Raw genomic sequence first — 101533 nt, forward strand, 5'->3', positions numbered from 1 at the left:
GAAAGTTGTCTATCATCGTAACCGTACTTTGGTTCTTGAATCCAATCACAAACGTATTTGCTACAGGGGTAAAGTCTTTCGATCTTGAATTTGTCTAAAATGCGCTTTGGATTGCTTGACTCCTCGTCGAGGCTAAGATTTGACGAGTCACACTTATTATTGGATTTGAAAAATCGTTTTGCAGGAGTACTTGGAACTTTACTAATATCTGGTATACCTAAAACATCGTAATTATCATTGAATTTCGATTTCTCCCACGATTGATAATTATTAAAATCTGATACTGTATTTTTATTGTGGGCTATATACTTGTCATCTTCTTTAGATGCAGGAATGACTTTAACATTATGAGTGTGACCAACAGTCTGTTTATCTTTGAAATTTAGTTTTATCACCTTAGATGAAATCGATTTATTGTTAACCATGGGGTTATGAGACAATGTAGTTTTAGATATCCGTTTCGCATAATGATGGTTATATTCTATGCTTTTTGATGAGTTTGACGATAAACGTTTAGTTTTATCTTCAGATTGCATGTTTCTATTGTTACTTTTTGGTCGATTCACGCCTGGAATTTGATTTTTAATCTTATTTTTTGTTTTTAGGTTGATAAGTTCCTTCCTATTTTTTACTCGCTTGTCTTTATCAATCATAGATTCGGTTGAATCGGAAGAACTGGGAACGAATAAATTAGTTACTTCGCGTTTAAACGATTCTCTTAAAGAATTAAATGTAGGGAATTGTAAGAAATTCTTTTGTTTGTTATTGATAGCCTTGCTTAGTTGAATCGGCTTTTGAGTTTGCGTATTTTTTTTTGAGTCAACTATAACAGTGGCTGATTTTTCTTGTTGATTTCTTATTGTACTAACTTTAGAGTCCGTTACCACTGTCGTTTGATTGTTCGTAAAACGAGATTGACTAATATTCGATGTTTGTTCCGCTGAGCGTGAGGTATTCTTTGATTGACTCGAAAGAAATGGTTTTAAATTCAAGGCTGTAACCTTTTTATCTAGATAAACAGGTTTTACTTTGACAACTTCTTTATTTTCAGGTTTGATATTTGACTTTATGATCGAAGGCTCATTATACAAACTGCTATTCTTATCAGAACTGTTACCATGAGTAGAATACGCTGATGCAATCTTTGATTTTTCATTATTTTGAGCTTTTAAAGATAAAGACGTCGGGTCATTCTCTTTTAATGGTTGCATCACTGCATTAATAATAGGTAAAGTTGGACTAGTTGTCTTTTTCTCTAATTCTTCAATATGTGAATCATCAGTTTGTGGGTTTGTTTCATTTGCTTGGTTAGACTTTGTTTTGTTTTGTTTCTGCGTATCGGGTTCCAATTGAGTAGATAAACTTAATTGTTCAGTTTTTTTAACTTTAGGAATAGAAACATTATTATCGGCCAACTTTCGATAAATTTGAGTTTTTAAAGACCCTAAGTTTCGTTTTATGGTAATTGCCTTATTTTGCTTTTTATTGAAATAGTTAAGTTTATTGTTTTGGTTTACCTTAGTAAAAGATGAATCTTGGTCGGTTCTTCTACCTGAAATTATACCTTGGATGTTTTTTTCTTGAGCTTGGGAATTTGAGTTTAAAATTATACCGTCAGCACTACTATTTGAATGGGAACTGATAGTTTCAAAACTGAATGAAGATTTTTGTCGCAAAGGTTTTGTTGAGAAAGAATAAATATTGACTTTTCGGTTATCATTGCTAGGTGATTGCTGACTGACAAGATCATCAGATGATTTTTCTTCGTATATGATACGAGAAGGATCCATGTTAGACTTCATACTTTTTAAAATATTCTTTGTCAACTGTTCGTTAAAGTTATTGATTTCTTCTACTTTAGTGTTTTGTTTTGAACATTGGTAATCTTGCACATTACAATTATTAGTAGTAGTGTGAGATTCAATTCCAGGAGTCGAGTGACTTGTGGATGAATCAGTGATTGATGAAGATACTACTAATTTAACAGCGTTATTGTCTGTTATACTAGAATGCTGTTGGTAGTTGAATTTAGTATTCGCGCGTTTTATTTTACCAGTGCTAAATTTTGGCAACGCAAATTCGAGGTTCTCATTCCAAATATTTAGTTCATCCATTTTTTTTAAACTGCTGTCATCGGAAAGCTGATCAGAAAATGAACTCTCAGCATTATCGCCTTTGGATTGATAATTTTTAGAATAATCATTTAACGGCGGTTTTGGTTGAGTTTCAGCCAGCTTTGGGCTGATCAAAAATTTACTCGTTGGTTTTTTAGTTGAAATGCTTGAATTTGACAGTTTGACTGAAACGTCAGTTTTGTTGTTGAATAGCTGTGCTTCGATTTGAGGGAAGTTTTCTATATTGATAATAGAAGTTTTCCGTTTGGTATGTTGCTAAAAAATTTATACATTGTGACTTACCAGTGGAATTCCCGGACTTCTTACTGTTGGCTCCTTACTCAATTTTAAAAATTTCGACGATTTTTTTGTATACCCTGTTAGTGGTAATTTGATATTATATCCTAAGAAATCGTCATTGAGAGTAACTTTTTGTTGTTCATGGCTAAGTGTTTTATTAGCAAGCATTGCATCATTGGATTTGATATCATTATTTTTATGAGATTTTGTTGTTGAGTTTTGACGAATAGGCGTATACAAGCTTTTTCGAGTGATTATTTTCGTGTTTTGGTTGTGGTTCGAACTTACTTATAAGTTTTGTAATTTGAAACTTACTATATGGACTTAGGGAAGGAATGTTTGCTGCAATATTAACTTTGTTTCGAGTGATGCGATTCGACTTGTTTAATGCCTTATTTAAAAGTTGATCTACGTCTGGCAGTTTCATTATGCAAACCCAGTCTTCTCACTTGTCATTAATTTTCTGTGCACCAAAAAGCAATCTAACAATTTTTTAAGTTCTGTTCTCGAAGATACAATTGTTCCCAGCGAAATGCGTCAGCTCTGCCCCTATCATAAAGATCGATTATTACTTCTGGGTGTGGAGAAGGTAACAAAGAGTACTGCAACAACTTTTTAACGGATAAGGAACTAGTAGGAAGCAGTAGTTCGTTTATAACGCGTTCTTCTTCTACTACATTCTCTAATATATCTTTTTGATTTCTTTGAGATATGACGCTTTTTTGAATGTATCTAAGCCACTCTAGTCCTATATTTTTCATTTTTTTAAGATCAGTTTCAACGTTAGAGAAGTAATTAAATACAGACAGTGTTTTATTTTTAGCTTCGTTTTTGAGCTCACGCTCAGATTCTGAGTTGAAATTTGGAATTATAATGTCATTATTCATATCGTAGTCAAGTATTTCTTGTTTTTCCGTGAGATTTTCAATGAAAAATTGGCTGCCATATTTTCTAAGTTTTTCAGACTTTGAATCAATGATGTCGCTGCTCAAGCTTATTATATCAGTTTCGTTCGAAAAATCTAAGTCTTTGCTTACGGAAATGATAGAGTCAGATTGCGTAAACCCGTATTGTTCTGGTTCGCTCAGTTGTTGCGACGAATATGATTCCAAATCGTTGTGTTTTTGCAAACCATCGCATGTTTCTACTGGTAACGGTTCTGGAAATTTCGTGAAAAATTTCGTTTGAAAATCCGACTTGAAGTTTTGATTCACGTGTATCTGAGACACTCGTTTTCGTTTATCAATTTCATTTTTGCAACTTGCATATTCTCCAACGTCTAAAGGGGTCGGAGCAGGATTTTTTTCTAAGTATTGATAGAATTCTTTTATTTCGGATTCGCCTATCAGCCAGTCATATTTAATCAGGTGAGGCGATATAATGTTCGTAGTTGAGTATTTGGACGGATTGAAACTTATCGGATAAGGATACACTCTAACGTGTTGTTCAACATTCTTTATGTTTGGACACCCTATAGTACGCGTATCGCTGAAAAAACCGTCTACAGCTTTGTGACCTCGAACATCCACAAAAATGTTTGACGAAGAAAAAAGCGGAATGTTACAGGATGCAATTACACAATCAACTAAGTCTTTATTATTTTTGAAAGTAGATACCGAGCGAGATCTTAGCCCTTTCAACATAGAGAAAGTAGCGAAGTTAATTTTAACAGGTGCTTTTCTTGTGTTTAACAAAGCATAGTCGTCTTCGCGGAGCATTCCCCCTAATGTTTCTCTCAAAATCGTATTTAAATTTCCCCTAATGCCTAATTCTTTACATTTGCGTTCTAATTGATAAATTGCCTTAAAAACTAAGGTTACAGGGTAATCAAGTGCCGATGATATGATTGCCAAACATCCTGCACTACTGCCACTAAGAGGCACATTGTCATCAATAAAATTTTTATCTGATAAATATTTAATTACACCGTATTGGTAAGGGAACATAAGTCCAGCTGGTGAAAAGGTAAAACCTAATTTTGGGATAGTTTTGTATGATCGTTTTATAGTTTTCTGTTTTCTTGGCATGATCAGGCTGTAAATGTGCTTTTAACGTATTAATAATGTTTTTTGGTCTTCTAAACATTACAGAACTTTATCAGCCCTTCAGTTCACCTTTGAAAATAATTGGTTCTGCATGCATTGAAATTTTAGGTATGATTATATAGTTAAAATTAAGAAATTAGATAATATTGATTTCAATTAAAAATACATAATTACTAACAATGAAGAAATTTACGCAATGGAATGGAATTTGGGAAATCCGTTTGATTAATAATATACTTAAATTAAATAGATGGAGATCGTAGGATCAGCTTTAATATCTCTGAGTTCAGATAATATAGATTACGATGCCGTCAAAGCTTATTTATCGATATCCGCATCTACTTCTAAAGCTACGATCGGTGGGCTTTGGACGCTGAATAATCCTATTATTCGTATGTCGTTTGAGAATTGTCGAAAACAAAAGTTAGTGATGCCTTGTTGGTTGCCACTTGATCGAATCAACAAAGAAGATTCACTCATGAACATTTGTCATAGAGGATTTTACTTAGGTGACGATGGGCTATTTCTAGATTTTGCATTTTTGGACGTAGAAAAAATCACGCATTATGATGACTCTATTATGGAAGAAATCATGCAAAAAGACTTTACCAACTTTATCAATCTTGATCGTAAATCTTTAGACTGCAGCACTGCATATTTTTTTTTGTGTGATGTTGTAGTTGGTTTTCCATTGTACGTTGAAACGCGTTTAGAAGCTCAGTTTATGAAACGTAGTGCACTGCCGTTAGAATATGACTCGATTATCGTAGTACGCAACGTTATGACAAATGAAACGATGAACCTAAAGTTTACTCAAAACAAATTTGATTCTGTCACAAACGTAGATTTTCAGCCTGGTAACAAAATTTTTCCTACTACAGACCATATGATAGAGTTTAAAATTTTTGAATCAAACCACATCTACCCGCGGTTTCTCGTTAAGGTAGACATAAATAGCAACTCCAAAGAATTGTTTATGGCGCCAATTTGTGCAGATTGTAATAAAAACGCAGCTACCGTGTATTGTACTTCTGATAAGGTTAAGTTATGTGATCAGTGTGACGAAAAACTTCACACTGGTAACGCGATTTTAAAAAAGCACAATAGAATGCCGTTATATAAAACATTTGCTAAGACACTTGGAACATGTGAAACACACAAGACCGAAGAATTTACATACTTCTGCGTTATCTGTAGTTTACCGTTATGCACACTGTGTAAAGTTTCACATTCGCATGATACTAACGTTGATGAATGTTTAATACCTTTAATGGTTGCTTATCCTGTTTTCATAGAAGAAATGAAAACTGAGTATAACGACAACGAAATGAATTCGTCTAGTCTAATTCTAGATTCAGTGGCCAGATCAATTTTATTGGACCGCAAATCTATTATAATTAATAAACTTAAAGAAATATCTGACTTGGTTGATCTTTTCCAAGGTAAAGTAAATCAGGCGCAAAACGTTTGTACAAACATAATTCAGGGTGGAGCAGACCAATTGATGTTTTGGTGTGAAAGAAATTTATCTTCTGCATTGAGTGAAAAACTTCACTGTATTCGACAATTAGACGACATTAAACGCGTCACTAGCTTCATTAATCAGTTAAGTACAACGATACCTGCGCCAGATTTTCTTAGAATTTGGTTGAATTTTAAACGATATGTACAGTAAGTTTAATCGCTTGTAAATGAAATTTCAGAAATGTCATAAAAAATGTGCCAAATTCAAACGAAACTATCTTGACGATGCCAAAACTAGAAGGATCAGTTACGATTAATTTAGAATAAAGTTGGTAACTGAGTAATAAAAAAGTCTTTGTAATTTTCAACTATATTATTCTATACCACGGTAGAGTTGAATACTATTTTGACTTATTGTCGTGGAGACCTTTTATATCGTATTTAAATTTGTTATTCACATAGAATCTTCGCTATTTAGTATAAAGATCTGATCTTCTGGTTTATTGTTGGTAAAAATATCCTTCGATTCTGGAAATCGCTTTGGGCTTGTACGTGTATGTTTTTTTAAAACTAATTTGTTATCCAATTTAAGTGAAGTGTTGCTTTTTGTAGTTGAAGCTTCACTATTTAATTCGAAAATATTAAAACTATCAACGTTATAATTGTCATCTTTTAATAGTTTGTAGTTTGCAAAGCTGTCAGATTTAATCAAATTCTGGGTTTCAGGCGACGAATATAAAAAATTGTGAAACTGTGCTTCATTGTCAAATGATTTCCGTATTTCAAAGCCAGATTTATCGGTTGAAGATTCAGAATTCAAGTTGTTCGTATATTGATACGCGTAACGGAATAGATGATTTCTAAATTTTATTAATTCGTCAACATGCTCAGGTAATCTATTAAAGAAGGATTTATATATTTGTCGTAAGATATACATGTTTTGGGCTTGTAATAGTTCTAACGGCTGTGCCATGGTTCGAGCAATAAATTCATTATTGAGAAGCTTTGGAAATAAACCTAAAGATTCCAATATGTATCGATCAATCAGCAGCTCGCGAATTGAAGAAAATTCTAATACTTGCAATTCTTCATATATTTCATATTTTTGACACAGTTCCAAGTATTTATAAAACGAAGCTAAATTGAAAATAAACCGTGGCAATGTTGAAAGGGAATTAATTCTATCTTTATATGGATAATCATAAAACTCTAATTGTTTTAATATATTGGAATATTTGTCAAAATAGTTCAGTTCATACTCTAGTATTGTAGCAGAGTGATAATCCACTAAATCTGATTTATTAGTAATTATTTTGAAAACGTTCAAACAGTAATCAATTGATTTATTAACGTTAGGCAAAATTAAAGAGTAATTTTTCCATTTTTCAGCTAATGTTTCTAGTTTTTGAATTTCTTCCTGTGGCAGTCTGTTGATGTCGTGAATTGAAACAAATTCATAAGCAGCGTATGCGTCAACAAAAACTTTGTAGCTATTGTTACTTTGATCATTTGCTGGGATGTAGTGATGTGGATGAAAATTAATTGTTGGAATTAATCTTTGCGTATAGAAGCCTAGAAGTAACCTTTTTTCTAATGTGCTTTGCGTCTCCATGTTAAAAAAAATGGTACAACTATTTATATCAAATAGTGATTGAAAATGTAAAGGTTCTAGTTTGGTCACATATTGTTTGATTTTTTGATTATTGAAATAAACTTCTAATTTTTTCGTGATATATGTGGAGAAAAGCGTTATTAACGCTGTATTAACTAGACTGATACTAAGTAAGAAACATAAGTTCACAAGAATGATTCCATAAATCACCGACTGTTCATTAATTGAACATTTTCCTATACTAGCTAGATAATTTTCTTTAAAAATCTCTTTAGCAGAAGACGTTTCATTTTTCTTTTCTTCCAAGACTAATATTGTGTGGTTAAATTTAACTTTTTTTGAAGATACTATTCTGTTTTGTATCTTTAAAATCAAATTTTCGTTATCTTCTGTTATAATAGCTGGATAATGTAAAATGCTGTTCAAGGGTAAATTAGGAATATTATGATAATTTTGAGCTTGATAAAACGCATTTGATGAGTTTTCTGGTTTTGAGTTTCGCCATAAACTCTTATAATTTGAAGTAGGTTCATCAAATAACATGATATCGAATGTAATAAACTTTTGATTATGATAAAACCAATTATTAATTTTGATATTGTAAAAGCAACTTGAAAAACTGAGCGCCCGAATGTCATTATTACACTGAATTATCCTTACTTCATCTACTTGTGGAAAATTATGATTGATCGCGGTATCGTAATTATTTCTATAAAGTTCGTTTAACATTGAAGTCTCAGTCCTTGTTATATTACTAGGTTTCAGAATATAACTATGATTATTTGTTTTTTTTTTTCTAAGCTTACTGTTTAGCGAGAGCATAAAACTAACAACTGCAGTTTCAATAAAAGTTGATTTTTTAGATCGGTAAGCCTGATATGAATGTCGCTTGCATAATTTCACTAAACTGAAAAATGCTAATATACTTCCTGTACTAATCATTAAAGGAATATTAGGCAATAAAAAAGGTGAACAAATAAGTGCTAATTTGCATATATTCTTTGGTAATTTTCTACATCTTACATATCGCCGTGTATATGATCTAACAGCTTGCGACCTATTTATTTTTAATGTAGGAGCAATTTTTTTGCAATAAAGAGCTGGGCTAACTAAACTTTTTTTATTAATTAGAATAATTGAATCTGTTTTTCTTGCATATCCGTAAACGTTTAAATTTTTAACTTTTTGATCCTGTGCCCGTTTTTCTAAAAACTGAAATGAGGAATTTTTATTTACTTTAATTGGAGCCTCTCTAATCGTATATTTAGAAAATCTTAATTGATCAGTGGAAAGCTTTGATGCAGTGTTTTTAATTTCGTTAATATGTAGTTTTAACCGAGGGTTATCTTGAGAGACCTTTAATAAGTTATCAATTTTTGCTTGAAATTCAGCAATATCTGTAGGTGATTTTTCAAAAATTGATTTTTTTTTATACAAGCAAACTTTAGATAGTCTGATAGTAAATTTTTTCACATTTTTAAAAGAACTCTTAATATTATTTTTTGCTATAACGGTTGAATATCTAAGTAGAAAAAATAAGAAATTAACGTCTTTTGTGAGCTGTGAACTCATATGTTAAACTTATAAGTTGCAGTTGATAACTTTATTGTATGAACTTAATTACCAAATTGTGTGTGGCAACTGCATTTAAGTTTTTCAATTTATGAAAATTAATGTTGAATCCTAAACTAAAATAACGAAGCATACGTAGCTAATATAGTTGTAGAATTTATTTATTTTAATGATGAATACAAGATGTAAAAAACTTCGCTATTTGTTAACTTACTCATCGTCAGGCATACAATTTTCATCATGTATATGTTTGGATGTTAAGTAAAACCGAACAGCTTCTTTTAAAAATTTTTTATACTCTTTTTTCATGCTAACTGGTATGTGATTATACCTTGTTCGCAATAAACTTAGTTGTTTCGAATATTTCTGAGCTTTTTTTTGGTATGCTTCAAGATCAATCGAATTTTTTAAATACTTGTCTTTATAAAAGTTAACTTCTTCTGAATTATTTCCAACGGAGTTATTAATACTTTGATTGAGAGCTCGCATAGACTCAAACAAACTTCGTTGTCCTTCTGCGATTAATCGTAAAATGTCTTTTATGTCCATAAAAGAGTCGAAAGTTTCGGCAGTTTTACTTGAAATGGATTTTAGCGTTTCTGTATTGTGTAAAAATAGTTCTTGGCTTTTAGTTGCTTGACTAGTAGTCGTTGACATTATTTTCTCTATAGTTTGAGAAATAGTTCGATTAATCTCCTTTACGAAAATTTGCAAGTGCTGATTTTGCATTAAGTAACATTCAGAAAGATCCTTAAAATAGACCTCAAATCGTTCTAAAATATCTTTTGAGCTCATGAACGTTTTCGGATTATTAATTTTCTTTATCTCGTTACTCAATTCGAGAACCATATTTTCAAGTTTTTCCAATTGATTTGGCTCCTGTGAATTTTGATTTAAGTTGTTTGTATTCTGGTTGGGCAGAATTTCGGTGTTGTTATTGGAGTTTTTCAGTTTCGTGAACTCTAATTTTAAATCATTTAATTCCTGTTTATTTTGCTCCAGAGCTGTTACAAGTGAGTCAATTTCTTGACTATATTTTTTCTGGATTTCTTCAACTTCGTTCTGATGATCGTTTTTTTCAACAGCCAGCTGTTTTTTTAGATTGTCAACACGAGTCATCCAATAATCTAAACTAATCGTTTCTGGACACTGGCCGGCCAACGCAAAAAGTTCATCTTCAAGCTGCTTGGAGTATGCTTCAATAAGATTGCATCGCTCTTTCGTGACGATTAGCTGTTTAGTAACTTCAATGGCACTTGTACCAGAATCTACATCTGTTGAAGGGGCTGTGGAATCCATTAAATAATTATTAATAATTTAAGTGAGGCAAGTTCTTTGTAGTAACAAAAAAAATTACTGAAGCTTAAATTTGTCTACAGAGTTTTTTCATAAAATAAATATTCGGAATTTTTTGGAACCAAAAATAAACAAATGGGCGACACAATAAATAATTTATAATTCACCTGCTGAAAAGTGTTATATGTTCCAATTATTAGACGAAATCAAATTTTGAGCATCTACAAAACTTTTCTTACTCGCTGTGGTCATCAAATCATTGATTGATTCTTCAAAATTTTCATTTTTTATCTGACATTGAAGGTGGTGGTAATCCTTTATGATTTTGCAGGCGTCTTTGAGTTCTTGTTCGAATGCTCGAGCGGATTCATCAATTTTCAGCTCGGTTGACAGTTTAGAATCTGCTCCAAAAAGTAGTTTGCCAAACCCACTAGACATCCCCATTTTCATGTTTTGAATGCTTTTTATCAGTATGTCTAATGTAATTTCACTATTCGATCCATAAAAATACATAATATCTGGCCGAAACAACTGCAGACCCAAATATCTTTCAACATATTTTTTCGGATCTTTTGGATCTTGCAGCAGCTGGCAAGTGTAGTCTAGAATTAAACTGCCAAAGTGATCAAAACATTTCAAAAGGCCTACGAAAAACGAATTATCGTTTGTATGAACAATTATTGGTCGCGTAATTACAAACATTAACTATATTTGAAATCAATAAAGACTGATGTTTTTGGTGTCTTCGAGGTTTAACATAACAAATTTTGTTAGTACATAAAATATATATTCAAAATAAAAATAATATTGGTTATATATATTTAAAGAACAAAAGTCACGACATTTCAACGACGATAAAACTTGTCTGTTAAGTATTTTGCAAAATGAATTATTTTTTGGCAGAACAGCAAAGCAAGTCATTAAATTTATAGTATATTAATTCCAAGTATGGTTCAGCAAACCTGTGCAAATTTGCAAAATAATACTTTGCAACAGGGTGAATTAAAAAAGACAAGTTTAGTAAAACCCAAATAAGCTTGACTAAATTAACGTAAGCTAATAATACTACCAAGAAAGAACTAAGGATGCAGAATCTTGTACTGCAGAATTTACGCTCCCATTTAACTATTGAGATAAGGCGTTTGTAAGAAGCCTCTAGAATTGTGGAACATGCTTTGGTGAAATCTTTAAATTCGTCTTCCATTAAATACTTTTTTAAGTCGAATATTGAGATATTCAAGTAACTAATTAAAAAGTAGTTGATTACAACCATAGTAATTAAACATTTTAACATACTCCTGACTGGATCGTTTGCGACAATATTAAGAATGTAACAAGCAACATTCATGTAGAGAAAATACTTGCTGCTAACAGCAGAGTTTTTCCAACAAAAAATGTTTCTTAAAGGTTCAGGAACTGCTTGACAACAATCTATTCTGCACGACATGATTATTCCTCGAGTATTGCAAAAATAAAAAAAAATTAATTTCTTAACTCTCTTTTATTATTTATTTTGGCTCGAAATATAATTTTTTCAAGATAATTTTATTAGATGTGAAAACATTAATGTGTTTTTGAAATGAATAGTGGTAATGTACATAAGTTTATATTTGATAAAAATGAAAAACTAATCAACGTCACCGTAGTAAGATTTCCAAATTTTGTAAAAACAGAACTTGAGCAAAGAGAAATCGGAACAGTGGTAGGTTTTTGCGACGACGATATGAATTTTTCAACTGTGATAAACAACTGTCCCGTTACTCTAAAGGGCTCAACTATAGATTTGAAAAATTCGGAAATTTGCTGCAGCAAGTTTGAAAATAATTCGCTGCTAGATGATGTTTACTGGGTGGGGCGGGCTACGCAAAGCATCACGTACATAAAAGATTATGTCGACTATCCTACTATTAACAAAAAATTGAGATTGAGCGAGTCTGCTGGCATGCCTACTTCTCAAATATTGAACCGGCAAATATCAAACCAACCACAGTTATTTCAGTATTTCAAAGACAACCAAGCGCTTGGCGGAAACATTCACATCAGTAAGGAAGCCATCACAGAGCAGTTATTTTTGTTGTTTCGCAAAAACAACAATCTGGTCTCCTTACAAGAAATTAGAAAAGAGATACGAGCTCCTTATCATTTAATTAAATCAATATTAAACGAAATCGCGATGCTAAAAAATGTTCTGTCAGAACACAATGTCTACGAATTGAAACCACATTATAAATCTTAATGTATTATTATTAGTTACACATCGTAACTACTAATCTGCTGTTTTAAGTTAGCAAACGTTGCGTCGAGAGCCAAACACGCATTCTGGAAAGCATGAAACGGAGTTGTTTCTGGGTCCGCTTGAATACGTAGTAAAACACGAGATTCTAACGGATGTGGTACGTTATATGCCGCAAAAACAAGATCTGGATCATTTATTAACTGACTAAACCATTTTATAAGTGTTAACTTACATTGCGAGAAGTGCGCCCAAGGTGTGACCCTCTTTTTTAATTTCTAATACCACGCAGTTTCGGACTTTTTTCTCTATAGAAATTTCAACTTTAGTTTCGTTCGGTTGCAAGAAAGCTTCGTTAAAAGGGTCGGGTCGACTTGGCGCAGTGGTGCCGCTTGCCATTATTTAAGTCCTGTTTGGGTATAACAGTTAATATTCTAAAAATAAAATAAAAAGGATTAAACATAATAATAACACAAAAAGAGCATTGATAAAGAAGAGATACACATAATTTTATAATTTATTTATCATTGGGCCCAATCACTTTGTCTTCTCCGCAAGAAGAGAGAACAGTGACAGTAGGTGTGTTTCCTTCAGCTAATTGTTTTTTCCATTCTTCAAGTACTTTGTCGTCACGTCCGACTGGCCAAGTAAGGTCCATTCTGACGGCTCCAGAACTGTCTAACAAATGCAAAACGTCATCTTCCCAGTGAATGATTACGTATTGAGTTCTTGTTACAATTGGTTCTTCCATGTTGTGAGAAGTTGGAAAATTACCGTCGTATTTTTTACCAGTAAATATATCTATACCAACTATTGACGCTTTAGCGTGACCATGTTTTCCGGTTTTCGAAGTGCTGATATCGACAACTTTGCATGGTCGGCCCTTAAGCATCGCAAAAGAACCTTTTTTCACGCTACCAGCCTGAATAGGTCGAACGTAAGACGATACATTACCTCCACTTTGAAATTCGTCAGACATTTTTAATTTTAATTAGTTACTTTCGACAAATATAATTTCACCGTTACGTCTTGATGTAATTCTCCCGTCAAAATTAATATTATACGAGATTATTCAAAATTCACTTTTTTATTGTTTTCCATGTACAAATCTAAAACTCTACCATTCCAAATTGAATGATTTAAATTTTTAATAGCTTCAAGTGCATCACTTCTCTGTTCATAAATAACCCGAATTTTGTCTAATTGTTGATATTTTTGAGCACCGCGAATTCTGTTTTTCGACACAACAATGTCGTAAACACGTCCAAATGATTCTAAAATATTTGTTAACTGATTAAAGTTTCTATTGCCGGCTTGAAAATTATTTATTAACACTTCTGTAGGCATTGGGAAAAACTAATTTTTATTTTTTATGCTAAAAATAATGATCAGATGGAGCTAGAAAAACCAACGCAGCAAGTTATTGCGTCATATGAATTTCATAAGTATGTTATAAAAAAATATTCTGAATTAGTGCAACAACGAGCAAAATCAAACCTACAGCAAGCTCTAGCATTGCTTTGATCTGGGGACAAAACGAAGTATTCAGGTACGATACTTCAAACCAACCAAATGAGCATGTTTCAAAACATAAGGTTATTGTTAACAACAATGTTATCAAAGATAAGTTTAATTTTCACGAAAATCTGAGCAAACAATTTTCCAGGTTTATGCCGATTTATAAAACTATTGACTGTGTGAACATCAAGAAAATTGAATGCAGCAAAAATGCAATATACGTATTGACAAGTCACGGAGTTTTATACAGTTTTGGACGAGAACTGTTTGGAGAGTTGGGTCAAGGATATAACTGTGGTCTGCTTAGAGAATTTAAGCCAGTAAATTTTTTCAAGCCGGTTCTCGATATAGTTGCCGGAGATCACCATTGTCTAGCACTTTGTGAAAGTGTAAGTTATTTTAGCTATATTTTTTAGGGTATTGTATACGGTTTAGGAAATGGGGCCTGTCTTGGTTTATCGAAAACGAATGTAGTTTACGAACCTGTAAAACTAAACCAATACATTGGCAATCAGAGCGTTATAGCCATTGGCGCCAGGGATAATAGAACCGTACTTGTAACAAACAGTGGAGGGCTATATTTAACAGGCGAATGGCCGCGAGTTCCGGTAATTATCAATTATGTGTTAATTGCAATATGCGAATACCAATATTGCATTTTAACCAATGTGAAATTGTGCTTAACACAGAAAGGAGGGTATCTACTTATGAATTTTACAAATGAAAACGACGAGTTTTCATGGATATATAAATTTGGTTCTCCAGAATATGTAACAGGATCGCCTTTGAAAGACGGGTATTCAAAAACATGTGGAATTTTCAACAATGTTTTATACGATAAAAAAATCATAATTTCGCCGTTGGCGGATTCGATACTAGCTAACATAGATTTGAAACGAAATTCAATCAATGACATAGTCTGTGGGGATGAGCATTTATTAGTGTTATTGTCAAACGGAAAACTATACGCATTTGGCAACAATTTCTGGGGACAATGCGGTGTTGATTCAACAGCTGAAACAATTACAGCTGCAAAAAGAGTCAATGTTCCATTGAATCCAACAAAAATTTACGCCGCTGCCAATTCAAGTATTTGTTTAGTCGATGGTGATGTTTATGTCTGGGGTTCGCCACAAAAGTTTAATTTTAAAACCCTGCTACATGATTTTCTGGTGTACAACCTATTGGAAAACATTGACGGGAAAGGCGTAGGGATATCATATATTCAAGGTTTGGAAGATAAAATAATAAAACCCGAGAAGGCTTCAGCTATCAGTAATATGTACGTGATTGCGATTGGAATGTTCAGAGATTATCTAGTAAATATTGCTTTGCAACCTTAATTAATGACGTTTTGTTTTTTCAAATATCTTGATCGGATTTTTTTTTGTGACGTTAGTCTGAAATAATTGAATAGGTCTGGCGGGATTAAATATAAAGCAAACAATTCAATCAATTTATGACTCCAGTACGGCGTGATAATGGGTCTGAAGAAATTATAAAAGTGTTTATTACTAGCGTATCTAATGCAAGAAATAGCGGATTTGACGTATTTCTCAGTCGAAGGAACCAATAAACTGGGTTTTTTTATTTTAGACATTTTAGTAGTAACTATGAAAGGCGTGTGACACTGAAAAACAAAGTTTTTCTGGAAGTAACTCGCGCTCAACAGTTCGGTAAATGTTGCGAGGCTGGCTTTTGTAGCTACATATACAGCTAGTAAAGGTTCGCAAATTGTAGCTGCAGCGCTTCCGCAGTATAAAACCGTTGACTCCTTGTTAGTAACATTGTTTAGTTGTTGATTTGTCAATAGCAACGGCATAAGAAAGTTGACATTGATCATATCGTTTATCAACTCGTCGCTAATCTCGTGCAAATACAATGCACTAGGATATGATAAACCTGAACAGTGAATGTATAAGTCGATTGGCGGAAGTTTTTGAATTTCTGGCGTTAACGTACCGGCTGAAAAATCACAAACAATGGTATCAACTTTGATATTGTTATTTAATTTGATGATTTCCGTTTTTGTGTTGCTTAATTTGGTCTCGTTACGACTAATAAGGATTAATTGAATATTTTCTTTTGCTTTTGCAAAATATTTAGCGAAAGCCAAACCAATTCCGTCAGTACTTCCAGTAATGACAATTCGATCATTGTCCTTGGGAATTTTTTTTGCTTTTCTTAACAACAAGAGAGATTTAAGACTATATAGAAGTATAATGTTGATAAATCTGCAAGCTAGTCCAAAAACTGCTATAATAATAACTATGTCCCAGTTCATTTATACTTTTTACAAAGATCAAAATTAAGAATTATTTTCTATAATCCATGTGTGGCAACCATTATGATATAAAATTTTTACATATTTTATTTTTATATTGATTAACAACTGACAAATGCGGTAAGTCCATGTAAGATGAAATCAAATTATTTTTAAATAGCGTCACATAATACGAGTAGCTCTGATCTTTCGATTTTGAAACGGTTTCACTTTTGGAAGAAACCGATTTTTTTATTTTAATTAAGTCTAAAATAGCTTTTTTTACCTCGTCAACGTCGTTTTCAACAACTCTTTTGTTGCATAAACTTGAGACATTGAATATTGATTCGAAATTATCATGTTCCGTAAAAGCAAAACTTCTATTGGTTATTTGATAAACTTTTTGCTTATTAAGCAATGATCTGTAGTATGGATTTATGTAAACAGAATCGATAATCGGCTGGAGAGATAAGCAATCTTTAGAAAGAGGGAATAAGATAGCAAAAAACTGTATATTGATTGTCGTCAGTCTCACTAGACACACGCCAATGAGTTTATTTATTAGCATTAAATCAACAATAGACTCGAACAAATTTAAATTGGATTTTGCAATGTTATTTGTTTTAATGTACCAAATCTCTCCTCCCGTCGTAAACTTATTGTATTTGCTTTTATACAGCAATTTTATCAACCGGACAGCATCTTCATTTGTGCCGGTTTGAAAGCTATTTTTAAGAATATTCTCGTGATTGGAATATTCAGTTTTACATCGTTTACATATATATGAAAAAAGCGAAGATATTTTCGACGACTTAAAAGGACTTTTAATGTAACTTTCGTCTTCATCAACTGCGCCGCACTCGGAAAGTATGTCTGATAAAACAACGTCGCAGTGTTTTAAAAAGTCTTTATGGTACACAGATGTTCCCAAGTACAAATCAACCGAGCTAACGCCACGGAGAGGTTTTACACAAATGAAATTAATATTCCTTAATGTAGGAACTTCCTTGTGATACAACAAAGACAAGACCTTTGTAACGTTGAAAGATTTAAGTAAATAAATCAAATCTGATTTTCTTATGCTAATAAAATTAAACGGAATAGTGGTAGCACATTTTTTGTTTAGTTTGCAGAGAAGTTCGTTCGGAGGAATGATCCCATAATAAACCACTTTTTTAATATTATAAGTCTTAGTGATAGTTAAAATTAAATCGATCGAATCGTTTATTATCATACTAGTAAAAAAAAATCGTGGTACGATTTCATTATCTCTAAGCCTATTTATGACATAATTCAAGTTTTTGTCGCATATAGTTTCAGCATATTTATAAAACATTTGATTGCAGTATCTTTTCTTTCCAATCACAAGCAAAAAAAATCGTTTGATGTCTTTGCAAATTGTCTCACGTAATAAAAAGGCAATTAGCAATTTGTGCGTATCATGATCGTCTCCAACAATTAACATGTCATTAAGCTGTTATATACTATAGAACAAGCAATTTCATTTTTAAAAACTACTCATCGCTTTTGAATTAATTTTGCGGGTATTATTATCAATTTATCCAATAATAAAACCGAATTTTTAACTTAAATTAATTTGTTTTATATAAATCATCGATGAGTTGGCATAAAAATAATATGCTATGCGCATGGCAATGTTGTAAATAGTCTTAAATCACATAAAATGTTTACAAACTTAGTTACTAAACAGAATTTTGATTTATTCACTTTTTCAACTACAATTTTTGCAATATCATTTATATTTGCAATGAAATTTGTGCTTCTGGATTACATTTACGAAACTAAAAAACTATCAGTATCAATCGTGACATATATTGAAATACTTATCATAGTGTCAGTTTTATTTATTCGCTATAATAAAATAAAATTTTTAAACAAGCAAACAACAGCGAACAAAAAAATTCTTGACCAGATCATTCATGTGTTTATTTTAATCAACACAGCTCTATGTGTTGTACCGATTTACGCTTTCATTTGGTCTCACTATCAGCAAAAACTGTATTATTTTTTTATCAGAAACAGCCCTTACGCTTCAATAATTAGCACAGTAATCACAGAAAGTGTAACAATAATAAAATATTTATATTTGCTTAGCAAATATATACAATCGGGCGTTTTCAAAACAATCGGATTTGACAAAAAGCTGATCGGCTCCAGTCCACGAGAGATGCTAACTTCGTTTATTTTGACTTGTAATCGAAAGCAAACAATAGCAAAAAATAAGTTGAAAAAATCGGGTTTAGGAGTTAACCTCAAAGAAATTTGCGCAAGAATATGGATTCTTCACAAACAGATCTTCTATAAACCATTTACTAATTTAGTTGCTCAAACATCTCCTATGTTTTTAGCTAATAACTTATTACTCGTATATTTGCTGCGGAAACCGCTGAAAACATCGCTTGGAAAAATAGATATACTAAAGAAACACAAATTAACTAAATCAGATTTCATACTATTAATGCTAAATATTACTTATTTAGGCTGGTCTATTTATTCTTTTACTGACCAGGTCATTCAATTGATCGAAATGCACAATAACGCAAAGGATTTAATTTATAACGAATTCTACTTCAGTTCCATTTATCGTAATTCAGGAAAAAAACTTTTGCAGTCCGGCCTAATACTACTATCTTTTTGCAATATTTTAGCACTTTTAAGAACATAAAATGCTCACCATTCGTATGTAGGTGTGTCGTTGTACACGTATTTTTTCGTAATTCGCTTCAACAATTTCAAAGTTTGGCCTTCTTGGACAGATATTATGATCGGCTCATTGCTAATGTCTACTATTTCTGGAGTATAAATCAAATTGTCAATTTTCAGCTCTTTAGTTTTTTTATCTAGTAAGTACGCTATACTTCCTAGATAAATGTTAATGATTTGCTCGCATCTCATTTTTTGCTGGTCTGTTTCTTCAAATGGGCGCGGTTCGTCGCAAATGTTAAACTCAAGACTAAGGTTTCCAAACTCAATGATCAGCCAATCTTCAATATCGTCATAAAATTTTTCTCCAACGACAATGTTTAAATATTCTTTTCTAACATCCATTTTTAAAAGTTTAAATCATACTCATGAGCTTTTAAATATTTTAGAAAACTAGGCAAAAAAAAATTTTGAAAATAAAATTACTGATTATACCACAATAAATAACCTGGGCGTATGGCCAAAAATGAGTGTATAAATGAGAACATTAATGTCTTGATTGATAAAAAAAACAAAACGGTTGTTTGCAAAGACGATAGAACCTCCACCTTAGTTGAGTTTGATTTTTTGGACTTAAGTTGTTTTTTTCCAGGCTCGAAATACCAATCTTCGTTCATCAACAGCGATACTATAGTGTTGGGTATAATGAAGCTTCCGAGAGACGCTGACTTAACAAACCTTATTATACAGGCTTTAGAGAAACTCAACAAGTCTGGTACTATGTTTCTATACGCGTCTAACTTGTCTTTAGACGAATTATTCGCTTTTTACAAAGCCAAGTTAGCTCCGATCGTAATTAAAAAAAACCTTAATGACAATAAACCTGTGCTGTTGTTTACACCAGACAGAAACTGCAGAGAAGTGGTTTTTTTTCGTTCTAACTTCTTGTCTATCATTGAACAGTATTTTTGCCATTTGGAAACAAAAGTTGTCGCTTTACTTTACAGGATAGTATTTAACGGTTGCGGCGATACAAATGCGATATCTTTAAAGACCTTGAACTTATTGCTCCCCCCTTCTGCAATCGAACGGTTAAACTTATACATTGACCCAGGTTTGAACGAGGAAACAATAATGGATTTGTGCATCGTGGCCACCCATTTATATTTATCGCAAAAATTCTGCGAAACCACGGTTAATGACTTGCTTGTAAATGGTGTCGAACTTCTTCCTTTTCAGCACGCTGTGCTGATCGGCGTAGCCATTCAAAAAAAGAACTTCCAAACGCTTGCAGACGAATATAGAGTTGAAGTAGAACAAGTCAAGATACATTTCAAAAAATCAATAAAATCTATAGTTACATACATCAATGAATATAAGTACAAAACTTTAACTAAAGCGGCCGAAAGCATCTTAAAAAACAATTTAGACTAATTAAGGCTATTGTTGTAACAAATTGCTAGTAGAGTGATCCCTAATGTGATGCAAGTCCAGAAGAAAATCTTTCCATAAATTGATCCTTTGAAGTACTTCACTGTGAGCGAAAGCGGGATTTGTGACAGGGTGAGCAGCGAAATGTAGAAATTAAAGGACCCAAAAAGTACGAACAAGAACAGCTCATGCAATATTCCACTTACTGTAAGTGTTAACAAAACAGACAATATTTTGTTGTGTTTTTTGAAATAGCCCAAACTGGCCTTATAAATGTACACATGAAGCCATCTGTACACAGGGGTATTCCAGTCTCTCGAAAACTCGATAAACGTTGTGGAATTCCACCAGAATCCATAAAATTGTCTATCTGGAAATCTTGTTGCTTCTGCCAACAAATTTAATATTCCATCAAACATGAAAAGAAAAATTAATATAACGGACTCAATCAAAATTGAGCAGTAGGAAGTAATAAGTGTGATCAAGTGATTTTGAGACTGTGCACGCATCAGGTCTGGATATTTATAGTAAATCAGGTAGATGTAAATGTTGAAGACAGTAATTGTGGAGATTAATTTTAAGAAGAAGTACTTTTTTCTAAACTTGCCTGTGCTCCGTGGGAAGTCAATTTCGTATACCAAAGTTGGAATATAAATGAAACGCACGAGTCTGGAAAACGTTTGAAGCTTATTAAGTTTCGACGTCTGTTTCGGAAAGTAGTTTTTGAGTTTTATAACTGAATAAACATAAGCGTGGCTTTTCATCAGGTAAATAAAATACATAATGCACAAAAACTTAGCAACTGTGAAATCATAATTTCTAAGACGTAAATATTTAACTAGACAAATATAATAAACTACTTCTGCGAATTTGTTTGTCCATAACAGCGTTCTAGATGAAAACGATTTTTTGTTGAGGTAAAGCTTGACTAAGCCAAAATCCACGATCAGCAGCGACTTTATCAGGAACGAAAGCACAATGCACGGTATTAAGTTTTCTTTTAGCTTTGCTAAAAAAATAAATTCGCTAAACCCATTTTTCAGCAAGATAATATCAATGCAGGACGCCAGCCACCACATGCCTCCCAAGACATTTAAAAGCACCAAATACCCATCAATATTTTGTCTGCAGCAAAAACTGGCATCGTCCAAATAATCAAAAAGAGACGCGACTGTTTGCCACTTGTGAAACCTGAAATTCTCAAGCTCGGTGTCAGTTACCTCGTTACCGTTGTTTTTTTGTTCAACAGCTTCACTATTATGAACTTTTTCCCGGGATTTCATCGAACCTGTGATCAAACTCGCTACTCTCGCGTTTTGACTTACCTAACAATATTGTTTCCATCTAATATTTTATTAATTTATTTCAAAATAAATAATTAAATTGAATATCAGAATCTCGATTTATGATAAAGTTATTATATTTATTAAAATTTTTTTTCAAAACGACCCCAAGAAGTAGAACCAAGCATAAAATGCTACTTAGAAAATGAATTAGTCTAAACAATTTGTAGGTTTGTTCGCTTTGTCGTTCGAACTCCAAAAACTGTCTGCTCGCGATCCACAGCGTTTTGATTATGCCAAAACCCGTGTAGAGCAACATGATATTACCAAAAAGTCCGTTCAAACCGGTAAAATACAAAAATACAATGTTTGGCAGTTGAGACTTTATGGGCGAAATTGCCAGCTCCAACGCTTGGGAATGGTAAAAGGTCTGGGCATCTACGTTTTTCTCATTTAAATTGGGTAAAGTGTCTGGAGCTCCATTATATTGTTTGTACAAATCTTCAAGCCGAGTGTTTAAATAAGTAGCCATCTGTTTGTCTTATCGTCAATCTTGACCGTATATAAGAAAATAATTTTTAAAATATTTTTTAATAGTTTTTATGATGAAATTTACAAGTATTTGTCTGTTGAGAATTGAACAAGGTAGGAGAAAAAAAAGAAATTTTTAGATTTAACGGATTTAAATGATTTAACTTGGTGTTCGTACACACGCACAGCAAATCCTTATCAGATACAATTTACCATTCAACTCGATAAAGGTAGGTACTAGCGTATATATAAGTGTTTAGGCCCGTTTCGCCAAAAAAAAGTTCATTTCAATGTTGAGTTTCACGAAAACTATCCTATCGTAAGCCCGAGAGTGATTTTATTGAACAAGATTTTTCACCCTAATGTTTCGGACAACGGCATTGTTTGTTTAAAGATTCTGCGGATGGGCTGGTCGCCCGTTATGGATCTGTTAACACTGATGTTTAATATCAAACACAACTTAGAGTTTCCAGACTGTAGTGATCCGCTAAACTTGGAGGCAGCTGCAATGCTGAAAAATAGTCCTGCGTTGTATTTGCAAACAGCGAATGAACGCTTTAAATAATATTATTTTTTGATAAATAAATAAACCAATCAAATTAAATAATATTGGCTTTCGTACATCTCAAAGTCGATTTATTACGTCAACACATCACATTGAGACAGGTATACACGTTTTGTGTAAATAAAATGCAGAATTAGTTATGATATGTTTAAAAAATCAGATAGTAAACAAAGAGATTTGCTTGTTTTGAGCTCGAGCGAAAGCAACTTTCTTCTTTCCTCGTCTCTAAATGTCGAGGAAAGTTCTACATTAACTCAAAACGTTTTTACGTCTCATGTAACTAAATTCTGTAATACAGAAAAGCTCAATTCTAGATTAAACTATCAAGAGCAGATTAGCAGATCGAGTTCACCGAATCTAAGTTTTGAAGAGAGTTTTAAAATTCATAGCTTTAATATCGCCAATAAATTAAACCCTTACACTCGGCACTACGAAGCCAGCGAATTGAGAGAAAAACTGTATCTTGTTTTTGATTCTGTAAACAGCATGGTCGACGAAAAAGCTAGAACTGCTTTTTTGGAACAATACCACAACACGCAAACACTTGAACACGTATTTCCTTTTTACTGTTTATGCGGTCTAGATTTTGGCTATTATAATATTGAAGTATCTTCCAGCCAAATTTCACTGAAAACCTGTTCAAAATTTGTAACTTTCCAAGACCAATCAGCCTTTACGAAACGTGAAATTCAGAAAATTGGCTTTTGTCCGTTTTTATCGTCTGAAGGTATTTCCACGGCCATGAAAATAAGTTGGTTTTTTTATAAATTGCTTAGAGAACTTTCATTTGTACCTATACTGACCCAATTAATCGCATTTTTATTATTATTTTTAGAGGAAGAACGCATTGTAGTTTTTCTAGCATATTTGTTTGATACTGAAGCAAAATTATTTACACATAATGACAGATCCAAGTTTTTCGTAATACAAACTATCACGGAGCATGGCAATGTACTAAAGGAAGCAACCCTTTATCTCAAAAAAAATCAGAGAACACTTGTAAAACATCTAGACAAAATAGGTTTTGAGGCCCATAAATGGCTGTCAGAGGCGATAGCTGTCGCTTTAATTCACGAATTGCCTACGTTGATTTCATTGAATTTATATTTTTTATTTTGTACCAACGGTTCTTACGGTTTGTTAAGATTTTTTCTTGCTTGGCTAACACTTAAAAAAGATTTATTGTTGCTGTGTAAACATCCAGCTCATGTTAAGCTAATTCTTAACGTGCCAGAAGATCACCACGGACAAGTAAGGTTTTTGTATCAGGTCTACAAAATTTACGACGATTTGCAATGCCAAACAAGTCTTTTTGATTATTTCAAAAACAAAACTATTTCGGGTTACCAGTTGTTACGAAGTAAATCGGTTAATTCGCCTTTGAGGAACAACTCGTTTAATTTTGATGAACTTGATGCAGTAACAACAACAGAATCAGAAACTTCTGAGTTTCACTATTCATCATACTGTTTACACAAAGTTTCCAACACTGTTAGTATATTCAAACTCATAGGAAAGAACCGAAATTATAACCTGAAGAGCCAGTTACTTTCTTACGAGGATTTTTTTTATTTGCAAGTCAGCTTGCCCGATAACCTCATAGGCAAAGATTTTTCACTCCGGTACACAACTAATAAAAACGGTTTGAACTGTCGGAGACTTTTTGATTGTCTATCTACAAACTACCTCATAGTCTTTTCTTGTCAAGACAGTATTATTTACAGTCTTTTACTTAACAACACGACTAAAAATTATTCAGGAACGCCTGCTATTTTGTACACCAACAACAGAACTTCTGATAAATATTTTTTTTCTATGACTAACATTATAGTAAACAACCAAAAGGCAACTAACACAAATTATGGAATTTATTTCTGCAACCCGTAAGTTTTAAAATTAAAAAAGTGTTCAGATCGATATTGTCCATTGACAAATCACTCTCAATATTATCTTTAGAGTACATTGTGGATGAGGACTACAAAACGTCGAAAAACAACACAAAGTCTATAAAAGGTATTGAAATATGGGAGATTAATTAATAACAAAAATGTAACTTATCTACCAGCTACCATAAAAATTTATATTGAAATTATATGAAAGTTTTTACATATACAGATTTTCTCATTACATCCTTTTTGAAGAAAAAAATAAAAACGAAAAACTTTATTATGCAGTCAGCATTACATAATGAGAAAATACTGTTTTAAAAACTTATTGGGGGCTTCTTACTCTGGTGGAAATATTTTGTTTTCTTCGGAAAAAGACATCTTGTTTTCAGCTATAGGCAACAGAATTCACTTTCAGAATGTAATATTCGGAGACCACCACGTATTTAGTACAGAAGTCAATTTTGACATTATATGGGTTCTGCCTGCCAAAGACAATATTACTTATTGCATCGATGCTTCTAATCGGCTGTACATGATAAACACTCAAAGAAACACGATAATTCACTCCGTTGTTTTGTTCAAATCTGAAATTACAGCCGTGACAATAAGTCCGGATTTTCACTACGTTTGTGCTGCCGCAGACAATGAAATAGGACTTTGGAAATTACCATGTGCTGGATCGTCGTGGTTATTCGAATTAATATGGAAATTGCGAGGACACGAAAAAAAATGTACCTGCATTAAATTTATTAAAGATGACTACATTCTTAGTTGTGGATATGATATGCAAGTTAAAGTTTGGTCTGTTCATAAGTGGCAGGTTCCTCTCAGTTTTTTAGATTGCAAACAAGAACTTTTATTCTGTTATCAAAGTGAGTGCGGTAAATACATTGTTACCGGTGGTAAAGCCGGCTACATTTGCATTTGGAAGTGGTATGAAGAATCTGAGCATGTAAACCATGCTAAAGATGTTAGACCGTCTAAGTTTAGAAAACAGAACAAAGAAAAACTCTTACAGCAGCAAGAGTCTTATTACCTTACAGTTGAAAAAGAACTTTCTGGAATTAAAAATACATCAGAACATTTTGATAACGAAGGCACTTTAACTATTTCAAATGAACAAACCTCACGAGACACAATGGATGATTATCCTGAAAAGTTCGAATCAGTTCTCTTAAAAGACATTCATTCTACTTCAAACAAACAAGACATATGGAACACCGGTAAATGGGTTTTTCACGTTCGAGCATTTGTTAATCTCGATTCTATGAATGTGTCTACTGCAATTGCTAATTCTCAAACCCACACGCTATATTACGCTTCTACCAATGGACGAATTTTGATAGCAAGAATCGATTTCAAAAGTGACTCTTTTTTCGAAGAAGATCTTCAAAGCAGACCAGAAACTATAGTTGAAGTAGCAAAAACCGATAAGATTTCAAACCATTGTCACATAACCCATTTATGTATTAATCCTACATCTACACTTGTGGCGTTCGCATCTAATATAAACTATGAAATTGGGATTTGGCAGTGGCAGTCTGACACCATCCTTTTCCATGAAAAAAACCTAAACGATACTTCAAGTTGTCTTGCTGTTCTACCTTCAGCTTACAATAAAGTAAAATTGGCGTCCGAAGCATTGCTAAGCTCTCACATAGTAGCGACCGGTAATACAGAAGGTACTGTTCGTTTGTGGGACGCGAATCAAGGTCATATAATAAAATCGTTTAGTAATCATTCAGCGCGAGTTTCTGGCTTATTATTTACGTTACAACGTAACTTACTTATTTCTTCTAGTTACGATGGAACTCTTTGTTTTTATGATTTATACAAGAAAAAGTGTTTTAGACAAACAAAACCTATATATTACAATAACGAAGTATGTTTATTAAAAGGTTTAGTCGTTGATTATGGATGCGAAATACTCGCTGCTTATTGTAATGGCAGACGCTCTTGTGTTTATATTATAGATATTCAGACTGGCAAAACACTTGATGAATTTGGACTCACCGACACATCGGTTAACTTCATTGCTTTTTCTCCTCATCTTGCAAATCATGGGCATCTTGCAATAGCTTGTAACAACGGTTCGATAATAATATGGGACGTTTTTGGCAGAGAAAATAAAGGTGGAAAGCCCATAATATTATCTGCCACAACGCGACCTGCTTTAACTTTAACATTTAATCCTTCCAGTGACGGAGCTAATGAAATTATTGTAAGTCACGTAGGAGCCACTTTGTATCATTGGAATTACGTTGACGAAACGATCATTTCAGAAATTGAAGGTGCCCGTGACATTTATGTTGGTCGGGAATCAGACCAAGAGTTTACAGCAAACAACGACAAATTTAAAGAAAAAAACCAGGATAGTACATTAAAGTATAACAAGGGTTACGATCCAACTCTTTGTTTTCATTTCATTGACATCACTTTAGACGGGCGATACGTTGTCGCGGCTAATAAAAAAAGCCCTAAAATATGCATTTACGATCTCAAAGAAAAAGGCTTAGCGTCATCATTTTATTTGTCAAAAAATAGGTCGGTTGACAACTTAATGCGAAAGTTAAACAGCAAAAAATTATTGGAAGGCGTTCCACTGTGTGAATACAATTTGGATGACTCTAACTTAGGCACAGAAGAATTGCTAACGAAACACGCTCTAGAAAGAAATAAGCTTGCGGGCATTGATTCTGGAAAACACGCTTCCATAAGTAATAAGCTGCAGCTATACGCACTTGTCTTATCTTCCAATTCGTCATACATGTACGTTGGAACAAAGAACGCTTTATATATCTTTGCAAAAATTGAAAGTGTGAGTGAAAATACGAGTTTAGCGTATCAAAATTCTCACTATTTTTTAAACAAGCCGGAAACGTCGTTACTTTCGACTTCGTTTTCTCAAGCTGATTATGAAAAATTGATTAAAGAAAAAAACTATTCGGAAGCGTTACAAGTTGCTTTAGCCTTCAACAACGTCAAATACATTGAAGCATGTCTGAGAAATATTGATGAAACAGACATTCTAACTTTAGTCATTAATTTGTCTACCCATGAGTTGGTGAAGCTACTTCATTTTTTTGCGAACAACCTAGAAAACAACTACATGTCGTTTAGATCTGCAACTAGACCTTACTATTCCTGGTTGGAAAATATATTTTTATGCATAAACAGCTCTCAAGACAAAGAGCTATATAAAGAATGCAAAGAAGCGTTACTTTCTGTGCTGGATATATGCATTAACATGCGCAGTTTTGTTTCAAATATTGCCGAGCACAACGAACATGTTCTAGCTTTTTTAGCAATGCGAACTGAATTATAAATTTAACAATCCTAATAGCTAGCCAAATTTTTTTTTAAAATAATTTTTAATTTATATAAAATTATATATTCATTGCTTACTTCAATTCCGTCGATCAAGGCAAGATAGTTTAATGCGTTAAACTTTAGTTTTACGTCTAAGATTGTGTCTCCTAAAGATAAAAATAATACATAATATTTAAAATCTTTTGTTACAATTATATAATTAGTTTTCAGGTGAGATATTTTATTAGAATATTTTGTTGCTTTTTCCCAGTACATCAATTTGTCTTCGTTCAAAACCCGATTCATGTGTTGCTGTGTTATTTCATTTTTGGAAATTTTACATTGTTTCAAAACTTCGTCTGCAAATGCAGAATCAAATTCATAAACATCGTTCAAAATAAAACTTAATATATCTTCTTTAGCATCATCAAAACTAATGTCCGGTTTAAGACCATTAATAGACTGAACTTTAGGACATAGAAAAACACACAGTTTTTTAAAAAGCTGGTTGAAGTCACATTTTTTATTTTCTTCGAGAGTAATATTCGCAATTCTGATCGATAGAATATTAGGTAAAGATCTCAATAAATTGCACAGAAATCTACTATAGTCTTTCTCAATAATATTTAATTCACAAAACGAAACAGATAAAAATTCAATGCTTAGAACTTTTATTACGTTTTTCAGAAATAATTTAGCATTAATGTTATTGTTTGTTATTGTTAATTTTTTAAATATACTTGATGTAGCTATATATTTAAAGAAAGTGTATAAGTTCAAATTAGCACAATCAGATATAATGAGACTAGGAAACAAATTACATTTTGAGAATAAATTTAGCAGTTGGGAAAATTGAACAAGAGAATTTTGTAAGCTGACTTCTGAAGGATTGAATCTATTTATTAATTTTGCTATATTATCAACCGTTATATTTTTATCTTTCAGACGATTCAACACGAGATTTTTCAATTTTATTCTATTTGCATCGTTGTCATCAAAACGAATTTTTTCCAGGTTTATTTCCTGAATATCACTACAGTCAAGTTCTAATAAATTTGGAAAACACATTATAATTTTGTTTAGGAATTCCTCATTTAATACGATGTTATTATTAGAGATATCGAGTTTCGTAATTTTACTGAACGTGTATGTATCAATACCAAAACTACTGATAAGTTTAGATGACAAATAAATTTCTCGATGAATAGAATTAATTACATGAGGATAAATGGTAAAAAAATCTAAATCATCATCTTGATCAAGTATTTCATCGAATTCAGCTATATCGCAACAGTACTTTAAAAATAAACTTTTTATCAGCGAAAATCCGCGATAATATTGAAACTTTTTAAGAGAAGAAATATCTGTTACAAACGAAAAGATGCTTGGATTATGTTGATCAGGCTTACCAAGAAGATAATTTTGACCAGCATTCCAAACAATTAAAACTTGATCTGAATTCTCTATCGGTTTTGCTTTGCCAATTGAAATTAACCTCGCATTTTCGAAATAGAAGTCATAAACTAATTGCTTTTGCAATAAGACATACTTTGGTTTAGTTATACTTATCTTGTTAAAGTAAGAAATGAATAAATTAGTAGATTCTAAACAGTCTTTATTTGGCCTTCCTCGTTGTTGTCGACAATGATCGTCAACTTTCGAGTTACACATCAACTTTTTTTCACCAATACTATTTCAAGTACAACTTCAACTTGTCTCAAAAAGGTTAAACGTACAAAAGTCGTAAGCCATGCTTAAAAATAAAGATTATACGATAAATAATATTTTTTATTTTTTATAATTATAAATTATTATGTTTATTAAATATAAAATTTCAGATAAAAAAATTAATAATGAGCAACGTAGACTTAGCAATAACACTTAAAAATCAAGGTAACGAAGCTTACAAGGCTAGGAACTTTGAAGAGGCTGAAAAGCTTTACAAACAGGCTTATGAACAAGACGAAACTAATTTAATGATACTTTTCAATCTAGCAGCAGTGTACATGGAACAAAAACGATACGATGAGGGTATTGAAGTTATTAACAAGGCTTTAGAAAAGCGTCTCGAAGTAAGATTACCATATACTCAAGTGGCAAAGCTACACGAGAGATTAGCCAAAATATACTTGGCAATAGAAAACTATGACGAAGCTATACAATGTTATAAGAACGCTTTGCTTGAAGTTCAAGACAAGAAATATCGCTTAGCTTTAAAAGAAATAGAACGTCTTCGAGATGAGATAGCTCGGAAGGAATACATAAATCCTGAAATTGCTGAACAACACAAGCTAAAAGGTAATGAATATTTCAAGGCTAAAGATTTTCCAGCAGCGAAAGCAGAATACGATGAAGCAATAAAGAGAAATCCACAAGACCCAAAACTTTACAGTAACAGGGCTGCAGCTTTTTCAAGCTTACTTGAATTTCCATGTGCATTAAAAGATTGCGAAAAAGCTTTAGAATTAGACCCCAATTTTGTTAAAGCTTATAGCCGCAAAGGGTACTGTTACTTACAAATGAAGAATTATAAAAAAGCTAAAGAGGCTTATTCAGCTGGTTTAAAGATTGATTCGAATAGTAATGAATGTAGGGCAGGACTTCAAAACGTACAAATGGCGATCATGCAACAGATGTACGAAAAACCTAATGAAGAACAAATGGCTAGAGCCATGGCTGACCCAGAAGTTTCAGCTATTATAAACGATCCACAAATGCAAATGATTTTGAAATCTATCAGCGAATCCCCGGCCAAGATTGCTCAATATATGGCTGACCCTAAAATAAGCGGTGCTATTGAAACGCTGATTTCAGCTGGAGTTCTTCGTTTCGGATCTCCAGAATCAACGAATTAGTGATAATTTATAACCTATGCTTTTTTCATTATCATTGATTTTTTTTTATTATTTGTTAGAAAATATTGAAATATCTTTGATGTAAAGGAATGTTATTTTAAAGCTAAATCTTTCTACAGTAGATTCACATTAAAAGATAAGATTGGGGGTAATTCAGTGTGAATTTTTAATTTTATGGCCGAACAACTACAAGAAACTGATCCAATAAGTTATGTGGTGGTTGAAGCTATTTGTCAATTATTTAACAACATAGAAACAAACAATATACCCATCAGTGAATTAGAAATTGAAGCTAGGCTAGGTTTCATCAAGGACTATTTTTCCAATTCGCGATTAAAGCTTCCGACAAAAACCGAAGTGCTAATCAATGATGAAAAAAATCAAGAACACCGAACTATTTTTGAAGGTTCCATTCCGTATAATTCAGCAAAATTACTAGCCAGTTATTTTGTGACAAATTTTGGTTTACCAAATAATGCGTTTGATTTTATGATAGAAGAAGAAACAAACGAAGCTTTGTCTAAAATCTTTCCTCATACTTATTCAAAAACGTTAGTTAATATTTATAAACTTAAGAATTGTACGGCAAGAGCGATTACTGATATTAAAACTAAAAAAATAGTTGAATCCAATAACAAATATAATTATGATGTTTTCAACATTTACAGTGGTTATGTCGTATCTCAAAATGAAGATGATAACAACGAAAATATTATCGATACTAATGATGTATTGGACAATCTTTGCCACTATCGAATCAAGTTTAATAGGGAGAAATTTGTACCTTTAGAAGACTTTGAATTTGATCATGATTTTAAATCAAAATACAACATTTTGTCAAGCAGAGAAAGGGAACGTTATTCAATCAAATTAAACGATTTTTACCAAATTGATTTCACCAAAGTTAACTCGAGAAATCAAATTGTTTATGAAGTTGAAGTTGAAATTAATTGTGTAACGATTTATGAAATTTATAAAAATAGTGGAGGTAATAAAAATGCAATTTCATTATATATCGTCACGTTTTTAAACATTGTACGTCAGTTGATAGCATTACTAAACAATACTAACATTCAAAACAGAGAAAGTAATGAGATAACAAACGATTTGTTTTTTACCAACCTTGATAATTGTGCTATGTCAAAAAGTCAATATGAACACTATCGAAACAATGTATCGTCAATCGTTCCTTTAATTGGAAGTTTCGCAAATTCTGCTAAACTACGTGATCTACCTATAACTAACACAAATGTTTTGAAAATAAATAAATACCATAACAATTTGTAAATATTACATTATTTTAATTGTCACATTGTCTTATGAATTTTAAGTTAAAACAATCTATTATCAATCTTAATAAAATTTTCAATATTATCTTACGTTTAAAATGTGAATCATACTTTTTTATTTAGGTTCACATTTGTTAATTAACGATCGAGTTCAATACTGGTTAAAGACCTTAAAAATGTTTTTTTTGTTTTTTCGAAACATAATCGTACTCTTCATTATTTATAATGGGTAAATTAATATTTTTAATATAGCTATTTAAAGTACAGTTTGAATTAGGTACGTTGCAAAGATCCTGATTATTATATAAAAATCGGAAAAATCGACCGTTTGAGATATGTTGTAATATTTCGTGCAGCAGTATTGAATCATTCAAGATAAATTGAGAGTAGCAGTTTTCTCTGACTATGTTATTAGAAGTATTTTTGAAAATTATTTGAGACGAATCATTTTGACTTAATAATTTATAAACTAATCTTTCTGATACTAACATTTGAATAAAGGTTAATAAATTAACTATCAGATCATTAATGCGTACCTGCACTTGTTCCGGGTCATTTTTCATTGTTTCGAGTAAGATTATTTTCGAGTCTACAAGAAATATGTTTTTAGAGATGTTGACGAAATCAAAAATATGCAAGAAATTCTCAATCGAAACTTCTACTGTAAAATTTGATTTTTCATCAAATTCATTTATTTTGACTTCTAGTTTACAAGAATCTAGAGAATTTCCATTTGCATAGTTGAGCTGAAATTCATCAAATCCAAGTCCAGGAAAACAATCGATCTGGATGGTTGAAACCGTAGAAAATTTTTTTGGATAATTATTAGACAAATTAGCATTAAACAATGTTTGCGTTGAGTTACGGAAAAAACAGTTTTCCTGAACTGTGTCATGAGATATATTCATGCTGCGGAATTCGTTGATATTTTCGCTCAATGAGCATAACGTATTTGTAATTTTATCTAGAAAGAGTTGTGTTATCGCGTTATTACTGAAAGAATCGTAAACATTTATTGGTTTTAACTTGTTGTTTGTGTTTGTTAAACTATATTCATTGCTCTGATGACCTTCATAAAACTTTATTCCAGCTATGTTTGGTGTTGAATTTAAAGTATCATTATCATTATCTGTCGTTGTTAAATAATCGATTACTAAATTTTGTATCTGATCTAACGACGTGGTGTTATGTTTATAAGTAAAATCAAATTTTTTTTTTTGTTTTCTATTTCTTGGGCGTACAAACTTATATAGTAATTTTGTAATGTACATCTTAAAATACATTTACGTTTTATTTCGGAAGAAAATCTGACATAAAAGTGTAACTTGATGATTTAATAATTCTAATAGAAAAATCTTTACAATATTAACAAACGGTTGTTATAGTTGTAAAATTTCTCACACAATTTTAGAATGTGTAAATATTCAATCTAAATCTGGATCTAAGCTTGTCTTTACAGTTTTAATATAACGTTATAATCATGTCTGAATTAATATAAAATTGATATGTGAATCTAATTAATCATCAAATCTGATCAGTATTCCGAGAAAGCGGCCCCATCGAAGCTGGGTTAATTAATCCTAAAGGATCCATATAAGCTATTCCACTCATCGGGAATATTAAATCAGCATTTGGCTGAATACACGACTTGTTTCTAAAATAGCTTTGATCTGGTATAGCATCGAATCTTTTAGTTAAATTAGTACTTGTACTTCCTTTTGGCCAGCCACTTGGAAGTTCGCCAATAACTTTTTTATTTTTAAAAATATCATTACTGTTGGCGTTATGTTCATTAAAATTATTTTTGACTGGTTCCGAATTCTGAGTAGTTGTCTGATTTAGTGAATCACTAGTTTTCAAACTTTCCATTTTGTCCTGATCACAGTTAGCAGTGTTTGTTTTTCCTTGTTTCTTGGACCACTGATCCTTGCTCTTAAACCTGTTAAAACTATTTTTTTTTTTTAGTTGTTGATTATTATTATTGGATGTCGAATTGGCATTGTTATTATCTGTGACGTCCGAGTTTGACATATTCATTATAATTATATTACACGTAAAAATATTCTAATAATCGCATGTTGACATGCCATGATAAAAATTAATGTAGAAATGAATTTCTTTGATTATTTGCTAAATTAATTTATTTCATGAATTTATCAGGTTCATTTGTTGACGAAAATCCTCAATATGTAAGTTAACTGAATCACAGTTGTGTTTCAAAATAAAAAATATTTTTAGAAAAAATTTGAAAGTGCAAGAAGAGTAGCAATAAGTGAAGAATGCGGCATCGAAGAAGAAGATTTTGTTTATCCGGTATATAAGAAAACTGAGCAAGAACGAATAGAGCTTGAGAAACTAATTTTAAATACATTTCCATGCAATACTGTAACTGCTGATAAAAGAGATATATTAATTGATGCGTTTGAGTCAATTAATTTTAAAAAAGATGATGTGCTGATGAAAGAAGGTGATTATGGAGATGCATTATTTATTATAGCAGAGGGAGAAGTCAGTGTTTTTAAAAATATCGATGGTGAAAACAAACTTGTAAACAAGATGTTTAAAGATAGCATTGTAGGTGAACTCGCATTACTATATTCTTCCCCTAGATTAGCTACAGTTATTGCAAGTGAAAATACCAGATGCTGGAAATTGGAGCGACCTGTATTCCGTAAGTTAGTTAGGGAGTCAGTGGTGGAAAAAAATAAAAAATACATGGAATATCTTAACAAAATTGAGTTACTTCAGCATCTTGATATATCGAAAAAAATACAGTTGACAGATGTATTGCACGAAGTATTTTTTGAACCCAATGCAATTATTATAAAAGAAGGTGACGTTGGAGATAAAATATATATGCTTATTAAAGGCAAAGCTAAAGCCCTCCGTCACGAAAACGGAAAAGAAGTTTTGTTGAAAGTATATAATGATTACGCATATTTCGGAGAACTAGCGTTATTGAACAACGAAAAAAGAAAGGCAACAGTTATAGCTGTCACCAAATGTCATTGTTTGTATTTAAAAATAAATGCTTTTTATAGATTAACAGGCCCAGTTAAAAAAATTTTGAGAGAACGAGCAAAAATAATTTATAGCTCTAATGCTGAAGAATCTAGCATTTAATTTACAACTTTAAGTTGTTTGTTGATTAAAACTTCTTTTATTAAGCACGATATCTGTGCTTGGATAAACAAATAATATGATATGATTTCATTATAATTTTAGATATTTTCTTATAATTTTGAATGAGTTGTGAAATATCAGATTATAATCGATGCTACGAGCCAATTTTACTTAATGAGTGTGTAACTAGTTTAGTTTGTTTATTAAGTTACAACATCAATGGACTAGCTAATTTTGAAACAAAAATTTCACTAAAAGAATTTTGGACCGAATTTCAAGTTAACGCTAGCCGTGAATTTAAAAAAATTGATAACGGTGGTAAAAGTTGTAGTGTGATTTTAGGACTTCAAGAAACGAAAGTCAAAAATGCGATTTCTTCGCTACTTAATTTGAATAATTCTACGACTATTACTGCAAGTTCTTTGAACGCGTACGCAGGAGTTGCCTCATTGTTTAATAAGCAAAATTATGAAAAACTCGACACTTTATTCGTGTTGAAATTAGTATTTTGGTATTATGATAATAATTTAATGTCAAAGAGCATGAAAATCAATTTAGACCAAATGACAAATGAAAATAAAAATTTGTTAAAAACCTTACTAATTAATGAAGGAAGAATTAATGTATTTAAATTAGATAATTCTGTAGTTTTTATCAATTGTTACGTGCCGGCACGAAGAAATTGCACTAGATTGCTTGAGCGCTCTTTAGTGATATTATTCCTATTTTTGCTCGTGCAATTATTAGCTGAAGAATGCAAACTTGGAGTGGTTCTTTTTGGAGACTTCAACGCAATCTATAATGAAAACGATTCTAACAGTGATCATGAAGAACTAGAACTATTCAAAATATTAATAGCAGAAACTGGAGTTGTTGATGTTTTTGCAGATATTGACGCGTTTACATTTTGGTTGCTTAGTGAAAACAATAGAATTAAAAACATCGGTAGTCGCTTAGACTATATTTTTTATAAATCCACAGAAAAACAAAAAATTAAAGTTATAAGTAAAGAACAACGTCAATATAATGGGTATAGTGACCACGATGCATTGTTTACGTGTTTTATTACAACAAGTTATGAAAAATTGTCATTATATGAACAGATATCTAAATTGCCGGGTCTGCCTAAGAAATTATTAGATCAACTTGTTGCTACAAAAAAATTGACTCAACACGTTAATCAGTCAACTTTATTAAATTTTTGCAGCACACAAGCCAAAGAAAATTCTATACCAATAAAATCAAATGTCTCTGACATCAATAAAGTTAATAAAAACAATTATAACTACCAGAGGAATGATCAAAAAAAATCATTGAGAAAAACTAATCTCATGTTGAGCACTAACATAAAATGTAGTAAACATTCAGTTTTTTGCCTTGTTCGCAGAGTGAAAAAAAAAGGATTAAACAATGGCAGGTTTTTTGCTTCTTGTCCAAATAATGATTGTGACTTTTTTCGCTGGATATAATTTTTATGATTTTATTAAAGAGAAAGTTATTTGTGCAATCAATGACAATTTCTGTACAGTAACAAGTTTATATTTTCATATAAAAAGCGTTCACAAATTTTATTAACGCTACGATCATTATCATCTGACAGATAATCGTGTATATTAATAAGTGTATTTGAATCAATAGAATAGGGTAAAGAAAAAGAGTTTTTGTTGAAAAATAAAAGTGCTTTGCTGTATCCTGGACACTTAGAAATTTCAACGTATAATAAACTAGAGTCTAGATATTTTTGATTGTAGTTTAGTTGTTGGTAGTGGGTAAAAGTCAAGTTCATGCATTTATAGCATTCAACCAACAAATTTAGTATGATGGAGATCAGAGATTCATTGTTGAAGTTTTTAGACTTTCCTCGAAGAATGTTGAAATAGGCAGGCCGTTGTGCTTCAATGCACTTATAAATTACCTTCTCATTATTATTTCGTGATATTAAACCGTATACATCTCGAGGTCCTGCAATAGTCAAATCCATTCTGTGCTGGTTATAAGCATTAACATCTAGCAGTAAATTATGTTTGAAAAGACATATTTTCATGAAACTTTCAAATAGCTGATATAGCTCTTCAAGGAATTCATTGAAAAGCACTTCATTATAAGTATTGATTCCAGGCAATACTCTGCGAGTAATTACTCTGAAGTAATTCTTAAATAACGTTGAGAATTGGTTGAAGTAGCCTGTCAAAGGAATTCTAGATATGTTAAGTGCTAGAGTTAAAAGACCATATGGTAATTTAGAGCCTGGCGTAAATATTTTATGCTGTATTAAATTGTAATAAGCTAAATAGCAATTTTCAGTAGTTTGTAATCTGGCCATAGATAAATCGTTCTTGAGCTGAACAGCTTGTATCGGAGGGTTGATTATTTTTTGTATACATTGAAAGTAAGAAGAAATGTATGAATTTAGCATGTTTTCCAATGTGGCCGAAAGAAGATTAGAGGCGTCTTCAGAAGATACCTTGTACGAATAGCCTTGCAAATGCTCGACAGAGTTATAAAATATACTTTCAATAATTGATGGGAGACAAAGTGAAGAAACGATTTGAACGACATTGTAGCCGTATTCCACATTGGAACTAGTCGGTATATATATTGTAGACCGAGAATTCTCCGAATAGTTCTTGCGTAGTGCGTCATAATCCTTGAAGTGGCGGTGTTTTTGAAATTCTAAATGATGAAGGAGCCCTTTTTCAATAATGTATTTAATAATGAGCTCTCTAGCATATAGTGGACAACCGGGTAAATTCAAAACAGACGCTAAAATCTGGCAAAGAGATTTAATGTGGTCTAAATTTAGTAACTGTAAACTGATAGATAGCGAAACAAACGAACTAACAGCTGAAAGAAGTTTTTGCAAATCAGTTCTAAACAATTTGTTTAATTTAATTAACGAGTTGTCTTTTAAAACATAAGAATACTGATCTGATTGATATATAACTTTCATAATATCTTCTACATCGATAAGTTTCATTTTGCTGGCACTATTACGAAGAACATCGTCTCCTATAAACATTACCACATTGTAGAGTTTGCTGTCCTTGGGAGCTTGAAAGGCAGTTTCGAAAAATGTGAATAAAGTTTTCAGCAATAACGGAGTATACAAAGTAAGGAAATCAGTAAGTGGATGTTGTACCTCAAAGTCGCACTTGCTAAAATGCATCTTCAGTTGCTTGACAAAGCCATACTCAGCTGCAACCATTAAGTTGGAAGGAATGACAACATAATTACACATGTTTTCCAAACAGTTTATCAAATTGATAAAAGAAGGATTTGAGGATCCCATAGAACAACGATACGTAAGCAAGTAGTTAGTCATAGTCTGATGATTGTAAACTTGACTTTCCATTGAAGAAATGCTTTTTTTGATCATTTCAGACATATATTTATTGATTGTATTTCTGATGATATCGTATGAGCCAAATGATATAATTATACTCACAATTATATCGATATATATTTCATATCGAGGACAGTTCGGTTGAATATTTACCATGAAAGCTTGAATTAACATATTTGCTTCTTCTTGAGCTTTATTCGTCTGGATTTTAATATTCGCGTTCTTACTTTCTTCAAGTGTATAGTCGCGTTTGATGATATACATATCTTTAATCAGTTCAGAATATTTGCGGCACAAGATGTAATAACTGTCCATGTAGCTTTTCGTGGAAGACTCTAGTTTAACGAAAAGTCTAATTGAACATAATTTGGCTAATGTTTTTCTCATTTGCTCAGAAAATTCATATTGAGAAGACAAATTAACAAAACGAACTATTAGTTTGAACGTTTCAATTCTTTTTAATTCAAGTGATATTGTGCGTTGATCAAGATCAAGTAATACTGTATTCCACTGGAATTGGAGATTTTGAGTAGCAACATCAAGTTTAGTAAAGTTTCGAGAAATCAAACTCGCTGTTATATCTAAAATAAGAGATACAAAAGCCGTTTCTATGTTTTTAGGAGCATTAGATTGTATATACATACCTCGAGTTAAAATTGACGTAAGGCTGTTGCAGTAACCGAAAAGAAGTGCCACTGGGCAATTTATCAAGGGAAAATTAGTTTCAATATATTTGTCGTTAAACGAGAAAAGACTCACAATCTTTTGAATAAAGACGCCGATGTGTTCTTTGAGTTTTTGAACGTTTTCTGGAGTACCATATTTCATCATGTTTGATAAGAAAGTAGCTATTTCAATGTTAATTAAATTGTAGGTTTGCTTTAAAACGTAAAGAATAGGTTTATCTGTATTCATTAAATTTATTGCTTCTTCCACATTATCTGACCATGAACGAGATGTATTGATTAAGTTAGTTTGAACGCCTGCTCCGTTGAAAATTGTCTGGCTCAGTTGGAAAAAGTATTGATCTAAACTAGGAAATGAGTGCTCAGCAGGGTTAACCACCCTAGCTAAGATACAGGTTAACAACCCAGACATATTGGGTTGTTGCATAAGAGTTTTAAAAGAAAGATACTTAGTGTTGTTAATTTGAGTGACAATTTTATTTAGTGTTTCTAAAGCTAGTCGAGTAAATTCTATGTATGGAATGCTCATTTCTATCATCAACACGTACAGAAGATCATTCAGAATGTTTACCCAATAGTCATGATTAGTAGAAGAAATAATCACGTAGAAAGCGGAAAATATTTTGTTTAGACATTCAAATCGGTCTACCAAGAGCAAGCTTGAATTTTGTAATAAATATTTAACAATGTTTGTTAGAATCACTAAAATTTCACTAAAAATTAGTTTTGACTTTGAAATATAATGGTATTCGTAACTAATGTTGTTTTGTTTGCGTGAGCGAATGGAACATAAAGTTTCGATAACTAACAACAAGTTAGAACAGGTGGACAAACAATTATTCTCTGAGTAGAAACGTAAATCAGAGAAAATTTTAAACTGGAAACTATCTGGATTTGTTGCTAAAACGTTTGAGTTTCGCGTTAAGCACAAAATAGTTATGAATTTAGTAAATAGTTCAGGAATTTGTTCGAAAACTATTTGACTGTTAGTTTGCAGAAATGAGTCGAGATTTTGTAAAACTAATATGGTGAACGAAATGATTTCTTTAGTTAAATAACCTTTCTGTGTACCTGAAAGTTTGGGGTCTGAATAAGTAGGCTTAATTAATGAATCTGGAGAAGAAGCTAGGCGGTCGCATAGTTCTAGCAAAACCCCTATAGAAAATTCAGCAACAGAAGGGTCTCGCGCAGTGTTGACTTGTTCTAAGAACGAAGTTATCATTTTTTTAATGCAAAAACTCAGATTGGTTTTAGATTGAGATATAATAATAGCGATAAGCTGCTGAAGCTTAGAGCGCACGAGCGGAGAGTGCAGGAAATAAGTCATAATAGCCATATTATTTAAAATACGGAATTCTAGGAGATCACTAAGAATCTTTGTGTTATCTTTATTCTCTTGACGAGATATACCCTGAATGATATACCTAATTAGAGCAAAGATAAACATTTCCTGAAAATTATTCGTTTCGAAACAATGCACAAATAATTGGACACAACTGTTGAGCATTTCCTTGGGGGGCATGCTTTCTAACAAGCTATTCGCCATAGCTTTATCCTCAGGTTTAGCTCTGACATCGGCAAGAATACGGATACTATTGCTTATATTTTCCAAATGAGAAGTTTGGAAAATGTTAGTATTCATTGTATTCTTTTTCGCATTAAAAATACTATTGATAAAATATTTTTTTTTTTGCCTTGCAAATTTCCAACGCAAAGAATAAAAACATTATTCTCATTTTCTCTTTAGTTTTAAAAATACTAAATAATTTAGCATCACTGAAAAGACTTTTGAGTAGTTTATATTTTTGGTTATTGCTCGAAATAGCAAGCGGGTGAAAACTTATTCTTTATAGAGATTGTTATAGACTTACTTGAACTATAATTATCATTTCTTACCCAGTAGAAATATTAACTATATCGATTTGATTACAATGTTTCTTTATTATGAATAATGACTCGCAAAATACTTTTTATCAATAGTAAGTCATAATTGGGATAAAGACGCAAACGACTTGGTATAATTATTTTCGAGCGTAAAAAAAACTGAAATTCAAAAGCAAAAGTTTTGAGTATTAGTTGGTTTTTTGCTTATTATGATTATTGTTTAGTTTGTTGTCTTAACGGGTTTTGTTTGGGAAAACTTATTTTTTTTTAGTTTGAAAAATTTGACTATATTGGAGTTAAGGACTTTGTCGAGTTCACTTGGCATAAGAAAAAGCGGTAAAAAAAATGATCTAATAAAACGTATATTGCTTAAAGGTCATCTTTCGAGCAACCGCATTAAGTATTTGTTATCAAAAAACAAGCCATCATGGCAAGAATCGAAAGATGAAAACTCATCGTAAGTATAATTGTGATTTTTGGCTAAATAAATTTCTTTAGGTTAAATCCGAAAGAACTCTTGCATAAAGGAAAGTTGAAAACTTGCATTTGCTACGGCAGTTATCAGGCGATCGACGAATCACACATAATAAACTGTTCTTTGTGCAACTGTGAGTATCACGCTTCGTGCGTCTGTTTTGACAGTAATTCGATCCAGTACAAATTTGTTTGCCCAATATGTCGGTTTCAAGATATCGACCCTTTTCATCCCACTTCTAAGATATTGCAGATAGAAACTTTATGGCCTGCTTCGAAAACCAATAAATCTAGTAAAATTGCAAATGTAACAATAAAACAAAGTTTCCCGAATCTTAAAGACCATAAACGCGTAGGTAATAAAGTTTTTCTTTACGGTTTACGTGTAGACAACTACGAAAAACCGTGGTCTTTATGTTGGCCGGAAACTATCACAATTAATATAAATAATAATCTCGAGGTCGTTAAAAAACCTGAATACGATCATATAAGACGCGATTTGCCGATTGATTCAACGTTTTATCTATCTCAAGAGAAAATAAATTCAATCCAAATAAGTGCTACTACGACGGATTCAAGTACGTCGTGGATTTTGGCTTTAGTGCTGACTTCGTCATTTTCAGTTTCCGAGTTGTTTGATTTCGTTGTCAAAAATCGCAGTTTAGATTACGAAATTTGTGAAGAAATGGTTAAGAAATTTCTGGCAAAATTTTTCGGTTTGAGTGGCACTGCGAATCGCGCCGACGGCGTTAACATTGTAAGTACGTCTTTGTTGGTTTCGCTCAAGGATTCAATAAGTCTGGAAACAATACAAACACCGGTACGAGGTACCCAATGCGCGCATTTAGAATGCTTCGACCTACAAAATTACTTAGAAGCTAATTCTAAGGCAAGGTCTTTTGTAAACAGGTGGAAATGTATTATTTGCAATTGTTACACGCCCCCTAACAGCTTGATCGTTGATAATTATTTTAAGAAGCTACTTGAGGATAACGACTATCAATTAAAATCGATTGAGTTCTTCAACGACAATTCATTTAAATTGATAAAATGCGAAGAGAATCTTATATTAGATGAATTTTCTAGCGAGGATGAGCGTGCTGAAAATTCTGATCAAGACCAGGAAAATAACAGTGAGGGCGATTGTGCAGTCATTGATATTGCTGATGACGAAATCGCTACTGAACCAATAGCACCAAACTTGACTATTAATGAAAGTGCAAACGCACAAGGTCTTGAAAACGTCAGCAAAGAGGGCAACTTACCACTTGAAAATACATCGCAGCAGGCGGAAGATGAGAACTCAGATTCGGCGGAGTCGCTTGAAAAAATGGTTTCTGCGGAACCAGGCGAAATAGAAGTATGTACAAACGTTCATAACAAAAACGAAGCTAAACAATCAGATCCAGTCGACGCTAAACGCAAGAAGACAAACAATGTGGTGTTTGCTTCTAACATGGCGACTAAACAAGTTCACCAGTTAAATCAAAACAGAGGAAATATGCCTAAGAACCGTCCACTAAATCGTCCCGTGAAAAACAATTTCATATCTAGACCTTATTACAACGAATTTGAAAATCCGCACCAAAACAATCAGGGTTTTCCTTACCCGCCGCCGCCTTCTATTCCAATAAATCACATGGCGCCTACGATACAAATGGAAGCTCCTAATATGCAAAACTATACGCATTACTACATGACGAACCAAATGCCGCACGTGCCGCAGGTTTCTCAATTCAACAATTATCCTGTAAACAATTTCGCAAAAAAACAAGGCAATCAGCGCAAATGGAAAAACAAAAATAAAAATAGCAATAACTACCATAACCAGCGTTACTTATCTCCTGCAAACACTGGGAATTTACATCCTGGTCCAGTTAATAACTACTATTACGAAGAGAATTATCAGTATAAAGGGTATCCGGATCGCAACGTCCTTGTTAATTATCAAAACGTCGTTCCGCCAATGTATTCAAGCGAAAATATGTACCACCAACCTATGCAGTATTCAAACGGAATGACCAATTACTGTAATGTTCCGTATTATTCAATGATGTACTACCCACCGTATATGCAGCATGGCTACCCAAACATGGCTAACTCGTCACAGTATGGCCAACTGCCGCCTGTTACGAATTACGAAAAAATGAAAAATGAAAACCTGCAACTTAATGCAACAAATAAAGGCTGTGCTAGATACAAAAACAACTCTGAGCAAGAAGAAAAGTTTCACGCTGGCCGAGGTTCTTTTAAAAATAATAACAAGGTCACGTATTTCAATTCAGACTTAGCTCTTTTGGCCAAAAAAAAGTATTCAACCAATCCTTTGCTTTCTCCTACAGAAAGCAACGATGATTTCATAGACAAAGTTTGATAATCTTAGTTTTACTTGTTTTTTAGTTTACTCTGCAAATTCTTTATATTGATCTTTTTTCGTAAATTTATATTAAATTTAGATTCGTGGCTCTTGCCATGTTTTGAGAAAATAACTAATAGCCTTGCAAAATATAATTTTTTATTTAGATTCGCAATCGCAAAAGTGAAAATGGATACTTTGGAAAAGATAAAACGCGATATCAATGAAATACTTTTTAACTTAGAACAACAAAATATAGATGTGGCTGCAAAGTCGTATACAGACAAACATAACGTCGAAGCACAATTTAAGGCTGTTGATTTGCTAATTTTGGTTTTGTTTAAAGCGAATTTCTACAAAGTTCCACCGAGCAATCGAGATAACGTCTTAAACGACATTCTAGAGCGACGAAACCTGATTATTAATAAGTTTAACAAACTATTCTTAAATGTGCTGCCAAATTTGGATTTTCGCATTCAACCGGAAAAAAATAGAGATGGTAGGTAATTAAAATAAAGTAAATATATCTTAGAAGCTGAAAATGACTTTTTGCTAGACGTCGCTAATAACCAAATAAAAACGATGTTTCAAGACGAAAACTTAATGTCAAACGACTTAAAAAAAATCAGCCAAAAATATCATAACATAGCTTCTACAATCACAAAAAGCTAATTAGTTTAAACGTTAATCGTGATAAATGACGATTTGTTGTATACTTGTTATTAGCTTGTTTAGCTTAGTTATAAATCTTTCATTGTTAGAACGGAGCTTCAGAGTTATCTCTCTGTTATCTGGTTTCGTAGATCTGGTGAGATTTAAAATTGCTTCGTCTCCATAGATAGTTTTGAAATAAAAATTAAGAACTGAGTGTGCTGAGTCTAATATTGATCGAAATGCGTCTGAGTTTATTATTAAGCCGACGTACTGTTCGGTGAGGAATTCTAGTGAAGCATTCCGAACTTGTAATTCGATTGCATCATTGAAAACTTTGTTGAATTGTGGAATCTCAATAATGGAGCATTTCGATTCTTTCATCAATAAATCTACGAACTTTTTAAAATTCATATTAAAAGCGTCTATCACCGTTAAAACCTGCTCCCAATCATAAGAATCCCACAAAAGCGGTAATTTATGCATCGGAACAAGTGAAGTTTTCATTGCGTATCTTGAATCAATAGCCACATTTTCGAGCATTTTTATTATTTTTTCGCCTGTTTGCGGTGAATCGTAAAAGTACACACCTTGAAAAGCGTAAATAGAAGCATTAAGTTTAAAGTAATTCATATACGAATGTTTGCAACCGGGTTTTAGATCAAACATGGGAATGCTTGTTGTGTTCGTAGTTTCACCTTTCATTGAAATTGACATGAAAATGTTATTGATACTTTTGTTTGTTGTGTTGGTCCAGTGCAATTCAAGCTTTAACTTATCTTCAATGCAAACAAAAGCGTACTCAATGAAAATATCTTCACAGTAGCCATTCCACACAGTGTACATCATGAATTTTTTATCTATAAGAATTTGCTGCTTGTTTCCTTTTAATGCAAGCTTGTTTAAATATTTCTTATCGAAGTAGTTTATATTTGCTTCATCACTTAAAAACGTAATTCGCGATTCATTTTGCGATTCTGTAACAAAGTCGAGCATTTTATCTTTGATGATTTGTTTCTGGTTATTTAGGTATTTATTTATATATCCTTTATTGTAGTTTGTAGTGTTTATGGAGCCAAAAAAAATGTCTTCTTTTTTCACAACTAAATCTAACAAAGTATATATTTGTAACTTGACGCAATGATTGTTTGCATGACTTTCTTTCTTTTGAAGTAACTCTATCAAAGAGCCTAAAATAGCCATAACTTTCAATCTTAGTTTTGTATACTCTGATTTATCGAAATCCTGCTTACACGCTAACAACGCATTGACTAGAGAGATTGATAAATTAAAATACAATTCATCGTCGACGTATTCTGATATGTAGCTTCGAAGATTCATCGAGAAGGCTTGTTCATCCATTTCTTCATCAATAGATCCGTATGAACCATCCGGTAAAACAATTGTTTTAATTTTTATACTTTTACTTGATTCTTTTGATAAGTCTGCAGAAAATGGTAGAGGGTTCAACATTCCATAAATATTATTAATAATGTTTGCTCCACAAGTTTTACAGGTGGAAATCTTATCAAGTGATTTAAGAATATTGATGCTTATTAATGACGAACTGCTTGATTTTGTTTCAGACAACTCAGTTAGCAGATATTCACAAAGTTCGTTTTTTTTATCAAAATAATTTTCAGCGTCAGCTTTTTCGATGTATCGTTCGATGCAAAAGTTGAATAAATCAGTTACACTCTGACAAGGTAAAAATTTAAGTAAATATACTAAACTTTGCAGTGTTTTCAACTTTTGAATATCGACAATGTTCAAAATACCCATTAAGACCGTAACCAGTTCTTGAACAATTTTATCTAAATTAACGCGTGCTCGACATAATATAAGTTTTTCAATAACTAATTGAACAATGTCGTCTATATTTGATTGATCGATTGTGCTTAATATTAATGATAATAATCGAATAACTTGATTTTCTTGAAGTGTTTTTGCGGAATTTAGAAGTTTTATTATTAACTCAAGAGAAAAACATGTAACTGTGGAAAGAAGCGAACAAATCATTTCTACTAAAGAATCCGTAATGACATTTTCAGAATAGATGTGTAATAAACCTTGTAACGCATTGACAACTTTGAGTTTAGAATTTTCTGATAAATCAAAAAGCATTAATAACTTAGTGCATTCGTAAATTACACTAGGAAACATGCTCGACATACACATCTCGATCGCTATGTCAACGGTATCAGCGACGTTGAATGTTCTCATGAAGTTGTCATTATTCTTAATTTTTGTCAGACTTTCGTCAGAACTATTAAGTTTACCGTTGTTAGTTTTGCTTCTAATGTTATCTCTCGCGGAGAAAATCATAAACGATTCTTGTAAAAGTTTGATTTGGCACAAGGAAAAAAACTCATTTTTCGAATGTTCAAATGTTTCTCGGGTCAAAAATTGTATGTAAGCTTGAGCGTGATCGAGTTGAAAAAACACTTTCAATGCGGCGGCTCTGACTTCCCAAGACGAGTCACAATTAATACAAATAAGAAGCTTCGATAAAATTTCGTCTTCAAAGTCTAATAATTCTGGGGAACTGTGCATTGTACTAATTAGTTCACACAAATTTTTTCTCACGTAAGAATAAGAATCATCGAATAGTTCAATTACCAAGGGCCACAAATTTTTCAGCAACTTCTCATTATCCAAGTTAGATAAACACCGCAAGATAGAACCTCTACAGTATTCATTGGGACTTGTAAGTTCACTTCTGATCAGTTGTTCGAGCAACAGCAAGTATTCATCGCTGAATGAATTAATTACGTTAATTAAGTAAAGATTTAAAAGTTTTTTCAATCTGTTGTCATTCTGGCCGACAATGTATTTGATCACATACATGAAATAACAATCATTTACTCCAGAACTACTCAGAGAGCACAAAACATTCTCTAAACCTTTTTTTTTATCTGAAATTTCACTCGATTCGAGTAGTTTATTATTTTGATATTGCGAAGATTGATTTTCCGGGTATATTAGCTTGATAATAGGTTCAGACATTTAAAAACAAAAATTAAGACAAAACCGACTTATAAAGTCATCAAGGCAATAATAGTAAATTTTACGATCAATTTTTTGTATGTTTGTATTTATTATTTTAGATATTAGATGGTTTAAAAAAAAAAATATTCAAATTATTTTTACATAATTTCGTGTTTTTCAATCATGAACTATTAAATATGTGTTTGTCTAGCTGAATAATTATGTGTGTACATATTCTTAAATAACAGCAAAGCTTCTTGTCACATAAGTCTAAATGAATTTATATCTAGAAGTAAATGAACGGTTAAAGCCTTTTCTTCTAGTCTGGCATAGTATTACATACAAAGAAATTTCGTTATTATTGTTGATATTAATGATTACCATTTATGCTTTATTTATGCGTGGTTTATTAATCGATAGCGGAAACTATACCAAATACGATAACGTTGTTAATCATTATTTATCAGATGCAAACTATTTCGAAACACAATATAAATACAATAGCATATGAATGATTAGTTCATGCTATATTGTTGCAAGGTTCGTTCAGAAGCTGAACCATACTTGTTTTTCTTATCACTTTTCATTGCATATGAGGCACTGATTTTTTGATTGCCAATAAAAGAATTGTTAAATTTTTCTATTGCATTGTCCGCTTCAGCCAACGATAAATATGAAACAAGAGCACTTATTGTGTTTTTATCTTTTTTGCTACTTGGCAACAATTTAACTGAAGTTACACAACCGACAGAACTGCACATACTATAAATTTGCTGTTCTGTTGTTGAAGAAATTAAATTGCCAATATGAATTACAGCGACGTCTTTTCTTCCTGATACAGAAGTTCCCATCATTTTTACCTTTATTGGATGGCCATAAAGTGTTACAGTTGATAATATTTTGACCGCGTAAGCAGCGATTACTTCAGTTTCAAACTCAACGAAAGCGTAACCACTGTGTTGCCCAGTTATTTTGTCTTTCTTGAGAATGACAGCTTTAACAGGTCCAGCTTGAACACAAAGCTCCCACAATAAAGAATCCGTTACTTGTTGATGCAGTCCACTTATACAAAGAGTGGCATTAGGATTTCTGTTTAGTTGAAGAATTTGGTCCATTAATATTTTTTAATTATTTTAAAACTATCTATGGCAAAATTTAATTAACAACTGGCAAACTGATAATGATTAATACCTGAACACTGCCATTAATGTTTGATATAAAGATTCTGGGATTTACTATCGCAAATCATTGTTTTCAGCGCTTAAATCTTAAGTTGGTGAGCGATTACGTTAGAAATTTACAACATTATATCAATGAGATAAAAACTCTTCCTGCTTATACTTTAGCTAATGAAGTTGAAGTTTTTGTTAATTCTTCAGATTATTTCAATGATTTACTTAACTCCATTTCAACCGCAAAAAAACGTGTTTGGATCGAATCTTTTATTATGGATGCATCCAATGTTGCTCACATATTGGCTAAATACTTAATCGATGCTAAAAAGCGTGGAGTTGAAGTTAAAGTTTGCGTTGATGGATTGGGGAAATATTATTCAAATAGAGCGTTCTTCAAATTGTTAGTCGATAATAACATTGCAGTCAGGTTTTGGAATCCTTGCTTTAAAAACAGGGTCGGTCCTTTATTCTATCGAAATCATCGAAAGCTTGTTTTATGTGATGACTCAGCTTATGTAAGTTCCGCTAATTTTGACAAACGATCGATCAGATTGCCTAAAGAGCTTGCAGTCGAGTTTGCTGATGAGTGGATTGGTCTTAATTCATCATCTAGTCTCAAAGCGAAATTTTTGAATTTTATCTTTAATTTTTTCCCAAGTCAACAGGCAAACGATATAAATCATTCTGTCAAAGTAAATGGACGAAAATTTTGTACGGCAATTCGCAACGAAATGTTAATTACATTTAACCAATCAGTCGCGCATAAAAATTCTAACAAAAATCGATTAAACGTGTCAAAAACAATTCCTGATCTTACAACGTCCTTGGTACGAATACCTAAAAATCGGGATAAATACTGTTTTAAAAACGTCGAAATAGCTTTACTACTTTCTAAAGGGTTGATTGAAAAACCATCAGTCTATTTCTCGACTATGAAATCAATAATGTTAAAAGCAAAATGTAATATCTTAATAGCTTCGAGTTATTTTCATCCACCAAAAAATTTGATTATTGCTTTAGAACGAAAGAGCAAAGAGAACACCAAAATTGAAATTTTTCTGTCGCGCAAGTCAGATGTTCCATTGGACACGTTTGCTACAAATTATTATTTAAGGCGGTTGAAGCCGCTTTCAAATATACAGTTGTATGGAATTTCAAGTCGGCATGTACATTGCAAAACAATTATTAGTGATAATGAAAAAGTTGTTTTAGGATCTCATAATATCGACTATTTAAGTTCTTATACCAATTGTGAAGCTGGTGTTTTAATTAACGATGCAAGAATAGCTAAAACACTTACTAGTTCAATTCGATCAAATAATCACTGTCCTATTAGTATTAACAATAGTTTGAAGGACAAGTTCCTCGAAAAATTAGCCCATAGTATTATTATTAATAATACTAGGAAAAAGTATTTGAATTTAAAAGATATTGGTCGAATTTGGTTTTCCAAAAAAGATAAATTAGCTAGTTTTAAAAAGAGAAAAAATGATGTTTTTCAGACTTCTGGAATCTTTAGAATTTGAATATTTTCTTCTTCCATATAGCCAACGTTTAAGTCTGAAATTTCTATATCTTTGTTGAAGCATATTTCTCCATAATAGTTATTTAACTACGAAGTTGTGAGATGTGAAACTTACTATTTGGTGTTGATCTACAGTTAAGTTACAGTACCACATTGCAAATTTCTCTAATGTTTTGCTAGGCTTTGTTTGGTATAATGTACAAGTCAAATTTTTTTTTTTACATAAAAAACTGATAAACGGTAATGCTTTTGCCACTGTGACATCATCTAGATATCTTAGATTTAACGTAGCCCTCTTGTTTTGAACAAATTGATTGCGTATTTCATATTCGAATCGACCTCTTGCTCGTGCTCTTCTTTCATCTAGTGAGCAATAAGGCATACCAACAGCTAAAATACTGGCGTATTCATTTTTGCTTAGAACATTCATATAAATAAGTTAGTTTGATAAATTCTATCTCTTTTATTCGATATTAATACGCTGCAATATTATTTTTCATTAAAATTTAAAAGTAGTTTATATTTGAACGCAGTTTTAAAAAAGAAAACCTATTTAAAGACATCGAAAAAATAGTGAAAGTAGTTCAATTTGACTTGTGTGCAGGTGAACGCAAAAAGTGTACAATTTTATCATTATTAAGAAAAGTTAAAATTGAACAAGTCTGATAGCTAAGTTAATTAAGTTAATTATGTATTAAACTATGTCTTCATTATGGAATGAAATAGTTGCTATCTTTTTAAAACGTAATGATGAAAGCCATCATGATGTTAAAGAATACGTAGATGGACCTTTATTAATTGATCCACAAGAGTTTATGATACTGTTAGCTAACGCTGACGATAATCTAGATCTGGATGTTCATTTGGGAAAACCTGGTAGTGAATTGGAAACGGCTGAGCTGAACTTGTCTGACGTTCTAAAGGGTAAAAATAATTTTTTAAATAAGCTAGATTACGAAAATAATGTGTTGAGCGAGCATGAAACAGTTTTTAGTAATTCAAATCACACGAGGTTCAAATTTGTTTTTAAAAGTGACCACAAAAAAAAGTATTTTACATTATTAAAGTATTCACGAAGTACTGATAAAAAAGTAAATGAAAGCACTATAATAAGAAGTAATACATGTGTCGATTCATTCAATAATCACAACAACGTTAGAAGATACAATACAGAAAAAATAAATACAATCAAACTGATCCCCTATTCAAGTATTTTGGGCGTTCAATGCAAATCTAATTATATAAATCAGTTAGATTACTGGGGTAGCAATGAAGAAATTAATACACGTCTTGTGACAACTAGATATTTATTGGAGCAAATTCATCAAAAAAAATTCAGTGCTGAGCTAGAGACAATTTTATTGCAAAATTACCATTCGAGATTAAAACGTTTTGGACAAGAAATAATTTTGTTGTGGAAGTCGTTTTACAAAAAATTTAATAATCAAGTACGAGACGATCAAACTACTTTAATAACTCTTCCCATGCCTTTTATGGTACCTGGAGGAAGATTTATTGAAAACTACTATTGGGATACGTATTGGATTTGCTTAGGATTATTAGCCACTGGAAAACCTGAAATAGTTAAAGATACATTAATTAACTTTTTTTATTTAGTAGAAAGATGTGGATTTATTCCAAACGGTACTCGTATGTATTATCAAGATAGAAGTCAGCCACCAATACTTTCTAGTTTACTACGGGCTTATTTTTACGAAACTCATGATTTAGATTTTATTGCGGAACATGTAAAAGATCTGGAGAAAGAATACAATTTTTGGATGAATCAACAATTTAAGCATTGTATTACTGTAACGGACGATGAAGGAAAATCACATACATTAAACAGGTATTATTCATCAGATACTGAACCTAGACCAGAAAGTTATAGAATGGACTATGAAGTAGGTAAGGTTTTCGTAGCAATAAACCGTAGCACTGATGATGAGCTCCGTGAATTATTTAGAAACATTCACGCAGGGGCTGAAAGTGGCTGGGATTTCAGCGCACGGTGGCTCCGTCCTGCAGTCGAGGTCGGTAATACTTCTTATCTCACGTCTGCTCGATATACTGATCAACAAATTTCGAATTTATGTTTAATTGATATCGACACTATAAACATTATTCCATGCGACTTAAACGCTCTGCTTTATTTAGAAGAATGCGATTTAGCTTACTTTTATTCAGTCTTGGGTATGGAAAATTTGACAAAAGAGTATCTGAGTTTGGCTCAGAAAAGGAAACAAGCAATGTATAAATTCAATTGGGATGCGAAAAATAAAATCTGGGTGGACTACGATATGAAGAAAAATTGTTTTTCAAAAGTACTTAGCGCTGCTTCTTTTGTACCTCTATGGGCTGGGTTGAACGATGTTATGTGCGATGACGACAGAATAGAGCTTTATAAAAGTTTGGAGCCCTTAATAAGACCGTATGGGGTTGTTTGTACTACTATCCGAGCTGGATTACAATGGGATACTCCCAACGTCTGGGCTCCATGCACACACATAGCGGTCGATTATTTATGTGGAGGACGATTTTGGAATTATGAAAAACCTTTAGATAAAACTCAAGAGTCTAAAAAAATAGGCATTAACATTGCTTCTCGATTTATAAATACAGCACTATTTAGATATGAAGTTACAGGATGCTTGAGCGAAAAGTATCACTGCTCAATACTCGGGAAGAGTGGGCAAGATGGAGAATATGTAACGCAAGAAGGATTCGGCTGGACAAACGGTGCGATACTTGATTTTATGTACAAATTTGACAAAGATATATATCCTTACGGTTTGTTTATTATGGCCGAGGACCTTGTAGAAATTGAAAATTCAATAAGTTGATTCTAAAAATATAAACTAATAAAGATGTATAAAATCTTATGCAACTACTCTTAATCTAAATAATAATTTTCCTTCAGTTTCGTTTAGCTTACTTAATACTTTCTGGCTAGACGTATCCTATTAAAAGATTCGAAGCGACATATTGACTTACAAATTTATTTTTTCGATTTATTAAAGGCTTATCATGAAATGGATCGTTAGATTTAGATTGTATCTGTCTACACATGAAATTTCATCGTTATAAAAAATTGAACTATAACTAGAATAATTATACTTACTTCGGATAACTGATTATCGATAGATCTGGGTCTTTTGATAAAATTAAATAAATCGTGTTCATTAATATTATATACATTGACCCTAAAGACATACTAAAGTAATAGATGTGTAACACACGTGTTCGAAATATTTCCTTCGTTAATCAATCTACAATTCAAACAAATTATTGTTAATTCTATAAAAAATTTAGCTTATGTCAAACTTAAAAGTTTGTAATATTATATTAGGGAATTCAAGATTATTTGATTGTGGAGTTTTAGGTAGTGGTTATTCTGGTGAAGTAAAACGCGTTGAAGATGAGAATGGAGGCTCTTATGCTCTAAAAGTATCAAACGATAAAGGAATTCATTTCTCTTTAACAGATGGATCGGGTTGTTCTAAAAACACCTTGATTTTACCAGAAGCAGCCGAATTCGAGCGACTCCGAAAGTTGTATCGAGCCGGAATCCCTGTTCCGCGTCCTTATGCGTTTCAAATATATTCAAACGCCGCTGGAATAGGTAATACCGTAATGCTCATGGATCTCGTAAAAGGACAAACGTTAAGAGACTGGTTAAGTTCTCAAGAAGGTGGAATACAAGATTTGGTATCTGGTCGAACAATACATCCTGTCCGAACAGTGAGTGAAGCGATAGCTCGTATCAACGTGGCATTGACACTTTTAGAAAGCCTACTAAAACTTCGGAAAATCGCATTTTTCGCTGATTTCAAACCTCGCAATATAATGATAAAGGAACAACACAGTTCTTTGGATCGCATATTTTCATCGCACTTGGTCGATGTCGGCGGAACTGTGTTGTATCAAGATATTAGTACAAATGCGTACTTCAATAGAGTAGAATCTGATCAGGAATCACAATCAGTCGCATATTTTCATGCGCTAAAAGATCGTTATTTGATAGAAACAACATGTTCTTACATTTCTCCTGAATTAGCTCTTTTAATTTCAGAATACGATTTTTGGAGAGCAAAGTTGAAGAGTCACTATTACCGAACACTAAATGAGTCTAGAGTATCCGCAGAACAAAGCAACGCTGCGGGCAAAGTGTTTTATTCTGCTAATGAGAAAAATGAAAAATCAACAAGAATTAATAATCTAGATACTTGTATATTTTACAACTATTTGCAAATTAGAAGAAATTTCAAGATGAGAGGTATTCTTAAGGCGATTCATAGTTTAAAGGAATTAAATATGGTTGAAAACGAATCGGGCTATAACAATTATTCCGTACAAAATCAAAATTTGTACGTACCCCCATCTCAAAATGATTATGTCAGAATTTCAGAAAAATCAAATGTTTTCACAATGGGTTTAATATTGACTGAACTTTTCGGAGGCAAGAGAACAGGTTTAACCTCACTTTCAAGACTTAGAGTCGTCAACAACTTTTTCCTTAATGAAGTCCGTAATTCGGAATTTCGCATGGTTTTAGAATGGGAGAATTCTAACCAATATTTGATCGATAAAAACGTGTCAAATACCAGTTCAATTGTTCGAGTACATTCGGTCAACTTCTCCAAATTTACAAATACTTACGATGAGCAGCACTTGAGTAGTGCTACGACCGCAGATTCTTCGAGCTTTTCGTTTGACGATTCTAGCGACAATATGTACGAAAACAATTCAGAAACTCCTGTAGCGTCTTACATTCACGCGAACAGTTTTTTCAACTTGTACAGAACCCACTCCTATCCAAAAGAGGGTATCCTTAGTGTTCCTGAGAATAAGAGTGATCTTTCGAATGCTACTAGTATTCAGCAATTTGTCTTGGAAATTCTAGACAGCACTCTTAGACAAGATGCTTCAGCACGTCCTAATTTAAACCAACTGTACGCGGCTCTTTATGACTTAAAAAAACTTGTTTATAAGTCACTTTATTAAGTGTATTTTAAATTTCCAAGAAAAATTCATTGAAAGATTAACTATTTCAGCAATGAAGAATATTTAGTTTAGCATTAGATTAAAGAAAACGGCGTGTCACTTAAACAACTGCCTTTTTCTTTACCATTTCCATGTCAAAATAGACGTATCTTAAATTCTCAGCGAGTCGGCAAATCGAACATACTCAAATAGTAGGAGCACTAGGGTCAACTTTGTTTGAGGAGAACCCAAAAATAATTTATTCAATCATGAGATCGCTTATGAAACAATTCTTTGTTATAATCAATTTGGTTATGTATATTTATGAAAATAAATCATAATATGCCAATGTACTAGAAATTTGCAGTCTAAACTTATGTAGAAACGTGGATACATTTTTTTAATTAATAATTATTGTATGATTTATTTTTATTATAGTTATAATTGAGCGATCGTACGAATTTTTCGTGTGTAATTATAAAATCAGTTGAAAAAAATGAATTTACAAGAGAAGATTGACGAGTATTTGAAATTTGAATGCGATGAAGATTTCATCAAAGAACTACAAAATGCAGGTGGGCAGGAAATAGTTGATGCGTTTTCGAAGCGCATCAAATTCGGAACTGCGGGTCTTCGGGCTCGCATGAGTTTCGGAATAAAGTATATGTCATGTGGAAGCGTTTGGCGCGCGAGTCAGGGGCTCTGTGCATACTACTTGAAGTCGTTGCCAAAAGACGAAGTGGCAAAAACCTGTGTGATTATCGGATACGATGCTCGTTATAAAAGTAGGTATTTCGCAGCGATAACCGCGGCGGTTTTTTTGTCTAAGGGACTGAAGGTTCATATGCATGACAAAGAAACATTCACGCCGTTGAATCCTTTCTGTGTGGTTAAGTACAAAGCATTGTGTGGTGTTCAGATAACAGCTTCGCACAACCCTAAAATGGACAATGGATATAAGGTATATGGCCCGTTAGGAGCACAGATTTTGAGCCCGGTTGACGTAGAAGTGGAACAAGAGATTGAAAGCCAGTCCGTCGCATGGGAAGGTGTGAACGAGATAATCGACCACGAAAATCGCTGGATCAACTTTAATCACCCACTCGCCGCCAACCTCATCGACAGTTATGAAGAAGACTGGAATGATTACTGCGACGCAGTCACAGAAAAGATGAACTTAGGTTCATTCGCGGACGTGAAATTAAAGATTGGTTACAGCGCAATGCACGGAGTCGGTTACCGTCACGTGAAAGAGTTGTTAGATAAGCTCGATTATCCAAAATCGAGCTTTTTTTCAGTTCCAGAACAGCAAAATCCAGATCCTGAATTTCCGACTGTCAAGTTCCCTAACCCAGAAGAAGCAGGAGCTACCGATATGTCGTTAAAACACGCAGAGCAAAACAATTGTAATTTGGTGTTTTTGAATGACCCCGACGCCGACAGACTGCTGTGTATAGAATACCAGTCAAAAACAAACAGCTATTACCAGTTTACCGGCGATGAATTGGGCGTGTTGCTGTGTCACTTCGCGTATGAAATACATAGCAAACATGGCAAAATGGCAATGGCACGTTCAGCTGTCTGTTGTGGTTTCATGGACACTTTCGTAAAGCATTCTGAAGGAAAAGTCGCCCAAGTTGAGTGTTTAACAGGTTTCAAGTGGTTAGCGACCAACTTACTCAGAGAGTATGAGACATATGGTCGTTACCCAGCTTACGGTTACGAAGAAGCGCTTGGATACGCTTTGTGTGTAGACATCGTGCCTGATAAGGATGGTGTCAGCGCGATGATGGGTACGATTAAGCTTGCCTCTCGTCTACACGAACTGGGTTTAACTTTGAAAGACCACTTGGAACAACTCATGGAGAACTACAAGTACTATTTCGTGACTAAGAATGGCTACTACATCATAGCGAACAACAATGTGTTGGGCCAGGCGATCAAAAAGTTTAGAAACAACAATTACGAGCTTGGAATTCCTGACTTCAAAGTTTCCCGAGTAGTTGACATGGCTATATTCTACGATTCAAGCAAGTCTAACAAAAAGCCAGACCTGCCAAACACAGGCGAAGACATGTTGATGTTGACATTCGAAAATGGCTTCCACGTTACTTACCGCAACAGTGGAACTGAGCCGAAACTAAAGTACTACAGTGAAATGGTGAGCGATATTTCTCAAGACGAAGCGAGAGCTAACATATCGAACTATTTGCAAATAGTGTCTGACGCTTTGTTTGCAGGCTTCGAGTTAAATTAACGCGCTCACCGGGTTTAATTCAAAAAGAAAATTTGATCAGATGTGTTGGTGATTGTCATTAATTACGTAAATGCATTTCAAATAGATGGCAAAAAGTGGGTCCGAAGTAGGCTCCGTCTAATTTTTTAAATATATAAACATCACTTGTGTATATTTCTCTGCAATTTATACAATATCCATATGTAGCCGACTTGTACGGCAAATTAGACTCCCCGTACGGTAGAATGTTTATAGCACATTTAGGACAGTGACCGAAAATGCCTGTTTTGAAAAGAGCTTCCATTTTGGCAAGTCCAGCGGGGGTGAGAATATAGCGTGCGTGAATAAGTCCGTAGAGTTCTTTGGAAGCGACGTCGTGTTCTTTGAGGAGACGGCTGGAGCTGCCATAGTTCCCGGCGCTTTTGCCTAGGATAATATTGAGGGCCTGTCTGTAATGGGGAATGGTTTGTGAGAGCCCGTACAGGTTGAATTCATCGGCGATGTATTTGGGATCAACGCGAATGAAACACTTGTAAGTGTTGCAGAAGTCTTCTATCCACGAGGTGTTCTAAAAGAAAGTGGGAGCGTTGTTTGGCTTACTTCTGTTTTAGATTCTGAGTTTGAAAAAATACTAACCATAAGTAAACAAATAATGAGTAATGATTTAGCTTAGGCAGGTAATATTCTAGGTTCTGTAATTTCGCAAGTGTTCGCGCTAAAAATAAATTAAAATATTATTCAAGTCGAATGGCGGGCACAATTAAGTGTCTGCGGTAAAATGGCCAAGACGGAACGAGAAATACCGTAGCGATGAGAAAAACGACGGTGTTGAAGTAAATCATGGCATAAAACTCGCGATACACGATGCCAACGAGGATGCCGCCGACAGTCGCAACGACAGTAAAGAAATTAAGGATTTTCGCGAACAATTTTTTGCCCTGATAGTCTATTTCATTTTGTTTAAGATCGTCGTAGATGGCTCGTATTTTATGCATAGTGGACAACAGAGGCTATCGCGAGAAAAGACTGGAATTATATATGGGAACTATAAAAAAATTAAATAGTTATTTATTCGATTTTCCAGCAAGATCTGGGCACATATAGACTGAAAAATTAAAATCATAAATGGATACGTATATATACATATATATATATCGGCAAATAAGCTTAGTTGATGACTACAGTTCCGGATGCGATAGCAGTTTCAATGCGGGTTTTAACTTCCGAGTCTTCTAGCAGATTGTTGACATTAAGGTTCTCCAAGTTGGACACAAGGTGAGTAATGCTTTCAGTTGTGGAGGTCTTGGTTCCGTCAGTATAAGACATGAATTCCTTGCGGAGTTCGTTGATGTTGGCGAACTCTTCGCTGGAAAGAAGTTCAGCAGGGACAGGGACTTCAATGAAACGAGGAAGGTAGATTTCGTATTCGTGGTTTTCGTCTTGGTTGGACCCGTCTTGGTGTTTCATTTCGACCTCGCAGCTGATTTCGGCTTCGACAGGGTCTGGGATGTAACGATCGATTTTAAACGGAACGTGTTTCGTGACGACTCTGGGGACGGGTCTGCTCTTATAAAGCGGCAGTCGGATGTCCTGAACGATTTCTTCAATGACGACGCGAGGGACTTCGTTGACAACCTCGATTGGCACGTCAACGTATTCGATTTCAGGTACCTCGATGAGTTTGTTTACGTATTGGGTTTCTGGAACTTCGACAATCGCCTGAAACTCGGTCTGGATTGGTTCTAATTGAACAGAATCGAGAATTAAAGCGTCGCATTCGGAGTCCATGCAAGTTGTCTCGCAAACAATACCCTCTTGATTTTTCTTTTCGCATTCAGCGGAGTCTTCGAACTTCATAGTGTCAGAATGTTAAATTTTATTTTACACAGTAATTTATTTCGTAAGAACCTTTTATTTACTTAGTAAAAATTGACACACAATTATTACTCACTAAAATATTTTGAAACAAAATATGTAATCTTTTGGAAAAGATTTTTATAAAATAAAAAAAATTTTAGAAAGAAAAAAGTTACGCATCACCTGAATCGAACATTTGCTTAACAAGAGACTTCATGTTAAAAGATGTCTGGTTTTGCGCGGATACGGATTTTTTATTGTTTTGAGTCGATACGTTGTGTAACGCGTTCAAAGACAGTGCAGAGTGATTAACGTTTAAATGTTCATTTTCCGTGCATATGTTGTTGCGTGTGTTTAATAGTTCGCCAACTACCAAGGACCACAACGAGTTAAGACGTTGATCAACCTTGGGTTTGGCAAAGTACCGCCACCAGTGGCTGCGTTCTACAATTTTGTTGTAGACAGAGACAATGGTAGAAAAAATCGAATTTATGTCTTTTTTATATGTTTGTTGCTTCGCCATTAAGTTTTTTTCTTTTTCTGCTATTGCGGATTTTAATTTTTCTTCTTGTTCTTTAAGTCGTTGTAGTTCCTTGGTACGCGACTCGGAGATTCTGTTGATGTTATTGTTGATATTCGTAATAGATAAATTCAACGTGGACACTTCGTTGTTAATTTCGGATTTAGCGGCGTTGAAGTTGCTGAATGTCGATTGCACTTGTTCGTTCAGCTCCGCACATTGTTTTTCTTTTTGCGAGAACTGAGCTTCCATGCTTGCGATTTTGCGATCTATCTCGTTGTGTAGCGAGTTGAGTCTTTGCGAGTCCATTGTGATGAAATTTTTAAAAGCTTTGATATCTGGGTAGAGCGTGGTCTGAATGGAAAGTTTGTCGCTGTTCGAAATCAGAAACTTGTTGTTGAAAAATTTTTCAACATGCGGGTTTTGCAACTCCATTGAAGTGGAAAACAATTGACGATAAGAAAGGTACACATCGTTGAGTCTCGTCTTCAAAGTTTCAATCTCCTTGGTTTTGTAAGAAAGCTGATTTTGAATACCCAATGATGATTCAGACACTTGTTTAATGTTGGCTTCGAGCTCGCGTAGTTTGTTGGAAAGTGTTTCGAAGTGATTAAATAAGTTTTGTTTTCGCGTAGCTTCTACCTGGATCTCTTTCCATTGGTTGTTGTAACTAGACAGTTCGTTGTCCAACTGTTTTTTATCAACTTCTAAACCTTCAATTTCAGTTTTTACTTGATTAATGTTCTCACTAATGCTCGCGATGGCTGCTTCAGAGTTCATGATGTCTTCCCTAATTTTTAGGATTTTTTTTTCCAAGTCAGCATATTGCTGGTTCAACGCTTCGAGTTGCTGTTTTAACTCCGTGCAGTCGACAGTGCTAGCTTTTTCGAGCTCTTTTGCTTCTCGAGATACGTAGTCAAAAAAATTGGATTTGTAAAAGTTGAGAAAGTATTCACAAAACGTGAACACCGCTTTTTTTTCTTTGTCGTACAAATTAGGATTGTCCTTGGTGCGTAAAAAACGAAACAGAATTCCTAGAATAAACAAATAATCGTGTTCAAATATAGTAGCATCTTGACTAATGTAACGTGAAGAGATCTCGGGATCGAATACACACTTGTCTTGGCCGTTAAGAAACTCAACTATGCTATTTAAAATCAATTTTTCCGAAGTTTTTTCTATTTGCACAGTTTCTTTACAAATTCGGTTGAGTTCTTGCTGAGCTACACTAGAAAATACAAATGTTAAAATTTCTCTAACAATTCGGAACAGTTCGCTAACCCAAATAACGGCTAGTTTCAAATTATTGCTGTTGGAAGATTGAATCGATTGTAGTGGTCCCGGGTAAGAAAGAAGTTGCAAAAAAGAGCTTATTTCACTGTCAGAGTTAAAGGAAAACCCGATGTACTCTATTATATAGAACATACATTGTTTACACTTGTTGTAATCGTTCAAACTTTCATTAGTTACTTCGTTGTAACCAAGTTTTTGAATTAAACTAAAAAATTTCGAGAATAAAACACATACCTGGTAGTTTTGGACGCTAATCTATCATTACTTTCTGTATTGTTGTTCATTATTGCGTCTTGTCTTTATTTAGTAGGCCATCTCATATATGTGTGTTAAATATAAATTATTCTCAGCAGACAAATTAAGCGAATAACTTAATTAAATTTAAATTGTCTAAATTTTTTTTGCAATGAAATTAAATCTTGTTGGTATGCTCCTTGATTTATAACAAAAAAAATTTTTTATCAACGAATAAAATCTTTTCTTTAATTGACCAATAAATTTTAGTTTAGTTTTCTGGGAAAACGACCTAATGGTGTTAATATTATAAGATCATATCATTAGAAAATCACAAAATATTATTTCCCAAAGCAGGATTTGTTGATCATATTGTAGTAGTTCATAAATGATCATTTTTGACTTAGAAAAAGATGTAAAAAACATAAACGATGTTTTTTATCTTAGATCGAAATTGTCCCCAGATGACGTTGCATACAACTATTTAAATCAAAAAATAACTTTCAAAAAAGTTTACGAAAATGCAAAACTCTTAGCCGCGTATTTGCAAAGCGAAGGCTGCGTAAAAGGCGACAAGATCGCCATAATATTACCAAATGTAATAGCCTACCCAATAGTAGTGATCGCTGTTTTTATGATAGGCGCGACTTGCGTCAATCTGAATCCGCTGTATTCAGAGAACGAATTAACTGAAATAATCAATGACTGTGCTCCGAAGATAATTTTTTGCTGGATCGATATGGTTTACAAACTTAAACTAGTTGATCATCTTGTAAAAAATGTGATTACAGTAATGCCAGGAGACTTTTTAGGCTTAAAAGGGAGCTTGATAAATTTTTTCTACCGAATTCACAGAATGAAACGAAAAAATGATGTCAAGTTTCAGCACGTTCGTCTCACCGATTGTATGAAAAAAGCGAACCGTTTGAGTCCGGTTCAACCTGTAGAAGTGGATTTGTCCGATTTAGCTTTACTTCTGTACACCAGTGGAACAACAGGTGAGTGTAAGGGTGTTCCGCTCACTCACTGCAACCTTATCGCTGCTACGAGAGGCGCTTACACAGCGATCCTCGAGTTTCTAAAACACATACTAACTAAACAAGAAATCAGAACTTTAATGGGGCTCCCTTTTTACCACATCTTGGGTTTCTCATTCATTTTAATTAATTGTTACGTAATAGGTGCTGTCGGAATACTAATACCCGATCCGAGAAACATCAAATCGTTAATTAACACTGTAAATAAAACAAAGCCGGCCGTGTTTCCAGGTGTAAATACGTTGTTCCAGAAGCTCTTGGCAAACGAAAACTTTAGAAAATTAGACTTTTCGTTCTGCCTTTGCGCAATCAGTGGCGGTATGGCATTGAACGACAAAGTTCGAAAAGATTGGAAACTTGTCACAAATACTGAAATTTTTGAAGGTTACGGAATGTCAGAAACAACGGGATTGATATCTTGTCAGCGACCAATTCTCCACGAAGATAACGACAAATTCAGCTTGTCAATAGAAGAACAACAAATATCAAGCGTGGGAAAAATAATCCCTAACTGTAGCGTGAAGATAATTCCTATTCAAGACAAAATTGAATATACGAACAACGAAAATGCGCCAATCAGTTCGAAAGAGATTGGTGAAATCTGCGTTAAAGGACCCATCGTAACAAAGGAATACAGAACTAAATCTGACAAAAAAAATTATTACACCGAGGATGGCTACTTCAGAACAGGAGACATTGGGTATTTAAACGACGATATTTTGTATTTACAGGGAAGAATTAAAAATATCGTTATCATCAGTGGATTCAACGTTTATCCAGCAGAAATTGAAAAAGTTGTTCGAAATTGTCCAAAAGTAAACGACTGCGTAGTAATTGGAAAAACTGATAAAAATAACATTGAATATTTGTACATGTTAGTAGAAAAAGACATCGACGCAAATCTAACCGAGCAAGAAGTAAAGCAATATTGCGCTGATAACTTAGCACCCTATAAACGCCCTAAGGTCATTGAAATCACTGTTTCTCTCCCGAGAACTCCTATTGGTAAAGTATCGTTGAGCGATTTATAAATTTATAAATTTGATAACTTCATTTTTTTGCTGTTGTGGACGATTTATTCATATTTTTATATTTGTGCCGATCTTTACGAGACATTGTAATTTGGTTTCTACAGCCTTTTCCGCCTTCCCAGTGTGTAGTGACCTTAGCAGTAAAACTTGATCCGCAGTCGCATTCGGAAACGTGAGCTTTGTGAATTTTGCTGCAGAAGCCGCAAATTATTTTTGAGGCGGAGCCTTCAGCGTTGTGATCGTTCGCATTGTCGTGGCAAATCGGACATGCATAAGGAATTTTGCAACAGTTCCAAACAAAATATTTAAAACTTTTTTTGAAGTGCGAACATGCGCCGTTATTGGGCAGTGGTTCTCCTTTGTTAAGCTGTATTTTTTTGGACTTTATTTTTTTTGCCTGAGTTTTCACTAATAAGGGATTTTTCGGTCTGACAAACGTAGGGTTGTTCACTTGAAAAACCATTGCTGCGTTGCAGGTGTGACAATTGACCTCTGTCTTATTGTTGATCAATACGGTGATGTGAACGGGCTTCGAACAAGACTCGCATAGTACGTGAAAAACGATTTGTGAGAAAATTACTGGGCAGGCGTTGCAATAGTAAAGATTCAAAATCTGTTTGTCTTGACTAGTGCAAAGTTTGTTGGCTGCGTAGCAGATACACTGTTGTTTACAAGATGAACATTCGAACTCTTTACTGATGGTCCCATAGTTCACGACATCGAAGGTTAAATGATGTTTGTTTGAAAGCTTGCATTTATTGCACACCAGAATCAAGTTGATTTCTTTAACTATGTACGAGTAACAGTTATACATTGAAACATCTGCTTCAAAAATAAATCCATATTCTGCAAAATTAAATTCAATTGCGGGTTTTACGGCTGTGGATTTCTCAGGTGCTTTAGCTGGATGAACTTTTTCGATTGCCACATCGGAAGAACTAAAATCCTTTGAATCTTTTTGTTTTTGGTGACTCTGCCATAACTCAACGTATTTAAGGTAGGACTGCTTAGGCGACTTTGTTTTTACATATTCAGAAACTTTTCTCCATTTTACAATTGGGTCCTTAACAGCTTTATACCACAAAAGCGCCTTCGACAGCTGCAGCTTTTCGTCTTCGGTCCATACATCTGATTTGATACTAGAGTTTTGCTGATGTAAATCGACTAAGTAGTCGTTCAACTCCCTTATAATGTAATAGAGAGGCATGTGGTAAAAGTGGCTCGAGCTTTGTTTGATACACTTTTTAAAAATTTCAAGCATAAGGCTGTATACGTTCAGGCTTGTGAAAAGCTTGTTGTCAGTGTTAAATTGCACATCGATAGATCGAATATGGTTTTCTAAATTGAAACCATGCGAAAATCCATCGTAATAGTAGATATCGGGAACTTTTATTTGTATTTCAAGAGATTCATCATCATCGTGTTCAAATTTTTTGACCCATTTAACCACTAAATTATTATTGTCAAACTGAATCTTAGAGTCAAAATGCTCCTTTAATAAAGCAAATTCAATAACAGAATTGTAAACATCATTTTTCGTTAGCTCGCCGTTGTCAGAAAAATTTTTCGTGATATCAGAAGAGTTTTTTTCGCTGTTCAAGTCTGCACGTGGAGTGCCTAGATTAGCATCATCAGAGGCTTGATCAATTGATTTAGAGCTTCCAAAAATCAAGTCTGATGTTTCTACATCCGAATGTCTGTCAGAACAATTATTATTACATAACGGTGGTTCTGACAATTCAGATAGCATTAATAAATGATTAAAAAGTTTATTTAAAAATTTTTATACGCACTATCAGAAAATTATATTTTAGAATTCTAAAAAAATTACCGAAATTGAAATTTCTGTGAATGTTAGATAATTGGAAGTATTGTTCATGCAAACCATATGCAGCGTTAGTTATTGGGGCCGGAAGTATTTTATCAGCTTATTCACTTCGCAAAAAATATGAAAAACGAAAAAATATTCAAGAAGACCTTGATGTCAAAAAATGTGCAAGCCTATTGAATCCGTGCGTTTCAATTCGGAATTACTTTCAAAGTTTGAAAGGAATTAAGGAGAAATCATCCGAAATAGTTTTAAACAAGATATTTAACAACGAAAAATTACAAAAAAACCTGTCTCAGCTGCTTACGCAAGCCATAGAATCTGAAGACGTGTCGAACTCTGTGTCTGCAAAACTTGATGAATTGTTGACTTCAAATCAAACAAAGTCCATGCTGTTAAACCATCTAAAGTCGATTTGCACCGAATCAGAGTTGAAAACACAATTAATTAATTATCTAGACTCTATTGGCAATGACGAGTCTGTAAAGATCAGGTTTAAAAAATTGCTTTCTCAAACAATTTATAGCTCGTTACCTATTGTAAACAAGTTCGTCAAAACTAACAATAATTAAACCGCTCATCAGTTTAAAATAAGATGGCCTTTAACAAGGAAATTCACCTTGAGTTCCTTGTTTGTGGGTTTGTGTTTAACTATGATCTCTTTGTCGTTTTGTGCAAAGGTTTGGATCATTGTGATAGTCCGTTTTTTTTCGGTCAGTTCATCGGTCTGGAACATATCTCCTACTAGTACTTGTTTTGACTCAGCATCGACCAAATGAATGTCTTTGAGGTTGAGTTTTTTCAGCTGTATGGTTTTATTGTTTGTCCAAGCATTTAAGCTAAAGCATCGTAAACTCTTTTCATGCTTAGTTAAATACTTTTCAAGCATGAGAAGTGGATTGATGCCCAATGAGGGATTAATGCAAAAGAGACTGCTAATAACTGCCATAGCCGATATCAAATCGTTTGCTGATAAATCCTTGCAAAAAGTAATTTTTTTAGTCAACTCTGGTTGTTCAATTAAATACCTAGCATAATTAAGCGATTGTATGTACTTGTTCAGCAAAATATTTGAAATGCTTTTGGAAACGTTCGACATACTGATTTCTTGCACGTATTGTTGCAGTATTTGATTCAAAATGTTCTCCAGCATTTTAATAATAACTGAGTTAAAAGACCCCGCACTCACGTAACTTAAGGCTAAAACAACACCTGGAACTAATAAACTAACAACGTATGGATGAATAATATGGTCAAATATCGATTTTTTCGCTTTGGATGTCTGGGTGTAAGTAGAACTAAACTCGTTTAATATCGGTGAGCTTTCAAAACAACTGAACTCATTATACTTGAAGATTTGCTCGGGGGGTTCTGAGTTCGGCGAACTGTTTAGGCCGGGCGCATTTTCTTGGTTAATTAAAATTTCGTATAAAGTCATGTTGGCTAAATCAGAAGTGTTCAATATAAACAACTTATCAATTGAAATATTATTTAATAAGTAATTCATAAAGTATTGAAAAGTCTTTATCAGTTGCTCGTTGTGAAAACCGAAAGTCCAGATAGAAGCGCTAGTTAATACTACCATAGCAAAAATCACTGAGTATTGGAATTTATCCATTGGTAAATCTTCTAAGATTTCATTTTCATCTGTTATTATGTTAACTTTGATTTGTAAATTTTCGTAAACATTATGCAACACAAACAAACTCCATGTAGGAAATATCTTTTTGATATTTACAAACCAATCGTCGAACTTGTCAAAGGACTCAAGTTTTTCACATGACATAACTATTATGAACGCGCGCTGATAAAATTTTTCGTATGATAAATTAAATAATGAATCCATATTGTTTTGATACGTGTTGTTATGTTTGAATAAGTTTAGTTTACGTAATAAAACGAAATAACTAACAATCACGGGCTCTACTATATTCCAGCTGGTATTTTCTTTTCCAATTGCCAAACTAGACGAGGTCACAATGTTTTGCTCAACGTTTGACTGTTTTTTCACCAAGTAAGTTTCATATGTTTCGAATAACTTTGCAATAACTTTTTTGTCATATACTAGAAATAAAGAAGTACAATACAATAATGATTTTTGAATCAGACACTGCTCTGCATTTTTATACGCATGACGGAACCAAATAATGTCGTCAACAATAAATTCGTCTATATTGGAAGGAGTGTTAATAGCGGTATCTAAAAACCACGAATCTAGCGTACAATACTCTATATTGCTAATCATGTTCATAAATTCTTGAAATATATAATGCGACAGCATAATGGTCGTTTTGCTGTTTGATTCGCTTGATTGATCATAAAATGAAGAACTAAAGCTCAGTCTGGCAAGCGAAAAAAATACGTTTGTATCGTTAACGTTAAAAGGCATCAACTCATTGAATTTTTTCACTAACTGAAGTAGGTATTCATCAGACGAAGTTAAAGGCTTTCTATTCTCGTTACCTGTAGAGCAAGAGTATATTGAATTTAATAAAAACGAGAAAATTGCTTCAGTTAAACTTTGACTAAACGGTATATTTGAAATCGCCATAATACAAGATGCAGATATTAGATTCATAGTTGAAGATTTGCAATATTGAATGCCGTTGTAGTACCACAATTTATTTTGTTTGTGTTCTAAAATTGGATCAATACAGCTATAAATAATTTGGTCTGTTGTTGCCAAAATGGCTAGCTTTTGCTCAGTTTGTTCGGAAATTGCAGAGATTGGGCTGATAATACCTGAAATAATTTCTAATATTTTGATAAAATCTAATTGGCTCTTGACTGAACTTAGAGCACCTGAAAGAAAGTATAAACATCTTTGTGCAAACCAAAGCGTATAAGCTATTTGCCTTCCACTTTGGTTTTGGTCATTGAGCGGCATAAACTGATATTCAGTCTCATTCATCGAACCACACAAAAAGTTTCGATCAATAGCATGAGTAAAATGGCTACTAAAAACCTCAATTAAATTTGTGTCCTTTGATATTTCGTTTTCAACAAGGATTTTGTTAAATATCTTGCCGTAGTAATAATCATACCATAATACAAGAGAGTTGTTAGCGCCTTTAAGTCCCCATGGAATTTCCTTTGAATATAAAAGATCGTATCTGGGGATTTTATTTAAGTAATTTGATTCGAGTAATATTAAACTCAGCATGTTAACAAAAAAATGATTTGATAACTTTAATTTAGTAAAATGTTTAGACAGAAGCCCTTCTGAGTTTTTTAGCAAATAGTTATTAACCAAAGCTATATTTTTTTTCGTTGGAGACAACTTCCAAAGGTTGCTAGACAACAATAAGTCTATTCTATTATTGAAGAACAATAATTTTTTATTATTGCAAGTTTTTAAAGTATTTGCAAAACCGCGTTTAGATTTTATGATTTCGTCGCAGTATTTCTGCTCGTACCACGTAGATAGCAGTTCTTCGTAAAATGCATTTCCAGTACAATTAATCAACTGTTGTACCATGCTGTTAATACCAAAATAAGTTCCATTGAGAAAAAACTCATCATAATCAACTATTGTTTTTCGATCACCACGCTGAATAATAAGAATTTCGAGTGACCATTTTTCACACCAAATTTGGCATCTCTTATTTTGACAATAATAGCAAAGTATAGAAAAATTTTGTTCTTTTCCAGGGTCGTCTTCGGTTTCAGATGTTTTGTTCATAGCTAGCTTATTGAGTTCATCAAAAAAATCGAACTTGTATCCAGCAATTAATAATTCAACCTGTTGATCTAGGACCATTATTCGCTGAAATAATGTATCAGTATACCGATTCGATATTTTTTCGTTCATGAAATAAATATCTTCGCCCGATTGGAAAAGTATACCTATAGTATAACATGAATCAAAGTAATTGACATAGTCGAATTGGCATTCTGGAATTTCACAGTTTTTATCTACTACTTGATTTAACTTGACTTGACTAATTATTTTAGACACTAATGAATACGTAAACTCTTTTGCCGATGCTGAATTAATTATCTTCAACAGTTGCTTTTCTTTATTGTACAACACGAAATTTATACTATCATTGGAATCTATGGTAATTGAGATTAACTCTGCTAAATTAAGCTCTTTCTCTAAACTAAGAATAAATTTTTTATCTAAATCTATTGTATATATTTCGTAATTGCAGGAATTTTCTATTTTAAAAACAAAAAACCCAAAATAAATTACAGCGTCCATGATTTCGTATATGTTTGACGATACATCAAAATTATTAACAGAGATTTTCAAGTTATGTTTTGATATTTGAGTACAAAGTGAGTTATTTGTTTGTTTAACTTGAACATCTAATACTGGATCACAAAACAAGTGATTGACTTCGGTATCAACATCTTTAATGTGGTAAGTCTTATTTTCGTCAGGTTTAGTATTTTCTAAAGAAGTATTTTGTTGAAAATCGACTTTGTATGGAACTATCAGTTTTAAATCCAAATCAGACTTATAAAAATTAATAGTTTTGTTTGTTTTCAAAACTAATAAATTACTTCGTTTCGTGAAAACTATTCCAAGCTGTGCATTTGTTTCGTTGTTATGATCAAACTTTACGACTTTATTCGCTGTTTTTAAGATTGTTTGGTTTTGTAATTTTAGCTTTAATTTGTTGTTACTTTTTTTAGCATCGTTAAGAAACAGATTATCATATTCAAGACATTTATCTAATTTATTAATGTAATATATTAAAATTTTGTTTTTCTGCAAATAGTAATAACAACCAGGACGTTCTTTAAGTATTGTTAAAAATTTATTGTTCGTTATGGTTTTCATCACGTCTTTCAGGTTAGCAACAATTTTTGTTTTATTATCAAGTCCGATCAGTAAGTGTTAAATTCATTTAATCTTAATTCAGGCGGTTTTTTATCAAATACTACGTGCGAATTCTGTTGTAAGCCAACTTATCAAGGTTGTGAAAACAAAGCTTTTAGCGCAAATTCAAATCTAGGCGTTTGCAAATATGTAGACTGCGCTAATAAAACGAGAGGGTGTGGCTGGCTTAGAACTAGTCACGTGTCAGCAGTTTATTGTAGATCCTGTACAAATTTATATAAAAAAAATAATAATAATTTAATTGGGTGTGGCAATATTTTAACGACGGGACAACTCTATTATGCAAACCTCGACAACACATGAATATTAAGTTAAATTTGTAGATACAACACTGTAAAACTTATTTTTTAAATTACGTATATCTGTTGCTGCTGATATACAGCTCAAAATTCTGTGATCATAAAGTACTTTGTACAGAGTTAATTTGTAGATGAAAAATTTAGGATTCCTCAGATTTGGATTTGTTTATGTATCTTTCTTGAAAATCTTTTCTTAAGACAAACTGAACGGGGTTCTCAAAACTGTTTGTTTTGGTGATACAATATCCGTTTCCGTCTTTATCAGCTTTAACGGGATCTAACGGTTTGGTTTTTTGTTCTAAAGACATTTTATATATACAGTGAAAATCACATCTTTTTTACATGCAGCATGCTAAGAAATATTTTTCTATGTCGAATTCATTATAGCGAACACGTTGATAAAAAAATTTTGACTGTGTGTAATAAAATAATTATTAATTAATTTGCTATTTCATTATATTTATATTATACTGATCGTTTAGCGTGATCGCTTATTTGCAAACACAAACATTCAGCCGTGAAGCTCATATATAGAATCTATGGCTTTACTCTACGCCTATTTCTCATAGCTGGTTTTTTGTTCATCATTCATTGCATTATAACAATCTTATTTAATGGGTAAGCTAAAAAATAAAAAATTTTTCCAGAAATGATTTGGCAAAAAAATCCGCAACCAGTCTCCGAGCTATAACAATTCCGCGAATAGGCGTGGCAACAAGTATTTATGGTGACTCGTGCATTAATCAGCCATTCCCAGCCTTGGTTAACATTGTGATAAAGAATGCAAAACGATTAAATGTAGAAAGTATAGATGTGTCAGCAACTGAAGCCTTTATTAACAATATCTTGTTTTACCTAGCTACAATAGCATATTGTATATTTGGAATATTAACAGAAATAAGTTTAATAATATTGAGATCTTTAGATATGGCGCCTCAGGCTTGTATCATAGATTAAAACAATTTTTTTATTTAAAATAAATTTAATAAACATACTGATCAATTATTGAAACAGAACTGGGTTTTATTGTGTAAATTACAGCTTCGCCTGCTATGTATTTAATATGCATAGGTCCATTACTTTTATGGGTAAGTTAGTTCGAAAACGACGTGAATTTCAGTTTCATAAAAAATTGATAGTCAATTGCAAAGATGCGAATAGTATAAACGAATTAACAAACGGTGGTTCGAGCTCGAATGACTATAATGACAGCGTACGTAAGCAAATCAAGGTTGAATTTTATTATGTAGCTCGTGCTTGATAATATGTCATTTGACAACAGCATTATAGGAGAGAATGACGAGGTAAACTTTACTAAAGAAAAAACGTCAATTAATTGTATTAAAGATTTTAGGTAAGTTTTCCTAATTTTAAAATTGTGTTAGTGAAGACTGCCCGGAAGGGTTTATTTTTGTGAGCCCTGATATGTGTATGGAAAGTCTACCTATTGAAATAGTCAGTCGAAAAATAAAACGTACTATTAAGAAGCCTCTGACGTACGAAGAAAAATTAGCTGCTGAAAGTTTGCACAGCGTCAACTGGAAATGTAAGCCCGATTGCATTCCTGTACCAAATACGTGTCCGATTTCATGGGCAATAAGCTATGCTGACGGCAAAGTGTATTGCGAAGCTCCTAAAGACGGTATTGTTAAGCACTGCAAAAATGTAAGTTTTTACGCCAACTAGTTATAGATTAAAGTCGAAATCACGAATTATAGTGATTTCGAGAAGTTTGAGCTAGCATACTAGTAAGTGTAGAAAATCAAGATGTTTTAGTTGCAAAAGCCACTTTATGTGTTTGGTTATTTGATAAGTTCGAACGAATTAGATTATCTTACGTTTTACAGTGATTCGTTTTGGTTTCGGAGCACTAAAAGGAGTACTAGGCGAAGACTCGGAGACTTTAGGCTCGACTTGTTTGGTACGTCGTTCGTCACGAAGTTTAAGAATTATGCGTTTGTAGTCCAACAGTTCTTTTTTCAAAATTTTCACAACAGAATGTAGATATCTGAAGGCGAAAAAGGTCGCGTCGGGCGAAGAACTATCAAGTTTGGACCTCAGCAACGTTTCGTCGGTTCCTTGAATCAGGCTAAAACGTTGTCCAAATAGGAACTTACTCGTTGATATTAGATAATTTTTTCGATACGTTGGTCAGTTCAGCTTCAAGTTTTTTTTTTTTATGGACGAGTTTATCGAAATTTTCCGATAATTCTTTGTTCAGTCTTGACGTTTTATCACGCTCAATTTCGGTTAATTTGAGTTTTTCAGCAAATTCAACATTTTCAGTTTTCAGCTTGTAGGCTTGCTTGGTTAAATTGCTAATTATAACTTGTTTGTCATCTTCGGCTGAAGAGTCATCCAAGCTCGTAACGTGCTCAAAACTAATATGGACTTGAATGACCTTAGTGCTGGCCTTTCTGCAAAGAGGGCACGTGAAGTTGGCTTTACCTTTGACCTGAACCCATTCAAGCAAACTAGCATAATATAAAATAAATTACATACCATTTCGAGTGAAACAAATGTCCACAATTTGACGGAACAGCTTGTGGTTTGAGAAAGTGTAATGGTTCGTGACAAATTAAACACGGCGCTAGCAGGTAACTGAAAGACATCAGATTTGTTTGTCATCTTAAGAATAGCGGAAAACTTTCGTCTGTGCAAATCACATAAGCTGCAAGGATGCGTGTTTGTTTGAATTATAATTGATGACAAATATAATAATTATTAGCCGGATATTTATTCCCAGGCAAAAAATAAATCTTATTGTTTTTGATTATTTTTTCGTTTTGTTCAGCTTTTAAACAAAAGAATGGCGTACTTGCCAGAATAAAAATAAATAAACCTCCTAGTCTCGTGAGACACGTACGAACCAAAGTGTGTGCCTACGACGCAGTGCCACGAGGGTTCGTACAGCCGGTCAAATTCTTTTTTTATGAAGCTGGCAATATCTCTTTCTGTCAACATGCGTTTTAACGCTTTCTACAACTAATGGTTTACTCAAACTACTTACCCCAGCAATTTCAATAGCGTCTGAGACCATGTCATCCGGCATATCAGCAATTTTTATAACATGTTGTACTTCAGTCATAAAACTTTGTTCAAGATTCTAACAATAATTGCTGCAGAACCGATTAAAAACTCTTCAATCTTTTTTTTTCAATTTCAAATTAAAAAGCGCTAATTTATTTTATTTATATAAAATTAAAATAAAAACGACAGACCGTTCAAACTAAATTGGCCTGGTCAGCGCTGTAAATTTAAATAGATTCATCTGACTGAGCCTAAGCGTTTTGTACGATAAAATCTAAAAAACCATTTTATATCTATCGTCAACTATACCGTAAATGTGTGTTTTCGCAGACTTGTTATTTGGAAAGTCTGGATCATGACTTTATATTAAAATGAATTTTCTTTAAAATGTAAAACTGCGTATTTCATCTTTGTCAATGCTGTTATGTTGTTCGGAAAATCCACACAGCTTCTTATTTATACATTGACGGGAGGATCTGGGGATAAGCGATTTTTATTAAATTTTTCAATTTTAATCTTCAGTGAATAAAAATAAATAATGATATAAGCAATAAGGTATAATTTAATAATACAAGCCAACATATAACACTCATGAAATCGGGCGCAAATGAATTGTAAGTGTCTCTAATAAATTATTAGTAGTGATGTTTTATTCAAGATTTTATTAATAGGAGATTCAGGCGTAGGAAAAAGTAGTGTGATGATTAGATTCGTCGATGGTTGTTACAATTGTAACTTCATGAGCACGATTGGCGTTGACTTCGTAAGTTCCCGTAGATAAAACGTTTAGAAAGTGAAATCAATGACGATTGACGACAAAGTGTTGAAACTTCATATTTGGGATACAGCGGGGCAGGAGAGATTCAAAACCGTGACCTCGTCTTATTATCGGGGAGCAAAAGGAGTGATAATAGTTTTCGATGTTTGTGACAAAGATTCGTTTGACCACGTCGTAACTTGGCTCGAAGACGTCAAAAAATACGCAGGCGAGAACATTATTTGTCTTTTAATTGGCAATAAATGTGATGAGCCAGAAGTAAGAATCATTTCGAAAACGGACGCAGAAGAGCTAGCTGCATTGTACAACATTCCGTACTTCGAAACAAGCGCTAAGACCGGCACGAACATCAATGAGGCTTTCGAACTGCTCGCACGAAACATGCTTGCAGACTCCAAATTGACTGATAACCGGAGTTCTAGATCTCCAATCGATGTTGACTTAGCTAAGAAAGAAACAAGTTATTCTTGTTGTAAATTTACGTAGCATCGTATCACATGCACCAAATGCGATTTCGTCTCTTGAGCTGTTTAATTTATGGAAATACTGCGCAGACTCTTCGTTCCGGCACATAATTCAACGTATACTTGCTGCTGTGAACGCGATGTTTAATTGATCCATTGATTTTCGCTGCAGACAGTGGACAACAATGTTATTTTAACGGTATTAATACATTAATTGTTCTGGTTGAAAACGTGAAAATTCTAATTATATATGAATTTTCAAATATTTGCTTGGAAACAATTTTTATTCCAATAATAGCAACTTTCTCCTTCAGACTGATCGATGATTTAGTTAATTCAATGATATTATCAAACAAATAAGTTAACCAACCCTGCCGGTTAAGTACTTTGACAGTACCCTAAGCAGCTAAATTATTTTGACTAGAAGAATCTCAACAGCCCTTGTTTCAAATATTAGACTAGAGATAACTAACTGAAACTATAATTAGAATTTTTCTATATTAATCTTAAGCAGCCAGTATATTCTTTTGAGACGAGAAGATAGATAAAACACGAACAATCTGTTTGTTGAACACACGATAAGGAATTTAACTACTCTATAGTTCTCCAAAATAAATTTTATAATTCTCACTGCTAATAAATTCGCTTAATGTATTGTAATTGAACGACCATTCAAAAGCAGAACTAATATATTTTTTTTTCGTTAACTTACATAAGAGTTCCGTAGTTTGGCTTAGTTGGCACAATTATCTGAATTGGCCAGTAACTCGGCAGCAAAGACCTCAATTCAATTAATAAGCGTTCAATTAAACCCGGTGAATCCACCAAGCCGCCCTTTAAACAAATGTTTCTTGCCATTTCTTGTTGCAAAAGAGGCGGAAGCGCTTGAATACACTGAATAATCATCTCAACAAGTCCTTGTGCAGGTTCAATGACGGAGTTATTTTTATTTAGAGACGAATCGAATGCAGTATTAGCTAAGCAAAGCCCGAGTTCTCTCAAGTTGTTGTTAGTGCGTAAATTGTTGTGAGATGTTTTAACTCTGGGGTTGAACAATTGTTCGCCTAATGTGATACACTCTGGGCCAAGCATTACTACATTTGTCATCGCAGTTTTATCATCATATTCCGTGTTCATCGTCTGTAGATTGTAAATGAACAAGTTTTTCATGTCTTTAGGAATGAATGAATGTTTTTTGTTGATCATTTCTCTGCGCTCGTCACAAAGCATATTATTTTCTATAACATAGTTTAAACTTACCCGGATACATTTTTTCATAATATCGTAAATTACAAAATCGAAAGAATGGATATTAGCTGATCTATAGTTTACGACTTCTCTAAACTCACTAAAAAGAGCCAAACCTCCGTTCATGTTTTTAAAAATTGCAGGCTCGATAATCACGCTGTCGTAAGTAGGAACAACTTTGGTCGACACATTACCTATATCGACGATAAGTTTGAAAGGGCTGTCCAAAATGAGTTTTGACTCTTGATTATCAAGACAAAGATAGTGAGCAACATAATCAATAGAATGCTTACTCATGTGTTCAGATTTCACATTATATCTCGTATACTTAAGGTTTCCATTATCTTGGCAAAATTTTAGAAAACATTTATGCGCTTTTTCTGCATGATGATCGTGATAAACCTTAGAATCATTTACAGTTGACTCTTCGTATGTACTTTTGCAAATAGAAGAAGGAAATCCCCACGATGAAATCATAAACTCAGACACAACTCTGCAGGCAACAACATTTTTTTGAAATATGAGAGTTTTAACAATGGTTTTAGATATTTCCATCGGAGTACTATGAGTTTCAACAATTGTAACAATTAAATCTTTCCACAAATTTGTTGTTCTCTTAAGTAACTGTTGTAATCCATGTTCCCAAATCAATATCTGAAGCTCCACATCAGTAATAACACCAGCAACCATCGGAGAGTCTAGAATATAACCCAACCTAGCTTATTTTTGTGGTTCAAACTTACTTTAATTGCAATATTTTTTTATCAGTTAATATAAAAGTCTTATTACTCGATCTCAAACGAACTCTAAAATGCGGTGCTGCATACAAACATACAGAAAATTAGGATACTCTAACACTGACAAGGTATTTTCCTCTAGCATCATTTTTATTGAAAAAGAACCATTGTCAATTACAATCCTCATTCCTCAAATTGAACCTTTTTAAAAACGTGCAATAAACAAGTTTCATTTATCAATAATTCTATACTTTGTCTAGGTTTTCGTAAATTTCAACAGAATCAACTTCTTACAATTGTCCTTAAATATAATAAATTTGGCTTATTTAACGTATTTTTTATAATTTAGGATATTCATAGTTAGATTTTTATAAATCTAAAAAATGTAGATTCGTTCTATAAAAGTATGTCTAAACAAATTTCTCTTGAAACTTTTATCGAAACTTATGATTTTGCAACACAAAGTTTTAGTGATCAATACTTATCGTCAATTTTACAAACTGAGCAACAAAAGTTGATTCTTGATAAAAACACACTCGAACTACAATCTTTTCTTAAACATAAAGAAATAAAAACGTGGTGTACTTTGCGCCAGTTGTATAACACATCCATATCAACAACTTCGAACAAGCATTATGTAGATGAAAGTAATTTAGATAAACTATTATATAAATTTACACATGATGAATTAAATATCCTTAATGTTGAAAAACTAGAAGAAATATTTAACTATTGCGCTGACGCACTCAATGGCTCAAAAAATATAAGTCAGATCAAGTATGATAAGCTGCAATCATTACTTTTTGATATAAAATACTTAATTGCACAAAAAACGTTTGACAAAGAAAATGAACAAATAATTTGTTGGGAAGAACAAATAGCAGAAAACGAAGAACTCGACGAAAATATAAACATAAATTCGATACCAAAAAAGAATCGAATAAACCCTGTTTCATTGTCTTCAATTATACATAATACAAAGAGTCACTACGAATCTAATGTTGCGCAAACTCAAAATTCTGGCACTACCGTAGATCAAAATCTTGTGCATATTAGCAATATTTCAGGAAATGAGCTAAAAAACTTAGGCTCGAAAGTTTATGGAGATGTAAAATCAATAAACAAACTAATCAATTCTTTACGCAAAAAGTCTGATATTATCAGGCGCAATAAGGTAAATAGCAGCGTAGATTTTCAAAACATAGCATGTAATGTAAATAAAAGTGAACACTATTTCATTTTCAGTCCGTACTACACTTCAAGTTCAATCAAGCAAGGAATAGCCGGCGATTGCAGTCTTATTTCTGCTTTAGCTGCAATTGTTAATTATGAAAATCAAACTGGTCAACGACTTTTACATAAAAATATTTACCCAAAAAATTCAAACAATAAACCAATTTTAAGTAGGAGTGGGATTTACGCAGTCAAATTAAATATTTCCAACAAATTGCTCATTGTGTTTGTAGACGATCTAGTTCCCGTAAATGGTGAACGTAAACCTTTATTGTCAGCAGGAACTGGAGAAAACGAATTCTGGGTTACTATCTACTCTAAAGCATTCATGAAATTAAATAAGAACTTGAGATTAGGCAATGCAATAAATCCTGCCAATGAAATTTATCACATTCTAGGTTTTCCTTTTGAAATCGAGAGTATTACTAGAGACATTGAAGTAAATTACAAAGCAAAATTGTGGACACAACTATATAATCAGTTCAATCAATCACGCATCTTGCTAACTATTGGAACGACAAACCTTAACGACCAAGAATACTGCAACGACAAAGGGGATACGTTTTGTTTAAAAACAGGTTTAATTCGTAACCACGCTTACCCGGTGCTAGATATGTTCGAGGTTGATGGTTTAAAATTATTTAAAGTGAGAAATACCTGGGGAAAATGTGGTTCAAAGAAAAATATTAAGAAATATTGTTATACAGTTAGCAAGTCTATTCTTATGTCATGCAAATATTTTTACGATATACATGATGAAGCGATCTTTCTGATAAACTTTGATCTAGTTGTAAAATATTTTTCATATATTTACATTAATTGGAACGTAGACTTTTTATCCCATCAGCTTGTAGCGCATTTACCATTTTTGTCCTATGATTCGACAAAAGACGATAATATTCCAGTTGAACTCGATGTCCAATATCCCATACTAAATCGGCAATTTATAGTTAGTGTTGCTGGTCCATCTCCTAAAGCAGTTATTTTTATTGTTTTAGCAATGAATTATTTAGAATGCAGCGAAAAATCAGAAGTATCAGTTCCATACAAAGCTTTTCACGTATCACAATCTAGCAAAATTAATTTTGCACTGAATAATTGTGAATTAGGAAATTATTCAGACGCTGAACTTATAATGCAAAAAGTAGTTCTAAGCGATCACAGCGAGAATAATCAAATAATTTCCGAAAAAAATCCTAGGCTTTGTTATAACCAGAGTGAAGCATTAATAGCATTGAATTTCAAAAATACTTCACAATTAAGCTTTTTAATCTCTACATTAAAACCTTCCAAACTCTACAGCTACGCTTCATCTTTGAGGATATATTCTAGTAAAAAAATTTCATTAACTGAGGTTACCCACGACGTATTAAAAACAAACAAAGGAGTGAATATTTCAGGTCATGATGCATCTTTTGAAAAAGATATTAAAATTTTATCTATTGAGAATTCGACCTTTCCGTGGCGTGCACTTTCTTACGTTTGCTCAAACGAGAAAAAAATATCAGACTTTTATATGCAAAGCAAAATTGGGGAAAACATATTTTTAGACATATACTCAGTTTCCTTCGACGGTAAAAAAATATCATACAATGCGTATCAACGAGACATTTACATGGCTTTGAACATTGCTCATTTTAGTCTAAATTACAACGATTTTAGCTTGTTTTTACTTTGTGCATCGGCGAACGAGAAATGCCACTTGAAATATACGCATTTAAGTAAACAAAAAGAAGACGCTCCTGTGTTTATCAATCGAGCAGAACTTACTAACAAAGCACAAATTCACGATCAACGAATTTTATCGTTGGGCAGTATAAACATTCAGTTTTACACGTTAGAGCTAGATTCTCTCAAGGTCGATATTGAATTTTATCAACTGCAAATTTATTTTGAAATAAAACAGTCACATACAGTAGCTTTGAAAGCTAAAAAAAACAATTACTTGGTTCATTTATACAGCATTTCAATGAAAGAATTTGAAAAAAACAACAAACTTGGATTAACTTGCGAAAGTAAAAAACGGTTTAAAAAAACCAAATTAGAAAAATGCACATCAATCCATAAGATAGACACATTCCACCTGAAAAATGCAAGCAAGTCAGAAAACGTAAATACATCGTACATTAGTGATGAATTAACACTAATTATCAGCCCACGCTTATTTTACTTCATCGAAATTGAAAATACTAACGTGATAAATTTAGATGTGGCAACAAGCATGATTATCAACACAAAGCTCGAAGCGATTTTCTAAACATGTCAATTTTGCATGTTTAGTGAAAAAACGGAGTCAATACAAAATTAAAATTAACCGAAGTACGTAGAACGAAGTCGAGGCTTATTTATATTAATAGTATAAAACAATAAAAAGAAAGTAAATAAATTATTATTACAATAGTTTTGGTTTTCCAAAAAATCTTTAATTACTTCTGTCAAGAAAAAGCTTTATCTTATAAATTTCAACGTGCCCGCATCAATGCAATGCGATAATGTAATTTGGGATTGTTGTGGAAAGCTGTTTTGCTCTTATAAGTCCAAGTAAGTTGTGTACAACGTAACGAAATTCAGGTTCAAAACAACAGTACTATGTAAAAACAAGTACAATGTAACAGGGCTTTGCACTAAGTCCAACTGCCCTTTAGCTAATGGATACTATGCAACAATTATAGAAGATAATGAAGAATGTTATCTTTACCTGAAAACACCAGAAAGAGCCAACACTCCAGCTAAAATGTGGGAAAAAATCAAACTTGACACAAACACAGTAGAGGCCTTCAAACAGATTGACCGATCGATGAAAAACGTGTATAAAGAATATTTAATCCAGCGATGTAAACGCAGATTGTGTCGTATTCGCGAATACTTACAAAAATCGCGGGTACTCGCAGAAAAAGAACGTCCAGTGCTTGTTACAGAGTCGAAAAAACTAGCGAAGAGAGAAAGTTCACGAGAAATTAAAGCGCTTCGGGCTGCGAAAATCACCACTAATTTAGAGCAAGAACTGGTCAAACGACTTAAATCTGGTTACTATTCAGAAATTTATAACTTTAATAAAGCTCAATTTGACGAAGTTCTCGACGAAGCGAACGATCAAAACGACATGTTGGAGGATCTTGAAGCTGAAGAATTTTCAGAAGATGAAATACTTGAAGAAAATATTGAAATTGAGGACTTGTGAAGATTCAGTACAGTCATCACGTCAAAGAGTTGAAACTCTTTGCGAACTCTTCAACTAAAGAGTTTATTTCTAATAGCTGTTGAAACGTGGTTTTATATTCGGCAACTGTAGATCCTGACAGTTCCCTGACCATGTTGTATTTATCATCGTGGTCGCCGATAATATTGCTAACATTTACTGGATTAACAATAAAATTTGAATTTTTTTGTATGCACATGTAAATTTCATCGAGTTCTTTATTTATGATATCGATGTTTGCTAAATAGAATTAAATGAAATCGACTTACATCCCATCGCTCTGATGGATTCATATGTTTCAATACTATCACTCATTTTTGAACTATAAATTCCCTTTTTTGAAAACTAATGAGTGACAATAATTTTGACAACACGAATAAATTTTTAAATTCATAAAAAAAATAATAGTGTAATGGATTTTGGAGGAGATTATTTTTTATGGAAAATCGACCAAACCTTGTTCTTACTGAATGGCGAAAATAATAAAAAAATTTCCAAAAAGTTTGTGTGCCAGAATACGTCGGGTGAAACGCTGACATGGTGGGAAATAATATTGAAAATTCAAGAAATAGATGGCTTGAAATATGTGTCTTTATTTTTAATAACCAACATATATTATGAGAACTATCATATGTGCATTCAGAGATGTTTGCCACGCTATCAGTGTTACATGGTCAATTCAAACGATATAGAGGTTTCATCACTGTCAGACGTGTGGCTGCCATCTTTGAAGCAAAACGAGTGTAGAGGTAGCGATGTGTTTTTACTATACGATGTCTTGCTAGAACAGCTACAAAACCTGACTCAGAAATACATTGTTGTCAAACTTCAACTACAGTATCGAAGTTCATTGGGGAAATACTACGGGCTAGACTTAGGGCTTTTTGGCTGTGATCAGATTGTGAGTTACTCCATTTTGGGAAAAACATTTCAAGCAAGTAGTAACTACTTTGCCAGATCGAACTTGATAACTAAAAGCACCTATAATGAATTTCACAAGTCACACTTTTCTTTTGACGAATGTGTTTCTGATCAGACAAGATTTTTGCTCCGAAACAGATTTAACAGCGAATTTACCATTGAAAAATTTAATAGTTACTTACTAGCTTTCTTGATCTCGCCGTGCGAGAGCAGACTTTTCTTACTGCCAACGAGTGGGCTACTCTATATATTGGAGTTGTTTGATTATCACCACATGAATATCTACACAGACATTGTGGCGTCTGCAATCAAAAACAGAGTTCCTAGGCTTAAAGATCTGATAAAAATCAAAATGATAGTTCGGCCTTCTATTGTGTTATTCAATCTAATGTTTTGGTCTGTTGTGCTTGTTGCATTCAGGAAACGACAAGTTGAGCCGCGCGAGTACATTTTGCTGCAAGAGTTTTTTGTTGAAGAACAGTTTGGACCTACTGTTTCACAAAAGTCAGAAAAAATAATATTGAGTTTTTTTAATCGCTCAATCAAAAACAAACTAGCAATTAATCTCAACCATCACGAAACTCCTGGTTCAGTATTAGAGCAACATGTCAGTTACGAAAGCTTCAACGCAACCGCAGCCTAATTAAATAGAATTATTTTTTAATTAATACAAGGTAAATGGTTAATTATACCACTTCTGTAATTCGCGCTGGCATATGTTACAACCAGTCTCTTCTCATATTAAAACACAGAATAATGTATATTCGATTTTAGGTATGTAAAATCGTATAAATATTGTAGCTTCTAACTTAAGAGGCGGGATAGGTTTTAAAAACCAGCTGCCTTGGAAAATTAAAAAAGACCTGCAGTTTTTTCAATTCATAACGACGAACTACCAAAAAAAAAACTGGAAAAATACTTTGATTTTGGGAGCTAATACTTTAGCTTCGCTCCCAAGTCAAATAAACGACAGATCTATCAAAGTTCTATCTCAAAAAAAAAAAGGACAGAATTTCTACTCGTCAATTCCAAACTTGTTATTTGAGAACGATAATTCAACTCATTTTGTTTGTGGTGGAGCTTCCATATATGACGCGTTTCACAAACTAAAAATACCAAGATTAGTTTTTTGGACTAGAGTGAATTCTAGTAACCCAACCGATACAAAGGTTGATTTAACTGAAATGTTGAGAAACTACAGAGTTGTTGCTCTTACTAAAACTGCAAAAGACAATAACATTCTTTATGACCATTGTGTGTTAGCTAACAAATCTTTATCTTCGTTTGAGTTGTCGAAAGAGTTATCAAATATTAGAAAGTTAAAGTATTTCAATCGAACTAAAACTAACGACTCATCATACGAAAATTTAGGTGACTCTAAACCATTTCAAAATTATCCCGATCCGAGTTTATTACAACACGAGGAGTTCCAATATTTAAAACACGCTAACGATATTTTAAAAACAGGTTCGAGATCTAATAACCGTACTGGGATAGATACATTGATGAAGTTTGGACTAGTGATGCGTTACGACTTAACGACTTCTTTTCCATTACTAACTACTAAAAAAGTTTTTTGGAACGGAATTGTTAAGGAATTGCTATGGTTCCTTAGGGGTCAAACTGATTCAAAAATTTTAGAGCGAGATAATGTCAATATTTGGAAAGATAACGCTTCGAAGGAATTCTTGGAAAAAAGAGGACTCAAGAACTACCAGGAAGGAGACCTAGGTCCCATTTACGGCTTTCAATGGAGACACTTTGGAGCTGATTATAAAAACTGTCACACGGATTATTCCAACAAAGGTATTGATCAGATCAAAAACTTAATCGAAATGATCAAAAAAGATCCCACATCCCGTCGGCTTATTGTTTCAGCTTGGAATCCCATGGCAATCGACAAAATGGCGCTTCCGCCGTGCCATGTATTGTCGCAATTTCATGTAGATGCGGCCAAAAAAGAAATCTCATGCGCATTGTATCAAAGAAGCGGGGATTGGGGTTTAGGTGTTCCATTTAACATCGCATCATACGCACTACTTTGTCATATTATTGGAAAACTCACTGGTTACAAACCAAAAGAGCTTGTTCATTTTGTGGCGAACGCGCATATTTACGCGAACCACGAAGATTCGATTCGATCACAGTGCAATAAAGTACCGAACCCATTTCCAGAAATCCAAATCAATCACATTGACGACATTGCCGATATTACTAGTAACGATATTAAATTGCGTAATTACGTGCCGAAGAAAGCGATAAAAATGATTTTTGTTGTATAAAAACGAAAGCGCATTTTTGGCTTACATCACTCGTGTTTTTCTCTTTAGAGTAATTAATGGTGCATAAAATAATATAAACGAATACATATCAAAGCAATGAATGTCTTTGATTCAACCGGATATTACGGAAACAATAATTCATACAGACCTATTCCAGACCAGAACCGTAAGTCAGTTGAGGAAAGTTTGAAAATTTAAAACTTCACTCTGGATTTTTTTTTTATACATTTTAGATTATTCGCAACCAGTACTTGTCGACACAGTTTATTACAATGACGCTATAGCTCGAAAAAACGAAGAGGAATTTCGTTATAAAGTTAAACAGTTTGACTTCGCAGTGGCGCTTTTGCCACTGGTTTGCTTTTTAGCAAACCCTATCTTTTGGATTTTACTTCTCTTTATAATTCTTTATTTTGTACTGATCCGATAACTTACATTTTTTGCAACCCAAAACAAAGGTGCTAAAATTTTGGTCCAAAAACATGTATTCGATTGTTAAGTTTGAAGGTCCTAGTAAGAAAATGATCAAATTTTCATACTTCCGTAACAACTATGACGTGTGAAAAAAATGATGATATATACAATGCTGACTTGACTGCACTTAGAATGAGTTGCATACAACTTTGTTTGAGAAAACAAATAAAGCCATTTTTAGAACGACAATGCGAAAACGATGGTCAAAATTGTTTATTGATCGAATCGTATAAAAAATTAGTTTCTGATATATCCAGACATACATGTCAAAAAAAATCTAACTGTATTTCTCAGAAGTATCAAGTTACGATCAACAACTCAATGGTAGTTTGGTATTTGCCAGTTACCTTTTTAATGAAAAATTATCAAAAATACAAAGATGACGAATTGACAAAACTTTTTAAGGGTGCTTTTATAGGCTTATGCTCAAATCTACTACATGGATCGGATAAGCTCGATATACCCTCAGAATATGACATCAAAGGAATGGTGTTAATTGTTGTTTTTGATCAACAAACTCTAAACAACTTTAACTTCTATCACTGCAAAAGAATTTTGAAGGTCTTGACTCAATTTATTTGTAGTCTAAACAAAACACTTGTGCAGCATATGATCTTGGTCGGATTTGAAGCATTATTTGATTTCAGATGGGTGTTGTTAGAAGGCGTATATAACAATTCCGTTGAAAGTTTGACCGTTAAAATTTTAGAATTTACTGCTGATTCTTTTTTTTCTCAATTCACAATGAATCCGTCTTTAAGCTTGGATATCTCTTTTAACTTCAATTTTTCATGGTTTTTTACCAAATATAAACACGACCTGGACCCATGTCTAACTGATTTACTGTTTGATTATTATGACAATGAAGTGAAAACTATTTTATCCGGACCATTAGCCGAACTCAGGTAGAAATTACGGTCTGGAATCTATATGTTGTATTAAATGAACTGATGTGTGTGTCATAAAAAGCAAAATAAGTATTTTTCAAAATGTCAATCTAATATACGATGAGTGTTGTTTTACGACAAGAAAGGACTTTATTTCAAATCAAATAAAAGTTTTTATGGCTCATCAAATATATTCTTTAAAAAATAGCATGCACAATGATTTAAATAATTTTAAGTCTGAACCCGATATAAACACCTCTAAAACAACAAGTACCCAAAGTTCGAAGTCACTAGATTTCAATACTGAATTTGGTTTTCTTCATGACTGTAATCGACTTGCAGAAATAATTGATTCAAACAAAAAAAACTCGCAAGTACAGATGCTGAATGAATATAATCTTGAACTTAAAAATCAATTGCTAGATATGTCTAAATTTTTGAAAGACTTAAAAAAGCGATACAAACTTGTTATGGCTGAATATGAAAATGTTTGTCAAAATTATATCACTTTAGAAAAGCTACACGAAAAATTATACAGAAAGTACCATAATTTAGTAAAAAAATTCCAAATTTCTTCTGAAAAAACATCCAAATCTACGCAAACTAGCGAGAAAAAACGGTTGACGTTCGACAGCACAGTAAATCTCGTTTCAATTACTCCTTCTAATGTGTTAGAAAGCACACTAACCACTGAACAAACTTCCATTCTTCGTTACAAGCAGAGATCAATATTTTTCGAAAAACAGTTTGGCATACATAAAGATTTGATGATATATTTATAGTAATGTTGGCAATTGTATACCAAAACAGCTATTCTATTTGTTCATTGTTTACTATTAAACTTTTTCAATGTTTCAACACCGTATTACTTTGAATAGGCTGAATCGAGAGCGTCGGTGTAAAGTTTTTTTTTAAAGTAGCCGCTTCGAAGTAATATATCATTTTCGTTAATTTCCATTATGTCAAGAAGTGTAAACAAGTCACCCGATACTTCGTCAATTGATACCCCGCTACGATACTTATTATCAATGATGTGCAATCGAGCAAATAATTGAAACGTGAATCTAGAGACAATAGCTTTTATTGCATCAGCCAATTCTAAATAGAAGTCCTGATGATACTGGATTATTTCTATTTTTTTAACATCTACCTGTTCTATGATTTCGCTTAGCCCGCCGATTTTTCCAACTTCTTCTTCTTCAGTCCCAGAGCGTTTAATAGGTGGGTTTACTATGATTTGCGTTTGGTTGGGATGATTGAACAATTTTTCTCTTTTAATCTCGTTTTTAACCAATCGTTTAATTAACATATCGGCTTGAGTTTGAGTTGAGATTGCTCGCTCCAAAACTTTGTCTTGTTTCTTTAGGGTTTCGTTAATATGTTTGATGTCATACTCAGTATCAGAACCTGATTCATGAGACGTGTTACTCGAATCAGACGGTTCTCCTATTTTTTCTACGCTTTTATTGATATGGTTTCCGTCATATCCATGTGAATAATGAAACGAAACGAGTGGTACTAAAGACGGAGGTTCTTTTAGTTCGATTCCAGTTTCCTTTTTAGGGACCGAGCTATTCTTGTCATCTGTACAAAATACCAGTCCTAGTCCGATGAACACTAAACTATACATGTGTTATAAATCTGTTCTCCAAGTTCAATTATTGAAGAATATACACGAAAAAAGTTAATCTAAATAATAGACAATTATATATTTATAAAATTCCATTAGTGAACCACTGGTAGTTGTCGTACTGTGATGAACGCCAGTTTAAAATAGAATTTTTGATCAATAGATCAATATTGGATAAACACTAAAAAGGATAGCGTTACAAAAACTTACGTCACCTGTAGTCTGATTGAGAAATAATCTTTTTTCCATAAGTTTGATCACAGTCGCAGGACTATGATTGAAACACGAAAGTTTTTCCACTAAAAAAATTACTATTATGCTAAAACGTACACCCAAGCATCATCTTCACCATAAGCAACAAGTGTTGAGCATTTTTCCTCATTTCGACAAATCCTTTGAAAATTAATTCTTTAAACAAGTCAAACCCTGCTGAGTTGACCCCGCCCATAACGTCTAATATTTCGCTTGTCAGCTTGAACGGCGCAGTCTCAAAATTTACGAAACCGGGAGAACTGTAAAAGATATAACTATAGTCTATATGTATAACGCTTCCACTTTTGGTTAATAATATATTACCATTGTGACGATCCTTGACTGCACATAAATACGACAGAAGAGAATAAGCAGCGTGAGACAGGATAAACGATGTTCTGGCTTCCTGTATTGTATCAGCAAAAGCCAGATTGAAAACTTCAGCAATGCTTGTTACTTTTAATTTTTGCTTTAGCGCGTCAAAAGACTGTGTATTTTCAAAATATTGAATTAAGCCACAGTTATTGTTAAAGACGAGGATATCGCTATTTATTATTTTTAAAGGTAGATTGGCGGTTTGAAAAATCTCGTTGAGAATACTAATTAATTGAGATACAATTTTTTCTTGTCTAATATCATCATTAGATTTAACAATGTACGCTACGAGTTTCCATGAATGATAATTTTTGTAAATACTTTGGTTTCTAATTTTTTCCGTAAGTTTGTTCCAGTCAGCCGGCCATAAAGCTTTACGAAGCTCTGGAGCATTTTGTTTTTTAAGATAGTTAGTACCTTTTAAATATTTGCTGAGGTCTGTGTCCAGATAAGCGTTATTTTTTACTAAGTTATAGACATCGGGTATTCGGTTCATGACAAAAGGAACTTCTAACGAAGTCAGTTTGGGTTCACCTGTTTCTTCGTTTTTCTTGTTTAACCAAGCAACAAGCGTTTGTAGAATTTTGAATTTTTGTATTGTAGGGGCTAAGTCGGTCTTTTCCGATTTATTAAACGTATTTAATAAATTCTCAAGCTGTTGAATATCTTGATTAACTTTAAATTCTTTTTGTTTGAGTAACCTGTTTTCAAACACGTTGACACGTTTGGAAGTTTCGTTATCGTAAATAATTTCGTTTAAATTTACCAGCTCAAAAATTATCAAAATTGGGTTGCGTTTCTTGGAGGAAAAAAAATTGGATTCGTCAAATTGAGCAGAAACAATAGAAAGCAGATCATCGTTATTACTTTTGAATATAGGTCTAATTTTGTTATTCAGCGTAAGTGATAACCGACCCGAGTTGTTGTATAACAAAAATCTATTTAAGGGCAAACTAATTCCATTAATTTTTTGAAGAACAGGGTTTGAAACACGAAAATAGTTATAAAAGAACAGCCAAGTGTCGAGCAGGTACAGACTAGTAGATAAGATATACTGCTTTTCGTATTTAGTTTGACAGTGAGAAAGCACTTCTGTAATTAGAATGAGGTACTTGACAAATTTATCGATTGTGTCAAACTGATTGCATCGTTCTAATTTTTGTAAATATAACATATCGTATTCGTTATTGTTTTGCAAATAATTGTGTACTTGTACAGAGAAGTAGAATTCGGTGTTCAGCAACCTGAAACATGTAGGAACTTTTTGTTTTTTAGAGAGCAGATGAATGAACTGGGGAAAGAATTTATTCAAAAGAATCTTATACCCCCCTCTAATTGACTTGCTATTTGACTCATTAGTAGCAAAAAACTGCTTGCCTTGTGTACTATTATCAAGTGGGGTTAAATTTTCATGACTTCGTGATTTCTTGATGTTTGGATCTGGAGTAAGTTCGTGGCTTACATTAGTTTCGCTGTCATTAAAAGAATCGGGAAGAGTTTTTCGATTAGTCGAAATTATATTGTTTACACATCTCATTAATACGGTTTCAGACAAAGCTTCTGCAAATTTATCATAGCTCGACCCTGCATCGTTGGAGCAAGCATCAAAGTACCAATAGAAAAGTAACGCGTTAAAAGTACTAGCCTCGCAAATTTCTAAAAGTTGAACTTTAAGCGTCGAGTTTTTTGTAGTTAAAAGCAAAACACACAATTGAGGGAAATAAAAACGGATTTCTTGTAAACTTCGTGTTTTTAATAGACTATACAACGAATCTGATTTTTCGTCATTACTCAAATGCAAATAATATAAAAACCCTTCGATATCGTTATTAATAGAAGTCATATTTGAAACATCTAAAAATAAGTTAACGCCATACAAAAACTGACGCTCAAAAATGTATACTTACTATTGTTTTGTATGCCGTTGGTTAGATCATCATATTCATGCATCTAGAATATAAAAACGTTGAATCGAGATTTTTATTATTTTCAGCAATCAGTGGAATAGATTCAAAGAAATTACATCAGCGAGGACGCACAAAATAAAGGGCATAAAATGAATTTATTTGAAAAAGATCGCAATTTTAAAAAAAAAACATTCATTTATTTATCGCAAACAAAGGGTTGGCTGGCTTAAAAAAAAAAGCCGAGCACTTTACCACTTTGGCCTAACTTTTGAGCTTGAACGTGATCCATAATTCCTTTAGAAGTAGTCAAAACAACGTATCCAAATTGTCGCGATGGCAGAAGACGGTCACTAAGTTTTGGAAGTTCCTCAAGAGTAATATCGTATCTAGGACTGATGACACCGCATTTGTTCAATCTTCCGAGTAAGTTAACAACAATTTTACCGTTGCGACCATCATCAATGATTTCAATCTGACCAAGGTAACCTTTCTTTTGCATTAAACGTAAAATGTGGACTAGCACTTTTGAGGTAGGTCTGAGAAGAACCTGTTTTTGACCTCTAGTTTCAGCATTTACTATGCTTTTTAAAGCATCTGCAATAACATTCATTCGAGTCATGGTAGCGAAAGTTCTTCCAAATTGAATTCTTATTATTCAAAATTGTTGTTTTTGTCCCGAATAAATTTTTATTATTTTTATAAAAATAAATTTATCCGCGTATTATCCTAGTTTAATAAAATATTTTTAAATAAAATTACCATGAATTAAAAGAAATACACTAATCAGGTTACTATAATTTTTAACAAGAATTTGTTCAACTAATACGCTTACAATGCTCGCTAAACATTACCATTCTGCTGAGACTCGTAAACAAAAAACATCTAAAAAAAATGTTAAATTATTATTATCACAACTCTTTAAGTCGTTCTCATCAACTGAAAATGATGAAATTAAAAGCATGTTAGAAGATTATTTTAGTTTAGAATATAGTGTTCCTTGGGGCGTTGGTATAATTAAACATAAGGTTGACCGTTTGTCAACGGGACTGACGTCCAGAGAGCAGATTTCAATGGCAGTTCACGTTATAAATACAGCTTCAAGTAAATCCAACTTGACGATATTTAAAAACAAACTCTATAGTTTACCTGAAATATCTGCACTACTTATTTTTTGTTTAGAAAAATTGACTTCGTTTTACAAAGATTCAACCTATCTAACGCATGAATGTTTAAAAATTCTTAATGCACTACTCCTTCACATTGATAAGCCATTACTTTTTCCACATTATGTAGATAACATTATCTCTATTACTAAAGAGCTGTGTTTTTCACCGTGCACACCACTTAACAATAGAATACAATTGTTTCATATACTATGTTGTTTAGACCCTAACTTAATTAAATCCTATTTAGTCAAACCATGTTCAGCTTTATCGATTTCACAAATAGACGATTTAAACGCTTTTTTGTATAAAATGGTTTTTAGTCACGCACTCCCTAAACCTTCACACGAATTCACTAGTAGTATAGAAAATTCTGTTGTGCCACAGCTGAAAAACACTACTGATGCGATTATTTTTTCATATGCTAATTTATACAAATTGGTAAAAAAAATGACAAACATAGATTTGCATATTTATGGATCTTGTGCTAACGGATTTTCTCTTCAAACAAGTGATTTAGATACAGTGCTTAGTGTAGATGATACTCTTCGAGCATCAGTGTTTGAAAAAATTAAGCAAGATTTAAAAAAAAATTTCCCTGATTTTAACATATTTCCAGCAAAACATAATTCATCGCTTATTCCAAAATTATGTAATAATATCAACGATCGAATAAAAGACAGCCATGTACACATTACTTCTGTTTGGATTAACAGAAAAATAGGTTGGTTAATTAAACGTTTTTTAGCTTGGGATTTGGTATTAGTTGAGTCTGCATCCATCCCTATAATAAAAATAGAGTGTTACATCCTTAAACAAAACCCAGAAATTTTTATTAATTCTACTTTGAACAGTGAAGAAGATTGGACTTGGCTGGAAAAAATATTTCATCAAATAAATAATCCTGCCAACCTATGTTTTAATTACAAAAACTTGTCTTACACGAGCACGTTCAATTGTCTTAAAACACTTTTGATTCTCAGAGATTCCTTGGGTGATGCGAATCTTACTCTTTCAGCATTGTTTGAATTAATTGTATCATCGAGTAAATTTTCGAAGTTGATCGATAAAAAAAATAATAAAACTATTAAGATGCTGAAAGAATACGTTTTCACTGTTTTTGCAATTCTAATGGCTAACGATATTGTTATAGAAACCATGTACAGCTACTGGACCCCAACGTTTACAACTTCCGTAAGCCACGAAATATTATCAGATTGCAAGAAGATGTATCAAAATAAAATTTCTATCCGGTTGATTGAATTTACTAGTACGGTACTAGAATCATATTGGACTAAAAACGTGCAGGGAAAATCCACTTCTCAAATTTTATTTTTTCTGTCAATAAACAACTCAATCATTCTTGACTTTATTAGTAACTGTCCAGTCCACCTAGATATAAAAACATACGGGCTCGCTAAAACGTATAAAAAACTTTTATGGAGCTATTCGAAGTTTGAGAAAAATATTATTAATAAATTAAACGACTATTACTCTATTAAAATTGATATTTCATCTTCTTATCTCATAGGTTATTATAATTCGCAGCTACTTAGATCTTATTGTGCATTCGATCCAAAACTTTCAACACTTGGTATTCTGATAAAAATTTGGGTTAAACAAAACAAAATTAATTCAGCCATAGATGGATTTTTTTCTTCTTATCAATGGATTTTGGTAGTAATTAATTTTTTACAGCGCTATTGCTGCTTACCTTTTGATACAACGGAGCTACAAAATACACCTCCAATGAAATCCGCTTTTTCAATAAAAATGCATGAGCATGACTATCCGTTTGCTTGCGATACAAAAATCGTTACGCAAAAGGATATGAAGCCAAAAGTTTATTTACCAATTGCACCCAATCTACAATTTGCTAATATAGACCAAATATACAAAAACAACAACACAAAAAAATCTAAAAATAAAGTAAATGTCACTAGCCAAAAGCTGGATTCACAATTATTAATAAAAAGTTTTGAAGGAATGTCTAACTGCTATTTTTATAATAGTATAGAAAATGAAGTATTCAACACACCGCCAAAATTAAGTGAACATTCTATTTACCAACAAACTATCACCTTGCTTTCGCCAATTTTTCGATTTCAAGATTTGGACAATAGAGAAAAATATGATACTGAACTTGGAAATAATACCAATTGCGTTACTTCCAATAAAGATTCCACTTATCGACCCAAAGAAGTTTTGAACTACTGCATATCTTCCATACCTCCGAAATTATTATTGAAGGAATGTGATGATAATCACTGTTCTTCTTGCATTTCATGTTGGATGCTTAAACTTCATTACACGAAAGAATCAACATTGTCAAGCAATGTATATCAAGAGAGTACAAGTATTACTGCTGACCACATATACTCAACAAAAGATATAACTAAATTCTGGCTAGCTAAAGACAAATGTATATTAAACCTTTGTGGTACCAATGAGGTTTCATTATTAGAACTTTTTATCGCATTTATAGAATATTACACAACGAGATTTCTATATACATCATATGTAATTGACATCAATGACGGCAGAAATGTCTCAAAGTCTAAAACTAAAGTTTTCCCTACTAGTTTTTGCTTGAAACAAGACTACGAGCGCAGAACAAGGTATATTGGTAGAAAAATAGATTCGGAAAATTACAATAAAAGACTTTTTATGACTATCCAAGACCCTTTTGAGAGAACCCGAACAATGGGGCTTAAAGAATTATCTCAATCTGAAGTTTCAAAAAAACTTTTACTATCATTTTTTTTATGTGCTAGCTTGTCAAACGATCAAGACATCTTATTGAATAAAGAAATTTTGATTATGCTTTTTGATCTAGACCATATCCAAAATTATAAACATTGCAAAAAGTTTATTCCAGTAAAAATTTTGGACATGTTTGAAATAGGAGTTTAAAAATATTTAATTCTTTTTAGGAGAAGCTTATTAACAACATACCTGCCACTTGAACATATGATATGAGCTTTTGGATATATTTGGATCCTCATTATTAATGTTTTGAAAAGGATCTTCGTTTATAAGTTCAAATAAAACATCTTCTTCCCCAGACGCTGACTCATCAGCGATAATTTTATAATCTTTCATGGCTCAAAACGTTATTTTTTCACTATTAATATTGTTTGCTCACTGTTAAAATCTAAATTATATTATTTCAATTATTATTTACAACAGTTGAAAATTTTAATGGTGTAATAAAAGGTGAAATATATAAATATTTTTTGTATTTATTTATGAAGATGTGCTGATCTTCATTGTTCACTCCGAAGTTTCTGTATTTTACCAGTAGTTCTTTACAGTTTTCTAAAAACACTAAATACCTCAAACAATCGTAAATTTTATTTAAATTATAAAGATTTGTATTATAAATAGCCTTTTCTAAAGAGAATACAATTAGTTTATTGACTGAAAGAATATCATTCAAGGACTGATTTATATTAGATTGTAGGTTCATTAAATAATCAGAGTTCTTCTTCTCAATAGCTCTATCAATTATATATATCAATAAACAAAAGATATTATGTTTGTGTAATTTAAATATATTTTTGTCTAATATAGAAAGAACTATATTATTAAAATATAGGTTTAACATAAGCAAATATGCTTTTGCTTTATTAGAGCTAATTGACATAGCCTTGAAAACCTCGACTAAATTTTCAACTCGGTTTGATGGAATATAGTTTTTTTTAAGACCTATTATTAAAATATCCAAGCATAAATTAATGTAATAAATCATAACTGGAGCTGTATTAGATTTTAGATATGTATGTAGCGCGGTTGAATTTTTTTCAAAACTCCACAAAATGTTTAAAATAATTAGTTGATAAGTAGAGCAGTTACTTTTTGGTTCTTTGAATAAAGCATACTTGAAACTTGATAAAGTAAAAAGTAAATTATAATGCTGATCTATTTTAGGTCGAATTTCCAACTTAGGCTCATCTAAAATCTTGATTTTAATATTTTCTGTTATATTTGCTGAATCTAAATTTATGCAATAAACGCCTTTTTTTTCTTCATTTAAAATAAGCAATATGCTAAGAAAAAGATTCAAATTAGACGTACTAATGAAACTTTGTGATGTCATTTGTCGAATTACAGGTAAAAATTCATTTTTATTATTTATGTCAACATTTGGCAATAAAGGATCAGTTTTTTGTTGAAGTTTTAAACAAATGGTCAATAAAAGCTTGGCACGTAAAGACGGTAAATGACTCACATCTTTACTTGTGAAGCTTAATATGTTTTTATTCTTTTTTGCTAAATATTCGAAAAAGAAGTTTATCAAGATTATTGTCTGAAAAATTTTACATCTTAAATAGTTACTATTCCAATATTCAATAACTTTAATGATAGGATCAAAGTGAGCAAAAAGTTTATATTTGCTAAACACTTCAAAAAAATCATTGAGAAGTTGATCTATCTCACTTAACATAGTAAGAAAAACTACAGAATCTTTTATATTATATTGAAGTATACCAGTAAGTGTTTTAACATAATCGTGCAGTACTATCTCGCTATTTTCCTTGTATAAAAAATAATAAATAGTTTTGAGTCCATCAATCAAAATAGAAAAAGAATCGGTGCTCAATGACTCTACTTCATCTATATTATTTTTATTTAACCCTATAAGAACTAATAAATCATATTGGTTTTTTAAGTTTTCAGACGTAACCTGATATTTCATTTTAGTGTTATTGAGTTATTAACTCTAAATTATAATAATATTCCAAAAGAATTTCTTCTAGAATATTAATATAATTAATCTTTATATTATTAGTTAACTACCAAATTTTCTTCTAAGATTGGCTTGATCATTAAATTCATTTGTGAAACATATGTTGTAGCCCATCTAAATAATAATATTTATTGATACTTACAAAAGCCATGCAGAAAATACAAATCCAAAATTTACTGTGAAAATTAACTTATTGATTGTACTATCAAATCTTTTACCAGAAATCATTTTTATTATAATAAACTCAAAAATGTACAATACTGGAATTAAAATAATAAAAATGATTGTGCCATTTGCAAGAGTTTTCATTTTATCTGGGTTATTGATATAAAAGTACGCTCTGCAATTTCAATTTGATCTATAAGATTTAATAATGTATTTAATTATTTTATTTATCCAGACTAGAAAAATTATTCTAATAAATATATTTTTGACATTAATTTTAGCTAACAATTATTACATAAATTAATTCATTGAATAATGAATGTACAACATTAGTAATGTGTTCAAATTTTAATATGATAAAACAACGACAATCCATTTATATAAATTAACAATGTATGAAAAATCATAAAATAAATATATTCGTAACATTTCTTAATAAAAATCCTTATATAAGGTTTTGCTGGGAATCGAACCCAGATTGGAGGAATCAGAACCCTCAGTGCTGCCATTACACCACAAAACCAATTTTATATTGGTTTCAATTTGTACTTTGGTAAATTTGATTTGTCGAGACTGATTATTAACGATTTCAACATGAAATTGCATCTTAAAACTTGAAATTTGTTCTACATTATTTATAAATTAAGATAAAATAATATTAATAGTAAAAATTAAGATATTGTAAAAAAAAGAACATATATTTTATTTAATTTATCAGATATTTAACATGAAAAAAAAAATATCACGTCAATTCGATCAATTATTTAATTATACCAAATGTTTATCGAATTAATCTGAATTTTTTTTAAATTAAGCAAAAATTTGACACTATTCATACGACTATATATTAAATAATTAATCAACTTTTATATAATTGTATACGATAAAATTATACTCATCGATCTTACTTTTTAAATGCTAGATTACGAAAAATAGAATCTATCATTTATTTTCAAATAAATTTGTGCTTAATTTGTTTTATTTAAAACTAAATTCTATAATAATTATGTTCTTACTAAACAGAATAATATTAATATAATTAAATTCAATGTTTTTAATTTAATCTGACTTACAAGTAAATATAAAAGTATATCTTAATTCATAGAATTTTAAAATAACCATAGATATAACACTAAACCTTATAATTTATATTTTTATTTTATATTATATTATGCTGATAATACAAAGTAAGCAGGATTCTTAAAATACAATAATAATAAATACATTTTATTTTGGGCTCTATTTTGTGTAAGATATTTCTTTTATTATATGGCATGAATTTTTATTATTAAAAGCGCTTTAAACCACCATTGATGAGTTTGGTGTTCTATATTAATGGAAACAATAGTTTATATATAAGATCAATTAATTAAGAGAAATTTTAGATTGTGTTTTTCAATGAAGTAATTATGTTGCTAATTAATAATAATATTTAAAATAATTTTTTTTAAGCAAATCATTTAATTTATAAAAAAAATTAAATGTTACATAGTATCAAGATTATTATTCAATTAATAATTTTTGTAATAAATAACATCACGGATTATCACCTATTACTAATCGAATAAAACAACACCAATGATCGATAAAAACAATATAAGCGCATTAGCTTATGATCAGTTATATAGAATTAATGAAATAAAACAAATCCTTTATGTAATATTTTAAAATATGTTAACATTTAATAAATTGTGATATTATCATCTATAGCTAACAAGTTCTCCTATTATATTTTTTTTATCGTTTACATTAAACAAGACTGAATATTTCACAAATATATTTTAAAATCATGCAAATTATTCAACTAACCTTGATTTTTATTCGTACTGTCATCTTAATAATGTTATATCATCATCAAATCGTCTACTATATTTATACATGTTATAATTTTATAACAAATAAAATTTAGACATAATTTTAAATTAAGTTTTTTCATTAATACATAAATAAACACTAATAAAATTAAAATTAGCAAAAGGAGGTAAGCTCGATAGTGGGTCTTTAATTAAAAAGTTTTAAAAATTTTAAACTAATAATATAATAATGAAACCACTGATTATTTAGGATTAATTAAATAATTTTTTAAAGCTCAAATAGTTTAATTTTGAATAATTATATTTGGTTAATATTTATGATGCAATGAAGTTATGTAAAATAATTCCAATCATTAAATAAATATTATTGCTGCAGTTAACAAATAACGATATAATTATTCAAATATTTTATTACAATATAATATATAGCTTAAACATTTAATATATGGTTTTCACTAGTTATCAACCTAGAACACTTTGTATTATTACTCGAATAAAACTTTATATATTGTGTTTAATTCAAAATACCTAAAACCATATTATTTTTGAAAGATTTACTATAGGACAATGTTTCTGTATGTTTCTGATTCAATACTATTATTTAAAATGGTAAGTCAAAAAATAAGGTTTTTAAGAGAACAAGTTTATATTAATTATAAAAAAAATCTTTATTTGATCATACATCAAAAAAAAAAATAATTCTTATGAAAAATATTATCATTTCGACATATTATTGTCAGTGAAAATAGTAAATTATAAAAAAAACTATTTATTAGTATTAGGTTATTTACTAGGGAATTTTATTGCTTTTAAATATTATATATAAAAAAATAATAGCTTTGGTAATCAGAATAGACCAAATTATTTCTAATTAAAATAAGATCAATTAATTACCTATAAAAATTATAGTTAATAATAACTATTTACGATGTTTTAATGAATGCTGATATTATATAAATGGTAAATATAAGGTTTTTGTTGAAATTCTATGAAGAATTATGAATTGATATACTGTTAATGATAACAATGAGGTTTTCCAGGTTGATTACAGTCTTTAAAAATCGAATAAAAAATTTAATTTAATAATCTTAACTTTTTATGATTAATAAGTTTTAATAATTACCGTATAAAATCATTTTTTCGGTTAGACATTAGTATATAACACGTATAATAATAAGAAAAAAATATTTTAATCATCATAAATTAATAAGTTATTCTAACCGGTTTATAAAATAGGATTTAGTCAATATATAGATTGAATTATAATTTTTGCTAATAAGTTAATAATATAAATAAATAGGTTTATTGACAATTTAAAAAAAAAAACATATATATATATATATATATCATTGTTAATAAATAAAACTGTTTTTGATATATGGTTATGTCGCTTTTAAAATATTAAGCAACAAATTTCTTGATTTACTTAGTATAATACAGTTTATTCTTACTTAATTTAATATCATATTCTTGATGTTATTGTTTTGCACTGAATCATTATAACTTGTTGTACGTTGATTGCATCGACAATGAAACACCTATTCAATATAAAAATGAAAAACTAAAATCAAAAAAACTTCCTACATAATTTATTGTGTTTTTCTTTTAATCATATAAATTTATTCGAAGGAGCATGAAGATATTAAAAATATAAAAACAAAATAACATACTTACTGTGAAACGATATTAATTTTTAATAATATCGTTTTATTATAAGTTATAATACTATAATACAGGTTTATTAGTATTTTCATTACTGATTTATTTAATAATTGAATTTTGCTACATAAACAATCAAATTTTATACAAAAAGAGTGCAGTGTTTTTTGAAAATTTTTTATATATAATATATGAAAAATCTTCTGACATCGTTAATAACGTTCTATTTTACTTGTAATAGAGGTCTAGCAAAATATTTGAACTTAGATAATGAAATAGTTCCAAATGAAAATATTGATTTAATTAATGATCCATGGGATCCGAAAAAAATAAACGAAAATTTATTAAAAAATATAGACTCTACAACAGCTATACATTTTATTCATGGTGAACCTGATCAAATATATGCATCTGAAACTTATGCTAAAATTATTGAGTCTTTTATAAATAGTGTGTTGGATACTAAAAGGTTTGTTTTAATATTTAAAAACCAACCAGGTGTTGATTATAACTTCAGTAACTATATCAAAGCCGGTGTACAACAAAGGGTAGATTATAAAGTAAATTATGGTATTGGACCTATGAGTTTTATTGCTCTACACGCAGGCGACACAGATAAACTGAGCAATAATCAAACGCTTTCTTTTTTTACGGAAACTATTCTAAATGTGGATCAACTTAAATCTGAAGATATTGAATTTTATCTTGAAGCTTATACAACACCTGTACTCGTGAATTACGATCTTATTGAGGCAGACAATTTTAATATAAAACCATATTCAGACGCTGGCCATTATTATCGAGATCAATTAAACTTATACAAATTAAAACTCAATCAAATGAAAATAAAAAACAATTTTGCAATTGGCATAATAGGCGCTCTTGGTTGTACTGAGGATTTTACAGGTACATGTGCGAGTATGAAAAATATGTTCATGAGCGATAATTATTTTAAATCAGGAAGAAACGCGTCTCATGTCGACAGCCAAGGGAGCTCTATATTGACAATAGCTACTGTTCAATATGTTTTACACGATATTTTAACATATTCAAACGCTGATTACTCCAAATTCAAATTGTATAATTGCGAATATTTAAATTTTCCAATACTTGGTATTGGAGATGTTTTAGGACTCTTTCTTTGTTCTGACTACCTTGAGTCTAATAATGTAAAAATATTTTATTCAGTTTTTGCAAATCTAGCAGACAAAACTCAATTAAGCTACTCGAGTGTGGTGTATAAAAATTATATGTTACATTTCAGCCGGCTTAAAATTTTTATTGTCATGCCATTAGTTCCCAAAAGATATAGCAATCCATTTGAACCAGCTTACATGAACTACTTTTTTGAAAATTTAATAACAGTTATTGCGCATGATGCTAATTATGTTATAGACGATAACAGTGTTGGCAGAAACGCAAAAGCATTAATAGGAGCTGCCGGTATAAATGTAAATGGTATTACGCCGTCTGGAGAGAAAATTAATTTCACTGCTCACGAAACAGCAGCTGGTGTGGTATTTGCATCGCTCAGTATTATATTAGCATATTACCCTAGTTTTTCTTACCCTGAACTTCAAAGTTTGTTTTTAGTTGGATTGCCGAGACATGAAACGCTATCAGAAAAAGTTTTAAGTTCTGCATCAATTGATTTATACGTAGGGATGAAGTTTTTACAAATTATTAAATAACAAAAATACGTGTTTTTCCAGTACATTTAATCGAATAACTCATTATAATAAAAGTAATAAATAAGTGTCAATGTAAACGTGTAATCTTTATAAGTCATACTTTTAGATTGGAGTAATATTAAGATTCAAACTTATATTAGATTTTTTATAATAGTTAAAATAACCTTTATTATTAATATTAGTCTTAATGAGAAATGAGATTAATCCAAGAAATGTTTATATTAAATTAATAAATGAAATATGATTAATTATAATCGAAAATGTAATTG

At 32.2% G+C, this 101533-nt stretch overlaps 7 protein-coding genes across 7 annotated transcripts; all 7 read left to right on the top strand.

Annotated features, from left to right (window-relative positions):
- The first annotated feature begins 29942 nt into the window (after positions 1–29942).
- LOC142598054 (hsp70-Hsp90 organising protein-like) lies at positions 29943–30944 on the top strand. Its single transcript, XM_075735028.1, has one exon. It carries the CDS (start codon positions 29943–29945, stop codon positions 30942–30944), a length of 1002 nt encoding a protein of 333 aa, XP_075591143.1.
- Positions 30945–51931: 20987 nt separating this feature from the next.
- Positions 51932–55865, top strand: LOC142598055 (trehalase-like). The gene is made up of 3 exons (XM_075735029.1): positions 51932–52471; positions 53751–54179; positions 55860–55865. The coding sequence occupies exons 1-3, from the start codon at positions 51932–51934 to the stop codon at positions 55863–55865; spliced, it is 975 nt and encodes a 324-aa protein (XP_075591144.1).
- A 220-nt stretch (positions 55866–56085) lies between these two features.
- On the top strand, positions 56086–59718 carry LOC142598056 (uncharacterized). Its single transcript, XM_075735030.1, has 2 exons — positions 56086–56951; positions 59676–59718. The coding sequence occupies exons 1-2, from the start codon at positions 56086–56088 to the stop codon at positions 59716–59718; spliced, it is 909 nt and encodes a 302-aa protein (XP_075591145.1).
- A 2477-nt stretch (positions 59719–62195) lies between these two features.
- Positions 62196–62794, top strand: LOC142598057 (uncharacterized). Its single transcript, XM_075735031.1, has 3 exons — positions 62196–62351; positions 62448–62635; positions 62743–62794. Exons 1-3 carry the CDS (start codon positions 62196–62198, stop codon positions 62792–62794), a joined length of 396 nt encoding a protein of 131 aa, XP_075591146.1.
- A 124-nt stretch (positions 62795–62918) lies between these two features.
- LOC142598058 (long-chain-fatty-acid--CoA ligase-like) lies at positions 62919–63629 on the top strand. The gene has a single exon (XM_075735032.1). The coding sequence runs from the start codon at positions 62919–62921 to the stop codon at positions 63627–63629; it is 711 nt and encodes a 236-aa protein (XP_075591147.1).
- Positions 63630–65620: 1991 nt separating this feature from the next.
- On the top strand, positions 65621–74899 carry LOC142598059 (ras-related protein ORAB-1-like). Its single transcript, XM_075735033.1, is given in 2 exon segments — positions 65621–65670; positions 74275–74899. Coding segments are annotated over 2 exon segments (675 nt in total).
- An 8032-nt stretch (positions 74900–82931) lies between these two features.
- On the top strand, positions 82932–84821 carry LOC142598060 (uncharacterized; the record flags this gene model as incomplete). Its single annotated transcript, XM_075735034.1, has 3 exons — positions 82932–82989; positions 83587–84450; positions 84731–84821. Coding segments are annotated over exons 1-3 (1013 nt in total), but the record flags the coding sequence as incomplete, so codon positions are not given.
- Between the last annotated feature and the right edge of the window lie 16712 nt (positions 84822–101533).

Source organism: Dermatophagoides farinae, unplaced genomic scaffold (assembly GCF_024713945.1).
Source record: "Dermatophagoides farinae isolate YC_2012a unplaced genomic scaffold, ASM2471394v1 contig5, whole genome shotgun sequence".
NCBI lineage: Eukaryota > Metazoa > Arthropoda > Arachnida > Sarcoptiformes > Pyroglyphidae > Dermatophagoides > Dermatophagoides farinae.

Excerpts from the sequence above, each read along its gene's own strand:
- LOC142598054 (XM_075735028.1), top strand. The coding sequence starts at position 29,943 with ATGAGCAACGTAGACTTAGCAATAACACTTAAAAATCAAGGTAACGAA.
- LOC142598055 (XM_075735029.1), top strand. The coding sequence starts at position 51,932 with ATGGTACCTGGAGGAAGATTTATTGAAAACTACTATTGGGATACGTAT. Across the intron at positions 52,472-53,750 it reads GGCTCCGTCCTGCAGTCGAG|CTTATGTCAAACTTAAAAGT; the intron begins GTCGGTAATACT and ends TAAAAAATTTAG.
- LOC142598056 (XM_075735030.1), top strand. The coding sequence starts at position 56,086 with ATGTCATGTGGAAGCGTTTGGCGCGCGAGTCAGGGGCTCTGTGCATAC. Across the intron at positions 56,952-59,675 it reads GTGTTGCTGTGTCACTTCGC|AAAGAAAAAAGTTACGCATC; the intron begins GTATGAAATACA and ends AAAAAATTTTAG.
- LOC142598057 (XM_075735031.1), top strand. The coding sequence starts at position 62,196 with ATGATAGGCGCGACTTGCGTCAATCTGAATCCGCTGTATTCAGAGAAC. Across the intron at positions 62,352-62,447 it reads TTGTAAAAAATGTGATTACA|CACGTTCGTCTCACCGATTG; the intron begins GTAATGCCAGGA and ends GTCAAGTTTCAG. Across the intron at positions 62,636-62,742 it reads GCTTACACAGCGATCCTCGA|GTGCTGTCGGAATACTAATA; the intron begins GTTTCTAAAACA and ends GTTACGTAATAG.
- LOC142598058 (XM_075735032.1), top strand. The coding sequence starts at position 62,919 with ATGGCATTGAACGACAAAGTTCGAAAAGATTGGAAACTTGTCACAAAT.